The sequence below is a fragment of the Pongo abelii genome, chromosome 8 (genome assembly GCF_028885655.2).
Source record: "Pongo abelii isolate AG06213 chromosome 8, NHGRI_mPonAbe1-v2.0_pri, whole genome shotgun sequence".
In the NCBI taxonomy this organism is placed as follows: Eukaryota; Metazoa; Chordata; class Mammalia; order Primates; family Hominidae; genus Pongo; species Pongo abelii.
In genome coordinates, this window is record NC_071993.2 from 49407875 (window position 1) to 49533900 (window position 126026).

At 49.2% G+C, this 126026-nt stretch overlaps 3 protein-coding genes, 2 long non-coding RNA genes, 1 other non-coding gene and 1 pseudogene across 28 annotated transcripts; 3 read left to right on the top strand and 4 right to left on the bottom strand.

Annotated features, from left to right (window-relative positions):
- Positions 1-10854: 10854 nt before the first annotated feature.
- On the bottom strand, positions 10855-15280 carry LOC129048446 (uncharacterized). Its single transcript, XR_008510786.2, has 3 exons — positions 14848-15280; positions 12843-12973; positions 10855-11076 (listed from the first exon to the last, which is right to left on the bottom strand). It is a non-coding gene; the product is annotated as an uncharacterized LOC129048446 (long non-coding RNA).
- Positions 15281-28135: 12855 nt separating this feature from the next.
- Positions 28136-37466, top strand: LOC129048448 (uncharacterized). The gene is made up of 3 exons (XR_008510794.2): positions 28136-28251; positions 29844-29938; positions 36947-37466. It is a non-coding gene; the product is annotated as an uncharacterized LOC129048448 (long non-coding RNA).
- LOC129048447 (uncharacterized) lies at positions 29896-69219 on the bottom strand. Of its 7 annotated transcripts, none has more exons than XR_008510790.1 (4): positions 49331-49762; positions 43237-43433; positions 39448-39530; positions 29896-32718 (listed from the first exon to the last, which is right to left on the bottom strand). XR_008510790.1 is itself a non-coding variant. In XM_054523257.2 (3 exons), the coding sequence occupies exons 1-3, from the start codon at positions 50003-50005 to the stop codon at positions 45493-45495; spliced, it is 648 nt and encodes a 215-aa protein (XP_054379232.1). In that variant the 5' UTR covers positions 50006-50023; the 3' UTR covers positions 44941-45492. The 7 variants fall into 7 exon arrangements, 1 of the variants encoding a protein (XP_054379232.1); XR_010141500.1 differs by lacking the exons at positions 29896-32718; positions 39448-39530; positions 43237-43433 and adding exons at positions 50159-50349; positions 57251-58072; positions 69121-69219 and having other exon boundaries at positions 49148-49586; XR_008510787.1 differs by lacking the exon at positions 43237-43433.
- Positions 48619-48743, top strand: LOC112135337 (U6atac minor spliceosomal RNA). The gene has a single exon (XR_002916634.1). It is a non-coding gene; the product is annotated as a U6atac minor spliceosomal RNA (small nuclear RNA).
- A 198-nt stretch (positions 69220-69417) lies between the features above and the next one.
- Positions 69418-83363, top strand: FXYD4 (FXYD domain containing ion transport regulator 4). Of its 12 annotated transcripts, XM_054523267.2 has the most exons (10): positions 69418-69696; positions 72166-72356; positions 79789-79834; positions 80706-80838; positions 81504-81536; positions 81647-81673; positions 82528-82602; positions 82724-82763; positions 83062-83099; positions 83175-83349. In XM_054523267.2, exons 4-10 carry the CDS (start codon positions 80802-80804, stop codon positions 83192-83194), a joined length of 270 nt encoding a protein of 89 aa, XP_054379242.1. In that variant the 5' UTR covers positions 69418-69696; positions 72166-72356; positions 79789-79834; positions 80706-80801; the 3' UTR covers positions 83195-83349. The 12 variants fall into 12 exon arrangements, with proteins under 12 accessions (XP_054379242.1, XP_063583604.1, XP_054379234.1 ...); XM_063727534.1 differs by lacking the exon at positions 80706-80838 and having other exon boundaries at positions 69418-70554; positions 72166-72334; positions 83175-83361; XM_054523259.2 differs by lacking the exon at positions 80706-80838 and having other exon boundaries at positions 69418-70939; positions 72166-72334.
- Positions 83364-92924: 9561 nt separating this feature from the next.
- HNRNPF (heterogeneous nuclear ribonucleoprotein F) lies at positions 92925-118731 on the bottom strand. 6 transcript variants are annotated; one of them, XM_002820663.5, is made up of 4 exons: positions 116283-118731; positions 103507-103641; positions 101684-101742; positions 92925-94844 (listed from the first exon to the last, which is right to left on the bottom strand). In XM_002820663.5, exon 4 carries the CDS (start codon positions 94790-94792, stop codon positions 93545-93547), a length of 1248 nt encoding a protein of 415 aa, XP_002820709.1. In that variant the 5' UTR covers positions 94793-94844; positions 101684-101742; positions 103507-103641; positions 116283-118731; the 3' UTR covers positions 92925-93544. The 6 variants fall into 6 exon arrangements, with proteins under 6 accessions (XP_002820709.1, XP_002820708.1, XP_002820707.1 ...); XM_002820662.6 differs by having other exon boundaries at positions 116242-116355; XM_002820661.5 differs by having other exon boundaries at positions 115878-116306.
- Positions 118732-124371: 5640 nt separating this feature from the next.
- On the bottom strand, positions 124372-124556 carry LOC112135372 (small nucleolar RNA U3; annotated as a pseudogene).
- Positions 124557-126026: the final 1470 nt, after the last annotated feature.

Consider the following 126026-nt stretch of genomic DNA (forward strand, 5'->3'; position numbering starts at 1 on the left):
CCAATATGTATGACGAAAGCTTTGAAATTATAGGCATCATGGAAAAATGTATGGAAAAATACAAATTATCAAAATGAGTGAGAAAACCCCAGTAGACTTAAGAACTACAGGGAAGGAAATGGACAAGAGAATACAAGGTTTATCGTAAAATGCAGTGTCATTTTTTCAGACAATGTGACTTTCTATACTGTCTAGAAAATTGAACTAACAAACTATAAGAATAATTAGGACAAATTCAACTATGTGGCAAGATCTACACAAAGCCCTCCTAGCTATCAGCAATGATGAATTATAATATAGAAAAGAAAAATGTCATTCATGATAGGAACACTGTTACAGCACATAGAGCGGAAACCCAACAAAAAATGAGCAGTACCAATGTGGAGAAGACTATAAAGTGTAGCATGTATTGCACGAATAGAGATATACTGTGTTCCTCAATGGAAGATTGAACATGGTACTAATGTCAGTTTTCCCCTAAATTAGTGTAGAATTTAAATTTGGCATCAATTACAATCAAACAGGATTTCCCTTATAAAACTGACAAGCCAATTAGAAATAGAAAATGTACAAAAAAAGACAAGTGTGAAAAAGCGAAGAATGCAGTAGAGATTCTCTGTGAAACACAAAATATGCAATAAATGATTTTAATTGAAACAATATATAAAAATAAACATATAGCCAGCCTGGACAACATTGGAAGACCCTGTCTCGGCCTAAAATAATAATAATAATAGAAATCATCTAGGTGTGGTGCTGTGCACACCTGTAGTCCGAGCTACTCAGGAGGCTGAGACAGGTGGATTGTTTGAGCCCAGGATTTTGAGGCTACAGTAAGCTATGATTGTGCAACCACACTCCAGCCTGGGCAACAGAGTGAGACCACCTCTAAAAAAATAAAAAATGATAATAAATACAATTTTTAAAAAGAATAAATACATAAAATACTCACTTTAAAAAAGAACAGTGTCCTGAAATAGGCCCATGCATTTAGTAACTTCCTATAAACTAAAAGAATGTGAAAATATAGGCTATTCAAAAAATGGTTCTGGGTTGACTCACTGTATTTGTAACATAAGATAGAGAGCTATCTCACAGCACTCAAACAATCCAGATGATGTATTAATCTAAACCATTGTAAGAAAATTATAAAACCTTCAACTCATTTGATAATGAATGAAAGTTTTAAAAAAGAATATTATAAAACTTAAAGAAAATATGCAAAAATATAAGTGAAGAAAATATAAAAGGATATATATTGAGGCAGAAAAGTCATTCCTTTTTTGAGATAGAGTCTTGCTCTGTCACCCAAGCTGGAGTCCAGTGGCGCAATCTCGGCTCACTGAAACCTCCCCCTCCCGGGTGCAAGCAATTCTCCTGCCTCAGCCTCTCGAGTAACTGGGACTACAGGTTTATGCCACCACATCTGGCTAATTTTTGCATTTTTAGTAGAGACGGGGTTTCACTACGTTGGCCAGGCTGGTCTCGAACTCCTGACCTCAAGTGATCCATCCACCTTGGTCTCCCAAACTGCTGGAATTACAGGCATGAACCACCACTCCAGGCCAGTAGAAAAGTCATTCTTAAGACATGAATTATAAAAGCTAAAAATGAAAGATTAATACATTTGACCACATCAAATTTAAAACAAAAATGTTCTATAGAATAAAAGACACTAGGCAAAGCAGAGTAGCTCACACCTGTAATCCCAGCATTCAGGGAGGTTGAGGCAGGCAGATTGTTTGAGTCCAGAAGTTCAAGATCAGCCTGGGCAATATACCATCTCTACAAAAACTAGCAAAAAATAGCTGGGCATAGTGGCATGTGACTATAGTCCCAGCTACTCAGGAGGCTAAGGTGAGAAGATAGATTGAGCCCAGGAGGTTGAGGCAGCAGTGAACTATGATGGCACCACTGCACTCCAGCCTGGATGACAGAGAGAGTCCCTGTCTCAAAAACAAACATACAATCAAAGACACTAATTGCAAACCTAAAAGGCAAGTTACAGTGTAGAGGAAACATTGGCCACAGCTATACCAGGAAAAACAATCCCTGATACACGATTAAGGAAAATTCAACAACTAAGTAGGGAGAGGACATAAACAAGCAAATCAAAGAAGAGGAAGCACAGGCAACTGGGATCCATGAAAACATGCGTAATCTCGAGACACAAGACACATTTTTCACTCGTCAGTTTGGCAAAAACTGTGAATTATGAAAATGTTTAGGATTGGTGGAGTGTAAATAGGTGCAGCGTTTCTGGAGGGCAATTCGTCCATAGCTACTAATGTCCCCAGTGTCTAGCAACATGGAAAAGTGTAAATAAATGATCCCTATTCAGCAGTTTAGAAATGAGGTCGTCCTATATGCATTAATATGGATTACATTGCTAAGCGGAAAAAGCATGTCACAGAAGCTTGAATCCATGGGACACTTTTCATGTCATCCATTTGTGTTAACTCACAGATGAAGCTCAAATTACACAAAAGTGAATTAAGCAGAAGCCCTCAGGAGGGACGTACACTGGAGGGTTGCCCTGTCATCTCCAGGGAGGGCCCCAGGCTTGGTAGCAGAGAGCAGGTGGCCTCACGAGGACTGCTACTGCATTTGAATGATCTCCCTGCTTTAATTGACAGAACAGGTTTGTGTATTGTGCATACAATGGATTCCTGGGCTGTCTTCTCAGGTCACAGAATCCCAGGGAGACATAAGGAAGAGGCGAGGACTCAAATGCTCTGCCAGTCATTGGGGGTAACTCGTCCCTAGGGCAGAAGAAAGAGCTGCCTCTTCTGTCCCTAAAAACATGTTTCTCTTCCTTACTAATATCACGGGGTGGGGGGGAGCAGGGAGAGAGAGACTGAGCAAGAGGGAGGCGCCGGAGTCCCTTTCTGATTCTGAGACAGTAATGCCCAGGTTTTGCCCACCATGCCGTCCACTTTGCCAGCAGGACTGGATAGCGTGGCACTTCTGACAGAACGTCTGCTGTCTTTCTCCAGATTCCACTCTGTGTCCTTCTGCGAGGTCGAGGCTGGTGCTTCCTTGATCATACCAGCAGGTGTCAGCAGAATGTTCTGGACACCATTCCAGACGCTGGCTTCTTCCTAGTGGTCCTTCAGTGGTTTGTTGGAAACACTGAGGGCTGGGGTCGTCCAGTCAGGTTCCAGGTGAAGGTGTGCAGAATCACCTGCCGCCCGCCCAGCTCCTGACTCTGAAATGCTGAGAGTGAACACAGCTTCAGAACAGATGAAAGGCACTGCTTCTCTCCCATCAACTCCACACACCCAGTGATAACAGAAAAGGGCAGTGCAGTCTTCTAGTCACCCTTCGATGTGATGGGGCAGCTGCAACCCAATTTTAGATGCTCCAAGAGGTTGAATCAATTCCCCAGGGCACACAGCCATAAACAGCAAAGACAGGACTTGAAGTCGAGACTGTGGTTCTGCATAGTGCCCTGTCTACACTACATGACCAAGAGGGCATTTCTGGAGGGCTTGAGGCTGCGTGTGTCAACCCCTGTGAATCGCAGGGTGACCAGGAGCAAAAGGCCTGCCACAGCTGAGACCCCCCAGGGTCTTGCTCTGGGCCTTCCCCTCCCTGGACCAGAGCAGCCCCATCTATGAAAAGATCATGCTGTACTCTAGGGTCTCTGAGAGCCCCCGAGCACCACGGCTCCATGACTAAGAAACTCCAGAAAAAAACTGTGAAGTGCGGCTTCACTTCTCTGCATCTGGACTCAGGATGGGCCTCATCCAGCCTGAGGACCCTGGACTTCATGCCTGGCAAAAGGCTGTGCCACTGAAGTTTCCTGAAATAACACTGCCCGATTCGGGGACATGTCCTACAGTCCTCTGGATCCAGGGAACACCTGTGAGCAACAGCCTCTGGGCTTGGACAGCCGATCCTGCCCCTCATGTGGACGGCTGGCCCACTCCCCCAAAGTCCGCGATCCTAGAGGGAGAGACAGAAATGCGGAGGTCTGGGTCTGTCCGGCAACCAGGATAGGCAACTTCTTCTTGATCCTGGAGACAGGCTCAGGGGGTGAGCACAGAGGGGACTTCCCAGGGTCGAGAAACTGCTTCCGGTGGGGCGAGAATGGATAGATCACCTGAGGTCCTGTGGTTACCCCACCCAGCCCACCTGTGGTCCCCCTACCTCCTGTGGTGACTCCACCCCTTCCTGCATCTACCCAGCTCCTCCTGTGGACACCCCACATCCTCCTGGGGACATCTCATCCGCTCCTGGGGACATCTCACCCCCTCCTGGGATCCTCCCACCCCCTCCTGGGGTCATCTCACCCCCTCCTGGGGACATCTCACCCCCTCCTGGGATCCTCCCACCCCCTCCTGGGGTCATCTCACCCCCTCCTGGGGACATCTCACCCCCTGTGGTCACCCACCCCCTCCTAGGGTCACGGTCTCCCCACCCCCTCCTAGGATCATCTCACCCCCTCCTGGAAACATCTCACCCCCCTGTGGCCACCCACCCCCTCCTGGGGACATCTCATCCCCTCTGAATACCTCACCCCCTCCTGGGGTCACCCACCCTCTCCTTTGCCCTCCTTGCCACTTTCACTGACCTCTCAAGCCCGCAGCCTCTGTGTGGTCCCCTGAGCACCCCGAGTCCCTGTACCTATAGCTAGAGCTGGACTCCAGGGCACTCTGGCTTCATCCCTTGCTGGGCTCAGCCCTGAGATCCCCCCGGAGGACTGCAGCAACCCTGAGTCGCTGCTCACCTGGCCCCAGAGCTCTGTGGAGCCGCTCCTCTCCTCCTCACAGGGCTCTGAGGAGGGGCCTAAAAGGCGAGTGGACAGCCAGCCGTGGAGGATGCCACTTGCTGGGAGTCTCTGCCACCCCTCCCGGCTGTTGGGGGCCTGCCTCCCCTGTTGACAGCAGGCTGGGGATGGGACGAGCTTTGGCAAGGAGGTCTGAGCGGCCATGGCCTGGGCATCCCCAGGTAGAGCTGAGGGGCCGGATTTTGGGCTCCCTTCACTCCTCGCCTCCCACAAGCCTGCAGGTCCCATTTGTGGCCTCTGCATCCTAAGACCCCGGCTGAGGGGACTCGCAGTAGACAGTCCACATGGGTAAGAAATAGTCCTCTGGGTCACAGTCTCTGAGATCTGGGCCCCTTCGTCACAGCAACACGTCTTAGCCTGAGTGGGCTGGTGTCAGACACAGCGAGTGGCGGTAAGTGTGGGCCCCTCACCATCTCCCCTTCAGGGATGAAGAGGGCCTTATGCCAGCAAAGTGAGTAAGAAAGCTCAGTCCAGGCAAGGGATGGCCGGGCCGAGGGCAGTGGCTGGGAGCCACCGATTTTTCCCACAATGATGCCCATGAATCCCTAAGACAGGGAACTTGAGTTAAAAGCAAGAGTTCAAATCTTTGGGACAAAGATTTGTGGAAAGGGGCAGGCAGTGGAAGGGGCGGTCACGAGGCTGGGAGCTGTGCCAGTGTCCAGCAGGCCGCACCCCTCCGCCTCCTCTCACCCCTCACAGGAGGGTGTTAATCCATACATCTGGAGACCCAGAGAGACCAAGTGACATTGCATTCGTGGCTGTGTTTCTTTTTTATTTTCTGTTTTGGGGATTTTGTTTTTGGAGTTTTTTTGAGACAGGATCTTGCTCTGTTACCCAGGCTGGAGTGCAGTGATATGAACATGGCTCACTGCAGCCTTGAACCCTGGCCTCAAGCAATCCTCTTGCCCTCAGCCTCTCAAATAGCTAGGACTACAGGAGCACATCAATACACCCAGCTAACTTGTATTTTGTGTAGAGCCGGGTCTCACTGTGTTGCCCAGGCTGGTCTAGATCTCCTGGCGTCAAACAATCCTCCCACCTCAGCCTCCCGAAGTGCTAAGATTATAGGTGTGAGTCACCACGCCAGGCCTCTGTTTCTATGCAAAATAATATCATCAGAATGATGAAATTTTGCAGGTGCCTCATTTGATGAGGTCAAGGATCCCATCTTAGATGTGCAGGCAGAGGCCATGCCATAGCTACTACAGGCCTAAGGCATGCAGAGGTGGATGGTATGGCTGAGGGATCATAGGCTGGGTGCAGTGGTCAGGAGTGGGTGAAGTAGATGGAGCCTACTGGGGGGAGGGCGCAGCCACATAGAGAAGTCCTGTGTCCCCACTCCTGCCCCAGGCTCCTCCACAGGTGTCCCAGCAATGGGCAGGTTGGTAAGAGTCAGGCTGGGCTTTGTACGAGGAGAGGTAGAGACATCTTCGTGGCCTTACCCTGGCGGAGGGAGACCACCACCTGGTGAGAGACTGTCGGGCTGGTACTGCTGGGGAAGACTGCACTCCATCTAGCATTAATGAGAATAGTGTCTCCTTGGAGGCACAGGGTAATCTCATGGGGGACAATTATCTCAGCAAACATGAAGCCCAGCCACAGAGATTTGAGTGGAAGGAACACAGATTTCTGCTCCCATTAATTTCATGCTTGACTTAACCGTCCTTATGTGATTGTGGCACTGGTGACAGTGCACTGGAAACACTTCTTACTCTTCTTCCCCAGCCAAACCTTCTCTTTCTTTGTCCCAAAGATTTGAACTCTTGCTTTTAACTCAAGTTCCCTGTCTTAGGGATTCATGGGCATCATTGTGGGAACGTGTTTCTTTTGCCTCTCCTGGCTGGGTGTGGTGGCTCACACCTGTAATTCCAGCACTTTGGGAGGCTGAGGTGGGTAGATGGCTTGAGCCCAGGAGAAGACCAGCCTAGGCAACATGGTGAAACCCTATTTCTACAAAAAATACAAAAAATTAGTCGAGTGGGGTGGAATGCACCTGTAATCCCAGCCACTCAGAAGACTGAGGCAGGAGGATTACTTGAGCCAAGGAGGTTGAGGCTACATACAGTGAGCTGTGATCATGCCACTGCACTCCAGCCTGGGCGACAGAATGCAATCCTGTCTCAAAAACAAACAAACAAACAAACAAACAAAAAACCTATAATAGTAGGTGCTCAATAAATGTTTATGCTTTAAAAAGGAATATCATGATCATCTACACTTTTAGAATGATGAAATTGAGGCTTGGAAGAGTAGAACGTTTGCCCAAGGCCATTCAGTGCATAGGTGGCAGAACAGGAGTGGGAATTCAGATCCCTCAGACCCCAAAGGTTGAAATCTGCCTTTGCCGGTGGGAATAATTCCACCCCTCCTCAACAGCCACATTGGACTGAAGATGGGAGTTAGGGAAAGAGGCATTTGGGGAGGACTTCAGTAAGAACTTGTCAGCAGGATGGGCTACACGGTTTTGAATAGACTGTGATTTAGGCTGCACATTGATCTAGGAGCTCTTGATTGCATTTCCAAAGGTGGTCACACATGCTCTTTCCACGGTATGACCTGGACACACCTCCATCGAGAGGTGGAGTCCAAGTCCCCACCCCTTGACCTGGGTGGCCCTCAATAACTGCCTTAACTCATAGCGTGTGGCTTCTGAGACACAAGGCCACACAGCTTTGTCGTGGGCCTCTCTTGGGGCAGGCGCCTTGGGATCAACTGCAGGTGTGAAGCCTGGCTGCCCTGAGGGCCACCATGCTGGGGAGGCCACATGGAGACTCTGCCAGAGATAGTGATGCAAACACCCTTTGAGGCGGGAGGATCACTTGAGCCCAGAAGTTCAAGACCAGCCTGGGTAACATAGAGAAACCTCATCTCTGCTAATAATAAATTAGTTGGGCATGGTGGTGTGCGCCTGTAGTCTCAGCTACCGGGGAGGCTGAGGTGGGAGGATCGCTTGAGCCCGAGAGACAGAGGCTGCAGTGCACCATGATCAAGACCCTGTCTCTAAAAACAAACAAAAAAATAAATATCCTTTAAAATACTCTCTCGACTCTATTTTTCTTGTGCCTCTTTTTGCTCCCAGTTCCAGCAAAATATGCTCAAAAATTCATCTACTTTCATGGTCTATACTCACTCCCATCCCATCACTCTTGAATCTATTCCAAATCGTTTCCTCAACCAAAACTGGTCTTGTAAGGCTTCAGTGGCCCCCATGACAGCCAATTCTTTTTTTTTTTTTTTTTTTTGAGACGGAGTTTTGCTGTTTTCACCTAGGCTGGAGTGCAGTGTTGCAATCTTGCCTCACTGAAACCTCTGCCTCCCATATTCGAGTGCTTCTCTTGCCTCAGCCTCCCGAGTAGCTGGGGCTACAGGCATGCGCCACTACACCCGGCTAATTTTTGTTTTTTTAGTAGAGACGGGGGTTCACCACGTTGGCCAGGCTGGTCTTGAACTTCTGACCTCAGGTGATCCACCCACCTTGGCCTCCCAAAGTGCTGGGATTACAGGCGTGATCCCACAGCCTGTGGGATTACCCGGCCCACAGCAGCCAATTCTAGAAACTAATCCTTAGTTTCCTATGATGACGTAGCCTATCATGACCTATCTGTATGGGCTCACCCCTCCCTTCCTAAGCCCCTCCTTCCCCTATGTCCTCCTCCTCCACAGCCCCTCCTCGGCCTCCTAACCTGTCCCAGGACACCCCTGCCCTGTTCCCTCCCCTCAACCCCCTTTCCTGGTTTCCCCACCTCCCACCTCATACTGGCGTGCCCGAGACTCAGTCCTCGGCTCCATGCCTCCCTCTGCATCCACCTACTCTGCGATCTGTCCCTCTCTGGCATTGCAGACACAGTGTGGGTGCTATCAGGTCCAGACTCATATGTCCAACCTGGGCCTCACTGGCTGGAACCAGAATCCCAGCCACCTTTGGGTGATGATCTGTGACCGACTGCCACTGCTACTACTTGAGACTGTCACTACAACAGTTACTACTGTTACTGCCTGAGACTGTCATTACAGCAGTTACTACTGTCACTGCTTGAGACTGTCATTACAAGACGAACATAGAAATGATAAAAGACAAAACTAACAATTTTAAGGAAAGGCTAGCATGGGGAAGAAGAAGAGAGAAGAAAAGGGCTCTCTGCTTGTAGTAAGCAAAGGTAGCCGTCTGAGCGTCTACAGCCCTTCGTATTTATTGAGTAACAACAGCAAGGAGGAGGAGGTAATGATTGGTCAGATGCTTAATTGATCACAGGTTCATATGGTTACTAACAGGCTTCAATTTTGTCTAATCATAAGAAATATTTGTGCGGCCTCCAACATCTCCTCCTTCTTGTTTTTAAATTAATTGAGCAAGGCAATTGCAGGCTGTGCAGCCCTTAATTGCGAGTTGGTGATCCAGCTTCATTTTTCTTAGCCGTTATTCAATAATGGAGTCGCTCTGGTTTGAATGCTTCTTACATATTTCCCCCTTCCCTTTTACAAGAGGACCCTTAATCCTAAGGGTTGCAGAAAGATGAAGGTCTGTCTTCTGCAACTTCTTCATGCTGAACAGGGGCGAACATATTCTTGCCTATTAGGTTCTCTTGTATTCAGGGTAGAGAGGAGCTCAGTCAGAAAGCATTGGTCCAGTAAGCATCGATTGTACCTCTGAGTTCCAGCACAAGGTAAAACCCTGGCACTGCAGCAGTTTCTCAGCTTCCTGTGTGGTTTTCTTGATCTGTCCCCATGTCACAGGGGTTAGTGTCAGCTTGACTCTGGTTGGTCCTCGTTCTGTTTTCGCATTCAGATTCAACTGGCTCGTTGCTCATACTGGGGGAACCAGGCCTGTAGTTGGAATCCATGGGTCCCTCCAGTCTCCCTTTCCATGGTTGCACACATCTTGAGGGCACCCACATGGTTTGTTCATCTCCTGCAAAAACACAAGCATACCCTCGACCCCACATTAGTAAATCTATAAAAGCAAAGGTTTTTGTGGCTGTAGCCAGGAGGCATGCCACTGCTGAAGCAATTGTAACTCAGCTTCTGCCTCTTTAGTCATTGCCATGGGGTAAAACTTTCCACTGATAATGAAAGACAGGCTCTTTCTGATTAACAGAAGACACAGAAAAAGCAAATTGAGGCTTATCCTTCTCATAAACAGTCCTCAAGATCTATTACCACAAGAGACCAGTCTCTTGCTCCTGTATCCATAAGCCCACAAAACTTATTTTCTTCAATATACACTGCACAATTGGGTCTATGAGATGCTATGGGTTGTGATAGATAAATTTATCTCCTAACTATACCTCCCCAGTCCCTGACCTCTTTACTTCTTACTTAGAGAAGGGTACAATTTACAGGAAATAAGCAACAACTGAGCAATACACTCTCCTGGTTCAAAAACCCAAAGATCTTGTGACATTACCACTATCTGAATTTCTCCTTCACAATCAAAATCAACAACTCCTGGACCTGTAAGTTAAGACAGCTTTTACCAAAATCAGTCCCATGTATATTGTTGGCAAAGGTCCCCAAATACCAACGGGAATCTTAGCGAGTTTGTTTCTTTCAATTAACATAATTTTTTCTCTAGGAGAGCTAATCCTGCATTTCCAGGTGTTCCTGAGGAGAGGGAATCAATGTGCCTCTGGAAACCCACCCCTGAAACGGAGTTGTGGCCTGGATGGGGAATGCCCTCATAGTTTGAAGTGCCTGGGTCCAGGTCCCCTTTTTGCTTCCCGTGCCATTTTGATGAAATTTTGAGTGGCATTGATTAGCCCAGTGATTTCCTTTATTGCAACGAGGGCAAAGTCCTGGTGTTTTTTCTGTTGAGAGGGGAACCGTGTTTTAAGATCCCTTCCGCCCAGAGGTCTGACGGTGTTCTTTTTTAAAATATCCAATTTTTCTACACTTGACATTGTGTAATTGACATTGTGGACCTCCCAAGTAGAAAGCAATTAAGCACCAGCAGTAGAACAAAAGTTTGTCTTAAGACCACGTGATTAAGCAAGTTAGTTAGATAAACTCCCTACACTCCTTTGTTTCTACTCTAATTTATTTAACTAAAGATAAAGGGACTAGGCTGCCTTCAGCCAGATTTATTACAGAAGTTATGCAAACTCTCAGGCCTTCCAAGAGAGTTTGTGGCTATTATAACTAAAATTTTTCCCACAAGCCTGACTGAACCCCCACATCTCCCCCTTTTTTGTTTTCTGCATCAGGTCTTTTGCATTGGAGAATGCAGATGTGTGCAGCAGCAGGTTTGTCAGGCATGGCAGTCATTGCTCTTATTCCAGTTTTGCATCCTAGAATTAGCAAATAACATAAAACAATCATGAGTACAATTTGCAACATTCAGTTCCAGTCAGAGTGACCTCCAGGAGTGGGGGTCTAACCAGGAGAGATGATTTTGCACACCTTTCCATATGGCTGTTTGTTGGCTGTGTAGATCTATGGTGTGAAGGGATTCTAAAATTTTTGTTTTAAGTTGCTTTATGTCTGCTGTTAAACTGTCATGAAAGGTTCCCCAGAGGTGTTGTTTCACCTCATCTCAACTATGTATAGATTGATTCTATGGTAGAGAAGCGACACAGATATGTTTATGCTCCCAGTCACAGTTTAACTGCTGTCGGAATGCCCGTGCATCTTGTCGCTCCCCCACGTATTCTAAAGCAGCCTCGTGGGCTTGCAGAATGCAAGAATTTTTTTATCTATACCTTGCTGTAAGAGAAGTTCATTAGACACATTTTTGGCCAGATTATCTACAAAGGCAGCTGTTTGTACTGACCCAGTAATAGATGCAAGAGCAATGTGAGCAGTTGCCAGGATGACTATGGCTGAGACTATAAAAGCGATAAGTGTAACTATGAATCTTTTGTGTCTGACGTGGGATAGGGTACGTTCTACGTTCTAAGGTGGCAAGGACAGAGGAACCTTGCCAATCATGAGTCAGATTGACTGGTAGGAATGCCTCAGATTGTCTCCTTAATATCATGACACTAGTAATTTTTAAATTAGATATATTGTGGTGATACGTGAGGCAAACCAAGCCTGTCCCTGCACCCGGCTCACAAACGTGGAGTTTTGAGGTATAATGGAAATGTTAGTTCCCATAAGGAAAACATATGGATGGGTAGAGCAAATCAGGCACTGATCAGTGTGATTATGAATAAAGGTTATGGTATAGTTGCGACTGGATTTATGACATGTCCCATGCCAGGTGTTAAGGGAGGTGCTAAGATGTCCCAGGTGCCATAAGTTTCATTGGGGTGGCATGGACTTTACTTAGGGTCTGGGATATCCCATCCCCCCATCGGCCCAAATTATAGGGGAACGCGACGTGGCTATGAAACTGTGATTGATGCTGTGATGGATGAAGACATTAGTAAGGCTGCCCTACAATCGGCCATGGGGGCACCAGTCTAAGATGTTATAATTGCCTAACTGGAGGCTATGGGCTTGTCTCCTGTGACAGACCTCCCAGCTAAAGTGGAATCCATTACTTTCCTGGCTTTGTTCTTTAGCACAGGAAGGAATGTTTGGGAAAGCGGTGTTGATTACATTGCCCAGTTTGAGGCTTCCTGCAGCTAAGAATGCTAAGGCATTTCCTTTACAGTGATGTAGCCATACTTGTTTTGGGGCAGGTACACAGTTAGGGTTAGAGCCTTTATAACTTACACACAGTGGGAGGATAGTGGAGTGATATGTAATGTTATCTGGCATCTTAGTCCAATGTGTGCCATTATTGCGGGACCTCACTGGGGGTAAATCTATTCCTCCTAACCAAGTAGTCACATTATTATAGGCTGGGAAGGGAGCGTCTGCCCAGGTGATAGGGCAAAAGAAAGGTAGGTCTAAGATATGAGTCCAATACAGTGTAGTAGCAGGTACAGATTGCAGACAAAGCGAGAGCATAGAAAGGATTAATACCCTATATGAGATGCAATGTACAACAGAGAGCATAGCAAGAAACAAATTATCTGGAGTAAATGGTGTTTGTGTCTGGAGCAGGATTCATTCAGCCTCCTGAGTTGTCCTCTTCAGCATCCCCCAGGTAACATCCGGGACTCACGTCATCCACGGAAGCCACATTGTCCAGGGCTGTGGGTCTTGCAGGGTTAACTCCTTTATTTCTGGTACTGGATTCGGTCCTAGCTACACCATGGTATGGTTTGATGATTCATGCTGGAATCCAAAGAGGACCTGAGGGGGTGTGGACACAAGCATACCCTCTTCTCCATGTTAATAATTCATTTGGACCACACCATTCATTACTGTTCACGTCTTTCCATAAAACTGCAGGTTTTATGCCTTGAGAGGTTTTATCAAAGTGCTTTTCTATAGCTGATTGAATGAAATTTTTAAAATTAAGGGTAAATAAGGCTTGTGCCAATAGAGTTGCAGGGTCTTTACCCATACTCCCCCTTTTTAGTTTTTTGAGCATATTTTTAACAGTGGAGTGGGCACATTCTACTATTGCTTGTCTTTGGGGGTTATATGGGATGCCTGTGGAATGTTGGATATTCCACGTGTGACAAAATTGTTGAAATTGTGAGGTGGCATAAGCCGGACCATTATCAGTCTTAATTTTTGTGGGTTGCCTTATAAATGTAATAGTTAAAAGATGTTTAATGACATATCGAGTGGACTCTCTAAGCAGAGCATGTGCACTAACTAAATGAGTGTTGGTATCAATGGATACATGCACATATCTTAGTTTTTTAAATTTAGGGATGTATGTAACATCTGTTTGCTATAACTGATTAGGTTCTAGTTCTCTAGGATTAACACCTGTTGAAGGAGGGGACGTGCTTGTGAGCTGGCCATCTGGGCATTGTAGGATAATTTGTTTAGCCAGTCTCTGTGTAAGTTGAAATTGTTTAGATAAGTTTGTCCAATTTTGGTGGAAAAATCTATGTGATTGGGTGGCTTGGTAAAGCAGTGATGTCATAACCTGAAGGTCTGCTTGTTCATTGCCATAAGCCAATGGGCCAGGCAGTGAGCTGTGGGCTTGAATGTGTGTAATAAAAATAGTATGTATACGTTGATCTAGCAATTGCTGCAGTCGAAGAAAAAGAGCACACAGGGCTGTCTCCAGAGTAGACTTAATTAGTGCTGTCTCAAGGTTCTGTAGTAAATACACAGAGTAAGCAAAATTACTAACTATATTGATGGGCTGAGTTGAAAAAGTTTCTAAGTCCGGTATCAGAGCCCTAATCTCAGCTCTCTGCTAGTAAACAGATTGAGTGATTGAATTTGGTCTCTACTAGACTGCCACATTTCTGTTTACTAGACCCATCAGTAAACAGTGTTAAAGCATCAGGTAGGGGGGAATGAACTATTTTCGCAGGTAAAATATTTACTAGACTTTTTGGGAATGACGAAAATGGGTGAATTTTAAGGGCTGTTAGACTACTACCCATAAAATGAATAATCTTGGAATCAGGAAATTTTTTTTCACTAGGGAGCAGAGCTTGATTTTAATTGCTCTTTAACTAACTCATGGGACTTTTGTAATTTCTCCCCCTTTAGAGGTTACTGTTTTGCTTAAATTGGATTTGGAGAGTCACGCTAGGGGTAGGAGAAAGAGAACAGTGGCCATTATCAGAAAGAGGTTTTTCAAATTCTTAAATTGTACTTAAATCTTAGCATAGAATTATACTTTGGGATGTCGCTCCTCTACAAGGAGCACTCGAAATTTTGCCATGGGCCGCCTGCGGAGCTGGAGAGCTGAGGAGGCGGGGCCTGGGGCAGCGGCAGCGTTGCGCTTGCAAAGGCGCCCCTTTTTTCTGTGCTGATTTTCGCCTGTGAGACTTCCTCCCCCGGCCCCGCTGGCTGATCAGACTTTCCCACGTGCCTCCTGCCCCGCCCTAACAGGCTAACTTTTCCGCGTTGGGCCTGGCTCTTTGTTGCAGCTGCCGCCCTCTGTACAGAGTTCCTGGGAGCACTTGCGGGCTTCGTTTCGCGAACTTCTGGCCGCGGAGCTTTCCCTTCTACTTAATGCTTGCTAGCTCGGCCGCCCCCCGCCCCGCCCCCGGGCTCGGGCCTCTAATGCCTTTTCTTAACCCCTTATGTACCTGATTCCCTTGCCGATCTTGCATTACGGACAGGCTAAGGGCTCTTCTAATGCCGCTTGCCTAAGACAAGGTCCCGTAGCTGGAGCATGTTTCTTGTCTTTTTTCCTACTTATGGGAGGAGGGGGCTCAGGTGAAACCTCCCTTTCCTCTTTGTTATTTTTCCGCGGTGATACTGGGGCTGAGGGAACACGAGGCGATAAGGCGGGTGACGGTTCCTCCTCCTTCCCCTTTTTAGGCTCTTGCCTGTATAATGGAACCAGGGCTGCTCTAATTAAAGCCCATAGCGTTAAAGCTGTTACTGGGACCTGTTTCCCTTGTGCATAATGTTGTTTAAGATTTCTCCCCACAGGCCGGGCACGGTGGCTCACGCCTATAATCCCAGCACCTTGGGAGATTGAGGTGGGCGGATCACCTGAGGTCAGGAGTTCGAGACCAGCCTGACCAATATGGAGAAATCCCGTCTCTGCTGAAAATACAAAATTAGCCGGGCGTGGTGGTACATGCCTGTAATCCCAGCTACTCGGGAGGCTGACGCAGGAGAATCGCTTGAACGTGGGAGGCAGAGGTTGTGATGAGCCGAGATTGTGCCATTGCACTCCAGCCTGGGCAACAAGAGTGAAACTCCATCTCAAATAAATAAATAAATAAATATTTCTCCCCACTTGTTCCCAGAGCTTCATGTTTAGTGTGCCTTTTTCAGGGAACCATGGGCTTCGGGATTCAACAGTTTGCATTAAGTCCCTTAATTGAGCCTGCAAAACTGATGGTCTGCTAGCCTTTAGCAACTGTTTCAACACTTTTATATACTGTTTCTGTTGAGCTGATAACTGTTGTCCCATGATGAAATCTCAGCATGAACAATCTCCCCCGAACTTGGAAATCCCAAGTGGGCACCAATGACTTACTGATTACTCACTGACCACGTGGTTCCTTTTTCACCTTCCTTTCTCAGGGTCCCTTCTGCTTCCTTCCCAGTGTTCATCACATGGGGGCACCGGCTGCGGGGTCTGTCCCGCACACTCTGACCCAAGGATGGATGAATAAATACACTGATACACAGATATTCTGCTTTGCCAGTCCAGCTGAGCGTCTGGGCAGCTTACAGACTCCATGCAGAGTGCTGTAAACAGTTGCCACTGCGGCCAGAACAGCTAGTGGAGACTCGCATTTATTCAGTAAAGATTAATTGACAAAGGCTTGAGTCAACACCACTAGAGGGTAATTGACATTGCGGACCTCCCAAGTAGAAAGCAATTAAGCACCCTCGGTATAACAAAGGTTTAACTAAAGGTAAGGGGACTAGGCTGCCTTCAGTCAGATTTATTACTGAAGTTATGCAAACTCTCAGGCCTTCCAAGAGGGTTTGTAGCTATTATAACTAAAATTTTTCCCACCAGCCTGACTGAACCACCACAACTGTCCACTACCATGACCAGGAGACACAGGCAGCTGATGGACATTTGAAACGTGGCTGGTCCAAATGGAAATGTGCTATGAGAGTAAAATACACACTGCATTTTGAATGCTTTGTAAGAAAAAAAAGGATGTGAAATGTCTGGTTAATAGCTGTTATATGGCTGGGTGCAGTGGCTCACACCTGTCATCTCAGCACTTTGGGAGGCTGAGGTGGGAGGATCACTTGAGACCAGGGGTTTGAGACCAGTCTGGGCAACAAACGGAGAGTCCATTTCTACAACAGCAACAAAAATATTAGCCAGGTGTGGTGGCACATGCCTGTGATCCCAGCTACTCTGGAGGCTGAGGCAGAGGTTGGGGAGGGGTGGCCAGCTTGTATTCCCCTATTTGTCCCCGCCCACATCCTGCTGATGGTCCATTTTACAGAGTGCGGATTGGTCCATTTTACAGAGTGCGGATTGGTCCATTTTACAGAGTGCTGATTGGTGCATTTACAGTCTTTTAGCTAGACACAGAGAGCTGATTGGTGCGTTTTTACAGAGTGCTCATTGGTGCATTTGCAATCCTCTAGCTAGACAGAAAAGTTATCCAAGTACCTGCTGGACCCAGAAAGTCCAGCTGGTTTCACCTGTCACTAGGAAAGCTGAGTGTGCATATGGGCTCCACACGCTGCTGGACTCTGTGGCCCCTAGGCACTCTGGGGCCACACTAGGAGCCCCCAGACAGGGCCCTTTGCTCCTGGTTGAGGGCGGGGTGTCACCCCATTCCCCACCTGGAGGGCTGCATCTCTAGTGTAGCCTGCCAGCCTGCAGTGCCATCACCCTAGCTTATGGTGATGATGAGGCTGAGGCTCCTGAAAGGTCTGTCAAGGGGCAGCAGAACCCCGCGCAGACCCAGCTACTGGGCCACGGAGCCTCCCCACTGGCCCTGCCAGCCACGCTGGAACCTCTCACCTGCGCCTGACCTGCTCCTGGGAGGGGGCTTCTTCACCTCCCTCCCGCATAAAATTCTTCCATTTTTGGCCAGGCATGGTGGCTCACGCCTGTAATCCCAGTACTTTGGGAGGCCGAGGCGGGTGGATTACCTGAGGTTAGGAGTTCGAGACCAGCCTGGCCAATATGGTGAAACCCCATCTCTACTAAAAATACAAAATTAGCTGGATGTGGTGGCGCATGCCTATAATCCCAGCCACTTGGGAGGCTGAGGCAGGAGAATCACTTGAACCTGGGAGGCGGAGGTTGCAGTGAGCAAATAATCGTGCCATTGCACTCCAGCCTGGGCAATGAGAGTAAAACTCTGTCTCAAAAAGAAGAGAAAAGAAACTGGGCCAGGCACGGTGGCTCATGCCTGTAATCCCAGCACTGTGGGAAGCCAAGGCGGGTGGATCACCTGAGGTTGGGAATTCGAGACCAGCCTGACCAACATGGAGAAACCTCATCTCTACTAAAAATACAAAATTAGCCGGGCGTGGTGGCACATGCCTGTAATCCCAGCTACTCGGGAGGCTGAGGCAGGAGAATCACTTGAACCCGGGAGGCGGAGGTTGTAGTGAGCCGAGATAGCACCATTGCACTCCAGCCTGGGCAACAAGAGTGAAACTCTGTCTCAAAAAAAAAAATTCATCCATTTTAGGTGTAAATCAATAATTTTTAGCTAATGCATGCAGTTGAGCAATGCTCACCACAATCCAGTTTTCAGGCACTTCCATCAGCCCCCGACCCCATCGTGACACCACTTTCCATCTCTGTGGATGTCCTTCTCTCAGCACTTGAGGCAAATGGAATCAGATCATATGTGGCCTTTTGCATTTGGCTTCTCTCACTTAGCATGACCTTTTAAAGGGGTGTCCATGCTGTGGCATATTTTTTTAATTGCAACTGATTTCTTCCTCTCAGAGAAGGCAGCTGCACCCATTCCTGAACTTGCAAGAGAGGTGTTTTAATTTCGGGGGCAGAATGCCCCTCTTCCTGCAGCCCATTCTGAACCTGCCCTCCCCTGCCCTGGTCAGCACACCTCCCCTTGTGCACCTGGAGATCGTCACACTCTTCAGATCTGATTCTGGAGAGGAAAGGAAATGTCGGCTCTGTGTCACTATTTTCAATGGAAAGACCGTGAGACATCTGCTCCCCAGCCCAGTCCCTTGTCCTGCACTGACGTCTCCAGGTGTGGCCCTGGGCATCTGCGTGCTTAAAATGCCCATGGTGGACAGAGTTGACAATGGAAACTCTGCTTTTTGCTTAACTCTTACATTCTCTCTTATTTTTTCAATTGAGAACTAATCTTTGAGTTAGAAATTATGACATTCCCAAGGTCTACTCCAATCTTTTTTTCGTGTTTATGTGTCACATGTGGCTTATTTAATAATTCTTTGGCAATTGTACATCTCAGTCTCACAATTGGCCTGATGGATTAACATTTTGTTTACTCAAATAATTGTGCTTGGATGATAAATTAGCCTGTTAACACTTCTTTCTTAGCAATATGCTCACTGACAATAGGCTTCTTACACATGGCTGTGTGCTCACTGCATGGATGGGATGGAATCCAAAGGTCCCGTCCTCCTGACCCAAGCAGCGCATGTGGTTTCCCAGTAATCTCTGTGACGCAAAACCTGAGAGAGGGAAAGGCCCACAACATGCAGTGTCCTGAGTGGACACTTTTCCAATTCTGTTTTGCCCTTTTTTGGTCAAGTAGTGTGTTTGCACATGCATAGAGAGAGGGAGAATGTGTGATACACACATGTATGCTATTTATGTACTGACACCAAGGGTATTAAACACATATTAACTATAGAAAAGCTGATGTTTGGAGCTCATCTTTCTGCCACTCGTGCTGCCTCTAGGATTCCCCTAGGGTACGGAGGTGGAAACAAACACTTTCCTGCTGTGGGAACAACCACGGTGTTGAGTGTGTCCCACCTCCTTTCCTAAAGCCAGCCTGGGTGTGCCCACAGGGGCAGGGGTCCCCGATGAAGGGCGAGCCTTGTGGTATGCCAGAGCAAAACGCAGGAGACAGCTGTTTCATTTGGTAGGTGTTCTCCATACATGATTACAACACCTGCAAACTGCAGCTAACTATGGCACAGTGATGTGCACATCTGATCCCGTGCTTGATTTTAAAGGGGATGCTCCTAAAGTCTTAAATGTGGCAGTTGCAAGTCTTGGTAGATAACCTTTAACAAGAAAAGGAAGTTCCCCTATAAATGTAGTTTGCAAAGAGGTTTTGTCTCTTTGTTTTTCTTTCATGCATCCACCAGATAGATCATGCTTTGAGGGCTTTTTTGTGGTACTTTAAAAGCACTGTACTCTGGTTTCTTGAGGTTTTTTTTAGGTTTTTTTGAGACAGAGCCTTGCTCTGTCACCCAGGCTGGAGTGATCTTGGCTAACTGCCACCTCCACCTCCTGGGTTCAAGCGATTCTCGTGCCTCAGCCTCCTGAGTAGCTGGGATTACAGGCATGCGCCATCATACCCCACTAATTTTTATATTTTCAGTAGAGACAGGGTTTTGCCATGTTGGCTGGGCTGGTCTTGAACTCTTGACCTCAAGTGATCTGCCTGCCTCCGCCTCCCAAAGTGCTGGGATTACAGGTGTGAGCCACTGTGCCCAGCAGCAATGCACTATGTTTATTTTTATGGTGGTTGTCCTTAAGATCCACACGTACATTTATTTACTTGTATTTGTTTCATAAATTTAACAGTTGTCTATTTCTTTTCTGCCACAGAAAGAATTTTACAAATTCTCAAGCCCCTCCCTTTGTCTCTCACCCCTGTATGTGCTCTGCCTCACTGGGAAGGTTTCATGTATACTTATGATGAGCAGGCTCACAGCGCTGTCTCTTAGCCTGGGTATTATGTAAAGAGACACCCATTCCTCTGAGAATGAAAAAAGAGGATTTCAGTATTTTGGTTTTCTTTTTTCTTTTTTTTTTTTTTTGAGACAGAGTCTCACTCTGTCACCCACGCTGGAGTGCAGTGGCGTGATCTTAGCTCACTGCAACCTCCATCTCCCAAGTTCAAGCAATTCTCCTGCCTCAGCCTCCTGAGTAGCTGGAATTATAGGCACCTGCCACCGCCCCTGGCCTTTTTTTTTTTTGAGAATGGGTCTTGCTCTGATGCCCAGGCTGGAGTTCAGTGGTGCGATCTCAACTCACTGTAACCTCTGCCTCCTGGGCTCAAGTGATCCTCCTGCCTCAGCCTCCCAAGTAGCCGGGACCAGAGGCATGCACCACCATGCTTGGCTAATTTTTCAATATTTTTGTAGAGATGGGGTCTCACTGTATTGCCCAGGCTGATCTTGAACTCCTGGGCTCAGGCAATCCTCTCGCCTCAGCCTCCCAAGGTGCTGGGATCACAGGCTGAGCCCTCGCCAGGCCTAAATGCACATTTCTAGCTCTGAGCTGTCTGTTGATGGTCTTTGCCATTTCCTTCTCATTTTCCTTTTTAGTGTCTGTTACGTAATACTTGTTGATTGTAGAAATTAGAAAAAACAAGGAAACTAGAAGGTAGAAAAAAGTGGCAGTCGCCTAAATTCCCAACATAGAGCCACATTACATGTTTCACTCTGTGGCCTTCCAGGTTTCTCTCAGATGTTCACCACATAGACCTGATGTGGAAATTGCCACACTGTAAATGGTGATGCTACATGTTCAGACATTGAGATGACCTCGTAAATTTCCTTCAGGTATTAACTTTAGGAAATGCTCCTTACATAATAAACCCCAATGCTCCAATGTTGACATGGAAAGGAGACATTCAGAGTAGAGGAACAGCTTTCATTGAAATCTTGATTTTGTTCTCAAATTAACCTTAGGGATGACATGATCCCTTCCAAACCAGCACAGACACGACTACAGTCCATTCTCCTCTGCTGGATGTAGCTTCAGGATTTTCCCATCTTTATTTCTTTTTAAAGTTTGAGAAACATAAAGATTTGCTTATGAGCTCTTAGATTATTTAAAATTATTTGTTGTGTTAACAGACACCAGAAAGGATAAGAAAAAATAAATTTTAATTCCTACAAATGGTTTTATATTAGGCGATTATTTTTTACTTCTTTAATTTGCTTACATCATACATAGAAAAACAATCATAGAACTCATCTGAAATACCTACTGTCAACGGGGCGTGGTGGCTCATACCTGTAATCCCAGCTCTTTGGGAGGCAGAGGTGGGAGGATCACTTGAGGCCAGGAGTTTGAGACCAGCCTGGGCAACATAGCGAGACCTGGTCTCTACAAAAAATACAAAAATTTGCCAGGTGTGGTGGCTTGCACCTGTGGTCCCAGCTACTCCTGCTTGGGAGCTGAGGTGGGAGAATCACTTGAGTTCAAGGCTGCAGTGAGTTATGATCCCGCCCCTGCACTTCTGCCTGAGTGACAGAGCAAAATTCTGTCTCTAAACTGGAAAAAGAAATATTGCTATTGGCTGGGCGCGGTGGCTCAAGCCTGTAATCCCAGCACTTTGGGAGCCTGAGGTGGGAGAATCACCTGAGTTCAAGAGTTCAAGACCAGCCTGGCCAACATTGTGAAACCAAGTTTCTAATAAAAATACAAAAATTAGCTGGGCATGGGCTGGGCGCAGTGGCTCACGCCTGTAATCTCAGCACTCTGGGACGCCAAGGCAGGCAGATCATGAGGTCAGGAGATTGAGACCATCCTGGCTAACACAATGAAACCCTGTCTCTACTAAAAATACAAAAAAAAAAATTAGCCGGGCGTGGTGGTGGGCGCCTGTAGTCCCAGCTACTCGGGAGGCTGAGGCAGGAGAATGGCGTGAACCCGGGAGGCGGAGCTTGCAGTGAGCCGAGATCGCGCCACTGCACTCCAGCCTGGGAGACAAAGCAAGACTCCGTTTAAAAAAAAGAAAAAAAAATTAGCTGGGCATGGTGGTGGGCACCTGTAATCCCAGCTACTGGGGAGGCTGAGGCAGAAGAATTGCTTGAACCTGGGAGGCGGAGGTTGCAGGGAGCCGAGATTGCGCCACTGCACTCCAACCTGGATGATAGAGCGAGACTCTGTCTCAAAAAAAAAAAAAAAAGAAAGAAAGAAAGAAAGAAATATCTACTGCTGTTTATTTTTGTTTCCTTCTTTCTCTTCCTTTTATTCCCTTTTTCTTCTTTCTTTCTCCTTGCCCCTCCCTGTCTCCCCTGCTCTCCTTCTTTCTCTGTAGGATGGACCTGAGAAGGCAGACGCTGCTCCTCCGCCGCGTGGTGGTAGAAGGGCAGGGCCGAGATGTCTGGGAGACTATGAAGTCTGGTTTAGGGTCTTTCAGTGTGGGACTGGTTAGGATTAGGGTAAGGGTCACAACACAGCAATTTAGAAGTGGCAAACACAGCAAGGCGAGGGTTCAGAGAGCCCTAGGGGTAAACTTGTTTCTGCTTTCTACCGAAGAGTTGATGGGCCTTTCTGGAAATTGCTGGAATGAATGATGAAGTTGTCTCCTAGAAAGCAGGGCTGTGCTGGGAAGGCGGCCCCAAAGCTATGGCCACTGGTGCGGACGCTGAGCCGTGGGCTCGGCCTTGGCGCCCCCCGTGGTCAGAGGACACCGACAGTGAGGGGACGATCCATGCAGTTCCCCACAGCTGAGTGCCATCCAGGATGGGTGTTTCAGCCCCCGTGCAGTTCCCCTGCTTCCCTTGCTGGATGATCATTTTGGGATCATTTGCAGGGCAGCACCTGCACAACAGCATTTTAACTCAAACACTGGGCCAGGCGCGGTGGCTCTCGCCTGTAATCCCAGAACTTTGGGAGGCCGAGGCAGGCAGATCACTTGAGGTCAGGAGTTCGAGACCAGCCTGGCCAACATGGTGAAAGTCCACCTCTACTAAAATACAAACATTAGCTAGGCGTGGTGACGCACACCTACACTCCCAGCTATTCGGGAGGCTGAGGCACGAGATGAAAATCACTTGAACCTGGGAGGCGGAGGCTGCAATGAGCCGAGATTGAGTCACGGCACTCCAGCCTGGATGACAGAGCGAGACTCTGTCTCAAAAAAAAAAAAAAAAAATCAAACACTGGGCTGGGCATGGTGGCTCACGCCTATAATCCCAGTGCTTTAGGAGGCTGAGCTTGAGGCCAGAAGTTCCAGACCAGCCTGGGCAACACAGCAAGAACCTGTCTCTACAAAAAACTTACGCACAACTCTAGCTCACTGCAACCTCAAACTCCTGGATTCAAGCGACCCTCCCACCTCAGCCTCCTGAGTAGCTTGGACTACAGGGGTGCCACCACCCCAGCTCATCTGCAGCATCCCAGTCATCAGGTAGGTCTAAAGCAAAAGAAAGCGGTAGGGTCCTGTAAGACCTGTGAGAGTGAGGCTGCCACCTTCTAGGCTCTAGCTCAGTGACAGCCCAGTGCAAAGAGCAGCTCCTGCCAGAGCCCCGGCACTGCTTAGGAACATCAAGACAGAGAGGCTTCCATTTCAGATGCCTGGCCTGTTGTGGTTTCTGCTCCAAAAAAAATCACCTAATGGTTGAGTCCAGTTGCCCAGGAACAAGACATTGCAACGAAGCAAACCTGGGTGAGTTCCAAAGAAAACTGAACAAGGGACAGGCGCTCTGGCCAGCATGCTTCCCTGCGTCAGCAACTTTGAGGGTAAATCACACGCAGGACCAGCCCCAGACCACGCTGTCTTGGCTATCCCAGGACCACAGCGGGCACAGACCTGGCCCTTCACTGACAGCGCCCCCACCCCGACCCACAGCAGTGCCCCTCACGGAGCCTTGAAGCTATGGTAGGGGGCATTCAGTGATTCATGCAGGTCCCTAAGTGAGCCCAAGAAGACCATGGGGCCCTGGCCTGCCTCCCACACCGTCGTCCCCAGCCCAGGCCTGAGGCTCCCCACAGATGCTGCCCCTTTGGGAATGGGACCAAAATGGGACCCAGCAAGAGTCTGTCTCAGACCTTCCAGAGCAGGATGGGTCTCCTCCAGTAGGTGCCTCTTAACCCACCAGGGGTCATGGACCCTTGGAAAGCTGAACAAATTGGCTGTCTCAGAAAATGCACTTTGTCACCTACACACACAATTCTGAATACACCTACCCTGCACACCAGCATGAACGCGATTTCACAAACCAGGCTCCACGGGCCTCAAGTACAGACTGGTCCTCGAGGTAGACTTGCTTCTGAGGACTGTTAATGGGCCCCTCAGACCCTAGAGGAGGCAGCGCAGATCAGACCTGGTGCCTCCCACGATCAGACTGGCGGCCAGCGGCCTGGCAACTGGTGGGGAGGAGGTTTTTACTCAGCCACAAGCTGCTGGCCAGGTCCAATGGGGAGACAGTCAGGGGCTTGGACACGGAATCAGTTCACTGCCAGACAGCCCAGGTCCCGGCAATAAGGATGTCTACTCATCATGATGACAACACTCAGGGCAGCTGGGCCACGTGCTGGACAGCCAAGCGTTCAGCAGGGGTTACGCCGATGGTGCACAGGACAGGCTCAGCCTAGGGAAAGGATGTCCCTGCCATTTTGCTAGCCTGGAAGTGCTCTGGAAGGAGGACAGAAAACCTGCCTTAGCCAGGGCATCCCAGGGCATTGAGACAACAGGAGGACAGGCGTGCACACCTCCGGGAGCAGGCAGGAGGGAGCTGAGGAGGGGCTGGGGGCTCTGGGCCAGGGAGGCAGGGGATGGCCTGGGGCTGGAGGTGTCTCAGGACAGAAGAAGCTGGGCTTCACTGGCAGCTGCACTGGCCCTGAGCACTCCCCACCTCCTGCCCTGCCGATCATCAGCCAAGCGTTCTGGAAAGAACAGCGTGAAAGCAGAGGCAGCCAGAGAAAGCCGAGGAGAGTTCATGGAAACAGCAAGAACGGCACGGTGTCAGAAGGCAGGACCACCTCTGTGACCTCAGGGGCAGGGCTGCCCTCTGCGAGGCAGATAGGGATGAGCCTGCGTCTGCTGCCCACCCAGTAGCGCCTGAGCTGAACCCCCTGCACCACCATGAACAAACATCTGGCATCAACTCGCTCGCTGCCCCCACCCCTCCCTCAATCTGCTTTGGTAGAGAAGAGCCTGGGTTCAGGCTGAGCACTGGCTACGCTGACCCTGCCCGTCACCTGGGGAGACCGGCGGAGGTGGCAGCATGAGGAAGTGGACCCCAGAGAGCACAAGTGACAGAAGTCCCGGGAGCCAGAGGATGGGGCTGGACTTTGACTCACAGCGCTTGATTTCAGACGCTGGGTTGGCCACACGCTAGCTGTGCAATCTTGGACAAGTGACTCCACGTCCCTGGGCTTCCTCTCACTTTTTCAAAACTGGTGGTTGTAGGCATTGAATGAGTTAAAGTACCAAGTGCTCAGAACTAGGACAAGCACAAGGAGTTATCCAGGGCTGGTTCTCCTGATAGAGAATGTCCTCGCTGCAGAGGTTGTGAGAGAACTTCATTAACCTTTGGGGATCCCGCGTCCTCACAGCTCCATCCTGAGGCCGCCTGGGATGCCGGTGCTGCGCCTTTGTCAGGCCCCAGCAGGAGCGCCATAATGAACTACGAGTCCTCAGACCCGGATCCCTTTGGTAGAACTGCTAGGATGAATGCTGCCCACACTAGAGTGTGCAGCAGATTGCCCTGGGGAGCGTTAAAATAACATAAAACAAAACTATTCTTGAGAAAATTACATTTACACTAAAGTGCTCCATCCCCTGGAGGCCAAGGGAGGCCCCTCTTCAGGCCCAGATTCTATTCTAGGACCATGATATTTCCATGAAAAGGAGACAAAGTGCTGCCTCAGAGACCCACCCCCCGCCAGAGGAAGCCTGGGCCTGGGACCCCTTCAGTAGGGGTCTGAAGTCCAGGTCTTCCTGGAGATGCTTTTACACTGCTTGGTCTTTGAAATATTTCCATTTTGAGATGTTCTTCTCTGAAAACTCCTCCTCATTCAGAGCCTGCCTACAGCCGGCCCTGGAGCGTGGAGGTCACAGTCTGTCTTGGTACAGGGACACCACCTGGGTTTCGGATGAGTGGACAGTTTTCTGTCATTTTTCCCTGCACTTCTCGTCTCCTCTTCTTGTATAGATGATTTTTTGCTTATTTCTTTCTATTTCTGCATGTTCTCGTTTTCTCTTTTCTTTCTTTTTTTTTTTTTTTCCGAGATAGGGTTTTGCTTTGTCACCCAGGCTGGAGTGCAGTGAAGCAATCAGCTCACTGCAGCCTCCACCTCCCTGGCTCAAGCGATCCTCCCACCTCAGCCTCCTGCGTAGCTGGGATCACAGGTGCATACCACCACACCCGTCTAATTTGTTTGTTTGAGTTTTTTTTATAGAGATGGGGTCTCACCATGTTGCCCAGGTTGGTCTGGAACTGCTGGGCTCAAGCGATCCTCCAGCCTCAGCCTCCCAAAGTGCTGGGATTACAGGCGTGAGCCACCGTGCCTGGCCTGACTAATCCTTTTCTTTTCTTTCTTCCTTTCTGTGGATCGAAGGCCTTCTCTGCCACTCACCGCAGCACTGTGCTTCCTGCCTTCCCTGCCCTGGGAGCCTCTGCAGGCCAGAGCCCCAGCGAGTGCAGCCTTGTGGCTGTACACCTGAACTGCCTTCCTTCCCTGTGGCTGGAACTTCCTCCCAGATTGTCGCTGTGCACCTGGCCTGGCTTCCAGAGGCCTTGGGTGATTCCCTGGGTGAAGCCCATTCCTAGCCTTGCAGGTTTTCAGAAGGTAACTTTGCTGCTTTGGCCAGAAGGCTGCAATGTGGCAGTATTCAGCAACGTGGCATTTCTGTGCAGATAGTTTTAAACTTTGGTTCAGTTCGTTGCTGATTCATTTGATGTCTTAAGGAGCATGGAGCTCCAAGAATACAATGGTAATAAGTGAGGACTTCCAGTTCTGGTTCTGCATGTAAGGAGCTTGGAAGATATCTTTCAGTAGATATCTGGCACTAGGTTCCCTGCAGCCTACTCCCAAGGAAATCATTTCCGAGCTGGGCTTTTCCAACCTTGAGCTTAGCCAGGCCGCATCCCCTCTCCCCAGCAGCTGTGCCGCCTCCCTGCACTCTCATGCATGCCTGTGGTTTGCAGTGGTGGCTGCTCCCTCCGCCAATGTCACCTGCTGTTCATGCAGCACGTGGCCGCACCTTCTGGTCAGTGCTCTGACTCACCTGCCTGTCAGTCATTCTTCTGTGGGCCGGGTCTTCAGGATGATCCTTTGCTGGTTCCTTGTCCCTAAGTTATCTCCAAAGGTGAGTTTTTCCCAAACCAGGTTTTTGCAGGACGTTTGTGCTGGGGGGATCAAGGGCTGTGTTCTAGGCTTGTGCAGGCTTTGTTACAATTCCAGTTTGGTGTGTGGTCATTTTCCTCATTTTAAAGGAATAAATGAGGCTGGGTGTAGTGGCTCAAGCCTGTAATCCCAGCACTTTTGGAGACTGAGGTGGGAGGATCACTTGGGCTCAAGAAGTCAAGGCTGCAGAGAGTTGGGATGGTACCACTGCACTCCAGCCTGGACAATAGAGTGAGACCCTGTCTCAAAAAGGAAAAAAAAAAGAATAAACAAGATATCGTGTGTGAGAGAGGTTATAAAGGTAAGGTATAAATAATAAAGACTCCACATAGAAAGCAGGACATGCCATGTCCTCAGGTGGCCTCTGTGTGCCTGAGCCTGAGTCAGCCTCTCAAGGGTGCGACCGCTGGCCTTGGAGGTGAGCGCATCCCCTGACCCACCCCAGGCTCCACTCTTGTCCTTGGTGTGAATTGTTTCCTTGCTGCTTGCTGTGGTTTTATTTTGTGTTGTGCCCTGAAAGAACACACCAGGGGGTTTCATGTGCCCTCCCCTTCCTCTGTGCCTGGTCTTGTCCCTGCCTCACCCTCGGCCAAGGGGCCAGCCTCTGCAGACCTGCCTTTGTGATGTCATCTTCCCTATGATCAGACACTAAACTCAGGAAGACACCAAGACTGGCGGCATGGCTTTACACCCAAACCATCTTGGTGCTTCATGGACAGCCAGATCCTTCACCTCACTGCCCGAGATGGCAGCCACATGAGACAGGCCCTGGAAATAACAGGTACCATGGTGTCCTTGACCTTTAATTAGCTCCACATTTTCTATTTGCTACTCACCGAAGAGCTGACCTGCTGACCTGTTTATTCAGCCCACAGGGTGGAAAAAGTTTTAAAATCTAAAAGTGAAGCTCAGAGGCTAATTTTGTATATGCAAAATGTACAAGATATGAATAAAGTGTTATATTAATAAAATGCCCTAGAATTCGTACTCTTTCCAGAGGGAATGGGAAGGCCTGGGGCCGTGTCCATGTCCTGGCTGTGCTGTGCTGTGCTGCATGCCCCTGGGGAAATCCCTACCAAATCACTCTGGGTCGAACCTCATGAGGGGTTACTTCTCCTCTCGACTCTTCTGTTGCCAGCTACTGTCATCATTTAACCAGGCTGTCAGGTCACCTCGTGATAGATGGTTTCTGCTTTTCTGCCATGCTTGCCTGGAGACTCAGTTTAAGCTAAAAGCTAGAAACTGCATCTCCAACAGAGGACTGTCTCAAAGCCAGGGTGGAAAGAACCGGATTGGACACTCAGCAAATGACACCATGAGAACATGGCTGGTGGTGCAGGCATCTTCGCACCAGACAACATTACGTGTGAGACTGTGCCCAGGAGCCGAGTGAGGTTTCTAGGACTCTCAGGAGGGAGCAGAAGGAAGCAACTCCCCATGACTCCATGGCTGGCTGGGGCACAAGCTCACATTTGGGAAGCCAAAGAGGGGAGCGTCTTGTCACTTTGTGCCTTAGCACTGCGGTGCCCTCAGTGTGGGTGAGCAAAATCACACCTTTTCTAGCAATAGGCCCTTACGCTGACTGACAGACTCCACAGATAAACAGTGGTGTGGCTTCCCCCGCTCATGGGAAGTACATGGTGGAGAAGAGAATGCACTGAGTGGGTAATGTCCGAGCGTGCCTGCTGCCCCAGCCTCGTATGCCACAGGGGAGATGCCCGGGGTCTGGCTAGGGACACCCCTGTGTGCTCGTCCTCTGCTTCAGGCCTGATCATCATCGCCAAGGAGGAACCTCATGTTTTTAAGAAGTCCCTGAGGTGGTCAGCCAAGACAAGGCTGCTTCTTTGCCCACAACAAGGCAGGATGCTGAGGAGGAGTTTGAGAGCCAGGCTAAAAACAGTGAGGTGGATGCAGGAGCCAGCTGGGATCCTGGCCAAGGGGGTGGAGACAGAGTCGCAAGCTGGCTGTGGCTTCTCTGCATTTCCAGTTTGCCTTTCTATAGAATAATGATAAGACAGCCTCCCCACTGGTGGGTCGGGTATTTTCAGTGAGTTAATATGTGCAAAGGGACGGGCGCGGAGGTCAGGACTTCAAGACCAGCCTGACCAACATGGTGAAAACCCGTCTGTACTAAAAATACAAAAATTAGCTGGGTGTGATGGCATGCGCCTGTAATCCCAGCTACTCAGGAGGCTGAGGCAGGAGAATTACTTGAACCCGGGAGACAGAGGTTGCAGTGAGCCGAGATCACGCCACTGCACTCCAGCCTGGGCAACAGAGCGGGACTCCGTCTCAAAAAAAAAAATTGCAAAGAGCATCAAACAGTGCAGCGTCATGAGTGAGCTCATACTCTGGCCCCTTATTTTCATTTAGTGCCACTGGAGACCTTGAGGAAGAGGGTCCCTTTGAAATTTGGTGACCAATATCCATCCATCTCAGCTCTGTCTAGAGGTCAGCTAAGATCATGGGTAAGTGCTTTGCCAAGACCACTCGCTACAATGTGTCTCTGGAACAACATCCCCTTACTGCCACAGTGCAGTTCCAAGCTCCTGCTGGAGCCGGTGCCTGTCTGGACACCTCCCCACCACCCCCACTGGAAAACCTAACATTCCTGCCTCCGTTTTTGCCTCCAGTTCTTCAACATAGAATCTCTGCTCCCAGGAGCAGGGTGGTTTTTTTTTTTTTTTTTTTTTTTTTGCAGGGGGTTTGGGTGCGTATCAGTTGTCAGGCCTCTGAGCCCAAGCTAAGCCATCATATCCCCTGTGACCTGCATGTATACATCCAGATGGCCTGAAGCAACTGAAGATCCACAAAAGAAGTGAAAATAGCCTTAACTGATGACATTCCACCATTGTGATTTGTTTCTGCCCCACCCTAACTGATCAATGTACTTTGTAATCTCCCCCACCCTTAAGAAGGTTCTTTGTAATTCTCCCCACCCTTGAGAATGTACTTTGTGAGATCCACCCCCTGCCCACAAAACATTACTTCTAACTCCACTGCCTATCCCCAAACCTATAAGAACTAATGATAATCCCGCCACCCTTTGCTGACTCATTTCAGACTCAGCCCGCCTGCACACAGGTGAAATAAACAGCCTTGTTGCTCACACAAAGCCTGTTTGGTGGTCTCTTCACACGGACGCATGAGACATCAGTAATTCTATTTCGAACATGCTCAATTTGAAATGGGCATTAGACATCTGATATGGTTTGGATCTGTGTCCCCACCCAAATCTCCTGTTCAATTGTAATCCCCAGTGTTGGAGGTGGGGCCTGGCGGGAGATGATTTGATCATGGGGGCGGAGTTCTCATGAATGGATTAGCACCATCCCCTCAGCCCTGTTCTCCTCTTAGTGAGTGAGTTCTGGAGGGATCCGACTGTTTGAAAGTGTGGGGCACCTCTCCATTCCCTGTCTTGCTCCTGGTCCTGCCATGTGAAACGCCTGCTCCCGCTCTGCCTTCTGCCGTGAGTGAAAGCTCCCTGAGGCCTCCCCAGAAGCAGATGCTGTCACGCTTCCTGTACAGCCTGCAGAACTGTGAGCCAATTAAACCTCTTTTGTTTATAAATTACCCAGTCTCAGGCCTTTCTTCAGCAGTGTGAGAACAGACTAATACAGCATCCAAGCATGATGTGTGTGAGGCAGTTGGCTGCTTGAGCCTGTGTCTACAAAAACAGGCTGGAGACAGTGGCTTGGGGAGTCAGCATGCAGATGGAATTTAAAAATCATGGCTCGATACCTTCATTTAAAGAGGGTGAAGAGATCAAAAGAAGGGTCCAAGGCTGGATGGAGCCTGCACCACTGCCGCCACAAAGGTGAGAAAGTGAGACCCAGGGAGGGCCCCTGAGAAAGGCTGAAGACCAGGGAATGCTGTCTCAAGCCAAGTGAGGAAAGGCCTTCAAAGAGATGGTGAGGTCCACGGGAAAGCTGGGCAGGGTATGGAAGGGAGATGGCTGACCTGGAGATTCGGAGACGGTGCAGTAACTGGTAATACTGAGGTCTAGAGTCTCATGGGTGTTCACAGTGGGACAGAGGTGTTATCATAAGGATGGCATATTATAAAGGACGCTTCCAGGTTCAAGTACAGGAAATCCTGGCCAAAGTGGCTTAAACAACAGGGTGTTGGCCAGGCACGGTGGCTCAAGCCTGTAATCCCAGCACTTTGGGAGGCCAAGGCGTACAGATCACCTGAGGTCAGGAGTTCGAGACCAGTCTGGCCAACATGGCAAAACCCCGTCTCTACTAAAAAATACAAAAATTAGCTGGGCTTGATGGCACGCACCTGTAATCCCAGCTACTTAGGAGGCTGAGGCAGGAGAATCATTTGAACCCGGGAGGCAAAGGTTGCAGTGAGCCGAGATCGCACCATTGCACTCCAGCCTGGATGACAGAGCAAAACTCCGTATCAAAAAAAAAAAAGAAAGAAATGAAGAAAAAGACAGAGAGAGAAAAAAAAAGGGAGGGAGGGAGGGAAGGAAGGAAAGGAAGGAAAGGAAAGAAAGGAAGAAAGTCATGGATGGCTCCGCAGCTCCCCGCACGTCATTTACCAAGGCCACTTTCCCATACCACACACAGAGAGTCCTTTGGTTTCTGGTCCTGCCAGTCAGAATTGGGCGGAACTGCCAAGTTGGCCCAACTCTACTCCAATCCCTGACAAAGGGAGCGGCCTTCGGGAGGCTCGGCTCTCTGTGCACTTTGCTCAAGATGCCTGAAGAATGATTACTTTGAGGAAGAAAGGAAGATTTTTAAGAAAGAAGTGACTTTGTTTTCGCGGTCAAGGAGTGAAGGCCCCAAGAGACCAAAGTAGACGCTGAAGGAATCCAGGAAGAAGAAAGAAGCGGTGAAGAGACGCGAGGTGGGGCCAAAATCTTCACTAACCAACAAGGAGGGCTGCGGGGGCTTTGGAGGGCCTCTTTTCTCGCAACCGTGGCCCCTCCGCCCCTCACCTGCCCCTTGAGTGTTTCTGTGCAGGGGTCGCACACGCGAACTCGGCTACTCAGACCGAGCCAGTTTACCGTCACCATGGCAACAGCGCGTCCTGGGCTGGGGCGGGGCCAGACTGCCAGCGCCTTTGTGGCGCATTCGGAGCTAAGCCAGTGATTGGCCATCTGGGCGCGGGGCGGGCTGAGTCAGTTGGAGGGGACGGGGCTGAGGCTCCGGTGAAGGCCCTAGGCCTGGGCTGGGCCGAGGGAGATGATGGATGCCGCTTCTCGCCACTTCTCGGGGGCACCACAGACAGCGGGAGCCTGCAGAGAGCAGGGACAGCGGCTTCAAACGCACTGTTTCCGGGCAATGTCACTAATGCCAAAGTCATGCCTCCCACTGGACACTCCTGGGCTCCCATCCTTCCTACCAAGAAACTTTCTCTGTAAAACCGACGAAACAGCTAGAAATGGAGCCCAAAAGACAGCCAGGATAACAGACGACAGAGAGGATCAAGGCCCAGCAGGACCTGGCGACTACAACACTCTGGCACTAGGGTGTCTAGAATGGGAAGCCCCCAAGGGGCTGGAGTGGGATGGGGGAGTGGTGCAGGCCGCCCACCAGGTTCCCTCCGCGCAAAGCAGCAGGGCCCCGCGCTTCCTGAGCCTTCACGGAGGTCTACTGGTCCCTCTGCCTGAAAACCTGTCTGTTTGTCAGGAGGAGTTCGGAGCATATAATTTTGGGGAGCCATTTTCTTCTAGGGAGTTCACTTGCCTGTGCGGGGCGTGGGAGGAAGACAACACATAACTGAACGACAGATGAAGATAAATTGTAAAAGAAAATCGTTTAAGTGTTTAATCAGACAATGAAGAGAAACCCAAAACAATAAAACCTTTTCAAGGAAGTAAGGTACACAATAAAAAATCTCTTGGAGGAAGCATCAGGGCTTAAAGATGAGTGGAAAATCGGCTTGATTTTTGGGAACCAAAAGAGAACAGATTTTTTTTTTTTTTTTTTTTTTTTTTGAGACAGAGTCTCGCTCTGTCGCCCAGGCTGGAGTGCAGTGGCGCAATCTCGGCTCACTGCAAGCTCCGCCTCCCGGGTTCAAGCCATTGTCCTGCCTCAGCCTCCCGAGTAGCTGGAACTACAGGCGCTCGCCACCACGCCCGGCTAATTTTTTGTATTTTTAGTAGAGACGGGGTTTCACCATGTTAGCCAGGATGGTCTTGATCTACTGACCTCGTGAACCACCCGCCTCTGCCTTTCAAAGTGCTGGGATTACAGGTGTGAGCCACCGCACCTGGCCTTTTTTTTCTTAATACAGAGTCTTGCTCTATCGCCCAGGCTGGAGCGTAGTGGCTCGATTCTGGCTCACTGCAACCTCCAGCTCCCAGGTTCAAGTAATTCTAGTGCCTCAGCCTCCCAAGTAGATGGGATTACAGGCATGTGCCACCACGCCCAGCTAATTTTTGTGTTTTTAGTAGAGACGAGGTTTCTCTATGTTGACCAAGTTGGTCTTGAACTCCTGGCCTCAAGTGATCCATCTGCCTCAGCCTCCCAAAGTGATGGGATTACAGGCGTGAGCCACTGCACCCGGCCGAATTTTTTAAATATACTTGGAAGCTGGTTATCTATGAGTTGATGGCAAGATTTTTTTTTTTTAAAGACAGTATATCACTCTGTTGCCCAGGATGGAGTGCAGTGGTACAATCATAACTCACTGCAGTCTCAACCTCCCAGGCTTAAGCAATCCTTCCACCTCAGCCTCCTGAGTAGCTGGGACCACAGGTGCACACCACCACACCTGGCTAATTTTATTTTTTATTTATATTTTTGTGGAGATGGGGGTCTCACTATGTTGCCCAGGCTGGTCTAGAGCTCCTGGGTTCAAGCGATCCTCCCACCTTGGCCTCCCAAAGTGCTGGGATTACAGGTATGAGCCACCATGCCTGGCCCCAATTGCAAGATTTGATTAAAATTTTTATAGGTCAAAAACGTAGAGGTTAAAAGACCCTCCTGAGGAAGCTAAACAAAGTGCAGACAGGTACAAAGCTGAACTCCATCGGCTCAAAGAAAACAGTGCCCAGCAGAAGATGCCAGAGCACTTACAACAGGAAGCTCCATGCCAGTGGGAGCAGCCCTCTGAGTGAGAAGTCCCTGGAGCGTCTGTTCTAGAAGCCCTGCCTTACAGAGTGGATGATGTGAAATTGTGAGCAGTTTCAGCTGTAGGCAGCAGAAACTTGGCCCAACACCAGAGAGAGAAGATAAAACATCAGAGGAGAGAGAGGACAGATGTCACCCAGACAAATTCTTTCTTAACAAGGGTTGAAAAAGGAGGCGGCTAGTTCCCATGCAGTGTGAGCCACGGGTGGTGGACAAGATCACAGCACACTGCACAAGGCAGAGGCAAGATGTGAGAATGAATGCAAGTCCTTGCCGGGAGCCTCTGTGACCCCATCAGCCGCAGGCCGGGGCACTGCAACAGAGGCAGACTGCACATGGACGTGTGGTGTCTGCATGGGCTGCATGGCCCCTCACATGCCCACTCCACAGCTCCATCACAGGCCTCTGCAAAGACCTCCTCTTGCCCTGTCTTCTCTTATTAGTTTCCTGGGCTGCTGTAACAAATTACCACGAACTTAGTGACTTAAAAGAACAGCCTAGTTTTTTCTCACAGGTCCTGGAGTCCAGAACTCTGAAGTTAAGGTGTCATCAAAGCTGCACTTTCTCCGGAGCCTCTAGGGTAGAACCCATGCCTTGCCTATGGTGGCTGCTGGTGTTCCTGGGCTTGTGGCTGTACACCCCAATGTCTGCTCCCACCATCACGTGGCCTTCCAACTGTGTGTGTCTAATCTTGCACTACCTCTCTCTCACAAGGACACTTATGATGGCATTCAGGGCCCACCCAGATAATCCAGGATGACCCTCACCTGAGGATGCTTAAATGAATCACACGTGCAAAGACCCTTTTTCCAAATAAGGTCACATTCACAGATCTCAGGAAGAGAACATGGACACACTTTGCTGGGGGGGCATTTTTCAGCCCACCACACCTCCCTGTCTTTCTCCTTCTAGGCCCCTGATCACCAGCCCAGCCATCGGCCACTGCCCATCAGTTTCATGTTTACTCTAAACTCAGTCCGCTTCTTTCCACATAGTGAATGACGGCTGCTCTGTCAGAATTTCTGCGCATTGGGAGGACTTTCCCCCACCACTATTTTTCAGGGCTGTCCCATGGCAGGCTATAGCACAGCAGCATTTGGGGCTTACATCCACCTATCAAGCCATGACCCAAGTTTGGCCCCCTTACTCCCACCTCTACCCCGGTTCTGAGCTGAGTGAGACACAGGGGCCCGATGCAACCTTTGCAGACAATATGGGGCCTAGGCCACCTGCTTTTGCAGCTCCTGGCTGCCACGTGGCCCTGCTCTGGCCCAGAATGGAATGCACCATCACCATCGTACTGGGAATGGGGCTGTTGGGCCCACCACTGACTTTATAACTTGGGTTCTAGCCAAACCCAGCTCAGGATAGGCAGTTCTGGCTGCAGAGTCCCTTGATGTCTCTTGCTGCATGCTCTGTCTCCATCAGGGCCCGGTGGCATGCTGGGAGCTGTTCTGGTTGGGTTTGGTTTTTTGGGTGGTATATGTATAATTATCAGTTACAGATGGCGTGGTCTTGATCCAGAACCCTAAGTGTCTGTATTGTGATTCTCCCATGGGAACCTGTCGTAAACTCCAAATGCCCTCTTTTTCTACCATAGATACCTCGTATACAATAAGGTCTGCGGGATCTCATGATGCAAGGAGCAGGGCTGCTGACCCACATCCTGAACTTGCTACAGAGCCCTTTCTAGCTCTGGGCCCAAAGCCTTCATACAGCTCAATAAGGGGGCCAGAGCAACATGCCCACCCATGGGGGTTTGCTACCTTTAAACCCGAGGGAGCCTACTAAGCATTGTGCTTTATTCTTGTTGGTGGGAGGTATGAGATGCAATCATTTGTCTTTTACTTTGGAAGGAATGTCAAAGCATGTCCCAAACCACTGGATCCCTGAAGTCTCCACAAATGTGTTTAGCAGGTTGGAAGATACAAGGTCAATATATATATCAATTAATTAGGTATACAAAAATAAACTCAAAGTGCATTCAGAGGCCACGCAAGGAGGATTTCTTGAGACCAAGGGTTCGAGACCAGCTTGGGCAACATAGTGAGATCCCATCTCTACAAAAAGTTTTAAAATTAGCCATGTGTGTTGGCTCCTCCCACCTCAACCTCCTGAGAAACCTGTAGTTCTAGCTACTTGAGAGGTTGAGGCAGGAAAATCCCTTGAGCCCAGGAGTTGAAGGTTACAGTGAGCTATGATCATGCCACTGCACTCCAACCTGGGTGACAGAGAAAGACCCTATCTCTTAAAAAAAAAAATTAAATTAACTCAAAATGGATCATACACCTAAACATAGTTTTAGTGTTAGCTAAAACTATAAGACTTATATAGCATGGGTTAATCTCAGCTGATCTGGATTAACCACATTGTGACGGTTAATTTTAGGTGTTGACGTGACTGGATTAAGAAATACCTACAAAACTGGCAAAACAGTACTTCTGGATGTGTCTGTGAGGGTGTTTTAAGGAGACTGATGTGTGAGTTGCTGCACTGAGTCGGGAAGATGTTCCTCAATGTGGGCAGCCACCATTCAATTCGCTGGGGGTCCAGAGAGAACAAAAAAGGAAAGAAAAGGATTTCCCCTCTCTCTCCTGGAGCTGGGACACTCTCCTCTTCCTGCCCCCTGGTTCTCATGACTTCAGCCTCAGACAGAGACTTACATAATTGGCTTCCCTGGTTCTAAGGCCTTTGGACTTGGACTGGGCCATTTTACCAGCATCTCAGAGTCTCCAGCTTGTAGACAGCCTGTCGTGGGACTTCTCAACCTCTGTAATCAAGTGAGCTAATTCCCCTAATAAACCCCCTCTCATATCTCTATATCTATTGATAGCTCCTATTGATCTGTCTCTCTGTAGAACCCTGACCAATACACATATGCTTATTACAAGGTATTGACTCTTGGCCAATGCTGTGCAATGGATTAACTAAAGATAAAGATGTTCTATAACTATGAGTCTGTGAGTTGTTTCAGGGCAGGACTACCAGCCTATCAGCATTGTTCAATAATAATTGAACTCATTATTTGTACCTGGTTTTAGAGGGGTCTGGAAAATTTTGAAAGCTAAAGCTGGTCACAAAGTCAGAACATACCTATGTGATCAGCTCACTCTAAGACCCTCCACTCCCACCATGAGCAGACTTCAGGCTTCTTGGGACCGAGGTGCTTCCACACACAGTGTTCAAGGGCAAGATCTGAAACCAAAGTGCATCCTATGTGTCCCAGTGTTAAAAATACCCAGATCTCAAAGTCCCTTTAGTGCATAGCCTTCTGCTTTTGCTACTGTGCCTATAAAAGAAGCACAAGTGTAAACTGAGTCCTGCAGGTCCTTTCAGCAGCTGAACACTTAGGGTGATTAAGGTGTAATTAACACAAATTCCTTAAAGAAGGCATAGGAGAACATCTTAACAACCTTTGGTTTGGCAAAGATTACTTAGATAAGACACAAACAGCATAATCCATGAAGGCAACAAATCAATAAATTGAACTTTCTCAAAATTAAAACTTTGGCTCTACAAAAGACTCTGTTAGAAAGAAAAGGGGAGCTATATACTGTTAAAAATATTTGCAAAATATATATCCAACAAAAAACATGAATCTGGAATACATAAAGAACTATAACTCAATAATAAGAAGACAAACAACCCAATTTTTAAAAATCCAATTCATATGTGAGCAAAAGACATAAATATATATTTCACCAAAAATGGTATACATTGGCAAATAAGCTTATTAAATGATGCTCAACATGATTAGCTATTAGAGACACTCAAATAAACCCACAATCACTATACACCTATCACAGTGACCAAAATAAAGAACAGTGGCTTGGTGTAGTGTCCCACACCTGCAGTTTCAGCACTTTGGAAGGCTGAGGGGGAAAGACTGCCTGAGCCCAGGAGTTCAAGACCAGCCTGGGCAACATAGTGAGACCCAATCTCTACAAAAAATAATAATTAGCTGGGCATGATGGCTCACACCTGTAGTCCCAGCTATTTGGGAGACTGAGGATCGCTTCAGCCCAGGAGATCGAGGCTGCATTGAGCTGAGATTGTGCCACTGCACTCCAGCCTGGGTGACACAGCAAAACCCTGCCTCAAAAAAAAAAAAAAAAAAAAAAAGTGATAACACCAAATGATAGTGAGGATGCAGAAAAACTAGACCACACATTATTGTTAGGAATGTGGCCAGGCACGGTGGCTCACGCCTGTAATCCCAGCATTTTGGGAGACAGAGGCAGGTGGATTACTTGAGGTCAGGAGTTTGAGACCAGCCTAGGCAACATGATGAAACCCTATCTCTACTAAAAATATTTAAAAATTAGCCAGGAGTAGTGGCGGGCACCTGTAATCCCAGCTACTCAGGAGTCTGAGGCAGGAGAATTGCTTGAACCCAGGAGGCGGAGGTTGCAGTGAGCCAAGATCAGGCCACTGCACTCCATCCTGGGCAACACAGCAAGACTCCATCTCACAAAAAAAGTAATGTAAAATGGTACAGCCACCCTGGAAAATAGCTTGGTAGTTTCTTTCTTTCTTTTTTTTTTTTTAAGATGGAGTTTTGCTCTTGTTGCCCAGGCTGGAGTACAATGGTGAGATCTCGGCTCACTGCAACCTCCGCCTCCTGGGTTCAAGTAATTCTCCTGCCTCAGCCTCCTGAGTAGCTGGGATTACAGGTGCGCGCCACCATGCCTGGCTAATTTTTTGTATTTTTAGTAGAAACGGGGTTTTACCATGTTAGCCAGGCTGGTCTTGAACTCCTGAACTCAGGTGATCCTCCCGCTTCGGCCTCCCAAAGTGCTGGGATTACAGGTGTGAGCCACCACGCCCGGCCAGTAGTCTCTTATAAAACTAAATATATATTGGCCATAAAACCCAGAAACCACACTCACATTTATCACAGGGAAATGAAAACTGTTCACACCAACACCTGGCCACAAATGTCCACAGCAGCATTATTCACAATTGCCAAAAACTGGAAAAAACACAAATGCTCTTCAATGGGTGAATGGTTAAAGAAACTTTGATACCCCCATACCATGGAATACTACTCAGCAATAAAAAGGAACTGACAATTGATACATTCAACAACTTGGATGGATCTCAAGCAAATTATGCTCAGTGAAAAAGAGCCAGTTCAAAAGGCCATATACTGTGTGATTCCATTTATATAACATTTTTGAAATGACAAAATAGACAGATGAAAATCAGATTAGCAGTTGCCAGGGTTTAGGGGCAGAGGAGGAGGAGGCAGACATAGGTAAAGGGTTAGCATGAGGGACTTCTGTGGTGATAATTATTCTGTATCTTGATTGTGGTGCTGGTTACACGAACCTACACGTGATAAAATTGCATTGAACTATTCACACACATACATACAACACACACAAGTGAGTGCATGTGACACTGATGAAGTACAAACAAGCTCTGAGGACTGTATCAACATCAACGTCCTGGCTTTGATATTAAACCATAGTTAGAGAAGATGTTATCATTGGAGGAAACTGGGTGAAAGGTACACGAAACTTCCTTGAACTTTTTTTTTTTTTTGCAACTTCCTGTGGGTCTATAATCATTTCAAAATTTAACCTCTTTTTTTTTTTTTTTTTGAGACAGAGTCTCACTCTGTCGCCCAGGTTGGAGTGCAATAGCCCGATCTCAGCTTACTGCAACCTCTCCCTCCCAGGTTCAATCAATTCTTCTGTCTCAGCCTCCCATGTAGCTGGGATTACAGGCACACACCACCACACCCGGCTAATTTTTGTATTTTTAGTAGAGATGGGGTTTCACCATGTTGGCCAGGCTGGTCTTGAACTCCTGACCTCAAGTGATCCGCCAGCCTTGGCCTACCAAAGTGCTGGGATTACAGGCATGAGCCACTGCACCTGGCCCAAATTTTAAAATTCTTAACATATATTATTTTTAAAATGCTTCTCCACCCACTCCTCTCCACCATTGCACTTCTGTTGCTATCTCAGGCAGTGGTCCATGAAGGCCAGCACCACGAATAAAGCTACAACTGCTCAGTGTTTATGTAACACCCAGATAAAACCACCCCCACTCTTCTCCACGTCATCTCAGTGTAGTGACATAGCCAAAAGTAATGCAGGTCCAAAACCCTGAACAGTCATGGAGAGCTTTGCTTCAGGTTTTCTTGGGAGGACTGTGGAGAGAAGGCTCCCATCTCATGATGCAAAGCAAAACTTCCTGATGTTGTCCTTCCCACCCCCGACCAAAACCGCACCTTGAAGCAGATCCTCCAGTATCTCCTCCCCTCTCCCCATCTGCTTCTCTCCCCCTAAGCTTCCAGCCTTCTCTTCCTCTCCCCTCCTATCCCCTCCAACAGGACTGCTGGATTTCCCACAAAAACTCCCAGGTCTGTTCTAACGTGGATCAGCCTGGGCTCTTCCCATCTCTGCCTACTCCCACAGCAAAGGCCCCATAAGGAGCAGCCAAACACTCGTACCTCCTCATGACACAAAGGAAAGGGAAGGCTGTGAACAGCCACTTGCACTGTAGCATTTTTGTTTCTGTTTTTTTTTTTTTTAAAAAAATGGGTAGGCCGGGCACGGTGGCTCAAGCCTGTAATCCCAGCACTTTGGGAGGCCAAGGCAGGCAGATCACAAGGTCAGGAGTTCGAGACCAACCTGACCAACATGGTGAAACCCCATCTCTACTAAAAATACAAAAATTAGCCGGGTGTGGTGGCACGCACCTGTGATCCCAGCTACTTGGGAAGCTGAAGCAGGAGAATTGCTTGAACCCGGGAGGCAGAGGTTGCAGTGAGCTGAGATCACGACAATGCACTCCAGCCTGGGTGACAAAGCAAGACTCCGTCTCAAAAATAAATAAATAAATAAATAAAATGGGTAAAAGATTTGGAGAATCACCTCAGCAAAGAAGATAAGCTGATGGCAAATAAGCACAGGAAAAGATGCTCAACATCATTAGTCATTAGGGAAACACTCATTGAAAGCACGAAGAGACACTGCGACACACCCACTGGGATGGCTACAACCAAAGAGACTCACCATGGCAAGTGGTAGTGAGGGTGTGAAGAAACTGGGACATTCATGTGCTGCTGGTGGGAATGTGAAATGGCACAACCACTTCGGAAGACAGTTTGGCAGGTTCTTATGAAGTTAAGCATACAGCCAGGGATGGTGGCTCACACCTGTAATCCTAATACTTTGGGCTTTGGGAGGTGGAGGCGGGTGGATGGCTTGAGCCCAGCCCAGGAGTTAGAGACCAGCCTGGGCAACATGGCGAGACCCTGCTTTTTTTTTTTTTTTGGAGCCAGAGTCTACCTAGCTCTGTCACCCAGGCTAGAGTGCAGTGGCACAATCTCCACTCACTACAACCTCCACCTCCTAGGTTCAAGCGATTCTCCTGCCTCAGCCTCCCAAGTAACTAGGATTACAGGCACATGCCACCATAACATGCTAATTCTTGTATTTTAGTAGAGATGGGGTTTCACCATGTTGGCAGGCTAGTCTTGAACTCCTGACCTCAGGTGATCCGCCCGCCTCAGCCTCCCAAAGTGCTGGGATTACAGGCGTGAGCCACGCGCCTGGCCAGCGAGACCCTGTTTCTAAAAAGAAAAAAGTTAAACCTGCCATATGACTCAGTCACTTCACTCGTAGGGATTTACCCAGGTTTCATGAAAACATAGTCCACACAAGACCTGCACAGTAATATGTATAGACACTTTATTGGTAATAGTTAGAAACTGGAAACAACCCAAGTGTCCATCAACAGAAGAATGCGGCCAGGCACGGTGGCTCACACCTGTAATCCCAGCACTTTGGGAGGCCACGGTGGGCAGATCATGAGGTCAGGAGTTCAAGACCAGCCTGGCCAACATGGTGAAACTCCACCTCTACTAAAAATACAAAAATTAGCGCACATGGTGGCATGCGCCTGTAATCCCAGCTCCTCGGGAGGCTGAGGCAGGAGTATCGATTAAACCCGGGAGGCGGAGGTTTCAGTGAGCTGAGATAGAGCCACTGCACTCCAGCCTGGGCAACAGAGCAAGACTCCATCTCCGGGGCAAAAAAAAAAAAAACAGAAGAATGCACAAATTATGGCACATCTATGCTATGGAATACTGTTTAGCAATTTTAAAAGAATGAACTGCGCTCCAACCTGGGTGACAGAGCAAGACCCTGTCTAAAAAAGAAAAAAAGAAAAAATAATAATAAACTATTGATATTCACATCACTACAGATAAATCTCAAAATAATTATGCTAATGGAAAGAAGCCAGACAAAAGAGTACACATGGTATTATTCCATCTATATAAAATTCTAGAAATCGCAAATGAATCAAACAGAAAGCAGATCAGTGCTTGCCTGTGGCGTTGCCTTGCCTCTCCAAGGGGGCCTTGGGGGAGGGAGAAAAGGATCACAGAAGGGCATAAGGAAAGTTTTCAGTGATGGATGTAGTCATTTTTTTGATTGTGGTGATTATTTCACGGATATATATATATATATATATATATATATGTATATTCTTCTAATTTTGGCCGAGTGCGTTGGCTGTCACCTATAATCCCAGCACTTTGGTAGCCTGAGGCAAGAGGACCCCTTGAGCCCAGGAATTCGAGACCAGCCTGGGCAATACAGTGAGACCGCCACCTGTGGAAAAAATTGTTTAAAGTAGCCGGGCGTGGTGGTGCACACCTGTAGTCCCAGCTACTCGGGAGGCTGAGGTGGGAGCATTTCTTGAGCCCAGGAGGTGGAGGTTGCAGTACGCTAAGATCATGCCACTGCACTCTAGCCTGGGTGACAGAGCTCACTTGAATCTGGGAGGCAGAGTTTGTGGTGAGCCAAGATCGTGCCATTGCACTCCAGCCTGGGCAACAAGTATAAAACTCCATCTAAAAAAAAAAAAAGAAAAAAAAGAAATCAATGTGGCTGCTCTCAAAACACCAGATATGTCTATTGAATCATGCATAGTACCTGGGAAAGGGACCTCTGGGTGGATTCCTGAATGCAGTGGACCTAAGTGAGTTGGGCCTGGGTCAAAACTCTATTGCCTAGCTCTCATACAGCCCCAACACTAGCAGGGGACCACAATAAGGCTTTGGGTCCCTGGGTATCAATGCCAAGATGGATTCTGTGTCTATCAGCACTTGAAATGTTTAAATTCCTCTTTACCTAGTATGTGGCAACTCTAGTAAATAGCCATAAGTGCCATGGGAGAAGAATTGAGGAATCACAACCACTCACTCACTGCCGTGAAGGAGTTGTTCCTCCTGGAAACCCAGCCTTTCCTTCAGGCACTGGGGTCTAGTCTGAAGTTTTTCCCTGGGGTAGCTGCCCTCAGCCTCCATCTCCCATCTTGGATTTCTTTTGGTTGTGTAGATTAAGCAACGACTTTGTGGGCTGTTCTCCTCCTTGGCCACAGGAATAACCTGCTCAATTCGCCACCTCCACAGCTCTGGGAAGGTCAGATGTCCCTGGCTGCCACAGCAATGCTGGCACCTCTGCTTAGAGAGGGCCATGCTTTCTCCAAGCCTCCAGGGGCTACACAGGCAGCATGATGGCCCCACCTCCTGGGCTCTTTCTAGGATGTTATATCCTGTATCTTAGAAGAGTGTTCTCACACCAGCTTGGGCAACATAGTGAGACCCCATCTCTACAAAAAATAGAAAAAGTTAGCCCGTGATGCTGGCACATGCCTGTAGCCCCAGCAACTCAGAAGGCTGAGGTGGAAGGACTGCTTTGAAGTCAAGGCTGCAGTGAGCCATGATCGCACCACTGCACTCCAGCCTGGGACACAGAGCAAGACCTTGTCTCAAATAAATAAGTAAATAAATAAATAAAAATAAACTCTACCTTATCCAACTTTATGTTCTACCCCCTCCCCACCTTGTCCCAGGGCCCTCGGGCCTGCCACACACATGTGCACACACACACCTCTCTCTGACTCGCTCTTCCCAGTCACTTTGGCCAAGTCCTGCAGCTTCTTTAGAATTTGGTCCCTGCCCTTTCTTACTAAGCCCAATGCCTCCCCAGACAAGTGTAGTCTCAAGTTCGGGTGTGACCAGGAGCGGGTGGCTGGCCCTGAGGGTGGCCATTGCCTGCAAGTCAGTGGCGACTGGGCACCTGGGTGCTTCCCTTCAGACGACCCCATTCCAAGCTTCAGGGAGCCTCTGTCCCCACAGAGGGAGCTAAACTGACCAGGACTGAGAGTTCATAATTTTCTCTAATTATGCCCTGGGCTCAATTCTCAGCATTTTTAGCCCTCCAGCAGCAGGAAATAGTCTCTTTAGCTGCAGCCTCAAGGCCCCGTGACCAACACTGTGCTATGGTGTGGCTGGTTGTGAATCATGCTTAGCCTTTCACTGTCTTTCTCTAACTGATGGTCTCAGCAGCACCCATCCAACTCCAGGCTTTATTGACGCCCATCCCCAAGACCTCTCAGAAAACTGAGCTATGACATCCCCAGTGCATGTTCTCCCATTCTAATTCACCAACTGTGGAGGTTCTAAGTTCTAACAATTTCACCTACTTCAGCATGCCAGGGGCGTCAACCTGCCACCCACTACCAGGGTTGGCGCCAGAAGTGATGTGAGTAGCTCGCACATCCCACGTGGTGCCTGCTTCCTCCGCCTGCCCTGGAACCAAGCCAGGTCAGGTTCTCTGGAAAACTCGAGCTGGTCCTGTGCAGGCAGGACCCACCCCCATGTTAGAGTGAAGGAGACAGGATGCCGAAACAGAGGCCTCGCCCGATCCCTGGGGGAGCTCTGGTGCTGGGATGGCTGGTCAGGGACATCCTGCCTTGAGGCAAGGGAACTCTGCCCTTCCAGGCTACTGGAGGTTCCAAGATACCAAAAGGAGGGGCATGACCGTGGGCCGCGGGTAATTCCTGCAGGGGACTCAGCTGAGAGCCACCAGTAGCCACTCTTCCCAGTGGCTGTGGGACCGAGTGCCTCAGTCCTGAGAGGATCTTGCCCGTGGGCACAGAGCGCCAGAGACATTGGAAAGTCCCTCTGAGCAGGACTGCTCTGTGCCTAACCCTGAGCAGCTCCAGGGCTCCACCCTAAACTGTGTATTGCTTTGGACGTGCCAGCAGTTCCAAATCCCGTGGGGCCAGCCGGGCAGACAGCACCTTGTGTGGAGAGAACAAAGGGTGAAGCCCACTGAGCACATGGTGGGTTTGAACTGTTGCATGGGCGGGAGGTGGGGTGGATGAGACAGGGAGGGGTCAGCGGGATGCTATGGCTGGAGCTGAGGTGCTGGACATTATGAGGGGAAGAGGAGGCCATGGGGGAGGTTTTCTGGTGGGGACCAGACATGGCTAGAGCAGTGCTTGAGAAAATTCCATCCAACATAATGGATGTTAAGAGGGGATAACTCTGCATTCCCTGAGCTTTGGCTGTACCAGTGGGGGCAAAAAACCGCTCCAACCTCCAGGAGTGTCAGGAGAGCAACACAGGCACACAAGAGGCAGAAAGGACTGTGCGAGGCCAAGTGCCAGCTAGCTGAGGTCCGAGGCAGGGCCATGTGGAGGGGACCCGGAGGGCTTCCTGACTAGTGTGTCCAGGGGGCCCTGTCCGAGGGCTGTCCAGTGGGGAGGCGCTGGCCTCAACTCCAACTGTCAGGAAGGGAATGTGACTCTCCAGGAGGAGGAGACTGGCCCAAAGCCACGCAGCCATGCAGCGGTGGGGTCAGGACCTGCACCTGAGTCGGCACTAGAACCACCTCCTTAACCACCAGTCCACACTGCCCACGTTGAGGTGGCCAGGAGGTCAGGAACGAGGAGCACCGAGGAGCAGCCTTGACAAAACAGCCCACAGAGATGCCAGGGCTGGGAACCACGCTGCTGCAAGAGGACAGAAGGGGAGATGCACGCTGGGAACAGACACTCAGGATGGAAATGTGTCAAGAAGGAAAGAAGAATGCACACGGCAGCCCGAGGGGCTGGCAGTATCGACAGGGCTTGTTACAGAAGTGGGGAGAGAGTCCATGCCAGAGGGGCTGGTGGGGCAGGGGAGGACAATGGGCTCCAGAGGGGCTGTGTGTGTATGGAGGAGAGTCATAAAAACAGGAAGAAAGCCAAGGGGAGGAGCCCCATGGAGAAATAAGACGGGAAATTCGGTCAGGGTGGGGTAGGGGAGGGTCAGGGAGAGAGGGAGGACTCCTTTCTGCTTTGGGGTAGGAACGATTAGAGTGGTTTTGTTGTTGTTGTTGTTTTTGTTTTTGTTGTTGTAGTTTTTTTGAGACAGAGTCTTGCTCTGTCGCTCAGGCTGGAGTGCAGTGGCATGATCTCGTCTCACTGCAACCTCCGCCTCCCAGGTTCAAGCGATTCTCCTGCCTCAGCCTCCTGAGTAGCTGGGATTTACAGGCACCCACCACCATGCCCAGCTAATTTTTTGTATTTTTAGTAGAGACAGGGTTTCACCATGTTGCCCAGGCTGGTCTCAAACTCCTGAGCTCAGGCAATCTGTCTGCCTCTGTCCCGAAAAGTACTAGGATTACAGGCGTAAGCCACCATGCCCAGCCTACGATTAGAGTTTTTTTAAGTGCTGGAGTAGGAGGCAGTAGACAAGAGCCCTGGCCATGGGAGAGGCTGGCCTGGGGCATTGTGTGGGGTGGTGAAAATGCTACGGGTAGAATTAGGCGGGAAGGAAGAGAAGTGTGACAGAATTCCATTCTAAAACAGGATAGTTAGGGAAGGTTTCACAGGCGATATTAGAGGAAGATGTGAAGGTGCTGAGCTATCAAGGGTGGGAACCAGTGTCGACACTCTACAGGCAGAGAGGTCTGGTGCTCCTGGTGCCTGGTGCTATGGCTGGAAAAGCAAGTGCAGCTGGAACAGAGTGGACAAGGGCGAGAGGAAGAGGAAGTGAAGGCAGAGAGGTGACAACGAACTTCACACAGGGTCGTGGGAAATACTGTGCAGACTCCGGGTTGGATTCTGAGGCAAGTTGGCGCCCTCAGAAGGTTTGCAGCTGAGGAGGGACATGGCTGGGGATGACTGAGCTGCTGCTGACTTGGCTGACAACTGAATGAGGAGAGCAAGTGTGCATGCAGGGAGTCTGGTCAGGAGGCTACGGCGGAAACCGGTGGGAATGCAGGAAGCACGGACTGCGACTCATATTTCTGGAAGTACCTGCAGCCTTGACAAGAAGGATTTGCTTGTGGGTGGTGTGCTGGGTGTGAGAGATGAGGCGTTCGCAAGAATCCTGGCTAGGTGAATGGGATGACTGGTTTGAAGATCAGTGGCTGTACATTCAGCTCAAGGTGTCTAGGAGATGTCCAGGTGGAGATGTTGGGGGAACAAATGCATTAGAGCCTGGGGTTGAGGAGAAAGGCCCAGGATATGAGGAGCATTTGGGGAACCGTGTGCCTTCAGGAAGAAGGGATGAGGTCACCAATGGCAGTGGATGTTTTAGAGAAAAGTTCCAACGCTGACAATCCTGGGGGGCGTTTCAACATTAAAAGATTGGGATAGTGATGAGGAACCAGTGAGGAGACCAAGGGCTGGTCAGTGAGGTAAGAGAACCATGGGACAGAGGTGCTGGAGGCCAAGAAAAAAATATTTTCAAGCCAACGGCAGTGGCTAATGCCTGTAATTCCGGCACTTTGGGAGGCCAAGGTGGGCGAATCACTTGAGGTCAGGAGTTCCAGACCAGCCTGGCCAACATGGCGAAACCCCGTCTCTACTAAAAATACAAAAAATCAGCTGGGTGTGGTGGCACACACCTATAATCCCAGCTACTCAGGAGGTTGAGGCAGGAGAATCACTTGAACCCGGGAGGCAGAGGTTGCAATGAGCCAAGATCACGCCACTGCACCCCAGCCTGCACGACAGAGCGAGACTCCATCTCAAAAAACAAACAATTTCAGAAACAAATGATCAACCATGATATGGTCGGGCGGAAAAGGCAGGTGGAGTTGGAGGGGAAGGAGGGAGAGTGCCTTGGGGTGGGAGGAGAGAAAGTGGAAACAATGAAGGTGGACAACTCAGCGTGACTTTGCTGTTAAGGGGCACAAAGCACTGAGGTGGTCGTTGCAAATGGAAGTGGGGTCAAGACAGGGTTTTAGGAGAGAACCGTGCTGTATGAAGGGAAAGAAGGTTGGCATTCCCCTTGACAGGGATGGAAGAGGCCCTCAGGCCTGACAACACACACAGGGTTAAGGCGCTCCCACCTACTTCTGGCGTCTAACCCTCGTTTTTTAAATCTTTTTTTTTTTTTTTTTTTTTTTTGATATGAGGAGCATTTGGGAACCGTGTGCCTTCAGGAAGAAGGGATGAGGTCACCAATGGGAGTGGATGTTTTAGAGACAATTTCCAACCCTGACAATCCCAGTGCAGTGGCCGGATCTCAGCTCACTGCAACCTCCGCCTCCCAGGTTCTAGCGATTCTCCTGCCTTGGCCTCCTGAGTAGCTGGGATTGCAGGCGTCCGCCACCAAGTCTGGCTAATTTTTGTATTTTTAGTAGAGACGAGGTTTCACCATTTTGGCCAGGCCAATCTCGAACTCCTGACCTCAAGTGATCCGTCCGCCTTGGTCTCCCAAAGTGCTGGGATTACAGGCGTGAGCCACAGCGCCCAGCCTTTAAATCTTTTAAAAACTAAAAATTAAAAAAGAGAAAGAGAGAGAACAAAGCAGCATGTTTCCACGCGGGGGGTACCGTCTCCGTGGAGAAGGCCGAAGGGAGAAGCGCAGGAAGGACGTCCTGGAGTGAGGAGACTGGGGAGACCTGAAGGAGTGGAGGGCAGGGAGGGAGGGAGGCTGCGCGGACGGCGGCGCGAGAAGCTCACCGCGTGGTGCACGGGACGCTGGGCTGGGCCAGGGCAAGAGGCAGGAAGGTGGGCAGAGGCTGCAGCGGGCGAGTAGGAGCGCTCCTGATGGCTGCTCTCAGGAGAAACCAAGGCCGAGTGTGCAGAGTCGGGCAGGAAGACGCCTTGGGAGAGTGGCTGACGCAAGCCGGCAGAGGGTGTCGGGGACAGCGTGTGCGGGCTGCCATGCGCTCGGGTGCTGCGCAGGGTGGAGTCCTGGGGCTTGGCCCGCGGAGTGCTGTCGCGCCCAGGGTTAAGGGGGTGCAGGCGGTGAGAGCAACGGAGCCCAGGCTGGTCCGGCCCTGCCACCTCCCTCCATTCGCCTGGCTAAGCTCGGGGGCTCCCGCCCTGTCCCCCCAGTGCCTGCTGCGCTGGGCCCAGGCCGCCCGTGCCCTGCCGGGCCCTCCGGCCCCCCACCCCCCACCCCAGGGCCTGCTCCTCACCCCAGGGTTCCATCTCCCTGGTTTCCACCAGAGACTGGGTACGTGGGGGCGCTGGCAAGGCGAAGGACGAGGCTTGTTTACCGTCACCATGGAGACGGTAGCGGGGTGGGTCACCAGGCTTGGTGGGCCCGGGGCGAGGCCGGGGAGAGGCTGCTTTGCCCCCAGCCCTCCCTTCTCCTACCCCCACCCCTTGTCCTGGGCCCGCCAGGCCCATGAGCCCGCCTCAGGAGGAGCGCACACCCGGCTCCGACCTGCAGAACCGCCAGGGGATACAGTGCGGTCTGTGATAATTAACACAGAAAATTAACACATTTTATTCTATTTTATTTCTGTGCTCATGTAAATAGTGAATGATTTAGAATCCTACCACAGTGTGACAGTGTCCGCTTTCACACCCTCGGCTGGTTCTGACGCACTCCCGGCGTAGGAAGCTCTGGTGGGTGCCAGATGGTGCTGAGTTCACCTTTTCCAGTTGGTGGCACTTTGTCCCCGATCTCATTTAACCCTCAGGACAGTGCTGTGGAGGGGTCGCTAAGAGTCCGAATCAGCAGGTGGGCACTGGTAATAATAACAGTAATAAGAACCAACACAGGACAGCAGGTCTGTCCAGCTCCACCCTCTGCTACTTTTTTTTTTTTTTTTTTTTTTTTTTTTTTTTTGAGACACGGTCTGGCTCTGTCCCCCAGGCTGGAGTGCAGTGGTGGGATCTCAGTTCACTGCAACCTCCACCTTCCAAGCTCAAGCGATCCTTCCGCCTCAGCCTTCTAAGTAGCAGGGACCACAGGCAGGCACCGCTAACTAATTTTTGTATTCTTTCTAGAGATAGGGTTCCGAGATATTGCCCAGGCTGGTCTTAAACCCTGGGCTCAAGCAATGCGCCCTTCTCGGCCTCCGAAGTATTGGGATTACAGGCGTGAGCCACCAAGTCCGGCCTATTATGTCATTTTTACAGTTGCCATTTTCCCCCAAATGTATAGAAAACAATGTGCCTCATATTTCACAAATGTTGGTATCTTCCCAGTACGGTGAGCAGGGCACTGTCCACAGTGGGTCAGGCCGAGTTGGTCCCTGCAGCACTGATTCTGTTGACCCTAATGGCAGCAAGCAGAGGGCAGTTTATTGGTGTTTGGCCCTCTGTGTTCCTAATAGAAGCCCCTGCAAGCTGCAGCCTTCCAGCCCAAGGCTCTGGGCCTCTGGAGGTGGAGTTCTCTCAGCTGGCCCTGGGAGACAGCGCAGTGGCCCGAGCTCTGGCTCATCAGGTCAGGGAAAGAAAATCAGCCTCAGAATCTCTCATCTCTGGCCAGCGTTCTTCCTAGTGACTGAGTCACAACTGTCCTGTTCCCCATGGGTGTGGTCATAGCATAGTGCCTATGGGTGGTTTTCCCTTTGGAGTCTCCCCAAGACTCTTGTGACCCAGAAGTGCACATCACACACGTGCTGTGCACAGGCCCCTCGTCCTCAGTGGCACCCCGAGATCAGGCAATGGGCAGGCGTTTATAAATGTGCAGCTGCTCCAACCCGGCACCAGAATGGCTGTGGTGTGTGTGAGGCACTGCTCCTTCCAAGAGCTTTCAGATTTGGGGTGAGGTGTACAGAGGAAGCAGCCACCTGTCACAGAAGACAGAGTAGTAAAGTTAAGAGAAAAGTGTGTCCAGGCACAGTGGCTCATGCCTATAATCCCAGCACTTTGGGAGGCTAAGGCAGGAAGATCACCTGAAGCCAGGAATTCAAGACCAGCCTGGGCAACATAGTGAGACCCTGTCACTGCAAAAAAAAATTTTTTTTTTTACCTTAGCCAGGCATGGTGGTGCATGCCTATTGTGCAGCAACTGGGCAGACTGAAGCAGAAGGATCTCTTGAGCCCAGGAGTTTTAGGCTCCAGTGAGCTGTGATCACACCACTGCACTCCAGCCTGGGTGACAGAACAAAGACCCTGTCTCAAAAAAAATTAGAGAAAGGTATAGACAAACAGCTGAGGAGTGTGAGATCCCAGCAGTTAGGAGGCTTTCCTGAGAAGGGAAAATTGGCCCTGGGCTCTGGAGAAGACATGGAATTTCTGATGTGGGATGGTGAAGGGTATGGGCACTGCCAAAATCCCCCCTGGACTCCCCCAGCATCCCCTCTGTCCCTGCCTCCTCGCTCCTCCTGCTCTGAAGATGGGCTGGCATTTGCTTCTCTGTCTCATCACTCTCTTTTCTTTATTCAAGAAAAGCTGGCCGGGCACAGTGGCTCACGCCTGTAATCCCAGCACTTTGGGAGGCCGAGGCGGGCGGATCACAAGGTCAGGAGATCGAGACCATCCTGGCCAACATGGTGAAACCCTGTCTCTAATAAAATTACAAAAAAATTAGCCAGGCGTGGTGGCAGGCGCCTGTAGTCCCAGCTACTCCAGAGGCTGAGACAGGAGAATGGCGTGAACCTGGGAGGCGGAGCCTGCAATGAGCCAAGATCATGCCACTGCACTCCAGCCTGGGTGACAGTCTCAAAAAAAAAAAAAAAAAAGAAAAAAAGAGTGTCGGCGAGGCGTGGTGGCTCACGCCTGTAATCTCAGCACTTTGGGAGGCCAAGGCAGGCGGATCATGAAGTCAGGAGCACGAGACCAGCCTGATCAACATGGTGAAACCCTGTCACTACTAAAAATACAAAAATTAGCCAGGTGTGGTGGCACACATCTGTAATCCCAGCTACTCAGGAGGCTGAGGCAGGAAAATCACTTGAACCTGGGAGCCTGAGATTGCAGTGAGGTGAGATCACGCCAATGCACTCCAGCCTGTGGGACAGAGCAAGGCTCCATCTCAAAAAAAAAAAAAAAATTCCAAAAATAAACAAGAAAACATTAACAGTAGCATTAAGAAGAATAATAGTCTCAGCCGGGTGTGGCAGCTCAAGCCTGTAATCCCAGCATTTTGGGACACTGAGGCAGGCGGATCACCTGAGGTCAGGAGTTTGAGACCAACCTGGCCAACATAGTGAAACCTTGTCTCTACTAAAAATACAAAAATTAGCCAGGCATGGTGGTGGGTGTCTATAGTCCCAGCTACTCAGGAGGCTGAGGCAGGAGAATCACTTGAACCCAGGAAGCAGAGGTTGTAGTGAGCGGAGATCACGCCATTGCACTCCAGCCTGGGTGATAAGAGTAAAACTCCATCTCAAAAAAAAAAAAAAAAAGAGGAGTCTTAAGAGTAAATTTAACAAAATAATTGCAAAATGTGTACTCTGAAAAATACAAAACATTGTTGAAAGAAATTAAAGTGCTAAATAAATAAATAAGGTTGGGTGTGGTGGCTCACACCTATGGTCCCAGCTACTCAAGAGGCTGAGGTGGGAGGATCACTTGAGCCTGGGAGGTTGAAGCTGCAGTAAGCCATGATCACACTACTGCACTCCAGCCTGAGTGACAGAATGAGACCTTGTCTCAAAATAAAAAAGTTAAATGCCAGGCACAGTGGCTCACTCCTGTAATCCTAGCATTTCGGGAAGCTGTAGGCAGGCGGATCACCTGAGGTCAGGAGTTCGAGACCAGACTGGCTAACATGGTGAAACCCCATCTCTACTAAAAATACAAAAATTAGCCAGGCATGGTGGCAGTTGCCTGTAATCCCAGTTACTCAGGAAGCTGAGGCAGGAGAATTGCTTGAACCTGGGAGGTGGACATTGCAGTGAGCCAAGAGTGTGCCATTGCACTCCAGCCTGGGTGACAGAGCAAGACTTTGGCTGGGTGCAGTGGCTCACACCTGTAATCCCAGCATTTTGGGAGGCCGAGGCGGGTGGATCACCTGAGGTCAGGAGTTTGAGACCAGCCTGGCCAACATGATGAAACCCTGTCTCCACTAAAAATACAAAAAAAAATTAGCTGGGCATAGTGGTAGGCACCTGTAATCCCAGCTACTCAGGAGGCTGAAGCAGGAGAATTGCTTGAACCCAGCAGGTAGAGACTGCAGTGAGCCAAGATCGCGCCATTGCACTCCAGCCTGGGCAACAAGAACAGAACTCTGTCTCAAAATAGTAATAATAAAATAAAAATAAAAAAGTTAAAAGTATGTGTGTGTGTGTATATATATATACACACACACACACACACACATATATATGTACATATATAGTATCAGCCATGAGGTCCTGCCAGAAGATGACGGCTCCTAATGCCACTTCCCAGCACAAGAGTTCAGTGCCCACATATGCAAGGCTGAGAGCCTCACAAAGAGCAGGGCAAGGTACAAACATCAGTGATATAAAGCACATAGGATATAATACATTTATACAACATGGAGGGAATTTACATGCTATCTATGCAAGAAAGGTATTACACATCTATCTTCCTACACGTAGAAATGTAGAGTAGTTTAGTAATCACCATGCATAAATACATAGAATGGATAACTATAGTGGTTACATAAATATTGAAAGAATGATGAAAAAATGTAGAATAGTGCTAAAATTAATTCTAAGTGGAGAAATGATATAGATATAGATATGCAAATATACACACATATGTCTCTCTGTAAATTGGTAAAGTTATACATTTGCATATATATATATAGCAGTTGGATAAATATAATGTTTAAAGGGACATTATTTATAGAAATACTATAAAGCATGGGGCACAGTGGCCTGCACTGTAGTCCCAGACTTGGGAAGCCAACCTGGGAGGATCACTTGAGCCTAGGAGTTTGAGACCAGCCTGGGCAACATAACAAGAACTTGTCTCAAGAAAAAAAAGAAAAAGGTAAAAAATACCATATATTCACTTTTTTTTTTTTTTTTTTTTTTTGAGACAGAGTCTCACTCTGTCACCCAGGCTGGAGTGCAGTGGCATGATCTTGGCTCACTGCAACCTCCACCTCCCGAGTTCAAGCTATTCTCCTGCCTCAGCCTCCCAAGTAGCTGGGATTACAGGTGCCCACCACCAAGCCCAGCTAATTTCTGTATTTTTAGTAGAGATGGGGTTTCACCATGTTGGCTAGGCTGGTCTCAAACTCTTGACCTCAGGTGATCCACCTGCCTCAGCCTCCCAAAGTGCTGGGATTACAGGCGTGAGCAACCGTACCCAGCCACACATTTCTTGATAGATAAGATACATAAAGTTATTCAATAAATGTATATCCAGATACTTAATGGTTAGGGAAGCTTAGTTATGGCACCTGGACACCAGGAAAATATGCTTTTCCCACCAACAGCTCCAGATGGTCCTGTCCAGTCCTGTATCAAGATGCCAGTGGGGAAACTGAGTGCCTGTTGAGGCAGGCACCCACGAGGCAGCACAGCCAGTGGGGAGAAGGGAAGGGATATACAGGAATGTGAAGTTTATGGTATTCGAGGTGCACTGAGCACGCTGTGTACGAAGGGCTGGCCTAAGCCTGCAGGGGCATTAATCATCTCATCTTCTCTACCCTGAGGTGGATGATACCATCATCCGCAAGTTATAGTAGAGGAAACCAGGGCCCAACAAAGCAAAGCTGCCACACCAGCAACTTTATAAACCTTTACAATGTCATGAGAATTTGTGGGCTAGTCCAGATTTTTAAAGAAAACTTCAAGTTTGAGCAAATTTGCAGACACTCAAAATCTACTGTCCCTAACCTGGGAGTGTCTCTGCAAAAATAAAAACAAATAAAAAGTAAAATGTCACGACAATTAGCGGACTAGTTCGGATTTTTAAAGAAAACTTCAGGCTTGAGCAAACTTGCAGACACCCAAAATCTGCTTCCTGTATCCTGCGAGTCTGCACCAGGGGTGGAACTGATGCCGAACTGTCCTAGACCGCCCCCTTCTGGCCAGAGGAGGTGGGCTCAGCTGTCTCCATGAACAAAAACCACCCTCTCTTGGCGAGAGGCAGAGGCCAGTCCTCAGGAAGGGCCCTGTGTGTGTGACAAGATGCAATAACCACTCGCTTCGTGCCTAGTGGGGCTGTGGCCAGGGTGGGGCGTTGCTGGCTTGGCCTGGAGAGGGGACACAAAGGGACACATCTGAAGCCACAGAAATTTCAGAAACAAGCAAATGCAGGGTCACTGGGAGACACCTGGACACTGCAAAGATGCAGAGATAAAGAAGGAAACAATAGTTCAGCAGAGGGAGAGAGAGACGGAGCAAGGACAGGGAGGGAGACACCCAGAGAGAGATAGAGAGACTCTCCCAGACAGATATCAACCAAGCCAGAGAGATGCGGTAGGACTGAGACACACAGAAGCCACCCCCGCGCCGGCCCTGCACCCAAAGACATGGTGGAAAAGGAAGCATCTTCTCTGACCTGAGCCGAGACAGGCAGGGAGCCCCCAGCAGGAAGAGCTCTTCCCCTCCCCATCCTGTAGCGTCTAGACAGTTCTCCCGCCCCAGCCCAACACCCGATTTCAGAAGTTCCCAGGAGCTCTGCATCCTAGTCCTCTGGGATTTGTTGGTACAAATGGGCTTGCTGTGGGACTTTCCCCAGAATGGGCTAGGACTCTGTCTGTGGCAGCAGGCCCAGTTTCCCAGCTTCCTAAATTCCACTGCCATGTCTCTTTGCCTGTCTCATTCTCCTGGTGAGTATGCTTGCCTTTTCACACAAAAAATGGAGGTTTCCTCCCAACCAGCTCTGTCCCACCGAGGCTCATAAAGAACTGTGAACCTGGCTGGGCGCAGTGGCTCATGCCTGTAATTCCAGCACTTTGGGAGGCCGAGGTGGGTGGCTCACTTGAGATCAGGAGTTCGAGACCAGCCTGGCCAACATGGTGAAACCCCATTTCTACTAAAAATACAAAAAATAGCCAGGCGTGGTGGCTCGCACCTGTAGTCCCAGCTACTCGGGAGGCTGAGGCAGGAGAATCGCTTGAAACTGGGAGGCAGAGGTTGCAGTGAGCTGAGATGGCGCCACTGTACTTCAGCCTGGGTGACAGAGCGAGACTCTGTCTCAAATAAAAACAAAAACAAAAACAAAAACAAAAAACTGTGAACTTTGCTGGGCATGATGTCTCATACCCCTAATCCCAACACTGAGAGGCTGAGACAGGGGGATCACTTGAGGCCAAAAGTTTGAGGCCAGGTTGGGCAACAAAGTGAGACCCTGTCTCTATAAAAATACAAATTAAAGAACTGTGACTTGGAGATGCCAGTGACTCTTCTGGGCTTTGATGAAGACCCCTTCCTGGCTGAGGAACAGAACCTGTCCCAACCTACCTGGACAGCCCTGGGGCCTCATCTGGCCCCCACCCAGTGGCCAAGGCTTTATCAGAACCAGGACTGCCTCCTCATGAGTGCAGCCTCCTGAAGATGGCTGGGAAGTCCATCAGTCGAAGGCCTGGGGAAGGAGGAGATGTGAACTCCTCCTCAGTCAGGAGATGACATTTTCCTGCAATCTTCCTCTTATCTTCCCCCACCCGTAGGCCACATTCAGCATTCTTCAACAAACACTCTGTTGCCTGTGCCCAGAGACCCAGATGCTGGAACCTGACCGCCCGGATCTAATTCTAGTCCCACCACTTACCAGCTGGCTGACTTGGCAGGCAACTTCACCTGTTGTGCTTCCGTTTTCCATAGATAAGATGGAATCTGGCTAGCATCAACGTCACTGAGCAGGCTGGGTGCAGCAACTCACGCCTGTAATTCCAGCACTTTGGGAGGCTGAGGAGGTGGGAGGATCACTTGAGCCAAGGAATTTGAGTCCAGCCTGGGCAACATAGCAAGACACCCCCCAATAAAGAATCGAGCCTGCCCAGCCTATGGGTGCTGATTGCTCCAAACAATCCCTGCATTCCCCCATAAAGTCCAGGCTGCCCGAACCATGGCCAGTAATACTGGCGAACAACCCCTCCAACCGAGCTGCCCAAACTGGCTGCCAATCCGCAAGAACGGCCCCTTATCCAGCCTGCACCCCCACCCCCTCCATGGCTGCTAATCCTGGAAACAATCCCTCTATTCCCACTTCAGAAGCTGGCTGCGCCTCCCCCATGAGACACCTCCGCGCCCTCCCCGAATGAGCCGCACGTCTGCTCCTCCAAACAGCCGCTGTGCCCGGTGCTCAGCGCATCTCAACTCGCGGCAGCCCGCCCCGCGCGCCGCCTCTCCCTTTCCTGCGGCTTGAAGGGACCCCAGCGTGAACCGTGCGCTTGTTTTTCATCGTCTCCATCTCGGGGCTTCCTTGTAGAGTTTGGAGCTCCGCGTGAACGGCGCTCTACGCGCTAGTTCCATCAGCTCCTCGGTGCCCGCACGCAGCCGCGCGTGCCAGTCAGTGCCTGGGTCACCGCTAATTCCATCCCAACCCGCTCCGGCACCGCGACGGTCTCTTCTGTCACTGAAGACGTTTCTTCTGTCAGTACAAATATATGTCGTTCCTTGTTTTTTTCTATTAAAGACAGTGCTTGGTGGGAACATTTCTGCACTACTGGAGTTTCTGAAGCTTCAACCTCACGCACCAGGCCCACCCACACTCGGGCCCCTGTTCCCCCGCCCTACCCACCCACAGCCAGCCACCTAGCTCAGATCCCGGCCCACGATCTGCACCCCACGCCCGCCCCACACTCAAAACCTCTCCCCAAGGCCGCCTAAGCCTGCACCCCATGGCCTGAGTCTCCTCCCACACCCGGCTTTCCCCGTGCCCAGCAACGCCCGATCCCCCAGTATCCCGGCCCCCTGCATTCCAGACCCCCACACCCCCTAGCCATCATCCCCCACGTCCCGGCCCCACCCCATGTCTGACCCTCCCACGCCCAGGGCCTCCCTCACAGCTGTCCCTGTCACACCTTGGTCACCTTCCCACGCCCAGACCCCTGCCGGGCACTGGGCCCGCCCTAGGTTCCAGGCCCCCTCCACACCCCCCAAACCTCCCCTACCCACACACATCCAGGGGTCCTGCCAAGGCTCTTGGGGGTTTGGTGGCAGCAGTGTAGTTAATGAGCATCCTCAATTCAAAGAATGTTCAAGACTGCACTGCACTGGAGAACTTGAGAGCCCTGAAATCTTGCTGCTCCTATATGAAAAACACTTGAAAGAGGTTTTCCCAAATTTGACAATGTCCAAAACTTTCACATTAGCAATGGGGAGCATATATTCAGGGCAACTGGTATGGGGGGAAATGTTAGCAATAATAAGTTGTGAACTGGAATGCACATTTTCTAAGCTATTGGTAAAAAAAAATTAAGAGAGGGGGTCGGCTGGGCATGGTGGCTCATGCCTGAAATCCCAGCAATTTGGGAGGCCGAGGCGGGTGGATCACCTGAGGTCTGGAGTTCCAGACCAGCCTGGCCAACATAGTGAAACCCTGTCTCTACTAAAAATACAAAAAAAAAAAAATCAGCTGGGCGTGGTGGCGGGCGCTTGTAATCCCAGCTACTCGGGAGGCTGAGGTAGGAGAACTGCTTGAACCCAGGAGGCGGAGGCTGCAGTGAGCCGAGATTGTGCCATTGCACTCTACCCTGGGCAATAAAAGCGAAATTTCACTTCAAAAAAAAAAGAGGGAGTCAATCACACCAGAAGACCCGTTTATCCTTCATTCTTTCTCAAAGAAATTGTTCTAATATTCTAAATCATTATCATATGAAGCAGTGATCATGATTATGCAGTTACTGGTAGCAGTAAAATGTAATTATGAGGGAATTAATTTTAAAATTTATCTTTTGGAATTTTGTTATGCTATGCTTTTGAAAATTTGCAGTTGTTTTGCTTTTGTCATTCCAAAATCATTCTTTTATCATTATAAATAAATACAAACTTTGAGACAAACTGATTATATTCAGAATTTTGTGCTCTTTTCTTTTTTCTTTTGAGATAGAGTCTCACTCTGTAGCACAGGCTGGAGTGCAGTGGCGCCATCTCAGCTCGCTGCAACCTCCGCCTCCTGGGTTCAAGCGATTCTTGTGCCTCAGCCTCCTGCTTACAGGTGTGCGCCACCATGCCCAGTTAATTTTTTTTTTTTTTTTGAGATGGAGTCTCTATGGTGCACCACTGCAATCTCGGCTCACTGCAACCTCTGCCTCCCGGGTTCAAGCAGTTCTTCTGCCTCAGCCTCCCGGGTTCAAGCAGTTCTCCTGCCTCAGCCTCCCGAGTAACTGGGATTACAGCCGTGTGCCGCCCGGCTAATTTTTGTATTTTTAGTACAGACGGGGTTTCACCATGTTGGCCAGGCTGGTCTTGAACTCCTGACCTCAGGTGATCCGCCCACCTATGGCCTCCCAAAGTGCTGGGATTACAGGCCTGAACCACTGTGCCCGCCCGGCCTAATCTTGTGTTCTTTTCTTAGAGATAACTCTACCTATGGTGCCAACTTCAGCTCCCACTTTCAGATCTGCCCTCCTCCTCTAGGGGCAGGTGTGTCTGGTCCTCTGAGGGACACACCTGGGGCATCCCTGCTGAGCACCACGTGTGCACAACTTCAGCTTTCAGAGACAATGTTGATTGTTTTCTAAGGCAGGTGTGCCAGTTTAGGACTGGAAATGAGTCCCATGCACCCCCAGTCTGCCCAAACCCAGGAACCTAGAGGGGTCCTAATCACCTGTGTCAGTGAAAAGGTGGAAAATAGCAAACTCTACCCATCCCTCAGAGCAAAATGGGTTCTCCAATTCCTCTGTGGTGCAGGCTATAAATTCAGACCCTCAGTGTGGAAAATCCCAATGTTGATCATTAGAAGTTAATATATTAAAATATTTTACCAGTTTATTAAGAACTTAGAGGCAAATAATAGCTCTCAAGAATTTATACATCAAACCACAAGACATTTTAATTTTACATTATAGAAAAAAATCTGGTGCTCTATTTTTAAAAACATGATTGGATTTTTTCCTCATTGTTTACTAAATTTCGACTTCTTCAATAGTTCTTTCTGGTTTGGTAAACATTGCTCTGAGTCACTTGTCCTTCTCTTTTGTAGTCTGATCAGAGGAGAGCACACTACCAGCTCCCTTTGTTTACTGGGGAGGCCGAATAACAAATGGTTGGTATTTTATATTAGCTACTGCTGTGGAGACAACAAATACATGTGGAGCTCTGATTGCATTTGAATCTAGGTTTCAGGTGGCCACAAATTCAATAATTTCTTTAACTTATTTAACAGACAAGCCTCTACAAACTACTGACATTCACAGTCACATTCTATGCCAACAAACACAGAACCAAGACCTTTCCAAATCGTAGTGTCGTGGGATTCTTTCAACTTTAACATTCAGTGCCAGTAAAAACATTCTTTTATTCTACTCCTACCAAGTAAATAAGTGATTCCCCTTATCAGATGCTTAATCTCATTATAACTAACTTATTTTTATAAAGATTTAGATAAAGGAGTTCAGTGGAGAGACATTTATTGGAATGAACCACTGGTTTGAGATAAGAAACCCTTTTCATAAATTATGCCTTAATCTAAAATCTGGGTAAGTATTTTACTTCATTGGCTCAGTTTAACTGGAGGAAATAGGAAAGAGAAATTTATGACTGTGGCTTATAAATATTTAAAACCTGTTTCTTCAGAAACAGTGCTCAAGGATCACTGAGAAAAAAAAAAAAAGAAAGAAAACCTGTTTCTCTCACTGACTGACTCTGACCTCTGAGAAAGCTGTCTCTCTGTCCCAGCACTCTGCCTCACAGCCTGCTTTATGAATCTTCACTACACCCGTCAGTCAACACTGGGAAGATAACACATCTATTTCTTCCTCCCACTGGAAGCCCACTGTGACGTCATCCATTGGAGGCAGGAGCTCTGCGCTGTCCCTTTGCAGCCCCTGGAACTGCAGTGAGATGTGTGTATTGAGTCAATCCATAAATACCAAGTAATTCTATAAATAAAAATTATAGGAGACCCTTGTTTTGGACTAAGCTCCTGCCTAGGATCAGCTTAGTCCTAAACAAGGGTCTCCTGGGTGGATCACCTGAGTTCGAGACCAGCCTGACCAACATGGAGAAACCCTGTCTCTACTAAAAATACAAAAAGAATTAGCCGGGCGTGGTGGCACATGCCTGTAATCCCAGCTACTCAGGAGGCTGAGGCAGGAGAATCGCTTGAAGCCGGGAGGCAGAGGTTGCACTCCAGCCTGAGCAACAAAAGCAAAACTTGAAACTCCGCCTTAAAAAAAAAAAAACAAAAAAAACCGCAGGGGTCTCCTATAATTTTTATCTAACATAACTTTCAAAGCATTTTCATTCTAATACAATTACTCCAAAACAGAGTCATCTCTGGCCTTCCATCAGGAGAGAGATAACAGTCCAACTTCCCAAACAGGCCAGCTTCAGTGGCATGATAATGAAGTTCCCTCTGCCTTTAATCCTTACAACAAACAGGGACCCGAGGTTAGTCAATCAGTTCTTTTTTCAATTGTTCTGTCTCCTTATTCTTGCCTTAGGAGGAAAGCAACCTTAAAATGACCAACTCACTTTTTCTTTTTTGTTTCTGCTTTCTTTAGCCCTTTTGGTCTATAAAACCAACCTCCTCTGCTCAGTTCCCTAGAACATTTATTCCATTTTATGAAAGGAAGTGTTGCCTTATTTGAGAATCACAAAGCCAATTAAGAATTTTTAAATGGGCCAGGCACAGTGGCTCACTCCCGTAATCCCAGCACTTTGGGAGACCAAGTCGGGTGGATCACCTGAGGTCGGGAGTTCAAGACCAGCCTGACGAATATGCAGAAATCCCGTCTTTACTAAAAATACAAAACTAGCCAGGCGTGGTGGCACATGCCTGTCATCCCAGCTACTCAGGAGGCTAAGGCAGGAGAATACCTTAAACCCAGGAGGCGGAGGCTGCAGTGAGCCGAGATCACTGCACTCCAGCCTAAGCAACAAGAGCGAAACTCCGTCTCAAAAAAAAAAAAAAAAAAAAAAAAAAAAGAGCCAGGCACAGTGGCTGATGCCTGTAATCCCAGCACTTTGGGAGGCTGAGGCAGGTGGCCCAGTCTCCACTAAAAATACCAGAATTAACCGGGCATAGTCACACACACACACACCCTGTTGGCCAGGCTGGTCTTGCACTCCTAACCTCAAGTAATCTGGGCCAACACTGTAACTGTCCAAGGGGTTCACCTTGCCCGCTGCGTAGACAGAGCCAATTCATCAAGACAGAGAACTGCAATAGAGAAAGAGTAATTCATGCAAAGCCAGCTGTGTGGGAGGCTGGAGTCTTATCATTACTCAAATCAGTCTCTCTGAGCATTCGGGGATCAGAGTTTTTAAGGATAACTTGGTGGGTAGAGGGGGAGCCAGTGAGCCAGGAGTGCTGATTGGTCAGAGATGAAATCATAGGGAGTAGAAGCTGTCTTCTAGCACTGAGTCAGTTCCTGGGCGTGGAACACAATGTCAGACAAGCCAGTTTATTGATCTGGGTGGTGCCAGGTGATCCACAAGTGCAGGTCTGTAAAATACCTCAAGCACTGATCTTAGGAGCAGTTTAGGGAGGGTCAGAATCTTGTAGCCTCCAGCTGCATGACTCCTAAACCATGATTTCTAATTCTGTGGCTAATGTTAGCCTAGTCCCCAGGCAAGAAGGAGGTCTGCTTTGAGAAAGGGCTGTTACCATCTTTGTTTAAACTATAAACTGCAAACAATCCTGGCGAGGTGGCTCACCTCCCAGCACTTTAGGAGGCAGGTGGATTACCTGAGGTCATGAGTTCGAGACCAGCCTGACCAACATGGTGAAACCCCGTCTCTACTAAAAATACAAAAAAATTAGCTGGGTGTGGTGGTGGGCGCCTGTAATCTCATCTACTCCGAGATTGCTAAGGCAGGAGAATCCCTTGAACCCAGGAGGCAGAGGTTGTGGTGACCCGAGATCTCACCTAGGTCCTGCCACTGAACTCCAGCCTGGGCAAAAGAGTGAAACTTCATCTCAATAAATAAATAAACAAACAAACAAACTACAAACTAAGTTTTTCCCAAAGTTAGTTCAGCCCACATCCAGGAATGAACAAAGGCAGCTTGGCAGTTAGAAGCAAGGAGTCGGTTAAGTTAGATCTCTTTCATTGTCTCAGTTAAAATTTTGCCTAGGCAGTTTCAACATGGTGAAACCCCATCTCTACTAAAAATGCAAAAATTAGGCTGGGCACAGTGGCTCACGCCTGTAATCCCAGCACTTTGGGAGGCCGAGGACCAAAGTGGATCACCTGAGGTCAGGAGTTCAAGACCAGCCTGGCCAACATGGTGAAACCCCCTCTCTACTAAAAATACAAAAAATTAGCCAGGCATGATGGCAGGTGCCTGTAATCCCAGCTACTCGGGAGGCTGAGGTGGGAGAACTGATTGAACCCAGGAGGTGGAGGTTGCAGTGAGTTGAGATCGCACCATTGCACTCCAGCCTGGGCGACTGAGCAAAACTCCATCTCAAAAAAAAAAATTAGCTGGCTGGGTGCGGTGGCTCATGCCTGTAATCCCAGCACTTTGGGAGGCTGAGGCGGGCGGATCACGAGATCAGGACATCAAGACCATCCTGGCTAATACGGTGAAACCCAATACAAAAACGAAATTAGCCGGGCTTGGTGGCAGGCGCCTGTAGTCCCAGCTACTCGGGAGGCTGAGGCAGGAGAACGGCGTGAACCTGGGAGGCGGAGGTTGCAGTGAGCCGAGACTGTGCCACTGCACTCCAGCCTGGGTGACAGAGCGAGACTCCGTCTCAAAAAAAAAAAAAAAAAAAAAATTAGCTGGGTGTGGTGGTACATACCTGTAGTCCCAGCTACTCAGGAGACTAAGGTGGGAGGATGAGTTCCGAAGGCAGAAGTTGCAGTGAGCTGAGATTGCACCACTGTACTCCAGCCTGGGTGACAGAGTGAGATTCTGTATTAAAAAAAGAAAATGGGGTCAGGCACGGTGGCTCATGCCTGTAATTCCAGCATTTTGGGAGGCCAAGGCAGGAGATCCACCTGAGGTCAGGAGTTCGAGACCAGCCTGACCAACATGGAGAAACCCCATCTCTACTAAAAATACACAATTAGCCGGGCATGGTGGCTCACGCCTGTAATCTCAGCACTTCGGGAGGCCGAGGCGGGCGGATCACAAGGTCAGGAGATCGAGACCACGGTGAAACCCCATCTCTCCTAAAAATACAAAAACTTAGCTGGGCGCAGTGGCAGGCACCTGTAGTCCCAGCTACTCAGGAGGCTGAGGCAGGAGAATCACTTGAACTGGGAGGCGGAGGTTGTGGTGAGCCGAGATAGCGCCATTGCACTCCAGCCTGGGCAACTGAGCAAAACTCCGTCTCAAAAAAAAAAGAAAAAAAGAAAGAAAATGGGCCCACCGCAGTGGTTCATGCCTGTAATCCCAGCACTTTGGGAGGCTAAGGCAGGCCGAGCACTTGAGGTCAGGAGTTCAAGACCAGCAGCCTGGCCAACATAGTGAAACCCCATCTCTACTAAAAATACAAAAATTAGCCAGGCGTGGTGGTAGACTCCTGTAATTCCAAGATAAGGGAGGCTGAGGCAGGAGAATCACTTGAACCTAGGAGGAAGAGTTTGCACTGAACTGAGATCATGCCACTGTACTCCAGCCTGGGCAACACAGCAAGACTCTGTCTCAAAAAAAAAAATGCTTGGGACCAGAGATATTTCTGATTGTGGAATTTTTTGGATTTTGGAATATTTGCATATACATAATGAGATATCTTGGGAATGGGACCCACATCTAAATAATTTATGTTTCATATACACCTTATACACATAGCCTGAAGATGATTTTATATATATATATATATAAAAATATATATATATATTTTTTTGAGACGGAGACTCCCTCTGTCGCCCAGGAGGAGTGCAGTGGCGCAATCTCGGCTTACTGCAAGCTCCACCTCCCGAGTTCACGCTGATCTCCTGCCTCAGCCTCCCGAGTAGCTGGGACTACAGGGGCCCACCACCATACCCGGCTAATTTTGTTTTTGCATTTTTAGTAGAGACGGGGTTTCACCATGTTAGCTAGGATGGTCTCGATCTCCTGACCTCGTGATCTGCCCTCCTCGGCCTCTCAAAGTGCTGGGATTACAGGTGTGAGCCACCACACCCAGCAGATCTTATATATTTCAAATAATTTTGTGTATGAAACAAAGTTTTGACTTTTTAATATGGCCTGTCACATGAAGCCAGGTATGGAATTTTCCATCTGTGGCGTCATGCTGGTGCTCAAAAAGTTTTGGATTTTGGAGCATTTTTGGATTTCGGATTTTTTTTTTTTTTTTTTTTTTTTTTTTTGAGACAGGGTCTCACTCTGTTACCTAGGCTGGAGTGCAGTGGCACAATTACAGCTCAACGAAGCCTGATCTGCTGGGCTCAAGGGATCCTCTCACCTTGGCCTTTCGACTAGCTGGGACCACAGGTGTGCACCACCACACCTGGCTAATTTTTATATTTTTTGTAGAGATGGGGTTTCACCATGTTGCCCAGGCTGGTCTCAAACTCCTGAGCTGAAGGGATCCACCCACCTTGACCTCCCAAAGTGCTGGGATTACAGGTGTGAGCCACCACGCCCAGACAAATTTTAGATTTTTGGATTAGGGATGCTCAACCTGTATGTGGAAAACAATATGCCAGGGAACAGGCTCTCAGTGACTGCAGACGTCAGGTGATGTGCCAGGGAGACACAGAAAGGAAGATGAGTGTTTCAACATGTGGCCAGTAAAAGACTTCCAAGAATGGCCGGGCACGGTGGCTTACGCCTGTAATCCCAGCACTTTGGGAGGCCGAGATAGGCAGATTGGCTGAAGTCAGGAGTTTGAGACCAGTCTGGCCAACATGGTGAAACCCCGTCTCTACTAAAAATACAAAAAAATTAGCCGGACATGGTGATGTTCGGCTATTCGGGAGGCTGAAGCAGGGCAGGGGAATTGCTTGAGCCAGGGAGGTGGAGGTTGTAGTCAGCCGAGATTGCACCACTGTACTCCAGCCTGGGCGACAGAGCAAGACTCAGTCTCAAAAAAAGACTTCCAAGAATAAAAATATATTACTTAGGTTAAGTTCGGTGGGTGACAGAGGAAGGAAACAGACTCAACTCAGGCCAAAAAAAAAAAAAAAGGAGGGGGCGGTATGGAGTAACCAATATTAAACAAGAGTTAAGTAAATCTTCAAATGGAGATTTGGAATAAAAATAGTATGGTGCAACAAGAGCGAAACTCCATCTCAAAAAAAAAATAGTATGTATGGTGTTCAGATTCCACTAGATATATTACGACTCATTTAGCCATTTTACTTAAAAATATAAATATTAAAACATACCAGAAATTGTATCTTTTGCAACTATTTGCGCTTATGATAAGAAACTTTAGCAACATAAAACTGTGGAATGGATATGTGGTTTTTCAGAAATGAGAGCAAACATTCAAAGACTACTTTATTACATAAATACGGGAATAGGAGAGTGGCCCAGAAACGAAATAGCAGGAGCTTCTAAGGTTCAGCAAGAGAGGGCTGAGAGAGACTGCCCAAGAAGGGATTCAAACGGGGCCTAGAATGACAAAGCTTGTACTGCACTTTATGTGTGTCACAGGAGGACAGAAAGGGGTGAGTCACAGAGCTGTTTAGGAGGCAGAATGGACAAGAATCGTTTGATTGGTTATGGGGATTTGGAGGCAAATAAAGTCTAGGATGATGCTCAGGCCTTCGGCTTTACCACTTGGATGGAGCATAGAGAGTAGGCGGGGTGGTTTAAAGAGGAAACCAAGTATTTATTTCAAGAAATGTCAAGTTTCAGCAAACTATGAGACATGCATGTGGAGACAGGAGGCAGGCAGTGGGCCTGGTGGTCTCCAGCTAAGGAGAGAGGTCAGAGAGGTGAGTTTCCAGAAGGGAGCGGCCAAATCTCAGAGCCTGCTGAGGGGGTTAAGACCTAATTATCCATCCAAAAGTGTATCCATCCACCCAAATATTACTCAGTTATTTTATTTATTTATTTATTTATTTATTTATTTATTTTTGAGACAGAGTCTCGCTCTGTTGCCAGGCTGGAGTGCAGTGGCGCGATCTCAGCTAACTGCAACCTCCGCCTCCCGGGTTCAAGCAATTCTCCTGCCTCAGCCTCCCGAGGAGCTGGGACTACAGGCACGCCACCAAGCCCAGCTAGTTTTTGTATTTTTAGTAGAGACGGGGTTTCACCATGTTGGCCAGGATGGTCTCGGTTTCTTGACCTCATGATCCACCATCCTCAGCCTCCCAAAGTGCTGGGATTACAGGCGTGAGCCACCGCGCCTGGCCAATTTATTTATTTTTATTGAGACGGGGTCTTGCCATTTTGCCCAGGCTGGTCTCCAACTCCTGGGTTCAAGGGATCCACCTGCCTAGGCCTCCCAGTGCTAGGATTACAGGCGTGAGCCATGGCGCCCTTTCTACTCAAGCGATTTATCAATCATTTTACTCAATAGTTAATTCACACATCCATCCATTTCCCACAATGAATTCCATCCATGTGCCAAGGTCTCTGGGAACAGAAAGCTGAGTGACCTGAAATCACAGCCCTGGGAGAAAAGGGAGGTGAGTGGTCAAGACAGATACACCCATACCTGTGATGTGGGGTTTGGGAAAGGTGGGCCTCCCGGAGGGGAGGCAGGTGAACAGGAAAGGTGGCTTCCCAGGTGAGGCAATTGTTGAATTGGACAGAGTGGAAATGGCTCACAGTGGTCCTTGGGAGAGGATGAGAATTAGGATGGAGAGAAAAGATTGAATACGTGAGATATGGAAGAACTAGAAGGATGGGCTCTCACTGTGGGGGCGGGGGGGACAGGGAACCGAGTTGCCTAACTTCCCTTTGGTGGAGTCAGACTGTATGCTGAGCGCGGTGACTTTGGACCACTGTCCATGTCCTTGAGGGGGTCATATCCTGAGGAGCTGGCACATATTTCAGCAGATATCTCCATATGACTGTGTTTAGTGGTGCCCTGTGGGACCACGTGGGAAAGAGACCGACCTGAGACGGGAAATACTGAAAGGTCAGAGATGGTGGGGGAACGGAAAAGTTTAACAGTTGTTGACTGTGAAGTGCCTGCAGGAAATGAAAGGGAGGTGCCCAAGAGCTAAGAAGTCTGGTATAGGAGAAGCATGAGTAGGAGCTGCAACAGGGGGCTAAGAGGTGACCTGTGCAGCAGGAGGAAAACACTCGCGTTCTCCCAGGTGCGGAACGAGCAAAGGTTGATGACAAATGACTTTGCCTACCATCTTGAACCCTTGCGGCTTCTCTTCTTTCACAGGTCTTCATTCTCACCCTGCTACACAGCCCCTACCAGAACGTTCTGAAATGCAAACCTAACAACTGTCTCACCCCAGCAGGAAACTCCCCAGGGTCCCGGGCCCCCTACGGGGTTGCAGGCCTCACTCTTCGCGCCCATCCCTCCGCCCTGCCCGCCCTGAGCTCGCCCCCAGTGCCGGCCCTTCACGTCCAGTTATCCCTCCCAGCCTCCAAGGTCCCCGTTACCGAAGACCGCCACCATCACGACATAGCGCAGCACATACGGGTAAACAAATGGACTGAGACTCAAGCAAAGAAGTAACCCGAGACGCGCGTTACACGAGAAACGACTGCGCAAGCGCGGTAGAGCAGGGGCTTGCAGGTGAGTGGGAGCAGCCAATCCACGCGAAGGGGGTCGGGACCACTTCTGCAGAGAAAAGCCCCGCCCACACCTCCTGGGCCCTCGCCTCACTGGCGGTTTCTCCCGCGAGCCCGCCTCGTCGACATTCCTTGGTGCTGATTGGCTGGCGGCCAGCGCAGTCCTCCTTCCTCTGGCTCTCTCGCGGCCCCTTGCGGGAAGGTCTCCTAGAGGCCGTGGGGTCGTTTCTGGCGGCCAAGCGGGCCTAACTTCTAGAGTCCCGAGGGTCGTCGCTGCCGGGGAGATCTCCGCCCCATTTCCGTGCCGCCTTGTCCTTAGGGCCCAGAGCCCCGTGCGCTAAGGGCCCTGTCCCATCTCTGCCCTACACGCGGGAGTCAGCCTAAGGCTGAGCCCAGGACAGCAGCCGCGCCTGACGCTGCTCGCCTGCCTAGCACAGGCAGGAGGTGAGCGGAGTCGGCTGCCTTCCCGCCCCAGGGCCCTCCAAGGGAGTGGGCTCCACATCCGTGGGCCCGAGGAATCTGCGGAGAGACGGGAAGAGCAGGGGACACTCACAGGGTGGGGGGCCAGGCGGGAGTCCAGTAGTCCTCGTGGAGACAGCTGGGAAAGGCCTCGGGGCAAGGGACCTCGGACTTCCTCCTCTGCCTCAAAACAGACAGTCTAAAGCTGGGTGCGGTGGCTTGCGCCTGTAATCCCAGCACTTTGGGAGGACGACGCGGGTGGACCACCAAGTCAAGAGATCGAGAACCATCCTGGCCAACATGGTGAAACCCCGTCTCTACTAAAAATTAGCCGGGCGTGGTGGCACGCGCCTGTAGCCCCTGCTGCTTGGGAGGCTGAAGCAGGAGAATCTCTTGAACCTGGGAGGCGGAAGTTGCAGTGAGCCGAGATTGCGCCTCTGCACTCCAGCCTGACAACAACAGAGCAAGACTCCATCTCAAAAAAAAAAAGATGACCACGCACAGGCAGCAAGGGGCAGGGGGTGGTCCACGCTCAGCCTTCAGTACACATTTGTGGAATTAATCCCTCCCAGGACAGGTTGTGAAGAAAGCTCGTTAACCTCAAGATTCAGAAGCACCATTCACAGCACAAGCTTTGGAGTCAAATCCAGGCTGTTAACTTGCTGCGTGCGCCTCCGATTTACCTCTTTCTGCCTGTTTGCTCATCCGTAAAGTGGGAACCGTGGCTGAGTCTACTTTGAATCTGATTATGCTGCATGTACTCAGAAGACAGGGCTAAGTTGAGTGACTGCTCAGTTTACAAGAGCTGTTACTGTAGTTGGGAAGCGCCCTGAGACACACATGGTAAGATCGGTAGCCTAGGAGAAAGGGAGCCACCATGAGAGGGACCCCAGAGGGAAACTGTTCCAGAGAAGAGAAATGTCTTGCTAAGGTCACACTGTGCCCTGGTAGCGAGCACAGGGCAGCGTGCTCCGCCCAAGTTTCCAGCCTTCTCAGCTGAGTTCTGGCCCATCAGGCTAAGCGGGGGACTAAGTCTCAAGAAAGCAGGCATTCACAGGAAAGGGGTCCTGTAAGTCCCAAAAGCCACCTTTGCTTTGGAAGTTCTCCAAAAGGAACCTCAGATGCACTTCTCTAGAAGGCCCTAGCATTTTCGCCTGCCCCCATCCCCACCGCGCAACAACTTCTGCCCTCTTCAGGGATCTACCATTCCTATTCCTATTGCTGTGAGGTATTATAACCTTTAACAGGTGGAAAGAAAACTTCACCTCAGCCAGGTGTTATTGATACCCATCCAAGGCAGGGGACAAGTTGAGGCTTGGAGAGACCCAGAAATTGGGAATCTAGGTCTTTGAGTGTACCTTCTGCAAGCACAATGGTACATCACCTCATCCACGGTGTGTACCATGCCTTAGCTGTGTGCCCTCTGAGAGGCCCCCAATTTCTGGCCACACACTCAATCTGCAGCAACACCGTTTACACTGGAAGTGATGCAAAGTCAGTCCCTGGGTTAATGAACGTATCTTCTTAGGTATTAAACCCAGTATTTATAAATAAATGACTACAGAATGGTGTAGAAAGCTTTAAAAGTTTTGGATATTAAGAAGTGTTGGCTGGGCCAGGCGCGGTGGCTTACGCCAGCACTTTGGGAGGCCAAGGCGGGCGGATCACTTGAGGTCAGGAGTTCAAGACCAGCCTGGCCAACATGATGAAACCCTGTTGTCTCTACTAAAAATACAAAAATTAGTCAGGCATGCTGGCACGTGCCTGTAATCCCAGCTACTTGGGAGAATGAGACAGGAGAATTGCTTGAACCCGGGAGGCAGAGGTTGCAGTGAGCCGAGATCGCACCCATTGCACTCCAGCCTGGGCAAAGAAGAGAAACTCTGTCTCAAAAAAAAAAAAAAAAAAAAAGTGTTGGCTGGGGGTGGTGACTCACACCTGTAATCCCAACACTTTAGGAGGCCAAGGCAAGAGAATCACTTGAGCCTGGAAGGTGGAGGCTGCAATGAGCCGTGATTGTGCCACTGCACACCAGCTTGGGTGACAGAGTGAAACCCCGTCTCAAAAAAAAAAGTGTTTTTTCATCCATTAGGAGTGTTTGGATGAACTCTCTCATGGTGTGATTCCTGAGGGTGGGACTGGCAATGAAGGCTGTGTTCAGGAAGTTTCTTGCCCTGCTTCCTAGACATGCGTTTCTTACCAAAACTCCTGGAGCAATGCATTGGAATTGGACTTCTTATGTAGTACAAATATGGGAAAGCTGGGTGAGAGGCACTGAAACCTACAGGAAATCAAACCTTGGGTGATGAGACTGGAAGGGTAAATGAAAAACAACACCACTTTGCCTGAGCCTCAGCTGGGTGGGTGCAGGTCAAAGTTCGGAGATATCAAGACATTTCAAAGAGAGAAAATTATAGGATCCAGCTTCAACTTATCTTTTCTCTCTGGCTCCAGCACTGCAAAGGATACAAAGGACCTGGTGCAGAGGAAGGGAGGTCTGTGGCCCAGGGTGACACCTGAAGATGAGCATTTCGCAACTGGGACTCCTCCCTGCCACCTGGCCTCCTCTACTCAATGAGCTTTTCCCTGTTGCTCTATGAAGAAAATAGATGTGTCCATGAAGGTATTAATTTCCCTGAGGAAAGGTAATAAAGACTGGAATGCACCCAGATATAAAGTAAAAGGGAAGTGGCAAGTATCTTACCTGGCACACAGTGGGAACATAACCTGAGATTTCTATTTTCCAAGATGGACTGAACGTCACAGGCATCAGTAGAAGGCTGAGATGGTCTATTTTGAGGAGTGCTGTACGCGTTCACGTGCAAGTGTGCGTGCACGCGCACACCCATACACACACACACACACAGACTGAGATTTTAAAAGACCCAGTAAAGCCACACCCAGTGGCTCACGCCTGTCATCCTAGCACTTTGGGAGGCTGAATTGGGAGGATCACTTAAGACCAGGAGTTCAAGACCAGCCTGGGCAACATAGGGAGGCCCTGATTCTACAAAAATTTAAAATATTGGTTGGGTGTGTTGGCGCATGCCTGTAGTCCCAGCTACTTGGGAGGCTGAGGTGAGACGATCACTTGAGCCTGGCAGGTCAAGGTTACAGTGAACCATGATAGCACCACTACACACCAGCCTAGGTGACCACAAGACCCTCTCTCGAAAAAAAAAAAAAAGACCGGGTGCAGTGGCTTACACCTGTAATCCCAGCACTTTGGGAGGCCAAGGCGGGTGGATCACAAGGTCAGGAGTTTGAGACCAGCCTTGCCAATATGGTGAAACCCCATCTCTACTAAAAATACAAAAATTAGCCAGGCGTGGTTGTGGGCGCCTGTAGTCCCAGCTACTCAGGAGGCTGAGGCAGGAGAATCGCTTGAACCCTAGACGAGGAGGTTGCAGTGAGCCGAGATCACGCCATTGCACTCCAGCCTGGGTGACAGAGCGAGACTCCGTCTCAAAAATAAAAATAAAAAAAAAAGACCTGGGAGACCCAGACAGAAAGTGGGAGAAAATATACCCTGCTGCAGTGACACCACCCTCAGAGAAACCACCATGGCAAGGGAGCTGGCTCAGGACATCAAGTCCTCAAAACAATGCTTTCACTAGTCTCCTTTAATAAATGAAACCGAGACCCAAGGAGGTAGAAACCTTCTCCAATGTCACCTGGCTTGGGGACGGGCCCCAAGTTTAAACTCTGCTCAGTTACTGCAGAGTCACTACATTCTACTTCCTGCATAGAGAATGGCTGGGGGACACACGCCCAGAGACCAGCAGAGAAAGAGTGGGAGGCAGAGGCCAGGAAACACGGGGTCAGGCAGGCCAAGATCTGCCCTCCAGGAGACCGTGGCACCCAGAGAGGCCACACCATAAAAAGCACAGTAAGCCTGGGTGCAGTGGCTCATGCCTGTAATCCCAGCACTTTCGGGTGGATCACCTGAGGTCAGGAGTTTGAGACCAGCTTGACCAATATGGTGAAACCCAGTCTCTACTAAAATTACAAAAATTAACCCGGCGTGGTGGCATGCGCCTGTAGTCCCAGCTACTCTGGAGGCTGAGGCAGGAGAATCGCTTGAACCCGGGAGGTGGAGGTTTCAGTGAGTCAAGATCATGCCACTGCACTCTAGCCTGGGCAACAGAGCGAGACTCCATCTCAAAAAAAAAAAAAAAAAAAAAGCACAGTGAGGCGGCTGCCCTAGGCAGTGAGGGTGTCGCCATCCAGCCACCAGGCTGGGGTCCTGACCTCACCATCCACCCTACATGTGACATGGGGCAAGTCACTCAACCTTTCTCTTCCTCAGTTTTCTCACCCTTAAAGTGAGGATTGTGAAAATAAAGTTTACAACACCTAAAACACTTTAAGCTTTAAGAGAGATGTGACTATGATCTGAATCACATAACATTTCACAAGTCTACTTTTTTTTTTGAGACGGAGTCTCGCTCTGTCGCCCAGGTTGGAGCGCAGTGGCGCGATCTGAGCTCACTGCAAGCTCCGCCTCCTGGGTTCACGCTGTTCTCCTGCCTCAGCCTCCCGAGTAGCTGGGACTACAGGCGCCCGCCACCACGCCCAGCTAATTTTTTGTATTTTTAGTGGAGACGGGGTTTCACCGTGTTAGCCAGGATAGTCTCGATCTCCTGAATATCCCATATATATATATATAATCCCATATATATATATATAATCCCATATATATATATCATCCCATATATATATCATCCCATATATATATATCATCCCATATATATATATCATCCCATATATATATATCATCCCATATATATATATCTCATCCCATATATATATGTCATCCCATATATATATATATACACACACACACACACGCACACACACACAGGGTTTCACCCTGTCACTCAGGCTGGAGTACAGTGGCGAGATCTCAGCTCACTGCAGCCTCTGCCTCCTAGGCTCACGCTATCCTCCTGCCTCAGCCTCCCAAGTAGCTGGGACCACAGGTGTGCGCCACCACACCTGGCTAATTTTTTCTATTTTTGGTAGAGATAGGGTTTTACCATGTTGTCCAGGCTGATTCCATATGTTTTAATTTAAAAAATGAATAAATTGGGTGAGAGGAGTGGCTCACCACTATAATTCCAGCACTTTGGGAGGCCAAGACAAGAGGATCACTTGAGACCAAGAGTTCAAGATCAGCCTGGGCAACATAGTGAGACCTAACCTTCACTTTTTTTTTTTTTTTTTTTTGAGATGGAGTCTCGCATTGTTCCCCGGACTGGAGTGCAATGGCATGATCTCGGCTCACTGCAACCTCCACCCACCAGCTTCAAGCAATTCTCCTGCCTCAGCCTTCTGAATAGCTGGGATTACAGGCTCCTGCCACCACGCCCAGCTAATTTTTTGTATTTTTTAGTAAAGACGGGGTTTCACTATGTTGGCCAGGCTGGTCTCAAACTCCTGACCTCGTGATCCTCCCACCTCGGCCTCCCAATGTGCTGGGATTACAGGCGTGAGCTACCACCCCCAGCCTGACTCACCCTTCATTTTATATACAAATATTTAAATTTTAAATAAATAAATAAAGTGTTAAATAGACCTTCCTCCTAAAGAAAGACTACCTCAACTGATCAGATCTTTTTTTTTTATGAGATGGAGTTTCACTCTTGTTGCCCAGGCTGGAGTGCAATGGCGCAATCTTGTCTCACTGCAACCCCTCTCTCCTAGGTTCAAGCAATTCTCCTGCTTCAGCCTCCCAAGTAGCTGGGATTACAGGCATGCGCCACCACACCCGGCTAATTTTGTATTTTTAGTAGAGACGGGGTTTCTCCATTGTTGGTCAGGCTGGTCTCGAACTCCTGACCTCAGGCAATCCACCTGCCTCGGCCTCCAAAAGTGCTAGGATTACAGACGTGAGCCACCACACTTGGCCCGGATCATTATAACTATACATTAAACCTTACATTTTAAAAAGTTAAAATTCAGCCAGGGGCAGTGGGTGGCTCACATCTGTAATCCCAACACTTTAGGCAGCCAAGGCAAGTGAATCGCTAGAGCCCAGAAGTTTGAGACCAGCCTGGGCAACATGGCAAAACTCTGTCTCTACCAAAAAAAAATACAAAAGTTAGCCTGGCGTGGTGGTGTGCACTTGTAGTCCCAGCTACTCAGGAGGGTGAGGCAGGAGAATTGCTTGTGCCCAGAAGGTCGAGGCTGCAGAGAGCCATGACTGTATCATTGTACTTCAGCCTGGGCGACAGAGGGCGACCCTGTCTCAAAAAAGATTTAAAAAACAGTTAAAATCCTATTAAACGTTCCTAAACTGTGTCTATATAAACTATCCCAGGCCAGGCACGCTGGCTCATGATTGTAATCCCAGCACTTTCGGAGTCCGAGGCAGGTGGATCACTTGAAGTCAGGAGTTTGAGACCAGCCTGGTCAACGTAGTGAAACCCTGTCTTTACTAAAAATACAAAAAATTACCTGGGCATGGAGGCTCGGGCCTGTAATCTCAGTTACTCAGGAGGCTGAGGCACAAGAATCACTTAAACCCAAAAGGCGGCGGTTATAGTGAGCCGAGATCGTGCCACTGCACTCTAGCTTGGGCAACAGAATGAGACTCTGTCTCAAAAAAATAAAAATAAAATAAATGATCCCAAACTTCTACATTTTACTTATTTATTGTGAGACAGGGTCTCCCTCTGTCGCCCAGGCTGGAGTGCAGTGGTGCTTTCTGGGCTCACTGCAGCCTTGACCTCCCATGCTGAAGCGATCCTCCCACCTCTGCTGGAGTATAGGTGTGTGCCACCACACCAGGCTGTTTGTTGTATTTTTTTGTAGAGATGGGGTCTCGCTATGTTGCCCAGACTGGTCTCAAACTCCTGGGCTCAAGTGATCTGCCCACGCCCACCTTGGCCTCCCAGAGTGTCAGGATTTAACCCCGACACCCCACCGAGACTTTAAAACTCTGACTTCCATTCTTCTCTTTTTTTCTTTTTTAGGATGGAGTCTCACTCTGTCGCTGAGGCTGGAGTGCAGTGGCACGATCTCAGCTCACTGCAACCTCCACCTCCCAGGTTCAAGCGATTCTCCTGCCTCAGTTTCCCAAGTAGCTGGGACTACAGGAGCGTGCCACCACGCCCGGCTAATTTTTGTATTTTTAGTAGAGACGGGGTTTCACCATGTTGGCCAGGCTGGTCTTGAACTGCTGATCTCATGTTCTGCCCGCCTCAGCCTCCCAAAGTGCTAGGATCACAAGTGTGAGCCACCGCCCCCAGCCATGACTTCCATTTTTTACAGTCCTTACTTCCTGAGCAGGCCATCCTTAACCTTTACACTTAAATAAACTCCTTTAAAACTAAAATCTAATCTGTTTGACTATTGTAGATTGACAGGCTAATGAGAGTATGAACCTCCAAGGACTTCTGTGAGGGCTAAGTGCAGTCATATATGCAATGAGCTCAAGTAAACAGCTGGCTGAGGAAACACCTGGACGCCTCCTCTGTGCTAAGCCCCATGCAGCATGCACACAGACACAGGCCCACCTCAGCCTCCCAAAGTGCTGGGATTACAGGCGTGAGCTGCCTTTCCCAACCAATATTTTATATTTTTACACAAGTGACAGCATCCTATTCAGACTGCCCTATACTTTTTTTCCACTTAAAAGTATGTCTGGGCCAGACATAGTGTCTCACGCCTGTAATCCCAGCACTTTGGGAGGCTGAGGCGGGTGGATCGCCTGAGGTCAGGAGTTCGAGACCAGCCTGCTCAACATAGCGAAATCCCATCTCTACTAAAAATACAAAAATTAGCTGGGCACAGTGGTGTGTGCCCGTAATCCCAGCTACTCGGGAGGCTGAGACAGAATTGCTTGAACCTGGGAGGTGGAGGTTGTGGTGTGCCAAGATCGAGCCACTGCACTCCAGCTTGGGCGACAGAGTGAGATTCCAGCTCAAAAATAAATAAATAAATAAACAAACCAACCAACTAAACCGTCATTGCCCTCCCCAGCCCTCCCAGCCCAGAGACCTCCATCCCTTGTCAGCCATCCCCCCTTACTTTCTGGACAGGGACAAGTGTCCCTCATTTGGAAAAGAATTAAGGAGGGGTAAACAGCAGACTAGGGAGGACTGGGGTCCTCCACACGCCTGTGTGGGGTGAGTTTGGCCCCCAGCAACAAGGCAGGCCTGAGGTCCGCAGAGGGAGGCAGCCCACTTCTCAGCCGGGGGTGTCTATCCTCCTCCTGGCCCCATCCCTCACCTGTGGGAGGCTAAGTGGGTGTCAGGGCCCTGTCAGAGGGTGAGCCACCCCCGGGGGTGCCTATCAGCCACCAGCCTCCCTTCAGTAGACACCCAGCCCAAGTGACAGCAGTGGCATGGCACCGCTGAGCACAGGGAGCCTCAAGGTCAGTGCCTGGCTCCTGGTATCCTCCGTGGTACCCAGGACACCCCCACACAGAGGTCCCAGAACCCCCACAGCTGGCACAAGAGCCCAGAAACACCCTGCCCAGCACCCTCCAGGTCCCTCTTTTAGGATCTGGGTGAGCTAAAGAAGCCAAAAGAAAGGCTGGGCGCGGTGGCTCACGCCTGTAATCCTAGCACTTTGGGAGGCCGAGGTGGGCGGATTGCCTGAGCTCAGGAGTTCGAGACCAGACTGGGCAACACGTTGAAACCCCGTCTCTACTAAAATACAAAAAAAATTAGCCAGGTGTGGTGGCATGCACCTGTAGTCCCAGCTACTCGAGAGCCTGAGGCAGGAGAATTGCTTGAACCCGGGAGGCAGAGGTTGCAGTGAGCTGAGATTGCACCACTGCACTCCAGCCCAGGTGACAGAGTGAGACTCCGTCTCAAAAAAAGAAAAAAAAAAAAAAAAAAGAAGCCAAAAGAGGGTCTTCGGCCCAGCCCGCCCCTCCCCAACAGCCCTGGGTGTGGCAGGGAGCCTGACCAGTTCCCTCCAGCCTGCGTCATGGAGCCCTGGGCGTGGCTGCAGGGTTTAAAGAGCCGACCCACCTGCCCAACAGCCTCCTCAGATCCGTTCTCTGCGCTGCCAGCTCAGGTGAGCCCTCGCCAAGGTGACCTCGCAGGTGAGCAGGCGTCCACTTTGGGGCTGCTGGGTGAAGGGGGTGGGTGCCCAAGAATTCTGAGTAATGAGGAGCCTGTTGAGGGGTCTGAGGACAGATATGGCTGCAGCAGCCGCTTGAAGGCCTCCTGCTTTGCACCCACTGTCATATGGATGGTGGGTTGGGGGCTGGAGGAAACAGAAGCCAGCCCTTGGCTAAAGAATATATGAGCTGGTGGGGTGCACCTCTGGTCCCAACTGCTTGAGATACTCAGGTGAGGAGATCACCTGAGCCAAGAGAGTTCAAGGCTGCAGTGAGCTGAGATCACGCCACTGGGTAACAGAGCAAGACCCTGTCTCAAAAAAAAAAAAATAGTAATAATAATAATAATCACAAAACAAAAAATGTGGCCTAGAGTTGAGACCCTCGTATTCCAGGAACTCCAGGTTGGTGAAGGTAGAGAGACCAGTGAAGGCTGGGGGAAGCCAGCTTTGGAGACTGCTCCTAGCCCAAGAACCAATGTTCAGAAGCAATGCCTAACAGTCTGTCCTTCCAGTGCCTCCCTCCCGCTGCAGAAGGACCGTGTGTTTATTTATGGATGTATTTATTTATTTATTTTGAGATGGAGTCTCACTCTGTTGCCCAGGCTGGAGTGCAGTGGCACGATCTCGGCTCACTGCAACCTCCACCTTCCAGGTTCAAGTGATTCTCCTGCCTCAGCTTCCCAAGTAGCTGGGAATACAGGTGCCTGTCACCACACTCAGCTAATTTTTGTATTTTTAGTATAGATGGGTTTTTGCCATGTTGGCCAGGCTGATCTTGAACTCCTGACCTCAGGTGATCCACCCGCCTCAGCCTTCCAAAGTGCTGGGATTATAAGTGTGAGCCACTGCGCCCAGCCTATGGATGTATTTATTGTAACAGGTTTTTAGTGCTTACTGTGTGCTAGGCATAGTTCTTAGGCTTGACAAATAGTAGTTCACGTAATTCCATCGCTATAACGTTATGAGGTTGCTACTATTCTGATGATCCTCCTTTTACAGGACACTGGTGAAGGAGCAGTGAGGAACCTGCAGAGTCACACAGTTGGTAAGTTGCTGAGAAGGGACCCAGCCCAGACAGCTGGCCCTGGATCTGTGATCTCATCAGGAGGCCAGAGCTGGGTACAGCAGATGATGACAATGGCTTCAGTATTGAAAACTTGACCACACTAGGCTAACAATATGCAGAGGGCTGGGAGGGGGCCTGCGCTCAAAGACTCAGCCTCCCCAAGGACAAGTAAATGGGGTCCTGGCTACTTCCAACCTGAGGGAGAAATGTCATACCACAGGAGGTCTATACTCTGAGAGCAGAATCTGGGTCTGCTGGAGCAGGGTCCCCTGCCAGGGCTGGCAGGGGAGGTCCTGGCTGCTGCAGTCGCCTCATCCCAGGACTCAGCGCTCCCTCCCTGCTCTGCACCCTTGCTTTTGTGGAGGCTCTCTGGGAATTCAGACTGAGGGTGCTGGACTCTGGCCACCCCAGGCCCAGACCTTTGGGAACAATAGCCTGGGGCCTGATAACAATGCCCTTTGTGTGGGGTTAGGAAGGCAGGCTCCAGACCCTGACTTAGAATAGCAGCCACCTGACCCTGGGCATCTGATTACACCTCTCTAAGCTCCATTTTTTTTTTCTCCTCTGAAATAGAGACAATAATAGTGTCTTCCTCATGGGGAGGAGTAGGGGGTGGGTTTGTCGCATGGATTTTAACAACACCTTCTACAGCACTTACTCTGTGCAGGCACAGTTTTGAGCTCTTAGCTTGTGCTTACTCAATCCACACAACTTCCCCAGGCCATCACCATCTCTAGATGGGAAGACAGAAAGTAGTTACTTTCCCAAGATCGCCCCACGAGCAAGTGTATCCTTGGGGTTTGTACACCTACTTTCACCACGGGGCTCTGCCTGCCCCTGCCCCCTCTAGCTGACCAAGTGAGCTGTGAGCCTGGAGCAGATCCGTGGGCTGCAGATCCCAGCCCCAGTGCCTCTCCCCCTGCAGCCCTGCCCCTCGAACTGTGACATGGAGAGAGTGACCCTGGCCCTTCTCCTACTGGCAGGTGAGTCCTCCCAGTCTCCTGGGACCCTCTTGCATTCACCCCACCCACAAAGGCAGCAAAAGCCAGACAACATCTCCCAAAGGGAGTCTGGTGTTCAATCAGCATGCTTTATTTAAACTGCCAATTTAGAGAGAAACATGAAGGAAATGACAGTACAAGTAGGATGAGAATATTGCAAAAAGGTCCTAATAGCTCCAGAGGAATTGAACCATGGAAAACATTAACCACCTGTGGCTTGAAGACAAAAGCAGGGTGGCACAGTGGCTCAGGCCTGTAATCCCAGTGCTTTGGGAGGCCAAGGTGGGAGGATCACTTGAGTCTGGGAGGTCGAGGTTGCAGTGAGCTAGGATTGCATCATTGCACTCCAGCCTGGGTGACAGAGAGAGGTTCCAACTCAAAAAAAAGACAAGCACTCCCTGTTTCTTCAGGGGGCAGAGACATAAACCATCCCAGTCAGCACGCACACAGGAGCATCAGGAAGCCTGGGACAGCAGGGCTTGGGCGGGGCCAAACCCTGAGGCTGTGTGGGGCTGGGGAAGGCGTGAGGAAGGGAACTGGTGGCTCCAGGGTCACCCGACAACCTCCGGGCTGAGGTCCTGCTGTCTGGCTCACTTGGACACCGGTGTCATGAATTCCCCCCCATTTTCTCTGCTCCTCCCACACAGGCCTGACTGCCTTGGAAGCCAACGACCCATTTGGTGAGTGAGGCCCCCAAACAGCCTGCCCACTCTGCCCACATCTCCCCTCTGACACCCACATCCTGTCTCCTGGTTCTGGTTCTGAAGCCTTTTTGCCCCACTTTTTCTAGCCAATAAAGACGATCCCTTCTACTATGGTAAGAGCCGATATTCCCACACGCACCCTACCCTTGCCTATCCTGGACCTCTTTGCCAGACAAGTTGGTGAGGGGTGGTGTGGACCTAGTGTAGACAAAGTGGGATGGGGGATTAAACTTGGTCTCTGTGAGAGCGTCGCTCCAACAAGAGGAGGGTGGCCACAGGATGCTTAGGAACCCTCCTGGAGAAGGGCTGGTGCCTGGGCGGTTAGGCCCCCCGATAAATCACCCCTACCCTCTTGCCTTCACTTACCCTCACCCTCCCGTTCCCTAGTCCCCAGCCCTCAGGCGGTCCTCCTCTCCTCCTCTCCCCTGGGCCTCAGCTCCAGGACAGCTTTCCTTGATCATCCTTCAAAGCCCCTTCTTTGCGCACGTCCACTTCTTTTTTTTTTTTTTTTTTGAGACAGATTCTGACTCTGTCGCCCAGGCTCGAGTACAGTGGTATGATCTTGGCTCACTGCAACCTCCACCTGCCGGGTTCAAGCAATTCTCCTGTCTCAGCCTCCCGAGTAGCTGGGACTACAGGCGCCCGCCGCCACGCCTAGCTAACTTTTGTATTTTTAGTAGAGATGGGGTTTCACCATATTGGTCACACTGGTCTCGAACTTCTCACCTCAGGTGATCTGCCCGCCTCGGCCTCCCAAAGTGCTGGGATTACAGGTGTGAGCCACCGCACCCAGCCTCACTTTTTTTCTTCTTAGTGTTTCCACACCAGACACAGAATGATGCCTCTGTTGCTGGCTTGTCTTTATGTATATGGCAGCGGCTGGCACAAGCAGGGGCTCACGAATGTCTTTTGAATGAATGAGTGAGGCCCCAGGCTGGTGCAAGCTCACTGTCTGTACCCACCCCAGACTGGAAAAACCTGCAGCTGAGCGGACTGATCTGCGGAGGGCTCCTGGCCATTGCTGGGATTGCGACAGTTCTGAGTGAGTGGCAGGACAGGTGGGGCTGGAGGACAGGGTGGGGCTGGAGGACAGGGTGGGGCAGAAAGAGAGAGTGCTCTCATTCCAGCAGTGACCCTGGCGCTGACCCCTCTCTCTCTCCCAGGTGGCAAATGCAAATGCAAGAGCAGCCAGAAGCAGCACAGGTGAGCCTGACCCTATGGCACGCTCCTCTTTCGGGGCAGAACTATGGGGGGACAGTCCTGACCTGGAGAGTGGACAGCGTCCTGGCCACTCGCTGGGCTTGCAGCTGGCTTTGTTATTCAGATAGTGAACCCTGAAGGGCCCCAGTCAGGGAAAGCTCTGACCTCGGTATTGTGGGAAGTGACCATGGAAGGAGAACAAGGAGGTGCACTCCTGGGGCCGGGCAGCAAGAGTCTGGGATGTAGGGGAGAAGGTCCTCCAGGCTAACCTGATACTACTCTGATGTGGTCCTTTCTCTAGTCCTGTACCTGAGAAAGCCATCCCACTCATCACTCCAGGTGAGATGGGCTTCTGTGGGCTGAGGGGGTGTCTGTGTAAGGACTGTCTGATGGCCTGCCCGCCACTCTCCGCAGGCTCTGCCACTACTTGCTGAGCACAGGACCGGCCTCCAGGGATGGCCTGAAGCCTAACACTGGCCCCCAGCACCTCCTCCCCTGGGAGGCCTTATCCTCAAGGAAGGACTTCTCTCCAAGGGCAGGCTGTTAGGCCCCTTTCCGATCAGGAGTCTTCTTTATGAATTAAACTCGCCCCACCACCCACTCCTCGGTAGTCTTGTGATCCATCGTCCTTGGGTCTGGGGGTGGGTAATCCCTTGGATTGCTGACTTTCCCTGGATGCCCACTCCCAGCAAGCTTCCCAGTCCCTGAGTTCCTGCCGCCCAACTGTCTCTTATGGCTCCCACTCCAGCAAGCCCCACAGAGAGACCCATGCACCGTGAGACACCATAGTGTTATAACAGAAGACCTTTCCATTTCCACCACTTGCACGGGGGCCCTAGAAGTCCTGGTGCCTCAGGTACCCATGACTTCCTTTAACCTAGAGTGACCCCTAGGGCTCGCCACTCATTGAGACCTCATCTCACCCAGTGAGTGCTCTCTATGGTAGAAAATGTAGCAATTCCTTCGACCCATCCCAGTAAAATCCTCCGCTCACCCCATGGGCCCCCCTCCTCCCGGGAAATATCCTGTGAAATTCCATGAAGAAGTATGTCTCGAGAAGCCCTGCATAGTGCATGTGGGAGACAAACACCATGTGTGCAAATCCAAGTTCTTTAGCACGCCCAAACTCCCCTCCAGGAAGACCTCCCTGGCAATGTCCCTGTAGCACCCCGGGCAGGGGTGTGAAGTGCCACTTCTGCCTGGTGCCCATCCTGCAGACCTGCCCCTTGACAGCCCAGGAGAAGGAACTGAGCCCACTTCTAGCCTCTGCCTCCAGCAAAGGCCAGAGAACAACGGAGTCCCCGCCAGGTGGCAGCTCCCAATCTGAGGCCAGGGCCTGGGCTGGGCAGCTGTCTCCAATGATGCACCCTTCCTCCACGTCTCAGGGTGGGCCACATCCTTGAGAAGTATGATGTATCCTAGACTTAGGGTCACCTGCCTTGTGGGCTGGGGTCAGAGATTTGTGCAGGGCCCCAGAGGTGTAAAAATGAGGTCCACATGTCTTCCAGGGCCTTTGAAACAGGACATGTAGGGGCTGAGAGCAAGGTTCCAAGGTGGGGCTGAGTGGGACTAAGGATACCTGGCTGAGTCCAGCCACTTATCAGGGAATCTTGGGTGGGTCACAGAAGGCCTGGCAAGCCCCAGTGCTTTGGGGAAGCTGTCCTGTACTGGCAGCCCCAGGTGGTATGGCCAGCCCAGAGGCAGCACTGAGTCTGCACAGGTGGACCCAGGGAGGGGCCTGTGCGCAAACCACCCTGGTGGAGGGAATTAGCAGCACGACTGGAATGCAGGCGATAGGATCACTGAGGAGGCAAGGCCCAGCCCTGCAGGACACAGAGGCAGGGGTGGGAGCCACCCAGCAGGGCTGGTAGAAGGGGGCTCCTGAGCACACCTCCTCATCCAAGGGGTGCAGTGCAGAGCTCTCTCCTCGTTGGCACGGGAAGACGCTGGTGTGAGAGACTGCTTTTGAGAACATGAAAAGTGAGGTAAGAAAGCCGAGTCTGGAGAGGCAGACCCACAGGAAGCCACACAAAGGTGACCGGAAGCAGTGCATGCTTTCTGACTGAGGAACCCAGGGCTGCGCAGTCACGACTATCAGGAGCTCTGCCGTTTGAAATCCTAGCAAACCCTGTCTTTGCATGGTGGCCCCATGACCCTAACAAGAGATGCAGCCTCAACTTCCAACCCCAGTGCTCCACTGGGGAGCAGAGGTTTCTGGACATGACATCCACCCACCTCCACCTTCACATGTATCCTGGGGCCACGTCGTGGTGGAGACCTGCCGCTCTGCTTTCAAGCTCTCATGCTGCTTCATTTAAACTTCTCCTGGACAGGTGCCACGGTTCCCCCAAGTCCTGTAAGTGACCACTCATGTAGGAGGCCCCACCGCACATGAGTCCCTAGGTGTGACTGCCCAGTGACAGGCTTATCTCTCTGATGTGGAGGGTGATGGGCTCTTGCTCATGGAGCCTGGGAAAATCATGGTGGGAGGAGTCAGAAATTGATGGGAGGCCAGGCCTGGGTGACAGTGGAGGATGGAGTCGGTGTTAGCCCCAGATGGACGAGGCCGGGCCCTGGAGTTGGGCTCCTGGTTCCCAGGGGAAACAAACTCTCCTCTCTCCCTTCTGGGAGTGAGGAATGGTCTGACTAGGGCGTGACAGAGGCTCTCCAGGCTTCCCTTTGTGGGATTACTGGCTGTGCCTCAGAGACCCCTTCCTGGGGCCTGTTTCAGAGGTGGGGGGTGATTTCCCCTTGTCATCCTCTCCTAGTTGAGGGGCTGTGGGGAGAGGTGGGGGGGACCAGAGAAAGCAAAGTGTCATTTCCACTCAATTGGGGATTTACTGTGTGACAGACACCACTGTAAACACTTCACACATGTCGAATTTTCCTAGCAACCTATGTGATGAGGATGACATTAGGGTTGGGGTTAGGTTAGAGGACAGGAGGCACCCAGAGGTTCTCATGGGCTAATGAATTCCACAGCCAGCCTCCAACCCTGGTGTCCTGCTCCTGAGCCCTGTTTCCAAAGGACTGGGGCCTGTTGCCTTCCCGATGTTTATCATTGTCAAAGACAGAGCCCAGGGACTGTGCTGCTGGGTGACTATACATCCTTCCTCACTTTTTTATTTTAAAAATCTTTTATTTTTCAGGGCTGGGTTCAGTGACTCACGCCTGTAATCCCAGCACTTTGGGAGGCCGAGGTGGGAGGATCACTTTGAGGTCAGGAGTTCGGGACCAGCCTGGCCAACATGGAGAAACCCTGTCACTACTAAAAATACAAAAATTGGCCGGGTGCAGTGGCTCATGCCTGTAATCCTAGCTACTCAGGAGGCTAAGGTGGGAGGATCACTTGAACCCAGGACGTGGAGGTTGCAGTGAGCCGAGATTGCACCACTGCACTCCAGCCTGGGTGACAGACCGAGACTCTGTCTCCAAAAAAAAAAAAAAAGAAAGAAAAGAAAACAAACATCAGAGAGACATTTACTCACAAAGTAAACCCACTTCTAACCTAGCACCCCAAAATAATCAAGTTTAAAAAAAAAAAATTGTTCGCTAGTCTTTCAGATCATCTTTTCCTTCTTGTACCTGGGAGTTGGCCTTGTGAGTTTGGGATCAGAACTCAGGCTATTGCCAGGCACAGTGGCTCAAGCCTGTAATCCAAGCACTTTGGGAGGCTGAGGCAGGTGGATCACCTGAGGTCGGGACCAACCTGACCAACATGGTGAAACCCCGTCTTTAGTAAAAATACAAAATTAGCCAGGCGTGGTGGCACATGTCTGTAATCCCAGCTACTCAGGAGGCTGAGGCAGGAGAATTGCTTGAATCCGGGAGGCGGAGGTTGCAGTCAGCTGAGATTGTGCCATTGCACTCCAGCCTGGCAACAGAGTGAGACTCGGTCTCAAAAAAAAAAAAAGGTATTGTTTCAGAACCCAAAGGTGAGGACTAGAGAAAGGACTTATTATTCTGATTTAAAATAATACTTTTTTTTTTTTTTTGAGACAAAGTCTGGCTCTGTCACCCAGGCTGGGGTGCAGTGGTGCAATCTCATCACACTGCAACCTCTGCTTCAGCCTCCCAAGTAGCTGGAACTACAGGCACATGCCACCACACCCGGCTATATTTTTTGTAGAGATGAGCTCTCATCATGTTGCCCAGGGTAGTCTCAAACTCCTGAGCTCAAGCCATCGGCCCACCTCAGCCTCCCAAAGTGCTAGGAATACAGGTGTGAGCCATGGCACCCAGCTCTCTTTTTTTTAATTTCTGTATTTTTTTTATTTTCTTCTTTTTTTTTTTTTTTTTAATTTCTTAAAACTGGGTCTCACTCTCTCACCCAGGCTGGAGTGCAGTAGCATGATTACAGTTCATGGCAGCCTCAACCTCCCGGGCTAAAGCAATCTTCCCACTTCAGCCTCCAGATTAGCTAGGACCACAGGCGTGTGTCACTATGCCCAGAAAATTTTTTTTTTTTTTGAGATGGAGTTTCGCTCTTGTTGCCCAGGCTGGAGTGCAATGGCGCGATCTAGGCTCACCACAACCTCTGCCCCCCGGGTTCAAGCGATTCTCCTACCTCAGCCTCCTGATTAGCTGGGATTACAGGCATGTGCCACCATGCCCGGCTAATTTTGTTTTTTTTTTTTTTTTAGTAGAGACGGGGTTTTTCCATGTTGGTCAGGCTGGTCTCAAACTCCCAGCCTCAGGTGATCCCCCCACCTCAGCCTCCCAAAGTGCTGGGATTACAGGCATGAGCCACTGCACCCGGCCCAGCTAATTTTTCTTATGTAGAGATGGGCTCTCACTGTGTTGCCTAGGCTGGTCTGGAACTCCTGCGTTCAAGCAATCCTCCCATCTCAGCCTCCCAAAGTGCTGGGACTACAGGCGTGAGCCACAGCACCTGGCCTGCCTCTTTTTTCTCAACTAAAACAAAACAAAACAAAAAATCCTTACATTTAAGATAATTGTAGATTCACATGCAATTGTAAAAAATAATGCAGAGAGATAAGCCAGTTTCCCCCAGTGGCAACTTCTTGCATAACTATAGTACACTATATCACAGCAGAATATTGAAACTGCTAGAAGCATTGGCCTTACTGAGATTTCACCAGTGTTACATCACTCATTTGTGTGTGTATGTATGTTTAGTTCTGTGCAACTTTATCACCTGTGATGCCTGTGACCACCACAGTCAAGATCTGGAACAGTTCATTAGCAGGATCCCTCATGCTCCTCTTTTATAGCCAAACCCATTTCCCTCCCTACTTATGCCCCCCAGGCCTAACCTCTGGCAACCACTAAACTGTCCTCTATCTCTATAATTTTGTTATTTCGAGAATGTTAGGACCAGTCACGGTGGCTCACACCTGTAATCCCAAAACTTTGGGAAGCCGAGGCAGGTGGATCATCTAAGGTTAGGGGTTCGAGACCAGCCTGACCAACATGGTGAAACCCTATCTCTACTAAAAATACAAAATTAGCCAGGTGTGGTGGCAGGCGCCTATAATCCCAGCTACCTGGGAGGATGAAGCAGATGAATCACTTAAACCCGGGAGGAAGAGGTGCACTGCATTCCAACCTGGGCAATAGAGTGAGACTCCGTGTCAAAAAAAAGTGTTAGGCTGGGTGTGGTGGCGCATGCCTGTAGTCCCAGCTACTTAGGATGAGGCAGTTGGATCACTTGAGAGTTTGAAGCTGCAGTGAGCCGTGATTGCGATCATGCCACTGCACTCGAGCCTGGGTGACAGAGCAAGGCCCAGTCTCCAAAAAAAAAAAAAAAGAGAGAGAGAGCTATCATCTCACCACTGCTCTGTAGCGTGGGCAACAGAGTAAGATTCTTTTTGTTTGTTTGTTTGAGATGGAGTCTCGCTCTGTCACCAGGCTGGAGTGCAGTGGCATGATCTCGGCTCACTGCACCTTCCACCTCCTGGGTTCAAGAATTCTCCTGCCTCAGCCTCCTGAGTAGCTAGGACTACAGGCGTGTGCCACCACGCCCAGTTAATTTTTGTAATTTTAGTAGAGATGGGATTTCACCATGTTGGCCAGGATGGTCTGGAACTCCTGACCTCAGGTGATCCGCCCGCCTCATCCTCCCAAAGTGCTGGGATTATAGGCGTGAGCCACCGCGCCCAGCCCAATTCTGTCTTTTTAAAAAAACAAAAACTGATAATAAAACTGAGATGCCTTGAGACTTGATGCATCTGCCAGCACCCAAATCATGAGGGTGGTCTTAGTGCAGGTGACTTATCTCCCATACTGCTAAGTACTTGGAGGCTGCTTCTTGAAAGGTAACTAGGCTGGGCATGGTGGCTCACGCCTGTAATCTCAGCACTTTGGGAGGCCGAGGTGGGCAGATTGCCTAAGGTCAGGAGTTTGAGACCAGCCTGGCCAACATGGTGAAACCCTGTCTCTACTAAAAATACGAAAATTAGCCAGGTGTGGTGGCAGGTGCCTGTAATCCCAGCTACTCGGGAGGCGGAGACAGGAGAATCGCTTGAACCTGGGAGACGGAGATTACAGTGAGCTGAGATCGCGCCATTGCACTCCAGCCTGGGCAACAGAACGAGACTCTGTCTCAAAAAAAAAAAAAAAAAGAAAGAAAAAGAAAAGAAAGGTAACTAGCCCTCTCCTGGAGAAAACGTGGCCTTGATTCAGAACACTCAGAGTTTCAGGGTTTGGCCTGAGTGTTTACTGAGACTTATCAGAGGCGCCACATGAAATCATTTAGGAACACAGGTACCGCTTTGATGGGGCCTATGCTGTCATTTGTAGCAGATGGCAGAGCAGCTGGTGGAGTCCTTGCATCCTTCTGGTCACCTGGTAATTAGCAGGAGTAGTATTTTCTTTTTTTTTTTTGAGACAGGGTCTCACTGTCATCCAGGCTGAGGTGCAGTGGTGCGATCTTGGCTCACTGCAGCCTCTGCCTCCTGGGCTTAAGTGATCCTCCCACCTCAGCCTCCCAAGTAGCTGGCCTACAGGTGTGAGCCACCATGCCCGAGTAATTTTTGTATTTTTTGTAGAGTCAGGTGTCTTGCCATGTTGCCCAAGCTGCTCAAACTCCTCAGCTTGGCTGGGCACGCTGGCTCACACCTGTAATCCCAGCACTTTGGGAGGCCGAGGTGGGTGGATCACCTGAGGTCCGGAGTTCAAGACCACCCTGGCCAACATGGTAAAACCCCATCTTTACTAAAAATACAAAAATTAGCTGGGCGTGGCGACATGCACCTGTAATCCCAGCTACTCAGGAAGCTGAGGCAGAATCGCTTGAACTGGGGAGGTGGAGGTTGCAATGAGCCGAGATTGCACCACTGCACTCTAGCCTGGGTGAGTGAGACTCCGTCTTAAAAAAAAAAAATTCCTCAGCTCAAGCAGTCCACCTGCCTCAGTCTCCCAAAGTGCTGGCATTACAGGTGTGAGCCACTGTGCCAGCCCTCAGGTTATTTTCAAGTGTGAAAGCAGCTTTCTCCAAAATCCAAAAACTACTACCCAAAATTATGCCTCTTTCAACACCCGGCATTTTTAGTGACTCAAGGAATGAAAATTCTTATCAGGCCCTTACTTGCTTACATATTAACCACTCGCTTTTTGCCCTGTATTCCTTGTTCCCATAATGAAATTATGAACTGCTGAAAATACTGTTCCTTGTGAAGGAGGGGATAACTTCAGGGCCATAAAAAAATTTTGCAGAAGAAATGAGTGTCTTTAAACACACTGAGACCAGCTGCAGACACACAGAAGTCTGGTTATTCAAGACACTGTGAGACTAAAGAAACACAGACTTTTCCCCCCTCGGTTCTCTGAAACTGCCCCTCCCTTAGTCTCTAGCTGTGTAAAAACTCCCCATGCCTGGCATGGTGGCTTATGCCTGTAATCCCAGCACTTTGGAAGGCCGAGGCTGTAGTGTACTATGTCGATTGGGTATCTGCAGCAAGTTCGGCCTCACTATGACCTCCCAGGAGTGGAGGACCACCACGTTGCCTAAGGAGGGGTGAACTGGCCCAGGTTGAAAATGGAGGTCAAAATTTCCATGCTGAGGCTGTGCGCGGAGGCTCACGCTTGTAACCCCAGCACTTTGAGACTCTCTCAAAGTCACTGCACTCCAGCCTGGGCGATATAGGGAGACCCCCATCTCTTAAAAAAACAAAACAAACAAACAAAAAGACTCCACGCTGCTTCTTTTTGTTAAGGCAGATTTCTCACCTTGGCCAAATCAAATAAACCTTTATCTCCAAGCACGTGTGTCTCGATGTTTGGCATCAGCTACACATCAGGTACGCAAGCCTGAATTTGGGGTTCTACAACATAACAAGATGCAGTATCTTGACTTTGACCTTGCAGGGAATGCCCTAGTCATGCCCGAGGCCACAGGTTGAAAAACATTTCTTGTAGTTTCAGTAAATATTTTAGGTTTTGTGGGCCATGTGGTCTCTGATACAACTACCCATCTCTCTGCCTGCTGTAGTACCTGGGCAGCCATAGACAGTATTAACAAATGGGCATGGCTGTGCGTAGTAACAAATGGGCATGGCTGGGTGCCATGGTGCATGCCTGAAATCCTAGAACTTTGGGAGGCTGAAGAATACAGGTCACTTGAGCTGAGGAGCTCAAGACCAGTCTGGGCAACATACTGAGACCCCATCTCTACAAAAAATACAGAGATCAGCCAGGCATAGTGGTGTGTGCCTCCAGTCCAAGCTACTTGAGAGGCTGAGGTGGGAGGATAACTTGAGCACAGGAGGCTGACACTGCAGCGAGCCAGTATCATGCCACTAGACTCCAGCCTGGGCATCAGAGGGAGACTTGCCCCTCCCCAACAAAAGTTAACAATCCTGGAGCAAGGGGATGTTTTGCTGTCCATGTTATGTTGTTACCTTGGGATGTCAGGTCATCTAACACATTCCCTTTCCCATCCCCTGGAGCCCTTTCCACCCATGCATCCTCAATCTAGCATAGACTTCCAGGGGTGTGAAGGTACTCTTTGAATCTCCACCACTCTACGAAATCTGAGGTCTCATCTTCATGGCATTCCAGCCCCATTTCCAGCTGAAACTCCACCTGTTTCTCTGGGTCTCCCTCACCTGCAGTCCTCTCCTTCCCCATGCAATGCTGACACTTGAAGCATGGTAGGCCCATGGGTGGGCAGAGATCCCGGATCAGGGTTACAGCAAGGACAGTTCTCCCTGTTTCCCCCATGCCAGTCTTCCGAGTGCCTCTTTCTGCGTCCCTGTACCCTGCCATTCCTGGTGATGCTGCTGCCCTCACATCAGGCCATCCAACCATGTAGAACACTGGAACGAAGGGCTGTACCTAAGCTGAGCCTCTGAAGCCCAATGAGGCTAGAAAAGGTTGAAGACTTCACAGACCTAATTTTTACTGCAGCTCTCAGGGGTTTTACCAAGAGCATTTACTCTTTAAGATACTAATAAAGACCCTTAATATTGGTAAAATCATAACATATGTTACATTATACAGCTAGTGAAGTGGGAAAATAAAAGTTGAAGAATTCTCAGTGGTAGACAGCATTTTTGCATAGAATGGCTTTAAATAAACTCCACATTTTAAAGTCCTGATGGTTTGTATTTAGCATAAGGTTTAAAATGATAGTAATACTGTATGCTATATGTAGAGCTGCCTGAATTTCAACACTGCTGTTGCCAAGGTGGATAGCAATTTGAAAATGGGTCTCAAGCTTGATAATGTGTATCCTGTCATAACCTAATTAACAAATGCACCCTATAGAAATCAGGAGCATGACCAAAAAAAAAAAAAAAAAGTTTAAATCAGCATTTTATAAAAACTAGAAACAAAATAATGGCTTTCACAATGTAGCACTTGAAACTACAGTTCTCCAGCTATCAACAGATGTGACTCCAGCATCAAGGGCCTAGCAGGAAATTCTGAATGGTTTACAACAGTGCACATAAATTGCAGGTGGCTGGGGCCGTGTGTCTATTTGATGCTTCCCAGAATGTGTGCTGCTAGTCACCATTTCCACCATTCACATATTTAACATTTTTATTAGACTTTTATTTAGCCTCATCATAAGAATATAAGGGAGATCATTGATTTGATGTATGAAATTTTTAAATTCACACTAAAATACATTACGATTAAAATGAATTATCTTCAACCACCCATTTTGCTATCTTTTGCTGAGTAGATAATCTGTGCCAGTCATTGTGAAAAAGTCTTTATTTTAAGAAAAAAATTTAGTTAACAAAAAATTTAACAAGTTTCACTTAGCAAAATACACCCAAAAGGAAATCACAGTACAAAGAAAGTTTTAAGTCAAGGCCTCACCAATTCCTACAGTATTAGTATTGTGTCTCAATTCTCAAAACTAACTTTTAAAAAGCTTAAACTTAACCTAAAGGATTTTAAATGAAAATATAAACTAGAATGAACAAACATGAGAAATATTTCTTTGAATCAGGGAGCTAGCACCTTTGAGTTTTCCAAAAAAGCACGTCTCCCCAGTGTGTTCACTGTGATGTGGTGTAAAAGATCCACATTTAACATACTTAAACTACTTAAACTCAGATAACATCACTCTGAAGTATACTACCAAAATGTTAATTGAGAAAAGCTGAAAATAGTTTTAGTTTACTCATTATCACATGCTAGAAGAAAATTTTGCATGAGAAAACACTGAAGAGGTAATTTTTTAATCCAGATTTTTCACAAACTCATGGTGCAAAATGGGTCCCCCAGCTTCCTCTATTATAACTGCTCTTAATTGCTTGTTGGCTGCCTGTGAAAATTTGATTGAAATAACTCAAATGTTCCTAACAAAACTAGTCATAGCCACCCATGCTGTTCTGCCCACTGTAGCCGGCCCCATAACAGCCACTCACTGACTGGCTCTCCAGGCCACTGTAAGTGGCCTGAGCGGCAGACACCCCCATGCCTTGCATCACCTGGCTGCTATACGCCCCATTGCTGGCCCCTGTTGTTGAATTCAAGAAGAGTTCTATGTATCTGTGCTGCATATTGGCCCTGTCTTTGGACATAGCTGCCACAGCTTCTTCATGAGTAGCAAACTCAACATCTGCTTCGCCCGTCACTCTTCCATCTGGGCCGATCTCAATATGGACTCTCACAGGGTTGAGAGGAGAGAAGAAGTTGTAAATGTCGTTCTCGGTCGCTTTGTACGGCAGGCCCCTCATATGGACACAGTGGCCTGTGGTGCTCTGCACTGTGAACTCACTGTCGCCGTATCTGTGGTCATACATTCCGGAGAGACAGTAGCTGAGGTCTCTCCCGAACAGGTCAGTGGTGAAGCCGTAGCCATCACTGAGGCCACTGTACTCCTCATAGCCCCCGTAGCCTGTGCTGTAGGCACCAGGCCTCATCCTTTCCAGGCCTGCCTGCTTCACGATGCCAATGTACCTTCTGGCAGTCCCGGGCCGGTCATAGGGCCCTGGCCGCTGCACGGACATGAACTTCAGAGGGGGATCTGAGTATGATCTAACTTCCTCCTGGCTGCTCTTAAACACCTCAATGTACCTGTGCCCTATCCTCTCCTTGTGTTTCCCTAGAGCCTTCTCAGCTAACTCCTGCGAGGCAAACTGCACGAACGCTTCCCCTGTAATCTTGCCTTCGGGGTCCACAGGCAATGTGATCCCGTTTGGCACGATCTCCAACCCTGAGAAGAACTGAACAATTTCTTCCTTTGTGCATCCAAATGGGAGTCCTCGAAGCCGCACGAAGCCATCATTGGCGCTGTCGGCACTGTTGGGACCACTGTGCTTCAACACCCAATCCATCTCGGTTCTGTGGGACTTGAACACCTCAATGTACCGGTGTCCCATGCTTTCCCTGTCTTTTTTCAGGGCCATTTTTACATCATCTTCTGATCCAAGTTCAACAAAAGCCTCACCACTCTGCCTGCCCTCTCTAGTGTAGATGAAATGGACACCTGCGGCCCCATCATGAATCGTGCAGTCAGAAAGGAAGTTCTGCACGTCCTCAACAGAGCAGGACCAGGGCAGGCCACGGAGCTTGACCACAAAGCCTTCACCTCCCTCAGGGCCCAGCATCATGGACACTTGACAGGGTGGGTGTCAGGTGGTCTTGGGTGTGGCTTTTTTGTAGCTGGAAAAAAAAAAGAAAAATTTATTTAATATGCACAACTAAAGTATGCAACAGAAATTTTCCCCATTTTACAGATGAGAGAGGTAGCAAGACATTAAGAAATATACCAAATACAACTGAGAGCTAAGATTTAACTCCAGGTCTCTCAAAAAATTACATGATCAGTCACAGGCAGTTTGAAAAACAAATCAGGAGTTTACAAGACAGGACGATGCATGTGAATGTGGTGCCTTGAACACAGAGAAATGTAAGTTTCAGTCAGGTTAGAGCAAGCACATTTCCTTGTTATATTTATTCCACATATTTGTCATGATAATATGTGGCAGTTCACTTATAAGAGCTCCTGAGTTCTTCCTAAACTATAGGCCTTACATTTGGTTAAATAGTAAATTTAGTAAATCTGCTTGTCTATGGTAGGATACTTTTACTTTCATGAGTGAATAAGGGATGGGAACATAGCAGGCTGTTTTTAAACCACAACATAGGGTAAGATTTTCTAGTGTTCTCATCAGCAGTAATGTTGCCAGGATACAAGACAGCAATGGCTTCCAGTGTCTATGGAGGTATGATTTTGCTCCTAAATTGTCATTTCAAACTAAATACCAGTAAAGTATGAGGCCAAACTGATGACATATACAGACAAGCAGACAAATTCACCAGCACACTTAGTTATGTACACTGCAAATAAATGGAGAAACCAGAGCAGATGATTCACAGGTTCACATAAAATATAGCAGAATTGCTGCCTTGTGCTGAAGATCTGGAAGAGGGCATCGGGAAGAAAGGGCAATCACAAGAGGGCTGAGAAATGCCCTTCCCACCAGGGTGGTACATGGCACCTGAAGTCCAAACTCAAAGAGTAAGGCCAACCACACACTGGAAAGCAGTCTTCTGAGAAAGAGGAGCAGCTGACCTAGACAGCAGGGTATATAACATAGCTACAAGCAAGAAAAATACTGCAGTATCATGGGGCCAAAGACGTTATTTTTATATGAACACTGTCAAAGGTGACGCTTAAAATGAGCATAGGAGTATATGGATTTTTTTTTTTTTTTGAGACAGAGTCTCGCTGTCGCCCAGGCTGGAGTGCAGTGGTGGTGTCTCGGCTCACTGCAACCTCCGCCTCCTGGGTTCACGAAATTCTCCTGTCTCAGCCTCCTGAGTAGCTGGGATTACAGGCACCAGCCACCACGCATGGCTAATTTTTTATACTTTTAGAAGATATGGGATTTCACCATGTTGGCCAGGCTGGTCTTGAACTCCTGACCTCAGGTGATCCGCCCACCTCAGCTGCCGAAAGTGCTGGGATTACTGGCGTGAGCCACCAGGCACAGCTGGAAATCTAATGTTTCAAAGTGTCATTTTACACCAAGCATAACAGATATAGCTGGTGGCCTTTTCAAGAAATATGGGCTCATCATGTGGGGAAAAAAGCTCCATAAAAAAACCGCACAATTTAAAAAACAGACAAAAAGTATAGGTAAGTGTAATTTAAGAAAAGGAAAAGCAAATTCATAATAAATAAACGCTCAACTGCGCTAGTTTCAGGGAAAATTAGTAATTTTAAAGTTTGATGTAGCCATTGCAGATGACATATTATCATACAGTGCTTCATCATTTCAAATTGACAATGTCTAAAAGGATAATTGTGTAAATCTTTCAAATTTACCTGTGTCTACACCAGATTATAAAGATAACAAGACATGTCTCCTCTCCCAATAACAAGCATAATGGCACAAATGAAACAGAACAGTATGTGATATCCTGAACACATCACCAAGACCAAACACGGCATTTACTCATGAACTGTGATTTGGAATGCAAGGGCTTTGAAAGTATACAGCCTAACTAAAAGATGTCACCCTTGCTAATGAGAGTGGAACATGGAAGCCTCTGGGAAGAGAGTCAAGGGGAGCCTAACCTGGATTGCTCATTGCCCACCTCAAATGTACTGACTATGTACATAAACTCAATCAACTTTTATAAAATAATCCTGAAGGGCAAAGGATTGGGCATAAATAATCCTATCCCCAATTCTCAAACTGTGCTTTGGGTCTGCAACAAACCCTGGGGTTTAGCCTCCACCTTAGAAAGTAATGGTCCCCGCCTCCCCAGGGCCTTATCTAAATCCCCTGCAGCAGCATATGGCCACTGCAACATGCTGATCTGGCAGAGCAAGGTCACAGCAGATTCTTCCTCTCCTGCCCACGGAGGAAATTCTGTGCTAACAGTTCAGAAGCTCCTCCTTGCAGAGTCAGGGCAAGTTTGTATTGCGTCTCTTGGGATAATGGGTCTGGGACAGCTCAATTACAGGTGGTGGCTTCTTATGCAATTCCATTCCCAACACCGGATCAGCCTAGGCACCGCCTGTCCTTTTGTCTTTGACCATACCCTGGTCTTGCTCCTCACACATGAAAAGTATCTGAAGGCCTCCCTCGAGTTCTGTTCCTAGCCTTAGGTCCAGCCATCGTTCCAGGTGGAGGAGATGAAGCCATAATCCACTAAACATTCTCTCCTGGACTCCTACCCTCCAGTGATTTCACCATTCCCTGAAGGAAACCCCACCCTAATCACATCCTACTCCCTCCACCACAACTGCTATCCCTCTCCTTTGTAGAGACCTTGGCTTCCTTATCCACACAGCCTCTTTCTCTCCTCATTCTTCATAATCCAGCTTAGAGCAAGTATCATTTTACATTCCTTCCTCACTATACATGGAATTCATTCAATGAACTTCTTAACTGTACGCGCCCAGTAAAACCAGAGCTCTGGAAGATTCCAAACAAATATCTGACTACTCCATGGATGTACTGAGTGGCTCAGCTGCACACAGCCAGGTGAAACGGTGCCTCTAAGCTACAATTTCTCAGCCTCAGGACATTTTGGACCAGACAGTTCTTTGTGTTGTGGAGGCAGGCCCAGGCACTGTAGGATGTTTAGCTGCATCCCTGGTCTCTGCCCACTAGATGCCAGTAGCACCCTCCACCTCCAGTTCTGACAATCAAATGTCTCCAGACATTCCCAAATGTTCTCTGGTGGCTAATGCTGCCCCCAAGTTGTGAAATACTGTAGAAATCAGGGTGAGGCCAGGCACAGTGGTTCCCACCTATAATCCTAGCACTTTGGGAGGCCAAGGTGGGTGGGACCACTTGAGGTCATGAGTTCCAATAGACAAAACCTCTGTCTCGACTAAAAATACAAAAAATTAGCCGGGCGTGATGGTGGGCGCCTGTAGTCCCAGCTACTTGGGAGGCTGAGGCAGGAGCATCGCTTGAACCTGGGAGGCAGAGGTTGCAGTGAGCCAAGATCGCACCACTGCACTCCAGCCTGGGCGACAGTGTGAGACTCTGTCTCAAAAAAAAAAAATTACCTGGACGTGGTGGCGGGCGCCTGTAGTCCCAGCCACTAGGGAGGCTGAGGCAAGAGAATCACCTGAACCCAGGAAGCAGAGTTTTCAGTAAGTGGAGATCGCACCATTGTACTCCAGCCCGGGTGACAGAGCGAGACTAACTCCAAAAAAAAAAAACCACCACACAAGAAGAAAAAAAAAAGAAAATCAGAGCGAACAGCCATAGAGTACGCGGGCCCTCAATATCGCCCACTGTCCTACCCCAGCACCCTGGTTGTCCAAAGCCCTTCAGATGTCTGGGGCAGCCTTACAGATTCTCACCTCCTCTCCAGCTGGTCGACATTACTCTTGGAAGTGGACTTTGTGAAGTCAAGTCAGAGTCTAGGAGTTTGTAAGCACGTAGTGGGCCCCTTACAGCGGACATCGTGAACAACAGCTCTGCTCTGGGTCAAACCTCACGTACCCTGGGGCCATGCTTTATTCTTTTTTTTCCCCTTTCTCCACTGAGCCCTCTCTACTTGGTAATTAAACATGCTCAGTTCTACCCAATCATGTCATACCTCCCCTGTGCCAACTTTGCCTCTAGCTACTTGTTGATTTGTTCAGCAAAATCTTGTCAAAAGGCCTCTACTGTCACTTCCACTCCCCTCCATTAAAACTGCATGATCAAGGCCACGTGTGGTGGCTCACCGCCTGTAATCCCAGCACTTTAGGAGGTCAAGGAGGGTGGATCACCGGGAGTCAGGAGTTCAAGACCAGCCTGACCAACATGGTGAAATCCCGCCTCTACCAAAAATACAAAAATTAGCCAAGCATAGTGGTGGACACCTAGGCTGAGCGCAGTGGCTCATGCCTGTAATCTCAGCACTTTGGGTGGCCAAGGCAGGCAGATCATTGAGGTCAGGAGTTCCAGACCAGCCTAGCCAACACAGTGAAACCCCATCTCTACTAAAAATACAGAAAAATTGGCCGGGCACGGTGGCTCATGCCTGTAATCCCAGCACTTTGGGAGGCTGAGGCAGGTGGATCATGAGGTCAGGAGATCGAGACCATCCTGGCTAACATGGTGAATCCCCGTCTCTACTAAAAATACAAAAATTAGCCGGGCATGGTGGCGGGCGCCTGTAGTCCCAGCTACTCAAGAGGCTGAGGCAGGAGAATGGCGTGAACCCGGGAGGCAGAGCTTGCAGTGAGCCCAGATCGCACCACTAGGCGAAAAAGCAAGACTCCATCTTAAAAAAAAAAAAAAAAAAAAAAAAAGGCCAGGCATGGTATGACAGGCACCTGTAATCCTAGCTACTCCGGACACGGGGGCAGGAGAATCGCTTGGACCTGGAAGGCAGAGGTTGCAGTGAGCTGAGATCGTGCCACTGCACTCCAGCCTAGGCGACAGAGTGAGACTCATCTCAAAAACAAAAACAAACAAAAAAAACCCTGCATGATCCTACTATACAGATCTCCATGGCAAGAAAAAGAGCAAATGTTTTCATCTTCATCTTACTTAACCATTCTTTCCTGGAAATCCTCTCCCTTTCACTCCTGTTGGCAATTACTCTTGGTTTTCCAGTTAATTCCTTAGACAGTCTCTGAGTCCTTCCTTAACCATTAACTGTAGGGAATCGGGCTTGGGCCCAGTCCTCTTCTCAGTGGACTCACCTGCTCCCAGGGTCTCCATAATCATCTCCAGGGTCAGGAGATACACAAACCCCCAGTCTTTGGCTCCCTGAAGCCCAGACGGGTAGATACAACTCCACTCCACAGGTTCTCCTCTGTGCCACAACTAAACCTCACATTCTCTCTTCTGTCACACTCCAATAGCAACATGACTGCCCCTACCTGCACCCAGAGGCTCTAGAAGGAAACTGGAGTAATCCTTGACCTTCTCCCAAGCCCTCAAATCCAATCAACTCAACTCCCTTGGGCGATCCCATTCTCCACAGTATCCTCATCCCTAAATCCTATTCAACTCTTCCATTTCCTCAGCAATAAAGGTGCCTCACAGCTGTACCCTGTTCCTAACACATTGAATGGCAGCCTATGAACTCAGTAATTCTTTTCTTTGTAATGTGAATTATCAAATTGTCATTTTCTTTCTGTATCTCATAGTTATTTCTCCTATTCTAATTTCTGTATGTACAAACAGCCAATTCCAGATTACCGATACATCTTTTAAATAATTCCAAGCATAGGCCGGGCGCGGTGGCTCATGCCTGTAATCCTAGCACTTTGGGAGCCTGAGGCGGGCAGGTCACCTGAAGTCAGGAGTTCAAGACCAGCCTGACCAACATGGACAAACTCCGTTTCTATTAAAAATACAAAATTAGCCAGGCGTGGTGGCACATGCCTGTAATCCCAGCTACTCAGGAAGGCTGAGGCAGGAGAATCGCTTGAACCCAGGAGGCAGAGGTTGCGGTGAGCCAATATCACGTCACTGCACTCCAGCCTGGGCAACAGGAGCAAAACTCCATCTCAAAAAAAAAAAAAAATTCCAAGCATAGTGGCTAGGCCTTACTGCAATCCCATCTATGGCTCATGTGTACTTTTAAAACTCATTACCGTCGTGCTTCCAAGTCCTCAGTGGTTTCCCACCAACCTCAGAACAAGGACCACAGGCCCAATGGGGTCCCTCAGGCCTTGTAACTCTCTTCTACCTAAGCTCACATCACTTCCTTTTTTCTCCTGGAATGTGCCAAGCTCTCTGCCCCTTCAGGGATGTGACGCACATAGTTGACACTCATGGTTAATTCTCTCCCCAAATATACTCTGTTCAACCTTCTGTCTACCTTAATCCCACTAATCCTTAAGGTCTAAGCTGAAATACACCACCTTTCTCAAAGGTCTTCTCATTATCCAAATTAAGTCTCATGCTCTACACTAACCACAGAACTCTTGTGTTGTTAAAGGGGTCTTAAACCCACAATAGGAGCCCACTGGGGAGAAACTTGTGCTTGTTTTGTTGGCCACCATGACCCCATCCTCAGCACAGGCTTGACCCAGCTGGTCCAAGATTAGCCAGGATTAACTGTTGCCCATGTGTAGGGGGGTCAACACCTTCCTCAAGAAGGCAGTGGCCTGGCTAGGCTGAAAAAGACATACAAGAAGCATAAAAAATAAAAACATTTCATAGAAGAATTACTTAAAAATGCCTAATCTCTTACATGTCATAAGTGTTTCGCATCAGGAAATGTTTCAGAAGCAAAACTACTTCCTCTCTGAAGGCAAGGTGAAGAGACCATTCCTTTCCAAAACACATGTGTACACTTAAAACACTTACTGCTTATTTTTACTCCAGAATTGGTTTTCTGTTCCATTTCTCAGAAGTCCTAAGGCTTTTCATTAACTAAAACTCAAGCTGAAAAGAGCCCTGTGGTGTCCTGCTCAAGGTTAAAGTTAGGGACAAAACTTTTTTCACTCCAGGCTGCTAAGCAAATTTGAGTATAACAAATATAAATACTGCAGCTGAAAAAGGGCTCTTCTTAAAATAGCTTACCTTAAAAACAACCGCGGATGCCTTCAGTGGGAGACACTTCTGGATGGTAATGAAATGTCCTAAAAAAAACAGAGCGATATTGGCTGTGTGGTCTCAGATCCTAGGCACTGGCTCTGGGATCAGAACTCCAGGTAAGGACAGAGACAGCTGGGAAGCCCTTTATATAGCCCCTGGGTTTAAATTAAATCTCACACCCCATCCGCCTAACAGCATTTTGGAAGTATTATCTTTTCACAGGGCAATACAGAGTACAACAAAAGGGAAACGCCTTATTGATCTTGATGAGATTTACTCTTGATGAGATTCTCCTGCCTCAGTACCTGGTATTACAGGCCTGCACCACCACACCCAGCGAATTTTTGTATTTTTAGTAGAAATGGGATTTCACTATGTTGGCCAGGCTGGTCTCAAACTCCTGACCTCAGGCGATCCGCCCGCCTCTGCCCAATTCTAAGTTTGTACACTGAGGACCCTAAGTGCTGGGAGGAAATTTAAATATCGGGGGCAGGGCACTTGGGAGGGAGATGGGTGGGGGAGAAGTGACAACCACAGGGGACTTGACCTTAAGACCCCTCTTTCACTGGGATAGCATGGGCATGGGGCAAGGGTGCTTGCTAGAAATTGTTCAATCTGATTTATAGGAACCCCTCTGTAAGCAGTGTGGAGACACATCCAAAAGACACTTCCAGTTTTATTGGGTAACTTCTTTGAAATATGCTTCACTAGAAAATACATCATAATCACTAGATCACCAACATCCCAGTAATAACGCTGCCCCAAAGGACTAGGACACGGGCTGAGGGCTACGGAATTCTGAGAACTAAGCTGCTTAAGTTTTGGAAATGTGGAATTAGTAAAACCAGCTAATTTTGCTGAATCTGTCGTCTTAAAATGAAGATAATCAAATCTGCCTTGTCTTGCAAACTTCCAGTGATTATTACTTAAGACACTCTTGGGGGGGTGTACAAATGGAAAGCATTACATGTATTAGGAAACCTATTCGGGGTGAAACAGTTTCAAGTACTCTGGAATCAGGTTTTCAAAAGGCTTCAACAATCCGACTTGTTCAAGGATCTAAAGGGTGGAACCCAGTCATCTTAATGATCTGATCCACTTATGCCCTGGTTTATCCCTGCGTGATCCACAGACCAACACCCTGAGGCCTCTCTGGGGACATGCACAAGCTGGCAGCCAGACCCACGTACACCCATTTACCCCAATGGACCAGCCGCTGTGAGCCTGTAGACCACGGCCACTGCGCACCGCCAACGCACGCAGAGGAAGAGTCTGGTCTCCCCGCCCGCAGCACCAGGAAACCGCTGGAGGCGGGGAGGGCTGCTCAGCTCCCCCAGGTGACTGGACCCGGAGGTTTTTAGATCGAGCTTGCACGCGGGCCACCTAGATAATTAAAACACCAACTCTAAAACAGATCTGGGTGGGAGCTAAGAATCTGCATTTCCAAAAAGCGCTCTCGAACGAGCTCTTCGCTGTGATACAGGTTGGACCGGATTAACGCTTGCCTTCAGGCAGAGCCAATCAAGATAAATAGGGCGCGCCGGAGTCTTACTCTTTCGGCTATCTGCAGAGTAAACACTGCCGTTCAAGCACCACCCACCTCGTTTTCTTTTGTTCAGGACAGGACTCGAGGAGGGATCCTGGCCTCCCCTCCTAGACACACTCCCGTGCCCCCGGGAAAGCGGGCAGCACTCTCGCCAGGCGGCTGGGAGCGCGTCCGGCCGCGCCGCCCCCATTACTCACTTAGTTCCACTCTCAAACCAAAGTCCACCTGGCCGGGCCCACGGACTTTCATGCTCTAGACTTACCACGGAGGCGAGCGGGACTGGTTTCTGTTGCTACCAGGCAAGCGCGGCTGGCAGCCAAGAGCCCCGAAATTCCACCGAAGCTCAACCACGCAGAGGGCTCCGGGGAAAGTCCAGGTGCATTTTTTTGTTCTCAACCTGCAACAGAAATCCAAGTGGTGGTGGGGGGCCCTTCCGCAAGGTGGGAGGCCCGGGCGCGAGGTAAACGTGTTTTGGCGGGAAGCAGCGCCGAGGCCCCGAGACAAGGTGACGGCGACGTTCCCGCGGCCTCCTCACCGCGCTCCAGCAGCCTCGGACCGCCCGGCCCGGCAGGAAGGCCGGCCCCAGGGCCTGCGCGGGCTCGGGCGGGAGCTTCCGGGCGGGGGGCGGAGCGAGCGGCGCAGCGGGGGGAGGGGGGGCAGGGACGGGAGGGTTCCCGGAGGGAAGGGCGCCTCGCGGGAGGGCGGGGGGGGGGAGGGGAGGGGGCGCCTGGCGGGCTTCCGGTGCCCTGAGGGCGAGGGCGAGGGCGAGAGCCAGGGCGACGGCAAGGTGGGGTGGGGGCTGCTTCCACGGCCCGCCAGGCTAGCGCTGCCTGGGCGGGAGCTCCGGGACCCGCGGGCCGAGCGCGGCTGAAGGGAGGGAAGGGAAGAGGCGCTCTTAGGTCTGGGTCGGTCTGCGAGCGACCGGGGCGGCGGAAAGGGACCTGGGGGGGCGGCCGGGGCTGGAGTGGCGGGGCCGGGACGCCCGCGCGGCAGCTCACCACGCCAGGGACGGGCCGCCGGCCCGGAGGAGGCGCGGGGTCCGGAGTCCGGGAAGCGGAGGCCTCGTGATCCAAGACCGGCAGCCGGACGTGGGTCACGGGGTGCAGAGGAGGAAGTGCCACTGCCGGGCCCGCCAAGATGTCACCAATGGGAAACGCGTGCCTGCAGGTGCGGCCCCGTGGCCCGCGCGCTGGGCCCAGGCAGGAAGTGGGGGAAGGAGAGAGTCAGGGCTGCGGGAAGACATTTCTCCGAGTTCTCCCGAAGGGAGCCAGGCGCGAGCGCGACCTGGGGAAAGTCCAGAGTGCCAGCCAGGGGGAAGGGCGGGCACTGCAGAGTGGAAGAGAAGCCAGCAAGTTGGACACAGCCTCTCTCCGGAAGGCCGCCTCTAAAATGGAACTAGCGGACGTACCTTGGTTTGTACATTTAACCATGGACACATTTAAAGATTCTGAAAAAAAATCTTTGAAAAAAAATTTTTTTAACGCAATTCCTAAAACTTTTAACTAACACGCAATTTTGTGGACCTCTGAATCTTAATTCAAATGAACTGGAGAACAATTATAAAGCAATTTCGATAATATGATCAGTGACATTTTATATTACAGAATTGTAAATTTTGCTGTAATTTTACTGTAATTTTATTTCTTTAAAAGACCCTTTTTAGAGCCACAAATATTTGCAGATGATACCTGATTTCTTGAATGTTTCAGATTACTTGGAAAGTGGAAATATACATGAAACAAGATGTGCTATGAGCTAGTAATTTTTATTAAAGCTCCTGATGTATACATAGTTTCATTACACTTGTTTCTATTTTTGTGTATGTTTGACTTTTTTTTTTTTTTTTTGGTTTTTTTTTGAGACAGAGTTTTCACTGTCGCCCAGGCTGGAGTGCAGTGGCATGATCTCGGCTCACTGCAACCTCTGCCTCCTGGGTTAAGGCGATTCTCCTGCCTCAGCCTCCCGAGTAGCTGGGACTATAGGCCCATGCCACTATACCCAGCTAATTTTTGTGTTTTTAATAGAGATGTGGTTTCACCGTGTTGGCTAGGCTGGTCTCGATCTCTTGACCTCGTCATCCCCCTGCCTCGGCCTCCCAAAGTGCTGGGATTCCAGGCGCGAGCCCCATGCCCGGCCTGTTTGGAGTTTGTTGTTGTTGTTTTTTTTTTTTTTGAGACAGAGTCTTGCTCCGTTGTCCGGGCTGGAGTGCAATGGCACGATCTCAGCTCACTGCAACCTCCCCTCCCAGGTTCAAGCGATTCTCCTGGCCTCAACCTCCTGAGTAGCTGGGATTACAGGCGTGCGCTACCACGCCTGGCTAATCTTTGTATTTTTAGTAGAGACAGGGTTTCACCATGTTGGTCAGGCTGGTCTCGAACTCCTGACCTTGTAATCCACCCACCTCAGCCTCTCAAAGTGCTGGGATTACAGGCGTGAGCCACTGCGCCCGGCCTGTTTTACGTTTTTAACAGAATTATTATTATTTTGAGACAGGGTCTGGCTCAGTTGCCCAGGCTGGAATGCAGTGGCACGATCTTGGCTCACTGCAGCCTCAACCTCCCAGGCTCAAGCAAGTCTCCAACCTCAGCCTCCTGAGTAGCTGGGACCACTGGCATGCAACCACACCCAGCTAATACAACTGTTTGTAAAACTGAGAGAAATTAAGTCTTTAGAATGCACTTACTAGATAACAGGAATTACAGGGAACAGTAACATACTACATATAGTGATGTAGACTGTGGGAAACTACAAGGACAAATGAGCCAGTCGTTCCTCAGGATAGTTCCAGCCAGATAAAAGAACCCACAGAATTATGGTTATGTTATAAAATAAAGCAATTAAGTTTTAGAAATCCATCTTGAAATATTTGTGATGGCTTGGATTTGTCTGAAGTTGTCCCAAAGTTAGGTGGGGAGATGGAGAATAACTGTCCATGATTAGTAACTGTTGAATCTGTGTGACAGGCACATTAGCCTCAACCTCCTGGGCTCAAATGATCCTCCCACCTTTAGCCTCCCCAACGTAGCTGGGACCACAGGTGCATGCCACCAAGCTGGGCTAATTTTTTCTTTTTAATTTTTTAGTAGAGACAAGGTCTCTCTATGATGCCCAGACTGGTCTGTAACTCCTGGGCTCAACTGATCCACCTTGGCCTCCCAAAGTGCTAGGATTATAGGTATGAGCCACTGTGCCTGGCCCAAGGTAAGTTTTAATTATTGATCAGTCACCATAGGGTTCCTGCCTGTGAGGAAACAACGTGTGCAGAAGACTTGAGCCAGGGGTTGTATTGTGCAACTGCAGCTAGGTCTGAGATCAATGGCAGGAGATGACATAGCCTTAAAGCCTTAAAGGCCTGGTTTGGTGTTCAAAGGCCAGTGGGAAGGCATTTAATGGAATGTGGTGTGAAAGGAGTTTTGCTTTTTAACACAACAGTCTAGATGCTATCTGGAAAATGAATGGTGGGAAGAGATACATAGAGACAAGATGGGAAGGAATGAAACAAGTCTAGGAAGACTGGTGGGAACTGAAGAATGTGAAAGGATTTGAGTAATGTAGCGAAAAATGACTGAATCTGGAGATTGACTCACCAAGAAATACTGTGCACCTAAAAGATACAGGAACTGTAGTGGTAAAGAGACACAGTTCCTGCCTTGGTGGGTCCAGTAACAGTGGAGTAGGAAATCAACAATTGTACAAATATATGATGACAAATTTTAGAATGAATGAAAAACAGAAAATAGGGATTAGCTCAGATTGGGGTTCTGAGGAAGTGACATTTAAACAGACAGGAGCATGGGTGAGTGGGAACACTGAGTGATGAATTTCATGTAGAAAGAAGGGAAATTCTTTTTTCCTTGATAAAATAGCTGAGGTTTAAAGTAGAAGCTGGCCAGGAGCAGTGGCTCAAGCCTGTAACTCCAGCACTTTGGGAGGCCGAGGTGGGAGGATCACTTGAGCCCAAGAGACTTCGAGACCAGCCTGCGTAATATAGCGAGACTCCCATCTCTATATAGGAAAAAGATAAAAACTGAGGGGGAAAAAAAAAGACAAGTTAAAAGCCCATTATTCTTTTTTCCTTCTGTACATTATCTCCCCTCTGGACACTTGTTGAAATTATTTATATTTTTTACCAAAGCCCTTTACTGGGATACATTTTGGTGCTGGATGCTTTGTATTCATATTCTTATTTCATGGTGAATCCTTTAGATTGAAGAAATTTTAGGATACAGCTTCTGCTGCTCATGTCTGTTCACCACACAAGAAGCACAAGATGCGTCTTGGGGGCAAAAATTCCCCATCATGGTATATAGTATGTAAGCGGATCATAGACCATATTTGTTATGGATGTTTTCCTTTTCTGTTAGAAATATTGAAGATTGGATTTAATGGCCTCAAAAGTATCTTCCAACCCAGCAATTTTATAAAATTCCTATTCAGTCACTCTTAAGTACTTCCTGCTGTCATGAACTCAAGAATTATGATACAAGACACTAATTCCATTAAAAAAAAAATGCACCAACGCACACATGTGTACTTAACTTTTCAGGGACACATGGATCTGAAGCGTGAGAATTCTAACCCAATTCACACAGCATGCCAAATTCAATACAGAGCTATCCTAAAAGCTATTAAGGACTGAGAAGTGGCCGGGCACAGTGGCTCATGCCTGTAATCCCAGCACTTTGGGAGGCCAAAGCGGGCGGATCACGAGGTCAGGAGGTCGACACCATCCTACCTAATACGGTGAAACCTCGTCTCTACTAAAAATACAAAAATTAGCCAGGCATGGTGGCGGGCGCCTGTAGTCCCAGCTACTCAGGAGGCTGAGGCAGGAGAATGGCGTGAACCCGGGAGGCAGAGCTTGCAGGGAGCCCAAATCGCACTACTGTACTCCAGCCTGGGAGACAGAGTGAGACTCCGTCTCAAAAAAAAAAAAAAGACTGAGAAGCTTGCAGATGGAGCATATATTAACATTTTAAATGTTTACTCCATTATTACTACATTTATATCCACCAAAGGGGATCTGTCCTGATCTGCATGCAACAGGAAAGCTGTTTTCCATTACCATCTATCAGGTCCTTTCACTTACTTGCTGTAGCTAAGTCTGGGGGGATAACACACTGCTTCCCTCAGCGCTCATTTCTCAAAAGCTGTGTTACTAAAAAGCATCAAGAGTAGTATAATGTAATGTTAGATAAATTTTACCTATACTGTTTGTACTGAAATTAATATAAGGGACAAATTTTGACCGATCATAAAACAAGCAACCATTGCTGTTTGATATTGACTGCATTTTGCAAATGCCCAAGAATCATGATATCTAAGGTAAATGGTCCTTAAAACGTTAATAAAGGAAAACTGTTACTAGACTTCTGTTCCTAAAAATAAAATCTGTTCTTAACTGAGGGCAAATATCATTATTTGGATTAGCTGGAGTAACTGGAAATAATATCCAAAGAAATGGGTGTGTATAGATTCCACTAAACAAAAATACAATTGATAGGAAGATCAATTTTGTTTTTCCCAGACCACCTCCTGTACCTCTCTCCCTTGAGCAAGCAGCTCCTAAGTAGGCGCATAGTCAAGCCCTGGAGCTGGACAGAAAGGAGGCCTGTGGGGTATCCTCAGCCCCCTGAGGAAGGTACATTCCTTGGGATGGGAATTCTTCCTGAAGCCTCCATGGAAACATGACACCTTAGTCAGGTTCCAAGCAGCAGGCCCTGAGCTGTGCTGCCCATGGGACTACTGCATTCTGCCTTGGGGGAACTGTGGAGAAGAGAGAGATGGAAGAAGGAAAGGAACATGACAATTTACAGAAGAGGGGCTCTGGCACCCAGAAATAACGCACCACACCTCAGACTTAGGCAGGTTTCAGGGAACAAGAAGTGCTACACAAAAACCATAATGATTTTAACAGGAAAAAAAAGAGCAACTTCAGATACCACTCCATTACAAAACTTTAAAAAAAAAACTTTCTGGAACTAAAACTGAGTTTTAAATTTAAAAGTTAGTAATGAATTCAAAGAAAGGAAAACCAAGTAGAATAAACATCAAAACAGAAACAGTGGGGGAGAAGATAAGAGATTTGGAGGACATACTTTTTCCAAAGCAGTTTCCTCTATACTTTAAATTTAGGAGTTTTACCAACACACGCCTGTGCTGTGTCTTCAAAATATCCTAATGGGAACCACAGGGATCTTAAGCCAGGAAAATTCACTTCTATCCTTTATCGCTTCTCTTGCTGCCTCCATCTGTGTCTTTTTCTCCTTCTGGAATTCCTACTATTCACATTATTTCTCCTGCCTGAGAAGAAACCAACCCTATCAACACCCTTATCTTAAGACTTCTAGCCTCCATAACTGTGAGAAAATTTGTTACTAGTCTGTATTACTTTGCATGGCAGCCCTAGCATACTAATACAATGTGTTACCAAACCAGACAAAAACATCACAAGAAAACTAACTTCTGAATTCTATGTACTTTAAGAGGGTCGTATACGGTATCTAACACCAACTTAAATTAGCAAAGATATGTATTTGTCATAAACATCATAATTCTATTAGATGGCACTATTCTAATCAAATAACTTATGATGGGTTTATCGGGATACAACATAGTAAGTAAGAGTATCTGTATTTGTATTAGGTGAAGTGCTTTGTCTAACAGGAGGCATACCATTAGGATAAATCTAATAGGAGTCTTAATCTGTCATGCCTTTCCTTAATTATGATGGCTTTTTGTTTTTTTTAAACGGGGTCTTGCTTTCTTGCTCAGGGTGGTATGCAGTAGTGCAATCACAACTCACTGCATCCTCTATCTCCTGGGCTCAAGGGATCCTTCCCACTTAGCCTGCCAAGTAGCTGGTATTACAAGTGTTCGCTATCACACCTGGCTAATTAAAAATTCTGTTTTTGAAAAGACAGGGTCTTGCCATCTTGCCCAGGCTGATCTTGAACTCCTGAGCTCAAACCATTGTTCCACTCTCGGTTCAGTGCAACCTCCACCTCCTGAGTTCAAGCAATTCTCCTGCCTCAGCCTGGGATTACAGACGCATACCACCACACCTGGCAAATTTTTGTATTTTTAGTAGAGATGGGGTTTCGCCACATTGGCCAGGCTGGTCTTGGACTCCTGGCCTCAAGCAGTCCGCCTGCCTTGGCCCTGCTGGGATTAAAGGTGTGAGCCACCCCGCCCAGCCTGTGTCATTTTCAAGAGATCTTTTTCCTAACCCCAGCCCATATGGTTATCTGAATTTACAAAGCGCTGATGTTCTTCTCTAAATTTTTACACTTACATCTACAATGAACTTGGAATTGATTTTTTCATTTCCAAAAGAGTTTTACAATTAATCAAGTATCACAGGCTAATTTCACTCAAGAACGCAGATGCAAAAGTCCAAACCAAGTATCAGTCAACCTAATCCAGCAATATATAAAGCGATATTATGACCAAGTTGGATTTCAGGAATGCAAGTGTAGTTGATCATTTCAAACTCAATCACTGCAATTTCTCATACTGATGTATCAATGGACACAAAATATAGAGGTACTTTTTTAATGTTTTATGAGAAATGCTAAGCTGAATTTATGTTAAGGAAGAACTGAGGCCATATATAGTGGCTCACACCTGTAATCCCAGCACTTTGGGAGGCCGAGGTGGGTAGATCACTTGAGCTCAGGAGACCACCCTGGGCAACAATGGCAAAACCCCTTCTCTACAAAAAATACAAAAAAAAATAGCTGGGCATGTGGCACACACCTGTAATCCCAGCTACTTGGGGGGCTGAGGTAGGAGGATTGCCTGAGCCCAGGAGGTCGAGGCTGCAGTGAGCTCTGTCTGCACGACGGCACTCCAGCGTGGGCATCAAAGTGAAACCTTTTCTCGAAAAAAAAAAAAAAAAATGTGGAGGGCTGGGCGTGGTGGGTGACTCACGCCTGTAATCCCAGCACTTTGGGAGGCCAAGGCAGGCGGATCACTTGAGGTCAGGAGTTTGAGACCAGCCTGGCCAACATGGTGAAACCCCCCACCCCCGCCACTCCACTATCTCTACTATTAGATGGGCGTGGTGGTGCTGCACGCCTGTAATCCCAGCTGCTCACAAGCCTGAGAATCCAGGAGGCGGAGGCTGCAGTGAGCCTGGATCCTGCCACTGCACTCCAGCTTGGAAGACAGAGTGAGAATCTGTCTCTAAAAAAAAAAGGAAAACAAAAACAAAAGTACATCTTAGAGTGATCACATGATTATTGAAAGAGTTATCCTCTTATAAAAATATTCCTGCTAATAAATGAAAAGGAATCGATTATTAAAATATCACTAATTTGGAAACCATTTAAGAAAATAATGGATCTACGTAATGATCATTAATAGCTGCTGTAACATGACAAAAGAGAAAATACCAACGAATATGTGCCTCCGGTTAGAGCACAGCACCCTCAAGTAAGTTTTCTTTCCAAAAACTCTCATCTGAATCAAAACTACCTCCAGGCTGGGTGCGGTGGCTCACACCTGTAATCCCAGCACTTTGGGAGGCTGAAGCGGGTGATCACCTGAGGTCAGGAGGTTGAGACCAGCCTGACCAACAAGTTGATACTCCGTCTCTACTAAAAATACGCCTGTAATCCCAGTTACTCAGGAAGCTGAGGCAAGAGAACTGCTTGAACCCCGGAGGCAGTGAGTCAAGATCACACCATTACACTCCAGCCTGGGCAACAAAACCAAAACTCCGTCTCAAAAACAAAAATAAAACCAAAACCAAAACTACCTCTAGAGGTAACTATCACTTTACAGGAAATATAAAGAACAGACACTCAAAGACCACCACGGAAAAACAATCAGAAAAATGCGAAGTGTGGGGAAGGAATGCTGCAAGACAACCCGACAAATATAACGGGGGATGGAGCCTTTTAAGAAAGGGGAACCTCTAGATGATCACTTACACAGCATCCATTCACCACACTTGAAATGTGTAAGTGTAAAACTCACACTGGATTTTGACAAGTTCACAGGATTTTGTTTTTAATTATTTTAGTCAAGATCATGGAGAAATGAAAAAATGTTTTAAAATTATATGCAAAATAGTAGTGGATATATATTAGGTTAAATTGTTAATACAATGAATCATGTTTCCTTTTACCACTAGAGAATATAAGATTATATTTATAGCATACATTATATTTCTATTGGACAGTGCTGCTCTGAATTTAAAAAAGTTACCTACAAAATATAAGGTGTGACTTTGGATCCTGACTCAAACCAACCAGCTGTTTAAAATATTTAATACACGCCGGCGCGGTGGCTCACGCCTGTAATCCCAGCATTTTGGGAGGCCGAGGAGGGCGGATCACGAGGTCAGGAAATCGAGACCATCCTTGCTAACATGGTGAAACCCCGCCTCTACTAAAAATACAAAAAATTAGCCGGGCATGGTGGCGGGCGCCTGTAGTCCCAGCAACTCGGGAGGCTGAGGCAGGAGAATGGCATGAACCCGGGAGGTGGAGTTTGCAGTGAGCTGAGATTGTGCCACTGCACTCCAGCCTGGGTGACAGAGCAAGACTCCGTCTCGAAAAAAAAAAATATTTAATACAGAAACATTTAAACCCTGGATACTTGGTATTTTGGAATGTATTTTTAGGTATGAGAGCAGTATCATGCTTAGATTTATTTAAAAGTTCTTAGAAATACTGCGGATTTATTTATTAATAAAGACCTTATTGGTCTGGGATTTGCTGTAAAATAAGCCAGGGTGGTCTTGGCTGAGCTCAGTTCTCCCTCTGCCCACCCTGTTGCCCTCCACAAGAACCGTGGCTCAGGGCAACTAAGACAGGGCAAGGGCCCTGGCAGGGGAGGGGTGTCCCGGTCCAACTTGGGACCCAGTCCCAGTTGTGTCCCTGGACACATGACTTCTCCCAACCTCATTTTCTCATCTGAAACATGGGGCTAATAGCAATCTCTTTTGGAGTAGGACTGAGCATGTAATTAGAAAATGGAGTAAAACTTCTACGACCTAGTAAGAGTCAACTAATGTGGTTCTCCCGAAGAGCAGAGAACCAGAGCTCAGTGGGGGAGAGGGAATTAGAGAAGTCACCTCCACGGAAAGGGCCTGTCACATTTCTGCGGCCCCTGCAGGCATCTACCCCCACCGGGCTCTCATTTGCCTCCAGGCTTTCCAAAGTTCTGGCCACGTGGGAGAAGTAACTTTCTATTTACTCAGTCTTTTCCTTTAAATAAATTCCAATTTTTACCTGAATAAAGCTTTGTAACGCTACCCTTAACAGAAAACTTGCCAGTTTACAAAAAAGTGGCCGGGCACGATGGCTTACGCCTGTAATCCCAGCGCTTTCGGAGGCAGAGGCGTGAGAATCGCTTGAGCACAAAAGTTTGAAAATCAATCTGGGCAACATAAGGAGACCCCATCTCTACAAAAAATACAAAAATTTGCCGGGCATGCTGGAGAGTGCCCGTGGTCCCAGATACTCGGCGGCTGAGGTGGGAGGATCCCTTGCGCACAGAAGGATCTCGGCAGCAAGCCGAGATCACACCACTGCACTCCAGCCTGGGCAACAAAGTGAGACCCCGTCTCAAAAAATAATATATATATTTTTTTATAGAGACGGGGTCTGTCTCTGGGGCCCAAGCGATCCTCCCACACCTTGGCCTCCCTAAATGCTGGGATTACAGGCGTGAGCCACCTCGCCCGGCCGATAATGACTCTAATGTACAGAATGCACACCGGAATGTAATACCTACAAAGCAAAAGATCTTCTTGCTTAGGAATAAAGCAATCTGTCTCTTAATATTCATTAAAGTAGTAATGTCTTATTTTATAGTTTATAAATTCTGTAAGAGCAACGAGTCACTTTGCAGGAATAGCACTTAAGGTATCTTTCACCTACCTGGAGAACCCAAGAAATTTTCATCTTACTAGGAATTCAGAGACAACCACGTATTTAACTTTTAAAAATATAACTAAGTAGAAAGAATTATATGTGTATATTTTTGGAAGAATTAAGATGACTTTTGGAACGGAACGACTGAAGACTACGCTTTCAGAACTCCCTGCCGCCTGAGGCTGTGGCCCTGACCCCGGCGCAGCGCCCGCCCCGCGCGGTTCCGGGAAGCCGCCGCCGCCGCCGCCGCCGCCCGTTGCCCTTCGCGCGCAGCCGCCAGCGCGCGCCGCGTGTCCCGCCACGCAGATGGCCGGCCCGAGCCCCCAGCGCCCGCCAGCAGTTTCGAGAACTAAAGAGACGCGTTAGCTCGTCCCCGGGCCGCCCGCGGGCAATGGCCGAGCTCGGCTCTCCTTCCACCCTCCGCCGGGACACACGCGGAGACGAGCGGGGGTCCCAGGCGCCTAGGGGGAAGGGTTCCCGCGCCCGGGGCGGCCTGGCGGGGAGGGCGAGTCGGGTGCCCTGCTCCTTAATACCCTGGTCCACGACTCTGCGGTTGGGGGAGCCGGGCAGCCGGCGCAGCAGGAGCCGGGCCCCGTCCACAAGTTTCCTACAAGCAGGGCGGAATCGACGAAAATACTTCATACAAACAAGCAAAAGGGGGGAAAAAAAAAGGCGACTAAGCTAAAGAGCGCGCACAAATCAGATTTTCACCCCAAATACAAACACGATACCTCTAGGAGCAGGAGACCAATACAGGGACCGCGCTCCGAGGACACGCGGCGCCGCCGAGGAAGAAAAAGGGCCCAGGGTCGAGAGCTAAGGCTCCGGGAACCGGGCGTGGGAGGAGGGCGGAGCCAACTCCCCACAAGGAAGTCTTGTGCAACTCTCAGGCGCCTGCAGCCACGTGAGCGCGCGGCTTTCATTTTACTCAGGTATTATTACTATTATTATTACTTCTTTTGAGACAAGGTCTCACTTCCGTCGCCCAGGCTGGCATGCAGTGGCACAATCACTGTCACTGCAGCCTCTACCTCAGAGCAAGCGACCCTCCCGCCTCAGCCTCCCCAGTAGCTGGGACAACAGGCGCGCGCCACCACACGTGGCTAATTTTTCTTTTTTTACGTTTCAGTAGGGATAGTCTATGTTGCCCAGGCTTGTCGGGAACTCCTGGGCTCAAGAGATCCTCCCGGCTGGGCCTCCCACTGCGCCAGGCCTGTTCTCACTTTCAGAGCCCTCCGCCAGTCGCCAGCGCCCCGCCAGGAGGCCGGACTAACGCACCCGGCCGTCCGTGCCTTCCCCGCGTTTCCCTGACTCCAAAATCTCAGCCCGCGGTGCTCACCGCGTGGGACCACTGTCCGGGCGTGCGGCTCTCGACCTCCGACGCTGCGTCTCCCGGTCCCAGTGGGTCCAGTTCTTGCCGGTCCCACGTACGGGCCCCTCGACCTCGAATCCCGTCACCCAAATCTCAGCGCCACGGCCCCTCATTATGTGCAGTCCTCGCTCGGTCCCAGGTTTGCGGCGCTTAAACTCAAATCTCTCTTCCCTGATCCCAAATCCCAGCCCCAGCCCAACGATCCCCACCCCAATAGGCCCAATCCCCAGGTAGTCCGGGTATGGGGCCCTGGACTTCGGATGGTCTCCTTAATCTCAAATCCCAGCCCCACGGTCCCCACCCCCAGGGGGACCCGGTCCCCGCTAGGTCCCGGGTGTGCGGCCTTCGACCTCGGAGACTTCGGCCGCCCCTCACCTCAGCCTCCGAGTCTCTACACTCCCGCTCTCACATCAGGCACCCCGGTGGTCCCTCGGAGCACCTAGAGAAGGGTGGGACGCGGGGAACTTGGCAGTTGTAGCAAAGGCAGTTGAGGCTTGTTGACCATCACCATGGAAACCCCCGCCTGCGAGCACGGGGCGGGGCCTACGAGAGGCGGCGTCAGGCGCGCTGCCGGCCCCAATCCTTAGCGCCTGCCCGTCGAGCGCACGCGGCTTTGCCGGAAGCCCTCCTGCTCCCGGCGTGCCAGGCCCCGACTAGGCCCTACTCCCCGGCTCGGCCCTTTGCCCTGGACACCAGGAAACAGAAGCCCAAGGAGCCCCCGTCCCCACCCCATTGCTACCTGCCGGCGTGACAGCGATAAGGTGGCCCCCCGAACCCCACCTTAAGGAAGACGCGGCGCAGTCCTGCTTCCACGACGGAGCCGGAAGGACGCAAGGACCGCGGCAGGGCGGAGCTCCTGCGTCCGGCGTCCGGGGGCGGGGCCGCGACGGCGCATTGTGACGCGCCCAGAGCTGAGCAGCCGGTTGGCCGGCCGGGCGCGGAGCAGAGCCGACACGGCTGGCCGGGGAGGCGGCGGAGGCGGACAAGCGAGGATGTTTCTGGAGAGGAGAAGGGAGGGGTGGGGAGGGGATGGGGGGAGGAAGAGGAGGAGGGAGTGGAGCGGCGGGAAAGATCCCTCTGACTGCCCCTGAGGCCCTGGAGGAAGGACACTGGTGAGCCCCACAGAACACTGAAATGTGCGCGGAAAGGACGCCTGATTGAAGACTAGGATGGGAAAAGGAAATGAGAACCGATGGCAGGGCGTGGTGGCGCAAGCCTGTGGCCCCAGGGAGGCTAGGCGGGAGAATCGCTTGAGCCCGGGAGGTCGAGGCTGCAGTGATCCGTGACTGCTCCATTGCGTCCAGCCTGGGCGACAGAGCGAGACGCTGTCTCAAAAAATAAAATAAGGAAAGTAATACACTGAAGGCCGGGCGCGGTGGCTCACGCCTGTAATCCCACCACTTTGGGAGGCCAGGCGGATGGATCAGGCGGTCAGGAAATCAAGACCATTCTGGCCAACATGGTGAAACCCATACTAAAATACAAAAAAATTAGCTGGGCGTGGTGGCGCTCGCTTGTAGTCCCAGCCACTCGGGTGGCTGAGGCGGGGGAATCGCTTGAACCCGGGAGGCGGAGCTTGCGTGAGCCGAGATCGCGCCATGCACTCCAGCCTAGCGACAGAGCAAGACTCCGTCTCAAAGAAAAAAAAAAAAAAGTACACTGAGTACTCCAGAGATCGCCTAAAGGCGTCTCAGAGCGGGGCGTTAGGAGGGATTTGTCAGGTTGAAGTTGCTCAGGTGATAATTCCGTGGTGTGAGAAGCCCCCAAACCTCAGAATGTAACTCAGACCCAGGTCGAGGGCAAGATTTTCAGTCACAGAGCACCTGAACACACAGATTTGGTGGCTAATGGCTAAGCCAGGGACAGATTTTCTTTCTTTTTTTTTTTATGCTTTGTAGGGCTAATAATTGTAACCATTTTATTTTGGTGGATCTTCTTCATGAAGAGATGATGTCAAGGCACTCATCACAGATTAAGCTGAACATTGTTACTATTATTATTTCCAGACTGGGTATCGCCCTGTCATTCAGGCTGGAGTGCAGTGGTACAATCACGGCTCACTGCAGCCTCGACCTCCTGGGCTCAAGCGATCCTCCTGCCTCAACCTCCTGAGTAGCACCACCACTCTCGGCTAAATTTTTTATTTTTTGTAGAGGCGAGGTTTCGCTATGTTGCCCAGGCTGGTCGGGAACTCCTGGACTCAAGCCATCCGCCCACCTACGCCTCCCAGAGTGTTGGGATTACTGTATTGAGCCACGCACCTGGCTGAACGTTATTTTTTAAATCACCAGAGAAAGTAAAGGAGTGCTCAAAATAGTGTCAGATGATGAGTGGGATGATTGTGATGAAGGAAGGAATTTGTCAAAAAAAAAAAAGCTAGTTCCAAGAAAGAGAATGGAAAGAGTAAAGTAGGAGCTGTCAGAATAGGTAAAAATGTCCAAAGAGAAAACTGCATAATTTGAGGCAAAATTACAGAAAATAGTTCCTGCAAAAATCAGATAGGTATTCAGCATCATAGAAAAGGAGTGAAAATCAGATAGGTAGGTATTCTTAAGAAGTTGTGGCCAGCCGGGCGCGGTGGCTCACGCCTGTAATCCCAAAACTTTGGGAGGCCGAGGTGGGTGGATCACCTGAGGTTAGGCGTTTGAGACCAGCCTGGGCAACATGGCGAAACCCTGTCTCTACTAAAAATACAAAAAAAATTAGCCGGGCGTGGTGGCGCGTGCCTGTAGTCCCAGCTACTCTGGAGGCTGAGGCAGGAGAATCGCTTGAATCCAGGAGGAGGAGGTTGCAGTGAGCCGAGATTGCACCATTGCCCTCCAGCCTGGGTAACAAGAGCAAAACTCTGTCTCAAAAAAAAAGTCATACAGTGACTGCATCACAGCTCATGCTGTAGAAAGAGGTTTCTGGAGAGAAAAATTAAAGTAGCCAATTTAAATCGAATATTAGGAAAATTAAACCAAAAGGGCTCACGCCTGTAATCCTAGCACTTTGGGAAGCCAAGTCAGGCGGATTACCTGAGGTCAGGAGTTCAAGATCATCCTGGCCAACGTGGTGAAACCCTGTCTCTACTAAAAATACAAAAATTAGCCGGGCGTGGTGGCACATGCCTGAAATCTCAGCTACTCGGGAGGATGAGGCAGGAGAATTGCTTGAGCCCGGGAGATGGAGGTTGCAGTGAGCCAAGATTTTGCCACTGCACTCCAGCCTGGCCAACAGAGCAAGACTCTGTCTCAAAAAAAAAAAAAAAAAAAGAAAAGAAAAGAAAATTAAACCAAAGGCTAGTAATGCTTCAGAACTTAAGGACTGTTAAACCAGCTGCAAGAAGATACATTCATGCAATCTTTGTATTAAGAGAGTCTCTCTGGCTCAGTGTGGTGGCTCAGACCTGTAATCCTTGGGAGGCCAAGGCCAGTGGATTGCTTGAGCCCTGGAGTTCAAGACCAGCCTGGGGAACATAGACCCAGTCTGTATTTTAAAAGTTTAAAGAAAAAAAAAGCCTCTAAACTAAGTGGACCTTTGATCCCTGCCCCTCACTCACATTTTACAGTTCTCCATTATTCATAAATGAGGTAATAGTTGTTGGAGACAGTCTTCTCTGAATGCAAGACTGGTACTTTGGCCTGATTATGAACTTCCTGCCATCCTAAGGAGTCATCCCAGGTGTCCACTATATCTTTTTCAGCATTGAGTACCAGCACAGTCACATGTAGGCTTTCTCCCACAGTGAAGACTTGGCATCACTCAGAATGATGCCTAGGCCTTTTCCACACAGGTCCTAGGCCTTTTCCACACTGGGCTCACTTCACCAACTGGCAAATGCTTATCCACACCTGGTCCACCTGGACTACCTCCTTATCTGTAGCCCTTTCACCTCTGTGTCCATAGAAATGTCTTACCTAAGCTCTGAAATCTAAACATTCAGAGAGCACCTTGATGCTTGAGAGCATCTACACAGAGGTGAACCTTTAAGATCTATGGTTTAAAACAATTGAATTCCAAGATGTTGCCGCTTACAGACTGACCTGCCTGATTATTTCCTGTTGTTTATGTACATTGATTATTATCAAAAAGTTAATACTTTTTTTTTTTTTTGAGACGGAGTCTCGCTTTGTCACCCAGGCTGGAGTGCAGTGGTGCGATCTCGGCTCACTGCAAGCTCTGCCTCCCGGGTTCACGCTATGCTCCTGCCTCAGCCTCCCGAGTAGCTGGGACTACAGGCGCCCACCACGGCGCCCGACTAATTTTTTTTTAAATTTTTAGCAGAGACGGGGTTTCACCGTGTTAGCCAGGATGGTGTTGATCTCCTGATCTCGTGATCCGCCCGCCTCGGCCTCCCAAAGTGCTGGGATTACAGGCGTGAGCCACTGCGCCCAGCCAAAAACTTAATAGTTTTTAATAAATATTGTCAGATTTTTTTTTTTTTTTGAGACGGAGTTTTGCTCTTGTCACCCAGGCTGGAATGCAATGGCACGATCTTGGCTCATCACACCCTCCACCTCCCAGGTTCAAGCGATTCTCCTGCCTCAGCCTCCCGAATAGCTGGGATTAGAGGTGCCCACCACCAGGCCCGGCTAATTTTTGTATTTTTAGTAGAGATGGGGTTTCACTTTGTTGGCCAGGCTAGCCTCGAACTCCTGACCTCATGATCCACCCGCCTCGGCCTCTCAAAGTGCTGGGATTACAGGCGTGAGCCACCGCGCCTGGCCAATATTGTCAGTTTTAAAAAATAAGTTCCCCTCTAGAAACTACTCATCCATACAATTGGTTACAGGTTTGGAGCGTTACAGAGGTTTTTAAATCTTCTAGTTAGTAGTTCTTGAAAAATCACCTTACCTATTAAGCTGAGATTCCCCCTTCCCCCAGACAGTGCCATTAAGTAGGCAGGGATCACCAAGGTTCAGAGATGTCTCTTGCTCAAAGATCGTAGTATCTGTTAAATAGCAATAACCGTAGGTAACACATACTGCATTCTCACTATGCTTTGCACTATTCTACTTAATCCCACTGAAACCTCGTAACAACCCCGCAGTAGATACTACCACCATTTGGCAGAAAGAAACTGAGTCACCCAGCTTCTAGATGGCTGAGCTGAAAGTTGTATGGAGGCTGGAGGCCCCATCTGATTCCAGGGTCCGTTCTCATCTACTGCAATCTAGATCCTAGTGAGAAACGGGCTTTTCAGGCTGTCTCCTCCCTTTCCCATCTGGGAGGAGAATGAAGGAAGTGAGAAAGCCAAATGACCTGTCTAGTCAGTATAGACCCTGTCCAAATGTCACTTTTCTCCTTGAAGCGAGGTGCTCTAGGAGGCAGAGATAACCCAGGTGGGAAGAGGCACATTCAGCAGTCACCGCCTTGTCTGGTTAATTTTCATGACCAATATAGAAAAGTGCAACTTTGAGGCCGGGCGCAGTGGCTCACGCCTGTAATCCCAGCACTTTGGGAGGCCGAGGTGGGCAGATCACGAGGTCAGGAGATCAAGACCATCCTGGCTAACACGGTGAAACCCCATCTGTACTAAAAATACAAAAAATTAGCCGGGCGGGGTGGTGGATGCCTGTAGTCCCAGCTACTTGGGAGGCTGAGGCAGGAGCATGGCGTGAACCCGGGAGGCGGAGCTTGCAGTGAGCCGAGATGGCACCACTGCACTCCAGCCTGGGCGACAGCCAGACTCCATCTCAAAAAAAAAAAAAAAAGAAAAGTGCAACTTTGAAGCTGCTCTGATGCTCACTGAAGTGAGCTACCACCAGGAAGGCTGGATCCCTAGGTTATTTGCAATTCTTTCAGAGAACTTGACAGTTCTTTCAAATAGCACTTTTTACTATGTATTAAATAGTGAAAGAAGGATTATGGGATACCTGAGCTTGGTGGTTACTTGCTTGAATTGGTTTCTTTGCCCAATAAAAGACCACAGCTTGCTTAGGTGGTAGTGGCCAGTGTTGGTGGAGTGGCTGCCCTTACTTTGCCCATTTCCGCAGCAGGCCAAGCAAGCAACTGAGGGACTCACTTGGATGTTAGTAAGCTAATTTCTAGCTCTTTCTTCACCCTTTTATTTATTTATTTTTTTTGAGGCGGAGTCTCACCCAGGCTAGAGTGCAGTGGCACGATCTGGGCTCACTGCAAACTCTGCCTGCCAGGTTCAAGCAATTTTCGGCTAATTTTTGTATTTTTATTTATTTACTTTTATTTATTTATTTTTGAGACGGAGTTTCCCTCTTCTCCCCCAGGCTGGAGTACAATGGTGTGATCTCGGCTCACTGCAACCTCCGCCTCCTGGGTTCAAGCGATTCTTTTGCCTCAGCCTCCTGAGCAGCTGGGATCACAGGCACCCACCACCATGCTAGCTAAAGTTTTTTTTTTTTTTTTTTGGTATTTTTAATAGAGATGGGGTTTCGCCATGTTGGCCAGGGTTGTTTCAAACTCCTGACCTCAGGTGATCCGCCTGCCTCGGCCTCCAAAGCGCTGGGATTACAGGTGTGAGCTACTGCGCCCAGCCAATTTTTGTATTTTTAGTAGGGACAGGTTTTCACTATGTTGGCCATACTGGTCTGGAACTCCTGACCTCAAGTGATCTGCCTGCCTTGGCCTCCCAAAGTGCTGGGATTATAGGCAGGAATGAGCCACCGCACCTGGCCAGCTCTTTTTTCATTCTAAGTCATCATCTTTTAGTCTGATCGTGAGTTTTCCTACCAAAAACTGTGTACAGTTAGATGCCTTCATCTCTATGGAGCCTCAGGAGAGTCAGAAAACTTCATTTGGATCAAAATGTGCAAGGGACAGGACAGCATGCACCTTCTCTTTCTCTCTGCCTTTCTTTTTCTCTTATTAACTTACATTTTTTTAAAAAAAATTGTGGAATATTTTAAACATACAGAAAATTATAGATGTATAACAAATTTAACAGACATTTTGCTCTTTTATTGTTTTTGGACAAAAGATTACAGATAGGCCAGGTGTGGTGGCTCACGCCTATAATCCCAGCACTTTGGGAGGCCGAGGCGGGCAGATCACAAGGTCAGGAGTTTGAGAACAGCCTGGCCAACATGGTGAAACCCCATCTCTACAAAAAATACAAAAATTAGCCAGGTGTGGTGGCATGTGCCTGTGCCTGTAATCCTAGCTTTCGGGAGGCTGAGGGAGAAGAATCACTTGAACCGGGGAGGTGGAGGTTGCAGTGAGATTGTACTCCAGCCTAGGCAAAAGAGCAAGACTATCTCAAAAAAAAAAAAAAAATTATAGATAAACCAGTGCTCAGAGGTGCTTTTCGACTCTTTAAAAAGCATTACTGGGCCAGGCGCGGTGGCTCACACCTGTAATCTCAGCACTTTTGCAGGCTGAGGTGGGCGGATCACCTGAGGTCAGGAGTTCGAGATAAGCCTGACCAACACGGAGAAACCATGTCTCTACTAAAAATACAGAATTAGGCCGGCGTGGTGGCACATGCCTGTAATCCCAGCTACTTGAGAGGCTGAGACAGGAGAATCACTTGAACCCGGGAGGTGGAGGTTGTGGTGAGTGGAGATCACACCACTGCCCTCCAGCCTGGGAAACAAGAGCGAAACTCCATCTCAAAAAAAAAAAAAAAAAAAAAAAATTGCCAGGCGCGGTGGCTCACGCCTGTAATCCCAACACTTTGTGAGGCCAAGGCGGGTGGATCACCAGAGATCGGGAGTTCGAGACCAGCCTGACCAACATGGAGAAACCCCGTCTCTACTAAAAACACAAAATTAACCAGGCATGGTGGCGCATGCCTGTAATCTCAGCTACTAGGGAGGCTGAGGCAGGAGAATCGCTTGAACCCGGGAGGTGCAGGTTGCGGTGAGCCAAGATCGTGCCATTGCACTCCAGCCTGGGCAACAAGAGTGAAACTGTCAAACAAAAAAAAAAGCATTACTGGCCAGGCGTCGCAGCGGCTCATGCCTGTAATCCCAGCACTTTGGGAGGCCGAGGCTGGCGGATCACAAGGTCAGGTGTTGGAGACCAGCCTGACCAACATGGTGAAACCCGTCTCTACTAAAAATAGAAAAATTAGCTGGGCGTGGTGGCAGGTGCCTGTAATTCCAGCTACTCGGGAGGCTGAGGCAGGAGAATCGCTTGAACCCGGGAGGTGGAGTTTGCAGTGAGCCGAGATTGAGCCACTGCACACTCCAGCCTGGGCAACAAGAGCGAGACTCAGTCTCAGAAAAAATAAATAAATAATAAAATAAAAAGCAGGCCGGGTGCGATGGCTCACACCTATAACACCAGCACTTTGGGAGGCCGAGGTGGGCGGATCACGAGGTCAGGAATTCGCGACCAGCCTGGCCAACATGGTGAAACCCCGTCTCTACTATAAATATAAAAATTAGTGGCCGGGGCAGTGGCTCACGCCTGTAATCCCAGCACTTTGGGAGGCTGAGGCGGGAGGATCACGAGATCAGGAGATCGAGACCATCCTGGCTAACATGGTGAAACCCCATCTCTACTAAAAATACAAAAAAAAAAAAAAAATTAGCCGGGCGCAGTGGCGGGCGCCTGTAGTCCCAGCTACTCAGGAGGCTGAGGCAGGAGAATGGCGTGAACCCGGGAGGCGGAGCTTGCGGTGAGCCGAGATCGCATCACTGCTCTCCAGCCTGGGTGACAGAGGAAGACTCCGTCTCAGAAAAAAAAAAATTAGGCGTGGTGGTGCGCGTGTGTAATCCCAGCTGCTCCAGAGGTTGAGGCAGGAGAATCGCTTAAACACGGGAGGCGAAGGTTGCAGTGAGCCGAGATCATGCCACTGCACTCCAGCCTGGGCGACAGAGCAAGATTCTGTCTCGGAATAATAAATAAATAAAAATTAAAAAGCATTACTCTAAATATATTTTTTTACTTTGGTAACTCAAACCATTCAGCCTGTGTCCTCTCCCTCTCATTCCCCCACGGAGGAGAAGAAACATCAATGGCGAAAGCAACACCAAGAGCCGGCTTCACACTCAGGAGAAAACTGCATGTCCTGTCCTTTCCCGGGGCTCTACACGTTCACGGAAAGTACTCTAGTAGCAAACTATAGAAATGATCCCTGAAAGCCGCCTAATTTTTGAATGATAAAATATTTCTAAATTGGTCAGGCGCCGTGGCTCACGCCTGTAATCCCAGCACTTTGGGAGGCTGAGAAGGGTGAATCACCTAAGGTCAGGAGTTCGAGACCAGCCTGGCCAACATGACGAAACCCCCTCTCTACTAAAAATACAGGCCGGGTGTGGTGGCTCACGCCTGTAATCCCAGCACTATGGGAGGCTTGAGGCAGGTGGATCACCTGAGGTCAGGAGATCAAGACCAGCCTGGCCAACATAGTGAAACCCCGTGTCTACTAAAAATAGAAAAATCAGCTGGGCGTGGTGGCACACATCTGTAATCCCACCTACTCCGGAGGCTGAGGCAGAAGAATTGCTGGAACCCAGAAGGTGGAGGTTTTAGTGAGCTGAGATGGCTCTACTGCACTCCAGCCTGAGCCACAGAGCGAGACTCCTTCTCAAAAAAAAAACAAAAAAAACAACTGAAGATAATTTTATACAGTCAGTGGGGAGTATTGAAGTTTCAGGATCAGAGATTTAATAAAATGTGTGGCCCTTTAGGTAAATATCTTTAAAGAATATTGTTTCAGGCAACGTAGTTTGTGTGTGGGTGTGTGCTGTCTTGACTTAGTTTTTAGGCTCTGGCTAAAAGCCAGTTAGTTCCTCTTCTTGAGCTGCCGATTATGTCTGCACCCCTAACCACCTCTGTTATCAGGCCCAAACACTCGGGACCATTATACACCCTAATCACTCCAGGGCCAGTTACCAGACTACTAGGGCCAGCCCCCATGCCCCTGAGCCCCCGGAAATTACTCAAATTAGCCAATCCCAAAACTGTTGGCCTTGCCTAACCCTTCTCTTCCTGCAAAAACCACAACAAAGGCTCTTCCGCAGTTCTGCCCTCAATCCCTCTGCCTAGTGACCCCTTCTGCTCCCGCTGAGTGGCTTTGTGTGAAGCCCCAGGGAAATCAGAGTACAAAACTAAAACTTGGGCCAACGTGGTGGCTCACGCTTGTAATCCCAGCACTTTGGGAGGCAGAGGCAGGCAAATCACTTGAGGCCAAGAGTTCAAGACCAGTCTGGCCAACATGGTGAAACCCTGGCTCTACTAAAAATACAAAAATTAGCTGGGCATAGTGGTGCGAGCGCCTGTAGTCCCAGGTACTCGGGAGGCTGAGGAGGGAGAATCGCTTGAAACCGGGAGGTGGAGGAGCAACCTCCTCTGGGAGGCTGGAGCGCCACTACTCTCCAGCCTGGGTGACGAGTGAAAGACTGTCTCAAACAAAAAACAAAAAACAAAAACACAAACTGTAAAACTTGTAAAACTGGTTTGTGACTCCTGTGCTGCATCTAACCTCACCATACTTCACCCAAGGTAACCTGTTTCGTTTGTGTTTTTGTTTTTGAGACAGAGTCTGGCTCTGTTACCCAGGCTGGAGTGCAGTGGCTCGATCTTGGCTCACTGCAGCCTCCACCTCCCAGATTCAAG

What these genes read in the sequence shown, in the direction of transcription:
- HNRNPF (XM_002820663.5), bottom strand. Translation starts at nt 94,792, where the DNA reads ATGATGCTGGGCCCTGAGGGAGGTGAAGGCTTTGTGGTCAAGCTCCGT.
- LOC129048447 (XM_054523257.2), bottom strand. Translation starts at nt 50,005, where the DNA reads ATGGGCCTGGCGGGCCCAGGACAAGGGGTGGGGGTAGGAGAAGGGAGG. An exon ending in CAGGGAGATGGAACCCTGGG is followed by an intron (nt 49,587 to 49,791) that starts GTGAGGAGCAGG and finishes TGGGCGCGACAG; the next exon opens with CACTCCGCGGGCCAAGCCCC. An exon ending in AGCGTCCCGTGCACCACGCG is followed by an intron (nt 45,671 to 49,330) that starts GTGAGCTTCTCG and finishes TCTCCACACAAG; the next exon opens with GTGCTGTCTGCCCGGCTGGC.
- FXYD4 (XM_063727534.1), top strand. Translation starts at nt 72,308, where the DNA reads ATGAAGAAAATAGATGTGTCCATGAAG. An exon ending in TGGGATTGCGACAGTTCTGA is followed by an intron (nt 82,603 to 82,723) that starts GTGAGTGGCAGG and finishes TCTCTCTCCCAG; the next exon opens with GTGGCAAATGCAAATGCAAG. An exon ending in CATCCCACTCATCACTCCAG is followed by an intron (nt 83,100 to 83,174) that starts GTGAGATGGGCT and finishes CACTCTCCGCAG; the next exon opens with GCTCTGCCACTACTTGCTGA.